We start from the raw sequence: 144,179 nt of genomic DNA, 5'->3' as shown, positions 1-144,179 counted from the left end.
GAGGGACCGCATGTGCGGTTTGACTGGGCAGAACATATAAACATAAGGGTTCGCGATTTTCTTCATTATCTAACATTTTTAGCTCGGATATTGGAGGTTTTTGTGAGGATTTTCAAGGGTATTCTTAAGGTAAGTTCCTTGTTCTCATTTATATTCAATAATTATGCTTCCCCACTGATTTTCCACCTAGATGGTGTGTTTTTGAGGTGTAATTTGGGGGTTTGAGGCTAGGGATTTGGAGAGTTGATTTTGGGGATTTGAATGACCAATTGGTGTCGGATTTTGATGAATTTGGTATGACTAGACTCTCGTGAGTGAATGGGCTTTCGGGTTTTGTGACTTTTGTTGGATTTCGAGTCGTGGGCCCGGGGGGGAGGAGGATTTGAGCCGATTTTGGATTTTTGAGTTATAACTTCATAATTTCTTGTAGAATTGATTCCTTTAGCCCGTATTGATTGTATTGTACTGCTTGTGGCTAGATTCGGGTCATTTGGAGGCCGACTTGCGATGCAAAGGCGTATTGTAGTAGGGATTTGCTCAGATTGAGGTAAGTTACACTTCTAAACTTGGTTCTGAGGGTTCTAAACCCCGAACTTATGTGTTATGTGATTGGTATTAAGGTGATGCACATGCCAAGTGACGGGCGTGCGGGCGTGCACCGTGAGAATTGTGACCTGGTTGATTCCATGGCACTGTCTAGTGGTTCTATCTTGTTGATATCCGTATTTTCATCATGTGATAAAGTAATTGAGTTGTCACTCATGCTAGATATCATGTTTAGGCTTTATGCCGGTACTGTTGGGACCCATAGTGGTCGTTTCTTGCTGTTGTCTTGCTGATTTCATTGATATTTCGTACTCAATCATATTCATTCATTTCATATCATATCTCAGTCTCTGTTGTTAATTATTGATATATAATATCATTGTGTTCGGGCTAATATCATGACATTGTGAGCCCGTGAGAGAGAGGCTGGAGAGATTGATGACTGAGTGAGGCCGAGGGCCTGATTATGAATGACATTTATGGGATCGGGCTACACCCTGCAATGGTTATACTGATTTATGATAGCGCTTGAGCTGAAGGAGCCCTTCCAGAGTCTGCACATAGCCCAAGTGAGCGCGGTTGGTTATATTGAGGGACAGATCTTCCCTGGACATGGATCTTGTCTGATGCACTATATACCTGGAGATGGATATTCTCCACGGGCTTGATTGGCCCTACTCGGTACTAGGTGACAGATAGTCAGTGATGTATATATTACGGGATGGATCTTCTTTGGGCCGTATGGGCCATATACAGTACCGAGTGACAGAGCATTTGAGAATGTGAGAACATGAGGCTGTCAGAATAGTGCATCACATACAGCATGTGCATTGGCATGTAGAAGTAGAGGAGTTATATTCTTCATATCATTCAGATTTGATCCATTTTTACTGTTTTGAGATATCTATCGAACTTGAAAGCATGTCTACATTTCTGCACTGTTATTTTCTGTATTGAACTGTGCCGGTTGAGTTCGTCACTACTTTCAGTCCATAGTTTGGATTTGTTATTTATTGAGTTGGTTGTACTCACGCTACACCCTGCACCTTGTGTGCAGATCCAGGTGCTTCCGGTTACGGCGACTGCTGAGTGAAAAGTCGAGATCTCGGAGACTATCGAGGTACTTGCATAGCGTTTGCAGGCCTTGACCCTCCTTCATTATCTTTATTTGTATTTCAGTTCTTATTCCTCAGAAACTGTAGTAGGCTGTATCCTGGTATAGATGCTCATGTACTCGGTGACACCTCGATTTTTGGGAGAGATTTATATTGAGTTGTGGTTTTATTTCAGTTTTAAAGGGTTTTTCTTAAATATTAACTGCTTCCATTAAACGTTTCAAAATTTTTATTTGGTTGAACTGGTTGAGTAGTTGGCTTGCCTAGTTCCACGATAGGTGCAATCACGACGATTGATTTTGGGTTGTGACAGTAACACAACCAGTTATGGAGCAAGAAAACATAATCTACGACCAACAAATCTCCATATATACTAGTTAGAATAGAAATGATAATAAAATATTGAAAAATGCAATAAAAATATAAGTAGCAAAAAAGACTTCTAGTACCATATGATACCAATATGGTATACATGTATACCAACAGAGCATATGATTACTCTAGAATATTGCTACAACTATCTGCGACTATACTACTGTACCAAAACATTAAATGATGCAATAAAAGTATGAGAAAATTACATGCTCGCATTGCAAGCTAAATATTCACAAAACAACTTGCTCATTCCGTATACTAACAGGGTATATAGTTGTATGGGGTCGTTCCAACAATTGTCTATAACTATAAAAACTATTACATAATACACATAATCTATGTCCATCGGCACAAAAATATTCCAGCACTGCAAATCATGTTCATATAAATAAATTCAGAATAGAATTCACTTAAAAATGCAGCTAAAACAATCAAAAATATATTCAAACTACCATATGATACCAATATGTCATATAATTATACCAACATGGTATATAATTTTACTGGTTAATTTCCGGCAACTATATGACTATACTACTATTACATAACACACATTTATAAAGAGAAAAATAAAAAATAGTGTACCACATATTAATATAATAAAGTATTTCAAGATATTGTACTATATTACTATTATTAAAAGAAAATCAAATAGTGTACCAATTAAATGCAGCTAATATAACTAAAAAATAATTCAACTAGCATATGATACCAATATTGTATATAACTATACTAATAGGGTATATAGTTATACGGGGTCGTTCCAACAACTGCATATAAATATAAAAACTCTTACATAATACACAAAATATATGTCCATAGGTACGTGATGGTGCCGGACACCGCTGTCAGGCAAGCCAAACATAAATACTTAATTTGGTTCTCATTTTTAATATTTTTGAAATCATATTTCCTTCAATTAAATAGTAAAAGATGGAGTTTACAAAATAAATAATAATATCTTAAACAATTCCAATATAGGATAACCCCTAATTACCCCAAAACCCAGTGTCACAAGTGCATTTGCATCAACTAGGAACGTAAAATAAAATACAGCACCTGTCCGAAATATAAATGGGACAGGAAAAATATAAATACTCTAAAGAAGACTCTGCTGGCTACGGATCATAGTATAAAGTGCAGCTCACCTAAATCCCCGCAATAACCGCGCCTCTGTGCCCACAAGGCCACTAGGCATATATGCACCTGCACAAAAATGTGCAGCAAATGTAGTATGAGTACGTAAATCAACGCGTACGCAGTAAGTATCCCGCCTGCCTCGAAGATGTAGTGATGAGGGGTCGACTCCGACACTTACTATGGGCTATAAATAAAACGTCAATGATATAATTAAGCATGGATTACGTAGAACGGCTGTAAACTCAATATAATGAAATAAGTAAACAATTCTTTTGTTCATAAGAAATTTCCAAATTTGATTTCGTCATTTAACATTTTTGTGTCTCGAGCCAATGAAAGCAATATCAATTTTTATCAATTCCAAAAATATATTATGCGCAAATCATACCGAGGTCGCATGGACCGATCCAACATAATATTTAAACTGTGCACTGCCGAGGGTCGAACGACACAAACCATAGATGCATCTATCTGCTACCGAGGCGTTCGGCCCGCTCCACAAAAGAGAAAACACATTTACATCAACCAATTCAAGATTTATTAAGGGCAATTACTCAAGGAATTTCCAATTCTCATTAACGGTTGAGAAAAATGAAGTTTACCCTTTTACAGTTCCTTTACTGAGTTTTCAATATGATTTAAGCAATTAAATTAACAGGTAGCTCGCAAACATCGCAAGTGTAACATGATTTGGGTCCTAAACTACCCGGACATAAGCATAATAGTAGCTACGCACGGACTCTCGTCACCTCGTGCGTACGTAGCCCCCACAAATAGTAGCACATAACAAATTAATTCACCTATGGGGACAATTCCCTCTTACAAGGTTAGAAAGGAGACTTACCTCGCTCCGAAATTCCATAACCGGCTCCAAAGACCTTCCAACGACTCACACTTATGCCCATCGTTCTAAATCTAGTCAATAAATGAGAAATTCCATAAATATATATTCTCTAATACTCATTATAATCCTGTTTACAATAATTTCCAACTCTGTTCGAAATCGATAAAGATCACCCTCGGGCCCACGTGCCCGAATTCCAAAACTTGTTGAAGATAAACTTTACCCATGACACCACGAACTCAAATATATAATTTATTTCCCATTCCATGCCCAAATTCGTGGTCAAATTCCAAAAATGCCAATTTTTTAGGTTTTTTTTCAAAATCCCAAATTTCTACTAATTTTCATGTTTAAATCCTTATATAAACCATGTATTTAACTTACAATATGTGGGAATCACCTACCTTGACATAAATGACGAAAATCCCCCTTCCAAGAGCTCCAACAATCGCCCATCCAAAAGCAAAATGGAGGAAAATTGCCAAATCTCGTCTTTAAAATGACACTGCCCAGCCCGACTTTCGCTTCTGCGGTCCAACAGTCGTTCCTGCTGCTCCGTACCTACGGCCAAAACCTCGCAGGTGCAGTTACACCAGAAGACAGATGCTTCAGCTTTCCTTCCAAGTCCAAACTCGACCCGTTAACCATCCGGAATCCACCCGAGGTCCTCGAGACCTCAACCAAATATAGCAACACATCACAAAACACATTACTAACTTAGTCGAGGCCTCAAATAACTCCAAACGACATCGAAACTACAAATCACCCTCCAATTCAAACTTAATGAACTTTGAAATTCCAAACTTCTCTAATCGATGCCGAAACCTATCAAATAACGTCCGATTGACCTCAAAATTTTCACACAAGTCATAATTGACATTACGGACCTACTCCAAATTCCGGAATTGGAATCCGACCCCGAAATCAAAAAGTCCACTCCCGGTCAAACTTCTCAAATTATCCAAATTCCCAACTTTCTCCAAATGGCCTCAAAATGACCTACGGACCTCCAAATCCACTTCCGGACGCGCCCCTAAGGCCAGAATCAACATGCAGAGCTATTCCCAGACTCGGAATCCCCAACGGACATCAATAACATTGAAATGCACTTCAACTCAAATTTAGGGAATTCTTCCAAAATGCCTACTTCCATAATAGGCACCGAAACGCTCCCGGGTCATCCCAAACCCGCTCCTGGCATACGCCCAAGTCCAAAATCATCATACGAACCTGTTGGAACCTTCAAATACCGATTCCAAGGTCGTTTACTCAAAAATCAAACTTTAGTCGATTCCTCCAACTTAAGGTTTCCGAAATAAGAATTCTCTTTCCAAATCAACTCCGAAATTGTACAAGTCATAATACTCGAAGTGAAGCTACTCATGGCCTCAAACCGCCGAATGACATGCTGGAACTCAAAACGACCGGTCGGGTCGTTACATTCTCTCCCACTTAAACATACGTTCGTCCTCGAACGTGCTAAGAATTGCTCCAGAGTTGTCCAAAATCACTGTTTAACACCTCGTGCACCTACTCGTGCTACCACAACTCTGTTGAGCATGTTAGCTTGAGCCAGTCTAAAGATCCTCCCTTTTATTTAGTCAAACAAGCCTTAGAGCCAAATTCCAACCTCCTAAATTCTCCACCAGGCCGGTTTCGAGCATACGAACACCGTATCAATCACTACACGATGCACCAATACATGATTGCATGCCTTTGCTGAATTCACACCATGCACCGAAAAATCCACATGACCATAATAACATCCTCTGACAACAATAGACAAAATCCTACGAATCTGATGCTCACAACATACCTCATGACACATATAAGTCCCGTTTCAACTCTCGCAATACTTCCACAATAGAAAGGATGTGTAGAAACTCATAACAGCCTGCCAAATCACAATTCATGGAGTCTCTCCCCTTGACAAGAACCATTATCTCAGTATGAACCAAATAACGATATTTTCTCTTAAATATACCTCATATAAATTTGATCGCACTGATCGCAGGTCCAAAAATTTTGTCTCAACCAGTACAAGTCGTTCCGGCAATAAGCCACCACAAACACAACCAAAGGTCTCATATGATGCCACCATGTGCCAACAATCCACAAATTCGAATGTGATACATAAGGAAACAAATTCTGGAAAGATCTACTCAACCTACATAACTAATTTATACAACCGAAAAGATGTTATGAACCTTCCTCAGGAAGCGAGAAGCAAAACACACAATAATAGGTATGGGAACCTGTACTCAATATCATACTGTTGCAGCGTGCAACCCGATCCACACATGATACCCTTGCAGCGTGCAACCTGATTTAGCCATGATACCTGTTGCGGCGTGCAACCCGATCCAAACAACATCCCCGTGGCGGCGTTCCACCCGATCCGCACATAGTAATAAATGGGGAAATACCCCTCAAATAAGAAATGTTTATACCTTACGAAATGCCTGAATATAAACTATAAGCACGCCAAGTGCATAATACAAATCCTGAGGAGACGGGTAGCGTCATATGCTATAAAACTTAAGCACAACTAACGTGCGATATATGATCTACATCTCGAGAGCCATCCTGCTTACATAACACCACCGCTACGCGGGACCTCAACACATTGTACAATTAATCAAGTTGACTCACGACCCACATGGTACAATAGAGTATTACATGAAACAACTGGCGACGAAATTAACATCCCACGCCTGAATACTCCTAAATAAGGAATGCTATACTGAATGAACATACCAGGCTGGTATAGAGTACACATCCACCTTTGGACCCGTCATAGGACCCCAAACCGATTCTGATCATACCAAGCTTGGGCAAATACCCTCCCAAGGATTCACAATGACCCTTTTCCCATGACACACAAGAATAGCCGTCGAATCCGGAACAAACTTCCACAATTCACAACTAACTGAATAGAGCGCCTTTCAGGCCTAAACTCTCACATTAATGATAATACCAAATATCCATACTTGGTTTCAATCTTTAATCAATCATGTGACTACATGTCACACCTATACAATCTTCCCATGGGATACGCTCCCACGACCTTCCGCACCAGGTAACAAGTCTACACATCCATACCACCGGCCACACTAATGCTGTAAAGCAAATCAAGAAGCCGCGAATCAGTACACAAAGCCTCTTACGCAGGACACCAATCTCAGGTGACGCTAAAGACAATACCAGCTTACTCTAAACATTTGAATTCTTCCCTGATCATCCGAGAGTACATACCGCTCACTTCACCTAACCACAACCTTGATCCTCAGCTTCCAATTCGCCATACCGCTTACTTCACCTAACATGCCAATACGTGAGAGTACTAGAATTCCATAATAACCCTTGATCCACTAATAGGATAAATACTTCATCATATAGAAACCTTTTACTTAGCTCATTTCAGATGAACCAATAGACATGCAACTAAATTCCCAAACCGCAGAAAAACATACACCCTCATGTCATAATCTAAACTGCCATAACTCTTCCAGAAATCCCTTTACATAATAAAGCCATACGAATCGAATACCTCCCAAATCGACCAAGTTGTGGTGGCGCTCAAGCCCAAGTGTACAACCACAAACTATATGTATAACTTCACGCTGGAGAACTGGTCACTGCCATAACCGTGCTGATTCAACCATTACCAACCGAGCCACTTCTTCTAATTTACTTCGGACTTACCTTCGGAATAATAATATCTCCATTCAAAACATCATGAACCCAAATCCGCACTCATCCTGAGTGACCTTATTTCACGAGACCACGTTGTCTCCAAAACCCACAAACCATCTCATACCCTCCTTATGCGCATATTCACATCTTTAACTGGTACACCCATTCTGAAAATCCCTCTATGAATCCGAAGTTATTTTCTTCCATTCTTCCAATGCCACACCGCATACCGAAGATAACGTAGAACACTCCAAACCACTTTTTATAATCCACTGCAAAAGCTCAATACATAACCATACTACTGGCTCAAAATTCTTAGGCACCACACTTTAACTTTTGAATCCTCTAGGACCGTCGTTGAGAGTCACCTACTCTGACTTGGTCCCGAATATAATTAAACCCCAAGGCTCTGCTAGCACATGAACACCCTCTCAAAGAAGCACGCGGCTGAATCACTTTTCTTGTAAATCACATCTACGCAAAGCATAAACTCCGAGTCTTCCCAAAGCATGAACATGAATCGATAAGACCAATTGTAGCATACATTCCTCAAATCCTTTGCTCAAATTGCCACTGATGTTTTCTTTCCTTAGTCATAATAACCTATCAATATGTCGATACCCAGAAACCTCACAAGTAGACAATTATGCAATCCAATCGTAGGCAGTGAGGCTCTCTCACTTAAGCTTGAAGCTACCATTATATGACCTTGGAACTTACCAAGATTCCTTCTCCCTTACCGACATGACCTCACGTAATCGACCAGCCAAATTCCTCAAAATCCTTATGTTAACCATCTCATGAACAATATGGATCACTAGCCACATATACATATTCGACCTCTTACTGGATAGCCAGTAAAATCCTTCATAGAGGCTTCCTCAACTCCACGACCGCTAACCTGCTCACAGGAGATAACCCACCTATGGAAATTCCATGCCGACATCTTCCAACAACGCTGCACCGAGTACAATTACCATGAAACCAATACACCATCCTGAGCTCGTGCTCGTTCACCAACTGTACAAGCCCGTTCACTCCCCATTTACATCAACTAAATATGCGACAATACATTCCAATCCAAAGTCATGTTGTATCCTTCTTCATATCATGCAACTTCTTTCCGTCGTATCCAACCCTTCTCCGAATAGTAGCCAATATTCTAAATTAAGTTCGTAGACTTAGTCACTGTCAACCATGAGTTCCAAATCACTCTAAACTTTCCTCAACGCGTGTAGCTATCTTACCACATAACTCATCTGCTACTCTGCCACTCTTCTACTTTAGTCAAACCATCTCCTTTAAGCAACTACCCGACTTCTGTTTCTCACACTTGGCCTTCTAGAAATCTAACCACCGCAAGACACCTCCCACATGTTCTTCCTCATCCTTCGTTGCCCAGTTGTTTCCTTAAATCAAAATCTACCTCTGTAGCACTTGAACCAATCGATCGCTACTAACCTTAAACCTTTCCAAAGATCATCTTCCTTGAGCCCTTAACACCCGGACCACCGATTCGATTCTGAAATCGCTACACCCCATTATTTCTTACAACCGCTTCTCTGGCACCATTTCACAATACCCCTCCCCGAAGGCGAATTGAAGAAGACCACAATACAGGCAAACTTAATGCATCCAATCCAGGATGATGACACCACATCACAGATGAAAATTCCACCATACTCAAAAATACCAAGTCTCGTTACTCCATCAATCCAACCTGAACATTCTTAGTCCGATTGCCTTTCCTCCGTCGGAACTAAGTGCTGAACCTCTAAGCCGTGAAATGAGAAGTCCTTCTATCAAGTCATTTACTGCCACAATCCATAGATACGCACCCTACCATTACACCAACACTATGCGATAGCAACACAAGAATCATCATAACAATCAGTGCCAAATCTCAAACCATAGGCAATACTGATACTGAGCTGAAATGACAGAACGACCTTCCGCAAGGCGACGAAAATAGCCCAATCAAATATGTAGGGAGAAACATCCCGCACCACCTCTGCAGTACCATTAAAATTCCTCGATTCCAAATTTATAACAAGCGCTTCACATCGCACAAGATTGAATAGGAAGGAAATGAAGGCATAAGCCTCAAAGGAATCAAATCGCACTATGAGGAATCGAGTAGGGAAGTGCTCCTAACAGTCCTGTAGCCTCTCGAAGATAAGTACAGACGTCTCCGTACCGATCCACAGGACTCTACTAGACTCGCTCATGACTCGTGAGACCTAAGTGAACCTAGTGCTCTGATACCATATTGTCACGACCCAAAATCCATTAAAGGTCGTGATGGCGCCAGACACCGCTGTCAGGCAAGCCAAACATAAATACTTAATTTGATTCTCATTTTTAATATTTTTAAAATCATATTTCCTTCAATTAAATAGTAAAAGATGGAGTTTACAAAATAAATAATAATATCTTAAACAATTCCAATAGAAGACAACCCCTAATCACCCCAAAACCTGGTGTCACAAGTGCATGAGCACCAACTAAGAACGTAAAATAAAATACAGCATCTGTCCGGAATACAAATTGGACAGGAAAATATAAATACTCTGAAGGAGACTCTGCTGGTTGCGGATCGTAGTATAAAGTGCAGTTCACCTAAGTCCTCACAATAACCGCGCCTCTGCGCCCACGAGGCCACTAGGCATTTATGCACCTGCACAAAAATGTGCAGCAAGTGTTGTATGAGTACGTAAATGAACGCATACCGAGTAAGTATCCCGCCTAACCTCGAAGAAGTAGTGACGAGGGTCGGCTCCGACACTTACTATGGGCTATAAATAAAATGTCAATGATATAATTAAGCATGGATTACGTAGTACGGCTGTAAACTCAATATCATGAAATAAGTAAACAATTATTTTGTTCATAAGAAATATCCAAATTTATTTTCGTCATTTAACATTTTTGTATCTCGAGCCAATGAAAGCAATATCAATTATTATCAATTCCAAAGATATATCATGTGCAAATCATGCCGAGGTCGTACAGCCCGATCCAATATAATATTTAAATTGTGCATTGCCGAGAGTCGAACGACACAAACCATAGATGCATCTATCTGCTACCGAGGCGTTCGTCCCGCTCCACCAAAGAGAAAACACATTTACAACAACCAATTAAAGATTTATTAAGGGCAATTAATCAAGGAATTTCCAATTCTCATTAACGGTCGAGAAAAATGAAGTTTACACTTTTACAGTTCCTTTACTAAGTTTTCGATATGATTTACGCAATTAAATTAACAGGTAACGTCTGCGTACACACTATCCTCCCTAGACCCCACTAGTGGGATTTCACTGGGTTGTTGTTGTTGTAAATTAACAAGTAGGTTGCAAATGTCACGTCCCATCTTCGGGAAGCGCAACCAATGCTCCACTGAGTGAACCCGACCGAGCAATCCTGTTAGATACTTTCTACCCAATTAACTCATGATCAAGAGAAGATGTGATTTCATTAATTACACAATGGGAGTCTCATTCATACAATCCTAAATCATTTTATTAGTCATTGCGCTTTTAAGTCCCAAATTGCACATTCTTTAAAGTTCAAGTGGAACAAGTGATCAAACACAACATGACTTGTTTAACATTTCCAACACCCATATACAACTCACACAGTGTCTACGGAGCCTCTAAAGATACAAAAGAGAGTAAAGATGGTGCCGGCAACAAGGCCCCGGCTATATCTCAAAGAGTGACCATAATATAAACAAAAGGTACAAAATATGACCCCGGAATGAAATGGGGCTCACCGAGTCCACTGAGAAGAGGATGCAGCACTATCTGCGATCCTCATTGTCTGCTATGTAACCACCTGCATCCATTTAAAGATGCAGCACCCCCGGCAAAAGGGACGTTAGTACCGTCGAATAGCACTAGTATGTATAGCTAAACACCAACTCAATAGAATGAATAATAATACAAGAGGAACAGTCAAGAATTCAATAAGGGCTTCAAATAATAGTAAAACAACAAGTTAAGGATCATATACATTTTCAAGGCAATTTCCATATTACTAGGTTGGGTGACCTTTAGTACCGATATTCCACAATTTGCAATACCTCTGTATTCTTACACGCAGTCCGATCTCGGCTCGATCGTCTAGGCCACCTCATCTGAGACATTACCACAATTTCATTATAACATTCCAGCAAAGTACCACCATGTGTGCGGCATGGCGTCCGATCACGGCCCGATCGGCTAGGCCATCTCATATGAGATATCAACCCTTTTCACAATTTCATCCATAATACCATCGTGTTCTTATACGGAGTCCGATCTCGGCCCGACCAGCTAGGCCATCTCATTTGAGACATTACCTTTTTCAGTCAATCATCTCACATCTTACTTCTTTCTTGTACTTTTGATTCATTGACAATAGTGATTACGATTACAAAGACATTCTTGGCACTTCGCTGTATTTCATAGTTCCAGACATCTTTTCCACATTCAATATCATTATCCAAAATCAATAAGGCTCCCCATTCAAGACATTAAATTCACATATGAGCAGTTTGGGAAATCTCAATCACATAGCGGCCTTTCATACGATTTGGCAAAACAACCTTTATTTCAATCTTGACATGAAGTCTTAACATTTCTAACACATATTCCACATTTTGAACATATTCTCTAATGGAAAGATGACATAATAAAGCATTTAGCATAAATATTGAACAAACATCCTTCAACACAACCACATTAGGAAAAGCCAATTCAATATTGATCAAGGACTTACTCCAATTACATGAACACCGTGGGATTCGATTCTAAGAAGAAGGGGGTTTATCCAACATACCTTAATTGAGATCCTTACAACTCTAAGATGTTCCGGAATATTAGCCACTTTAATCTATTTTAGCAATATAACAAAATTGAACCAAAATTAGGAAGTTGAACATGGTTTTAGCTCATTTGAGCATATTATCGAACACTAGGTGTGCATCAATGTTTTAAGCCCCTCTTTATGGAAGATTTCATCTTTCCCCAACCCATTCTCTATCATTGTTAGCTCACAAACTTCCCACATACCTTAGGAACACATGCATGCAAAGTAAGCAATCTCATCCCCATGAATTACCTCCCTAATGGCCCATTCTAGTTACATTTTGAAATTTAGAGTTTGGGTGATAGAACTTACCTCTTAGGAAGAAGACCTAGGTGCCTCTCTTGATAATCTTCAAGATTCTAAGTGAGAATTGGAGAGCAATGTGATGAAGGTCACTTCTCCCACTAGGACCCTCTCTCTCACTCTAAACATATCATAAAATATTATCAAAATGGTCCATGGTGTGTGTTTTAACGGAATAGGGTCAGGCTTAAAAACTCCAAAAATGAAGCTCCGGAAAAAGGTCTGCAATCACATATGCAATCGCATAATCGATATGCGGACCGCATATCGATCGCATAATTGCTGACCAAAACAACCAAAAATCTGTTTGTGTCTGCGGTCACTATGCGGCTCGCATAACTATTCTGCGGTCGCATAATGCACCACAGAACATTTATGCGGTCGCTTGTCGATACAAAATTAACTGAACTGAACAAGTGATACAAAATTCTTAGGCAGCGGATTCGTAAAAAAAAAGTATTACACAACTATTCAAACAAGTGAGGATACATCTTCTTCATCTCTTCCTCACCCCCCCCCCCAACGTGGCCTCTTCAACCTACTGATTTTGCCATAACACTTTCACGGAGGCAATTTCTTTATTCCTCAACTTTCGGACTTGCCTATAAAGAATGGCAACTAGAATCTCTTCATATAACAATTCTTCATTAATCTCAATGGTCTCAACTGGCACAATAGCTGACGGATCTCCAACTACCTTTTTCAACATAGACACATGGAATACCGGGTGCACTAATGACATCTCGGGTGGTAGCTCAAGTTTGTATGCCACCAGACCGATCCTTTGGATGATTTTGTATAGCCCGACATACCTCGGACTCAGTTTCCCCTTTTCCCAAATCGCATAATACCCTTCATGGGGGAAACCTTCAAGAATACACACTCTGAACTCTAAGTCTCTGCGAGGAACATCCGAATAGGATTTTTGACGGCTTTGAGTAGTTTTCAACCGCTCCTTTATGATCTTAACTTTTTCCATAGCCTGATGTACAAGGTCTGGCCCTATCAACTCTGCTTCCCTAATCTCGAACCACCCAATGGGAGATCTACATCTCCTACCATATAATGCCTCAAATAGTGCCATCTGGATACTTGCATGAAAGTTGTTGTTATAAGCAAACTTTATGAGTGGCAAATGATCATCCCAGCTACCCTTGAAATCAAGAACACAACCACGTAACATGTCCTCAAGCGTATGAATAGTCCGCTCTGCTTGCCCGTCAGTCTATGGATGGAAAACTATACTAAGGTTCACCTGAGTACCCAAATCTTGCTGAAATTTCCTCCAAAAGTTGGCCGTGAACTGAGCACCTCGATCGGAAATGATAGAAACTGGAGTGTCATGTAGCCTAACTATTTACTTGATATACAACAGAGCATACTATTCCGCTGTGTCGGTAGATTTAACTGGCAAGAAGTGTGCTGATTTTGTGAGTCGGTCCACGATCACCCAAATTGAGTCAAACTCATGCGGAGTGCGTGGTAATCCTACCACAAAATCCATATTAATTATCTCCTACTTTCACATTGGAATTTCTATGTTCTGTACCAACCCACCAGGCCATTGATGTTCGGCCTTCACTTGCTGACAGTTCGGACACCTTGCCACAAAGTTTGCCACATTCCTTTTCATGTCATTCCACCAATAGACTTCCTTGAGGTCGTGATACATCTTCGTTGAACCTGGATGCATGGAATACCTAGAAGCATGAGCTTCGGTCATGGTTCTTTCCCGGAGACCATGTACATTCGGAACACATAGTCGCCCTTGGTATCTTAGTGTACCATCATCCATGCTAAGAGCAAAAGGCCTAGTCTTATTTTTATGAATCCCCTCCTTCAATTGCACCAAAATGGATTGTTGTATTGCTTCTCTTTGACTTTCACAACAAGCGATGATTCGGCCCTATTTTGCACAATTACCCCTCCTTCATTAGAGTCCGTAAGACGGACTCCCAAACTAGCCAATCGATAGACTTCCTTGGCAAATGGCCTTTGATATACCTACAAGTGTGCTAAACTACCCATTGATTTCTGGCTAAGAGCATCCGCCACAACATTGGCTTTCCCCGGGTGATATAGAATATCGATGTCGTAATCCTTGAGTAACTCAAGCCATCTTCTCTGCCTCAGATTCAATTCCTTTTGTTTGAAAATATATTGAAGACTCTTGTGGTCCGTGAACTTATCCACATGGACCCCATACAAATAGTGGCGCCAAATTTCCAATGGAAAAACCATCGCCGCAAGTTCAAAGTCATGTGTTGGATAATTTTGTTCATGATTCTTGAGTTGCCTAGAAGCATATGCTATAACTTTACCCTATTGCATTAACACACACCCAAGCCCAATTCTTGAAGCATCACAATATACCACAAATTCATTTGTACCCTCTGGCAAGGTCAACACCGGCGCTGTAGTCAATCTCGATTTCAACTCCTGGAAGCTCCTTTCATAGGCATCAGACCATTGGAACTTAACTGCTTTCTCAGTCAATTTAGTCAACGGAGAGGCAAGAGTAGAGAACCCCTCCACATACTTCCTGTAATACCCTGCTAAGCCCAAGAAACTGCGACTCTCGGTGGGCGTTGTAGGTCTAGACCAATTCTTTACTGCTGAAATCTTTTTAGGATCAACCTTGATTCCTTCTCTAGAGACAACATGACCCAAGAATGTGACAGATTCGAGCCAAAATTCACACTTTGAAAATTTTGCATACAATTGATGTTGATGAAGAGTCTGCAACACTGCCTTGAGATGATCGACATGGTCCTCCCGACCCCATGAATACACAAGAATATCGTCAATGAACACTATCACAAAGGAGTCGAGGAAGGATTGAAAACCCGATTCATAAGATCCATGAAAGCCGCTGGGGCATTTGTTAGTCCAAAAGACATCACCAGAAATTCAAAATGCTCATACCGGGTCCTAAAAGTTATTTTCGGAAAATCCTGCTCCCTGATCTTCAATTGGTGATACCCGGATCGTAAATCAATTTTGGAGAAGTATTTAGCACCTTATAACTGATCAAACAAATCATCTATTCTTGGTAGTGTGTATTTGTTTTTGATTGTGACTTTGTTGAGCTGCCGGTAGTCAATGCACATCCTCAGTGATCCATCTTTCTTCCTCACAAAGAGAACTGGTACGCCCCATGGCGACACACTCGGTTGGATGAAACCATTCTCTAACAAATCCTCCAATTGTTCCTTTAGTTCCTTCAATTCTGCTGGTGCCATTCTGTAGAGCGGAATAGATATAGGCTATTTGCCTGGCATCACATCAATCCCAAAATCAATCTCCTTATCTGGTGGAATCCCAGGGAGCTCATCAGGAAAGACCCTTCTTTAACTGGCACTGACTCGAGTGTAGGTGCCTCAGCATCGGTATCCGTAACCCGGACCAAGTGATAAATACACCCCTTGTTAATCATCTTCGTGGCCTTAAGATAAGAAATAAACCTACCTTTTGGCATCACATTATCCCCCTTCCACTCAACAACTGGATCACTTAGAAATTCAAACCTCACAGTTCGTGTTCGGTAGTTGACCTTAGCAAAACATGAATAAAGCCAATCTATCCCCATAATTACATCAAAATCAACCATCCCCAATTCAATGAGATCAGCCATGGTGCCCCGACCACGCACCGTGACATCATAACCCCTATAAACTCGTGCGACCACAATAGACTTGCCAACCGGAGTAGATACAGAGAACGGCTCAGGAAGCTGTTCTGGTTCTATCAAAAATTCCATAGCAACATAAGGGGAAACATAGGATAAGGTGGAACCGGGATCAATAAAAGAATATACATCATGAGTTTGGACAGTCAATATACCTGTGAAAACATTTGGAGAAGCCTCTACATTCTGCCGACCACTCACAGCATAGAAACGGTTGGGTCCTCCTGAACTTTGCAAACCACCCCTAGCTGCACCATGCCCTACTAGTTCTGGAGGTCCTCGGGCTGGAGGGGGTGCAGAAGATGTAGCAGCTGCAGAACTGGATGATTGTGATGTGCCCCTTCCAGCACCCTGGCGGGATGAACGATACTCCCTCTGAATATGACCCCTCAATCTGTACCCGTAACATATAGGTAAGTCCATGTAGCAGATCTTCGAGTGCATCCTCCCACACCTGGGACATGGGGGCCTCCGCTGCTGCAGGAATCCCCCTCCTGATCGCCCCCGATGGTGGGGTACCCTGCTGCCCTGATTGGGCCTGAAATGACTCCCTTGCTGCTGACTGTGCCCCGCTGGAGGTGCACTGGCTGAAGACTGAGCATGAGACTGGGTTGGCCCTTATGACTCTCCCCTGAAATCCTATCTCCCCCCACCAAATGGCTCCCCAAAGTTGCCCACGGGCCGAGCATTGCTGGTACCCTCTAGCTCCCTCTTGTTCTTCAACTTGCGATCCTCTGTAGCTTGAGCAAATGCTACTATTTTCCCATAGTTCATGTCTGAATTCAAGGCAGCTGTAGTGGCCTCATTGATAACCAAGGGACTAAGGCCCTGCACAAACCGGCGCACTCTAGCCTCCATAGTAGGCAACATGAGAATGGAATATTTTGACAGGCGCGCGAACGCCATGTGATACTCCCACACACTCCTACTCCCTTGATTAAGATTCTTAAACTCTGTGGCACGGGCTACCCTAGTATCGGTAGGCAAGAAATGGTCTATAAAGGCATCCGCAAACTCATTGTATCTCGCTGAGGGGCTCCCCTCCTCCAGAGAGTCCTCCCACAGCTCAAACCACGAATACGCCACCCTTTTAGGTGGTAGGCGGACAAGTTCACTCTCTCCGTCTCAGTAGCGCGCATAACCTGGAGAGTCTTATGCATATCATCAATGAAATCCTGTGGGTCCTCCTCGAGATTAGCACCCATGAACACCGGAGGATCCAATTGCAGAAATCTGTTCACCCTAGAACTAGTAAAATACCCTTGCTGGCTAGAGAATGTAGGTGCAACATTCGACCTTTGGGCCTGAGAAGCCACTATTTGAGTTAGCATCTGAATAGCTCTCCTAAGATCCCCATCATAAATACCAAAGCCGGAAGCTGGGGCTTGAGATGGAATCAGAATATCAGGTGGAGGAACCATCGCACCCTCAGTAGGTGTAGGAACTGGTGTGGCCTAGGTTCAGTGTAGTGGAATCAGGTAGTGTAGCAGTCAGGGGATTATCCTCACCCCTCGGGTGTTCACCCACTTCATCAAATAAAGGGTCAACTGCCACTCCTAAGGCAGCGTTGGCTCCTTGGCCAGTTCTTCCTCTCTTCTTAGGTGCCATATACTGAAAGTTAAAGGAATGCACGAGTTAGAGGAGGAACAGTTGCACAATTAGTTTCGTCGCACGATCAAGAATATCAAAGAAGGGTATTGTTCCTAAATGTCCAAGTAGCCTCGAACTTATGGATGTGGTCGACAATACACCGATAAGAAGGACTCTACCAGATACAGCTCCGAGACATCCTAGGACACTTTAAAACCTTAGGCTCTAATACCAAGTTTGTCATACCCCATCCACGGGAAGCGTGACCGGCGCTCAACCGAGTGAACCCGACCAAGCAAGTCTGTTAGATACTTTCTATCCAATTAACCCATGATCAAGAGAAGACGTGATTTCATTAATTTCACAATGGGAGTCTCATTCATACAATCCTAAATCATTTCATTAGTCATTGCACTTTTAAGTCCGAAAATACACATTCTTTAAAGTTCAAGTGGAACAAGTGATCAAACACAATATGACTTGTTTAACATTCCTAACACCCATATACAAACCCACATAGTGTCTACGGAGCCTCTAAAGATACAAAAGAGAGCAAAGATGGTGTCGGCAACAAGGCCCCGGCTATTCAACAACAAGGGAGATATCACGAGTCAATAATTCCAATAAGGATAAGTCAACTAAGATATAGGATACCTAAACTTCTTTTAAGGTTGAGCAATCATGAAAGACATACTACAAATTCAATTAAGGATAGACAGCGGGAAGATAATCATAACCTCAATTAAGGATAAACAATTACAGAAGAGATAATAATAATTTCAAGTAAAGATAAGCAGTTAGGAAAAGATAACATGGCAATAGGAGAGGTAAAAATCTTCAGTTAAGTTATATAAGAGTCAAATAGGCAATAAGAGTGGATCATGAAGCAATTAATTCCAATTTAAGCAGGTATAGGTGAGACTAGTAATTAAGAAAACTTAATCAATACAAAACAACTTCATACCCAATGAATACAAGGATCTAAGAATCCTAAAAGGCCAACTTTCCATAAATAAGCCCGAGCATGTACTCGTCACCTCGCGTACACGGACTTCACAAGATACAATTAGCATAGAAGACTCAAATCCTAAGGGGTAGTCTCCCCCCCACCCCCACAAGGTTAGACAAGATACTTACCTCAAAGAAGACAAACTGATAATCAAAAATAAACTTCTCGGGTGAAATAACCTCCAGACGGCTCAAATCCAGATAAAATAACTTCAAAGCATAAATAAAACGCATAAGAAACTATGACGGATCATAAAGTCTTAATCTTTATCAAAAACTAAAAATCAACCCAAAAGTCGACACCCGGCCCGCACCTCGGAACCCGACAAATTTCAAAAAACCCGAACACCCATTCCGATACGAGCTCAACCACACAAATATTATCAAAATCCGATACCATTTGGTCCCTTAAATGATCATTTTTTATTTTGAAAGTTTTACAATTTTTCCCAAATTTTTCACTTTGATTCTAACCATTTTGATGTTAAAACTCAAATAAAATCATGATGTATACTTAGAAATTGATCAAGGGAACTTACGCAATGATTGTAGATGAAATTCCTCTCTCAAAATCGCCCACTCTGGGACCTAGGGTTCAAAAATATCACAAAATGAAGCAAAATCCCGAATAAAACAACTGAAAACAAGCCGTAGATGTCGCATTTGCGATCCAGGGTTCACAATTGCGAACCCTTGCAAAAGCAAAGAAGCCTTCGCAATTGCGAACAAGAACATGGTTGGAAAAGGTCGCATTTGCGACAAAAAGTTCGCAATTGCGAACTGGGCATCGCATCTGCGATAGAAATGTTAGCAATTGCGACCACACCAGAAACCAGCAGTCTCCCCGACACGAAAATGAGCATAACTCTCTCATACGATGTCCAAATTCTTTTTGCAATGGCTCCGTAATTACGATACTGATCTAATGGTTCAATAAAAACTGAATTTGGAGCTCATTTATTTAATGTGGTACCATTTATGCTTGACGAGATGATGACGAAGCATAAAAAACAAGCGCAACACAACCTAAACAAAGAGTGACCATAATATAACCAAAAGGTACAATACATGACCCCGGAATGAAATGGGGCTCACCGAGTCCGCTGAGAATAGGATGCAGCACTATATGCGATCCGCAATGTCTGCTATGTAACCACATGCATCCATTTAAAGATGCAGCGCCCCCGACAAAAGCGACGTTAGTACCGTCGAATAGTACTAGTAGGTATAGCTAAACACCAACTCAATAGAATGAATAATAATACAAGAGGAACAGTCAAGAATTCAATAAGGGCTTCAAATAATAGTAAAACAACAAATTAAGGATCATATACATTTTCAAGACAATTTTCATATTACTAGGTTGGGTGACTTTTAGTACCGATGTTCCACAATTCACAATACCTCCGTATTCTTACACGGAGTCCGATCTCGGCCCGATCGTCTAGGCCGCCTCATCTGAGACGTTGCCACAATTTCATTATAACTTTCTAGTACAGTACCACCATGTGTGCGGAATGGCGTCCGATCATGGCCCGATTGGCTAGGCCATCTCATATGAGACATCAACCCTTTTCATGATTTCATCAACAATACCACCATGTCCTTACACGGAGTTCGATCTCGGCCCAACCGGCTAGGACATCTCATTTGAGACATTACCTTTTTCAGTCAATCATCTCACATCGTACTTCTTTCATATACTTTCGATTCATTGACACTAGTGATTACGATTACAAAGACATTCTAGGCACTTGGCCGTATTTCATAGTTCCATACCCTTTTTCCATATTCAATATCATTATCCAAAATCAATAAGGTTCCCCATTCAAGACATTAAATTCACACATGAGCAATTTGGGAAATCTCAGGCACATAGCGACCTTTCATACGATTTGGCAAAACAACCTTTATTTCAATCTTAACATGAAGTCTTAACATTAGTAACACATATTCCACATTTTGAACATATTCTCTAATGGAAAGATGACATGATGAAGCATTTAGCATAAACATTGAACAAACATCCTTCAACATAACCATATTAGAAAAAGCGAATTCAATATTGATCAAGGACTTACTCCAATTACATGAACACCGTGGGATTCAATTCTAAGAAGAAGGGGGTTTAGCCAACATACCTTAATCGAGCTCCTTACAACTCTAAGATGTTTGGAATATTAGACACTTCAATCTATTTTAGCAATATACCAAAATTGAACCAAAATTAGGAAGATGAACATGGTTTTAGCTCATTTGAGCATATTATCCAACACTAGGTGTGCATCAATGTTTTAAGACCCTCTTTGTGTAATATTCCATCTTTCCCCAACCCATTCTCTATCATGTTTAGCTCACAAACTTCCCACATATCTTAGGAACACATGCATGCAAAGTAAGCACTCTCATCCCCATAAATTACCTCACTAATGGCCCATTCTAGTTACATTTTGAAATTTAGAGTTTGGGTGATAGAATCTTACCTCTTAGGAAGAAGACCTAGGTGCCTCTCTTGATAATCTTCAGGATTCTAAATGAGAATTCGATAGCAATGTGATGAAGGTCACTTCTCCAACTAGGACCCTTTCTCTCTATCTAAATATATCAGAAAATATAATCAAAATGGTCCATGGGGTGTGTTTTAACGGAATAGGGTCGGGCTTAAAAACCCAAAAAATGAAGCTCCGGAACAAGGTCTGCGGTCGCATAATCGATATGCGGACCGCATATCGGTCACATAATTGCTGACCAAAATGACCAAAAATCTGTCTGCGTCTGTGGTCACTATACGGCCTGCATAACTGTTCTGCGGTCACATAATGCACCGCAGAACAGTTATACGGTCGCATAGTCGACCACATAATTGCTTCCAGACTGACCCAATTAACTACCTCACTATGCGGCCATTATACGGTCCGCAGAGTGATTCTTCGGTCATATAATGGACCGCAGAAACGCATAATACTGCTAAACATTTCCTTTACTTTCCAGTGCATTATTCAACCCAAAACATCCGAGTCGCGGCGAGCAAGCTTGTCGCGAATAATTTCTATAATACACAACACGTAAAACCAATTCGGCACCATGAAACATATATTTTTATTTTCTCTTGTAAACATTTACGGGGCCTTACAGCAAACATCACAAGTATAACATGATTTGGGTCCTAAACTACCCGGACATAAGAATAATAGTAGCTACGCACGGACTCTCGTCACCTCGTGCATTCGTAGCCCCCACAAATAGTATCACATATTAAATTAACTCAAATATATAATTTATTTCCCATTCCATGCCCAAATTCGTGGTCCAATTCCAAAAATACCAATTTCTAGGTTTTTCTTCAAAATCCCAAATTTTTACTAATTTTCATGTTTAAATCCTTATAAGAACCATATACTTAACTCACAATATGTGGGAATCACTTACCTTGACATTGATGATGAAAATCCACCTTCCAAGAGCTCCACATATCGCCCATCCAAATTAAAAATGGAGGAAAATGGCCAAATCTCATCTTTAAAATAACACTGCCCAGCCCGACTTTCGCTTTTGTTGTCCAACAGCCGCTCCTGCAGCTCCACACCTGTGGAATTTCCATAGCATGTGCAATTCAAGCTCGGCCTAATAGCCTCCACATCTGCGCCTTCGCTTCTGCAACTCCACGTGCGCAGGTGCGATTCCGCTACTGCAGAACTCGACCGCATCTGCGGTCCCAGCCTACCCCAGCCAGAACCGCTTCTGTGACCCCCTCTTGGCCGCTTCTGCAGAACGTCATTCCTGGTTGATTTGATAGGTTTCGACACGAGTTTTAGAAATTGGAAGATTTGAAAGTTCATAAGTTTGATTCTGGGTGCGATTCATAATTTTGATGTTATTTGATGTGATTTGAGGCCTCAAGTAGGCTCGTGTTGTGTTACAGGACTTACTGGTATGCTCGGATGATGTCTCGAGTGGCTTGGATGAGTTTCGGATAGGTTTAGGTTGTGTTGTGCTTGTTGTTTATGCTTCATCGTCATTATTTCAAGCATACATGGTACCACATTAAGAAAATGAGCTCCAAATTTAGTTTTTATTAAACCATTAGTATCGTAATTCCAGAGCCATAGTAAAAATAATCATCGAATTTGGACATCGTATGAGGGAGTTATGCTCGTTTCCGTGTCGGTGAGACTGCTGGTTTCTGGTGTGGTTGCAATTACGAATATTTCTATCGCAATTGTGATGCCCAGTTTGCAATTGCGAACTTTTTGTCACAAATGCGATCTTTTCCAGCCATGTTCTTGTTCGCAATTGCGAAGGCTTCTTCGCTTTCGAGGGATCGCAATTGCGAATCCTATATCGCAAATGCGACATATGCAGCTTATTTTCAGCTATTTTATTCGGGTTTTTGCTTCATTTTGTGATATTTTTGAACCCTAGGTCCGAGAGTGGGCGATTTGGAAAGAGGAATTTCATATACAATCGTTGGGTAAGTGCCCTTGATCAACTTCTAAGTATACTTCATGATTTTATTTGAGTTTTAACATCAAAATGGTGAGAATCAAAGTGAAATATTTGGGAAAAATTGTAAAAACTTTCAAAATGAAAAATGATGATTTGAGGGACCAAATAGTATCGGAATTTGATAATTTTTGTATGGTTGAGCTCGTATCGGAATGGGTGTTCGGGTTTTATGAAATTTGTCGGGTTCTGAGGTGCGGACCGGCGGTCAACTTTTAGGTTGATTTTTAGTTTTTGATAAAGATTGAGACTTTATGATCCAGAATAATTTTTTATGAGTTTTATTTCTGCTATGAAGTCATTTTATCTAGATCTGAGCCGTCCGGAAGTTATTTCACCCGAGAAGTTTATTTTTGAGTATCGGTTTGTCTTCTTTGAGCTAAGTATCTTTCCTAACCTTATGGGGGGGGGATACCCCTTAGGATTTGAGTCTTTTATGCTAATTGTATCTTGTGAAGTCCGTGTACGCGAGGTGGCGAGTACGTGCTCGGGCTTATTTATGGAAAGTTGGCCTTTTAGGATTCTTAAGTCCTTGTATTCACTGAGTATGATTTTATTTTGCATTGATTAAGTTTTCTTAATTACTAGTCTCACCTATGCCTGCTTTAATTAGGATTAATTGCTTCATGATCCACTCTTATTACCTATTTGACTCTTATATAACTTAACTGAAGATTTTTACTTCTCCTATTGCCATGCTATCTTTTCCTAACTGCCTATCTTTACTTGAAATTATTCTTATCTCTTCTGTAATTGTTCATCCTTAATTGAGGTTATGATTATCTTCCCGCTACCTATCCTTATTGAATTTGTAGTATTTCTTTCGTGATTGCTTAACCTTAAAAGAAGTTTAGGTATCCTATATCTTAGGTGACTTATCCTTATTGGAATTATTGACTCGTGATATCTCCCTTGTTGTTGAACTTTACTTTGTGGCACCCTTGTTACATATTATTTTCTCCCTTGTTGAGTTGTTCTTATTATGACTAGCATTCTCTATTGTGGCTATTCCTTGTGAAGTAGTTCTTCCATTTCTTTGATTTCTAAAATTTCTGAGTTGACTTAATTGCCATACTCCTGTATTATTGTCATTGTTGTTGTTGTAGTTGTTGTTTTGATGCACGAGGTTTCTGCCGTGCGGTTGTTATTGTGATGCACGAGGTTTCTTCTCTACGGTTGTTATTGTGATGCACGAGGTTTCTGCTGTGCGGTGTTATCGGGTTGCACGAGGTTTCTGCTGTACTATTATTACTATTGATATTTGCAGATGCGGCGTAAAAAGGTAGAATATATATATATGTGGGTTGTGCATGTGGCAAGACAAGGTGGGAATATTATTATGCACGTATGATGAGACAAGGCGGGCATTTACTTTAGTAATTGCACACGTGGTGAGACAAGGCAGGCTATGTCAGTAATTGATTTGTGGTGACTTGTGATGGCCTATGGGCATTCTTGTTGTTGATATTTGTGTAGTGGTGCACTTACCTGTGCGATTTTATCTTGTGAAAAATCGTGGGAAAACATTTTACGTGTTGTCCATTTTCGTTTTACTTACTAGTTGGCATGAACTATGCTAGAACACTTGCACAAGCATACACGCAGTTAATCACTCTTATCGGTTAATAGGATGGATCTTGATATTGTTGAGTATTGATACACACCCCCTTCTAGTTCTATTGGCACGTGAGTCGTCCGTGCAATTATTGTTTGTAGAGAAGGCACAGGATGCCAAGTGTTTAGGGTTCACAAATTGGAACCCGTGAATTATGCATATTTTTAGGTTCGGTGCCTCGTGGCGATTATTGGATAAAACCTGATGTGAAAGCGATTATTTTCATCTAGCTGATACATGTCCTTCTTTTAGTTGTGTTCTCCAGGTTTAGACTTTGCCCAGCTTACCCTACTGTGTTGTTACTTGTTGTGTTCCGCTGCTAATTATTGTTTCTATTTCTTATTGCAAGTACCATATTATCGTCGTCATTATGCATAGGTTTATAGAGATATCATATTCTTGTTAGTCATACACTTATACTTGTTCAGGTTATTTAGTCAAGTAGGTGTCTTGACTATCCCTCGTCACTACTCTACCGAGGTTAGTCTTGATACTTGCTGGGTACCGCTGTGGTGTACTCATACTACACTTCAGCTGCCTACACTCCACAGCAGCGAGTTCACGTTGGTCAGGTTCCAGGTATTATGGCAACAAAGCCTATGGTTCCAGTTCAGCCCGTGGTTAGGGCAGGCAGCAACATCTGAGGAAGAACAGCTTAGACTTGAGAGTTACAAGAAGTACCACCCTCATACCTTCAATGGATTGGCGACAGATGATGCCTAGGGTTTTTTGGAAGAGTGTCACCACATTCTTTGTACTATGGGTATCGTGGAGATGAGTGGGGTTGCTTTTACTACGTTCCAGCTTGGGGGAGCAGCTTATCAGTGGTGGCGGGCGTATGAGTTGGGTAGTCCGGCCGAGCCAGCTTCACTTACATGGGTTCCATTTTCGAAGATATTCTTGAGAGAGTTTGTACCTCAGTCCCTTCGGGATGCATGGTGTGCAGAGTATGAGAAGCTGTACCAGGGCGCTATGTCAGTATCAGAGTATGCCATTAGATTCAGTGATTAGGCCAGACATGCACCTGCTTTGGTCGCTACAGCTAGAGAACATGTCTTTAGATTCATTGAGGGGCTCAGGCATGATATTCGGTTCAGCATGGCTCGGGAGTTGGAGTCGGATGTTTTGTTTCAGAAGGTGGTAGGAATCGCTCACCGATTGGAAGGCATGTGGGACCGGGAGAAAGACGATAGGCGGGGCCAGGAGAGAGAGGGCAGGAGAGATTAGTAGAGAGAGAACAGGGCGGTTAGGAGGCCTCATAGACCATAGAGATCTACTAGTCCTTATTTGGAGGCAAGGTACAGCGTGGTAGAGGTTTTTGGGTCAGCCAGTTCAGTTTACACTTCAGGCTTCGCACGGTGTTTCAGGTACTCATGAGTCTCAAAGTACCCGTACCGCACAGTTCCCACAGCCTCGTCAGTAGAGGGGTTGCTTTGAGTTTGGAGATACCAGCCACATGGTAAGAGTTTATCTCCGGACAGATGTGTCACAACGGGGTATTCAGGCAAGTAGAGGGCGCCCAAGAGGGGAGGCCCGGCCTGTTGATGTGTTTCATATAGTAGACTTTTGGCCGTTGCGCCAGATGATATCATACATGTATGCTTTTGATTAGTTACAGAGGGGCACCGTTTGTATTTTGTTTCGGTTCTGCTTATCGGGGCGAGCTCCCTTATTTGTTGTTTCATTTATGAGTGAGTTTCATGATTAGTACTCTGCTTATATGTTTTCCCCTGTTGGGAGATTCTATGAGTGGTAGCCCGTGTTTATCGTTTGTTTTTATTCATTATTAAGAGTTATGAGGCTAGAAGTGAATTCCCGTTGTCCATTATGGTAGGTTTTGATATGATTCCTGAGTAATTTTGTTACGATTTGTAATTTGGATGCTCTAATGGGGTGAGAGTTCAGTAAGTATTGTGATTTTATTGGCAGAATTAAATTAGTGGAAGGTTTCAATTGGTATGATGTGTATTCAACTTGTGATTCAGAGTTGAGGGTGAGACCCTCGCGATTCCATGTGATTTGATATGTTTGAGCTGGGCTGCGTGCCGCGGTGGAAGTTATATCAGGATGAGATCTTTGTGATTTGTTCATATACTTTAATTTTTCCTTTTAAATTGATTTGTAGAATGGTACTGATAGAGAGTTGTGCATGTCGGGCTTGTTTGATATTTCTCTTATGTGTTTCTCCTTACATGTTCAGTCATTTTCGTTCTGTGCTTCCTGAGTTTTAGCTTGCGGGGTGTGTGCCCGAAGGAGTTAGTTGTGACTTGTTGATCCGGGCGTAAGTTATGAGGTCTTCATGTTTCTTGCATCAATGTCAGTGTTGTGGAAGTTTGAAACCGGGTTCTAATGAATATGAGGCTAATTGCCGGTGTTGGATTTGATTACGGGCAGCTATTGTGATCAGAATTGTTATTATGGGCCTATGTGTCATGTGTCATGTTATGTGGTTGTACTCTATGGGTGTAGGCATAAGTGGTTGCAGCAAGTTGAGACTAATACCGGGTGTAGATTTAGAATGAGGTCTTTTGAAGAGGAGCGGATGGTGGAAATGTTGACTCTAAGGCTTATTGATGTTAGTGGAAGGGATAAATTACAGTTCAGATGGTGTCGTCAGGCTTATGTGGATTGGGGTGACGTGGGTTCACCCGCAGGTGTATGTTGGATGTGTGCATTCAGTGATTTGACGGCTTCGAGGCTATTCTTGGCACGTTCAAGGATGAAAGTTTGTTTAAAAGGGGGAGGATGTAACGACCTGGCCGGTCGTTTTGAGAATTTATATCCCGTTTGGTAGCATAAGGTTTGAGCATCTTCGTATTATGTGTATTGACTTGCGTGTGTGGTCGAGTTCAGTTATCGGATGATTCAGAGTCAAATCGGAAGAAGGATTCTAGTTTTGGAAGCTTAAGCGGTAAGAGTTGACCGAAATTTAACTTTTGTGTAAACGGCTCCGGAATAGGTTTTGGATGATTTCAATAGCTTTGTATGGTGATTTTGGGCTTAGACGTGCGCCCGGATTTGGATTTGGAGCTCCGTAGGGTGATTTGAAGCATTTCGGCAAAAGTTGGAAAAGTTGAAGAGTGGAAGGTGGAGAGTTTTGATCAATAGTTGACTTTGGTGATATCGGGGTCAGAATGCGATTCTGAGAGTTAGAACATCTCCATTATGTCATTTGGGACCTGCCTGCAAAATTTGACGTCATTTCGAGTTGATTTGATAGGTTTCGGCACGAGTTTTAGAAGTTGGAAGATTTGAAAGTTCATAAGTTCGATTCTTGGTGCGATTCATAATTTCGACGTTATTTGATGTGATTTGAGGCCTCGAGTAGGTTTGTGTTGTGTTACGGGACTTGTTGGTATTTTACTTTGTGGCACCCTTGTTACATATTATTTTCTCCCTTGTTGAGATGTTCTTATTATGACTAGCATTCTCTATTGTGGCTATTCCTTGTGAACTAGTTCTTCCGTTTCTTTGGGTTCTATAATTTTTGAGTTGACTTAATTGCGATACTCCTGTATTATTGTCATTGTTGTTGTTGTACTTGTTGTTGTGATGCATGAGGTTTCTGCCGTACGGTTGTTATTGTGATGCACGGGGTTTCTGTCTGTGCGGCTGTTGTTGTGATGCATGAGGTTTCTGCCGTGCGGTGTTATCGGGTTGCACGAGGTTTCTGTCATGCTATTATTACTATTGATATTTGCAGATGTAGCGTGATAAGGATATATATATATATATATATATATATATATATATATATGGGTTGCGCATGTGGCGAGATAAGGTGGGAACATTATTATGCACGTATGGCGAGACAAGGCGGGCATTTACTTTAGTAATTGCACACGTTGCGATACAAGGCGGGCATTGTCAGGGATTGATTTGTGGTGACTTGCGATGGCCTGGGGTCATTCTTGTTGTTGATATTTGTGTAGTGGTGCACTTACCTGTGCGATTTTATCTTGTGGAAAATTGCGGGAAAATATTTTACGTGCTGTCCATTTTTTTTTACTTACTAGCTGGCATGAACTATGTTAGAACACTTGCACAAGGATACACACAGTTAATCATTCTTATCGGTTAATAGGATGGATTTTGATATTGTTGAGTATTGATACACACCCTCGTCTGGTTCTATTGGCATGTGAGTTGTCCGTGCAGTTATTGTTTGTAGCCAAGGCATAGGATTTCAAGTATTTAGGGTTCACAAATTGGAACCCGTGAATTATGCATATTTTGAGGTTCGGTGCCTCGTGGTGATTATTGGATAAAACCTGATGTGAAAGTGGTTATTTTTATCTAGTTGATACGTGTCCTTCTTTTAGTTGTGTTCTCCAGGTTTAGACTGTGCCCAGCTTACCCTACTGTGTTGTTACTTGTTGTGTTCCACTGCTAATTGTTGTTTCTATTTCTTATTGCAAGTTCCATATTATCGTCGTCATTATGCATAGGTTTATAGAGATATCGTATTCCTATTAGTCATACACTTATACTTGTTCAGGTTATTTAGTCCAGTAGGTATCTTGACTATCCCTCGTCACTACGCCACTGAGGTTCGTCTTGATACTTGTTGGGTACCGCTGTGGTGTACTCATACTACACTTTTGCATATTTTTGTGCAGATCCAATTATTGCGGAGTTAGTCAATCGTTAGCTAGTTGTTCAAATCTTGCGGTGGAGATTCAAGGTAAACCTGCTGCTGCGTTCGCATGCTTCAGAGTCACCTTCTAGGTTTTTTGTATTTACACTGTTTTCTCCTATTTCAGAACAAATGTATTTAAATGTTTTCTAGCAAACTCTGTAGAGCTTATGACTTGTACTACCGGTTTTGGGATTGTAATACTTGTATAGAGAATTCTAATTTTGGAATTGCTAATCTTTATTTATTTTGTTATTATTTTCAGAAGTTGTTAGGCTTACCTAGTCCCTAATACTAGGTGTCATTACGACACCCAATGGAGGAAAATTTAGGTCGTGACAACTACTATTACATAATACACATGCATAAAGAGAAAAATTAAAAAACAATGTACCCATATTAATATAATAATATATTTCAAGATATTGTACTATAATACTATTATATAAAAAACGCATAAAGAAAAAATTAAAATGATTACATAATATAAATGCATAAAGGAAAATTAAAAAAAAAAAGATATTCTACTATTCTACTATTACTAAAGAAAAATCAAATAGTGTACCAATTAAATATAGCTAATACAACCAAAAAATATTCCAACTAACATATGATACCAATATAGTATATAGCTATACCAACATAGTATACAATTGTACGCAAAGAGTTTGAAAATAATTTTTTTAATTCAATTATTAAACTGAAATAATATCAGTTGTCAATAAAAATTTTAAAAAATTCTAAAAGGACCTAATTGTAAGAGTACACTGTTACATTATATAGTATACTATAATAGTATATCATTGGAATGAACTGTATACCAAAATGGTATATAGTATATCATTTTGGTATACAGTACAAATTCTTCTTCGCCAGTTCAACGCAATAAATTTTACACTATTGAATTAACCAAAATGGTATACAATATGTTATTTTGGTATATAGAGGATTGGTTTATTCCTTCAAAAACAGTTAGTAGTATATTATTGTAGTTAATTATATACTCTTGAATTAATTATTGTATACCAATACAGTATACAATATACCATTTAAGTATACAGTACAAATCTTTCTTCTTTGCTAGTTCAACTCAATTTCAACCCAAAATTTAAAAATCTATTCTAAAATCTCCATCAAATTGACTCAGAATATAGTCACATCCTCCAATTAATATTTCGAACATACCCGGTCAAAATCGGATCAAAATAACCACAAACTCAACAAACCCAATTTATGAGTTTCAAGCTTCAAGGTCCTCCAATGGCATATTAATGTTTTTCATAATTAAATCTTCAAAAATCATCATTAACACCAAAATCTACATATCATAAAACAATACCCACTAAATTCCAACAATAAACACTTCAAAACCCACATGAAAATTCATATCTGAAATTTTAAACTTATGCACATGGAGTTTACATTCTTTTTTTAAGTTTGAATTTTTGCCATAATTGAATTATGTGCTCAGCTAATCCAAATACTAAATAAATTAGTAGCTAATTCAATACTAAATTTAAAACTAAAACCGAAAGAAAGATGAAGAGAAATAAAGAAAAAGTTTAGCTATTTTCAGAACCAATAATCTTGCAAAAAAATTAGAACTTAAAGAAAGTTACTTTATTTTTGGTTGATTAACCAAAGAATAACTAGAAAAATTTGTCGGTTTGAAGGACTAAAGTTATGGTGGACGACCGGGTAATAAATTTGAGTGGGTTGGGTATGTTTTCTAATTATTTTAAAAATGGATAAAAATTGGTAATAAATTTAGATTTCATGGACATTTAGCGTAGATTGCTCTTTTAAATAGTACAACGATAAATTTGAGAGTTTTGGCCTAGAAAAACGATTTGAAATGCTTGATTAAGGGTTTTTGGACTTTTGCTTTCAGAACTTTCTTAGTTTATGACTTTTTAGGTATCTTCTCAACTTTGAAATTTCCCTTTGTATCTTTTTGTTTCTATAAATAGGGGCGGATTTAGTTCAATATCTACGCATTCACGTGAACTTAATAACTTTTGCTTAAAACCTATATGTGTATTAGTATCAGTAGCGGACCCAAAATTTTACGCAAGCGGGTTCAATTAAAATGACGTTAACCAATGACTGATAAGCGGGATTGGTCCAGCACTTTTTTGGGATTCATAAGTGTATCTTAAAATAAATAATTAAATAAAAAAAGAGGTACGAATTCTGTTCTTCTTTCAAACAAATAGGGCACGAAAATTAAAACATTTAACAAAGTTGAAAAAACATTTTATTTACTCAATTTAGATTTTAGAGTTTTATTAAACTCTAATAAATTAGAAAATAACAAAGTTATTAATTTACAAAAATAATAGGACAACAAAAAATAAAGAGTTATAACTTAAAATAAACTAGTACAAACTATAAGAAAAGATAGCTTATAAAGTGAACTAACAATTTAATTGTAACAAAAATAAACAATTTAGGATAACCTAGTTTAATATGACTTAAACACATTATAAATAATTTCAAGATATGCACTTGCATATTTTAGCAAAAAATACGGTAAGATTTCATCCACAGAAGGTAAATAGACTGTAGATTAATTCTTATTGGATTTCATTAGGAGATCAAATATCTATCTATCTATATTATTATAAAAGCACGAATGATCGATACTAAATGTTGAACGACAAAAATATTCCGAAAATATTGGTTGACTTTGATGTCCTTAAAAGTTAAAATATGTGTTCAAAAAGATAATTTCATATAGGATAAAATTATAAAACTAGACCATATACGAATTTGCATAGACTCCTAATTGCTAGGCCTAAAGTGAATTGCATAAACTTCTAACTCCATTGGAGTATAATTTTTCGATTATGCCCAACTGTTTTGGAGTGCCATTTTTTCACGATCCCATTTTCCAAACTGAATCTCAAATCTAAACATGTAATATAATTCAAACTGCGATTAAAAATCAATACATCTCTCAAAACCCGGTAGAAATAAGTCACAAGCTTCTAAGAGCAATTACTAAGTGTCTCTATACATCAGAGTCTAAAGAAAAATAAGGAAAACAATATAGTAAGGATAGAAGGGGGACTCCGAGGTCTGCGAGCGCTGGCAGATATACTTTGAAGTCTCCACGAGCGGTCCAACTCACTGGTATCTTGGCTGGTGGGAAGAAATGGATCTGCACAAAGAGATGTGCAGAGTGTAGTATGAGTACGCCATAACGGTATCCAGTAAGTACTAAGTCTAACCTCGGTAAAGTAGTGACGGGGTCAGGTCAGGGCCCTACTGGTTTAAAAGGAAAGTTAGGCAGAGGATATAATACTATTTTGAAATGATTGAGAATTTAAACAATAAGAAATTTCAGAAAATATCAGCACAATAAATAGAGGTACATAGTGGGGGAACTCTTGAGGTACCGCCTCGTAGTCTCAAATATAAATATGCAGCAGGGGGATCTCCCGAGTAAACGCCTCGTAGTCCCAAAGTAAATATGTAGTACATGGGGATTTTCCGAGTAAACGCCTCTAGTCCCAAAGTAAATATGCAGTACATGAGGAATCTCCCGAGTAAACGCCTCATAGTCCCAAAGTAAATATGCAGTATAGGGGGATCTCCCGAGTAAACACCTCGTAGTCCCAAAGTAAATATGCAGCATGTAATCGAAGGAAAACACGAATTTTCAGCAAGAATATTACAGTTAAAGATTTAATTCAAATCAAGTAAAGCAGTTAATTCAGCTAAGCATGTTGCACATATTGCAAGTAAGAGTTAATGCACGTAGACATATGATACTAGGCTAAATATGATCACTACATATGCTAAGGCAACTCAGTTAATGTATTTTAAAAGAAGACAACTAAGTTAAGGAAATTCAAAAGATGACAAATCAGCAAGAACCGAATTCTCCATATTCAGCCTATGTACGTACTTGTCACCTCGCGTACACGGTGCTCACATATCATAACTGATTACAACAGTTCCAAAACCTAAGGGAATTATCCCCACACAAGGTTAGACAAGTCACTTACCTCAAATGTCGCTCAATCAATCGGTAAGAATGCCTTTCCCTCGACTTTCTGACTCCGAATGGCCTAAATCTAGCCAAAAATAATTACATAACGTGAATACAACTACAAGAAACTAATTTAAATAATGAAACTACGACTTTAGTAATGAATCAAAAATTCGGCCAAAAAATTCGACCCCGGCCCACGTCTCGAAATCGGGTAAAAGTGACAAAATACGAACACCCACTCGACCACGAGTTTTCCCATACAAAAATTATCAAAATCCGACACCAAATCGCCGCTAAATTCCTCATATCAAATCTCCAAATCCTTAACCTCAAACTCCAAATTTCCACCTTAAATACACACTAACTAGGTAGGAAATCAACGGGGAAACAAGATTATTGATAAAAAAAAATAAACACAAGGGACTTACCTCAAGAAATCCCTCGAAAATTCTCTCAAAAATTGCCAAACCCGAGCTCAAATGTCCAACAAATGATAAAAATCCCGAGCCCTTGAATTAATAGAATCTGCCTAGGCTTTCCGCTTTTGCAGACCAAATTCCTCTTCAGCGGTACCGCTTCTGTGTTGAAGTCTCCGCATCTGCGAAGTTCACTTAAATCCCCAGGTTCTGCACCTGCGTGCAAATCTCCGCATATGCGGATGCGCTTCTGTGGTCCCTCGTTCGCTTCTGCGGAAGCCCCCCCAACAACTCGCCCGCTTCTGCGATCGATCCCCTGCAGAAGCGACTCCTCTTTTACGACCCTCACACCACACCTGCGACCACTAGCCAATTCCCTTAGCCCCGCACCTGCACCCCATTTCTTGCACTTGTGGCTCGCACCTGTGGTGAGCCTTGCGCATGTGCGATTACACCAGAACCAGCCCAGCACAAAAAAAATTTCTAAGTCCAAAAATGATCTGTTAACCATTTGAAACTCACCCGAGACCCCCGGTACCTCAACCAAATATATCAACCAGTCCTAAAAAATCATACAAAGTTAGTCGAGCCTTCAAATCACATCAAACAATGCTAAAAACATGAATTACACTTCGATTCAAGCCTAATGAAGTTCAAAGTTTCAAACTTCTACATATGACGCCGAAATCTATCAAATTAAGTCCGATTGACCTCAAAATTTGCACACAAGTCATAATTGATATTACGGACCCATTCCAACTTCCGGAATCAAAATCCGACCCCCGATATCAAAATGTTCACTCCCGGTCAAACTTCTCAAAAATCATCCTTTTTCCAACTTTCGCCAATTAGCGCTAAAATGACCTGCGGACCTCCCATTTAACTTCCGAACACGCTCCTAAGACCAAAATGAACCTACAGAGCTATAGGAACCGTCAAAACTCCATTTTGTAGTCGTCTTCACACAGTTCAAACTACGGTCAATTCCTACGACTTAAACCTCCATTTTAGGGACTATGTGTCCCATTTCACTCCGAAACCAAAAATAAATCTTCCCGGCAAGTTACATAACCACTAACTAAAGTAGAGGAAGTAATAAATAGGGGTTCAAGGCTTATTCTCTCAAAACGACTAGCTGGGTCGTTACATCCTCCCCCTCTTAAAATATACGTTTGTCCTTGAACGAGTATAGAGACATACCTGAAGTGGTCAAAAGATGAGGATATTTTTTGCGCATATCATGCTCGGTCTCCCAAGTCGCCTCCTTGACCAGATGACCCCTCCCCTAAACTTCACTGAAGCAATATTCTTTGACCTCAACTTCCAAACCTTCCTATCCAAAATGGCCACTGGCTCCTCAACATGAGATAGATCCTTGTCCAACTGGACTAAGCTAAAGTCTAACACATGAGACGGATCGCCGTGATACTTCCGGAGCATGAAAACATGGAACACTGGATGAATTGCAGAGAGACTAGGTGGCAATGCAAGTCTGTAAGCCACCTCTCCAACCCTCTCAAGAATCTCAAAAGGTCCGATATATCTAGGGCTCAACTTGCCCTTATTTCTGAACTTCATAACACCCTTCATGGGCAAAACTCGGAGCAAAACCCGCTCCCCAATCATGAATATAACGTCGCAAACCTTCTGATCCGCATAACTCTTCTGCCTGGACTGGGCTGTACGAAGTCGATCCTGAATCAATTTATCTTTCTCCAAGGCATCCTGAACCAAGTTTGTACCCAATAGCCTAGCCTTGGTCGGCTCAAACCAACCCACAGGAGACCGGCACCGTCTACCATACAAAGCCTCATACGGCACTAGGGGTGGCAAAATGGTTAAAGAACACAGTTAACCACCTATATTATCCACTAAAAAATGGGTTGGTTAATGAACCTTTTAAAAATGGGTCAAATATGAATAAGAACCATATTATCCATTTAGAAAATGGATAACCAATGGGTAACCAATGGATAACTAATGGGTTTAACTTTTACATTTTTAAAGCCTCGAATTGGGGGTTCCTAAAGTTTGGGAGACTAGGAATTCTCCTAAAAGTGTTTATATTCAAGAAGTCATGGATAATATGGTTACCCATATTATCCGTCGGTTAACCTATTTTTTATCCGTATTAAATATGGGTCGGGTCGGATAACTTATCTATTTTTGCATTATCGGTTTTCGACCCGAACCATATCCAACCCGACCCGCCTATTTGCCACTCCTATGCAGCACCATCTGAATGCTCGATTGATAACTGTTTTTTAGGTAAACTTCGCAAGCGGCAAGAACGGATCCCAAGCACCCCCAAAATCAATCAAACACACACGAAGCATATCCTCCAATATCTGTATAGTGCGGTCGGACTGTCCATCTGTATGAGGGTGAAATGTTGTGCTTAACTCCACACGAGTACCCAACTCACATTGTACGACTCTCCATAATCATGATGTAAACTGTGTACCCCGATCAGCGATGATAGATATCAGTATGCCATGAAGCCTGACAATCTCGCGGATGTAAACCTGAGCCAGCTGCTCCGAAGAGTAAGTAGTAACCACATGAATGAAATGAGCTAACTTGGTCAATCTATCCATAATTACCCAAACTTCATCGAACTTCCTCTCCCAAAAACAAAATCCATAGTGATCCGCTCCCATTTCCACTCTGGAATCTTCATCTTCTGAAGCAATCCACCTGGTCGCTAATGCTCATACTTCACCTGTTGACAATTTAGGCAATGAGCTACATATTCCACTATGTCATTTTTCATCCACCTCCACCAATAGTGCTGCCTCAAATTCTGATACATCTTCATGGCACCTGGATGAATGGAATACCACAAAATGTAAGACTCATGGAGAATCAACTCATGCAAACCATCTACATTAGGCACACATAGCCTACCCTGCATCCGTAATATACCATCGTCTCCAATAGTGACTTCCTTGGCATCACCGCGTTGAACTATGTCCTTAAGGACAAGCAGAAGGGGGTCATCATACTGACGCTCCCTGATACGATCATAAAGAGAAGACTGAGAAACCACACAAGCCAACACTCGGCTCAGCTCGAAAATATCCATTCTAACAAACTGGTTAGCCAAGGTCTGAACATCCAAGGCTAAAGGCCTCTCTGCTACTAGTAGATATGCTAAACTGCCCAAACTCTCCGCCTTGTGACTCAGGGCATCAGCCACCACATTGGCCTTCCCGGGATGATAGAGAATGGTGATATCATAATCCTTAAGTAACTCCAACCATCTCCGCTACCTCAAGTTAAGATCATTCTGTTTAAACAAATGTTGTAGACTCCGGTGATCGGTGAAAACCTCACAAGGAACACCATACAAATAGTGCCGCCAGATCTTCAAGGAATGAACAATGGCTGCTAACTCGAGGTCGTGTACATGATAATTCTTCTCGTGCACCTTCAACTGTCTAGACACGTAGGCGATCACCCTACCGTCCTACATCAACACCGTACCGAGACCAATGTGCGACGCATCACAGTGCACCCTATAGGACCCCGATCCAATAGGCAACACTAACACTGGGCTGTAGTCAAAGCAATCTTGAGCTTTTGAAAGCTCTCCTCACACTCCTCGGTCCATCTGAACGGAGCACCCTTATGGGTCAATCTGGTCATAGGTGATGCAATAGACAAGAAACCCTCCACAAATCGACAGTAATACCCCGCCAAGCCAAGAAAAACTTCGGATCTCCGTAGCTAAGGATGGTCTGGGCCAACTCTGCGCTGCTTCAATCTTCTTCGGGTCTAACTTGATCCCCTCACTCGATACTACATGATCCAAAAATACCACAGAATCTAACCAGAATTCACACTTCGAAAAATTTGCATATAACTTCTTCTCCCTTAAGGTCTGAAGTACAGTCCTCAAGTACTGCTCATGATCCTACCAACTCGGGGAGTACGCTAGAATGTCGTCAATAAACACAATGGCGAAGGAGTCAAGATAGGGCTAAAATACACTGTTCATCAAGTGCATGAATGTTGTTGGGTTGTTGGTCAGCCCAAATGACATCACAAGGAACTCATAGTGACCATACCGAGTCTTGAAAGCAGTCTTCAGGATATCTGGCTCCCGAATCTTCAACTGATGATAGCCTGAACGCAAGTCGATCTTAGAGAACACTCTGGCACCCTGAAGCTGATCAAATAGGTCATCAATATGTGGAAATGGATTCTTGTTCTTCAGTGTAACCTTTTTCAACTGGTGAGAATCAAGACACATTCACATAGAAACATTTTTCTTCTTCACAAACAAGACAGGAGCACCCCATGGAGACACACTAGGCCGAGTAAAGCTCTTATCGAGCAACTCTTGCAATTGTTCCTTCAACTCTGCTGGGGCCATATGATAAGGTAAAATAGAAATGGGTTGAGTGCCTGGTAACAAATTGATGCCGAAGTCAATATCCCTGTCGGGCGGCATGCCCGGAAGATCCGCCGGAAATACATTTGAATAGTCCCTCACTACCAGAACAGACTCGATGGTAGGAGTATCAACACTAACATGCTTCTCACATAGGCTAGATACACATCACACCCCTTCTCAACCATTCGTTGAGCTTTAAGAAATAAAACAACCCTGCTGGGCACATGATCCAAGGTACCTCTCCACTCTAGCCGCGGTAAACCTGGCATAGCCAACGTCACCATCTTGGAATGACAATCAAGGATAGCTTGATAGGGATACAACCAGTCCATGCCCAAAATAACATCAAAATCCACCATACTGAGCAATAATATATCGGCTCTGGTCTCAAAATCACTAAAATTAATCAAACACGACTGATACACATGGTTAACAACAGGTGAATCACCAACAGGTGTAGATACATAAACATGTGAACTCAGAGAATCACGTGATACACCCGAACATGAAGTAAAATAAGATGACACATAGGAATAAGTGGAGCTTGGATCAAATAAGACTGATGCATCTCCATGACAGACCAGAACAAAACCTGTGATAATAGAATCTGATGCAACTGCCTCTGTCATAGCAGGAAGGGCATAATATCTGGCCTGGCCTCCCCCTCTAGGGCGACCTCTATCTGTCCGACCTCCACCTCTAGCTGGCTATGCAGGTGGAGTGGTAGCTAGTGCTGCAATCATAGCCCAAGGACTCGGTGGAGCATGCGGTGCCTGAGAAATCTGTGGAGGTGCACCCCTCCTGAATCTGGGGAAATCCCTCACCAAATGACGAGTGTCGCCACACTCAAAACAAGCTCTTGGAGGACGTGGCTTCTATGACTGGCTCAGGCCTCATCGACTGGACTAACTATTTGAAGCACCCTGTACAGGAGGCACACTAGATACTGGCAATGCATAATAAGGATCCTGGAGCCTAGTAGTGGTCGGAGCACTGTTAGCAGCTGGAAGTGTTGCATGAACATGGCGACCCATATAACCTCTGCCCTGACGAGCTGTAGCTGGGGCATGAGTACTACTGTAAGTGCTAGACTCTTGAGACCTCTTGGCCTCTCTCTCCTCTCTATCCCGAGTCAGCATACCCTTCAACCTCCTAGCAATCCCTACTACCTGCTAGTACATAATATCCATCTCCAACTCTCGGGCCATACTCAATTTGATGTTGCGGTTGTGCCCCTGAATAAACCTACGAACCCGCTCTCGAACAGTAGCGACCAGAGCTGGTGCATGCCTGGCCAAATCACTGAATCAGACCGCGTACTCAGACACAGTCATAGAACCCGTGTGGAAATGCTTAAACTCCGCGCGCTAAGCATCTCTGAGACTCTGAGGAACATACTCCCTCTAGAACATATTTGAAAACTGATTTCAAGTGAGTGAAGTTTCCTCACCCGGAATATCCAACTCGTATGCGTGCCACCAGTGATAGGCCGCACCTCTAAACTGGAATGTAGTGAAAGAAACCCCACTAGTCTCCGCAACACCCATAATACAGAAAATACGGTGGCACTCCTCAAGAAACTCCTGGGCATCCTCTGACGCCAAGCTAATAAAAGTAGGTGGGTGGTACTTCTTGTACCTCTCGAAACTGAGTTGTTCTACCTCAAAAGCTGCTACCCTAACCTCTGGCTGAACTGGAGCTACCGGTTGTATAAGTATGATCTATGTATCCTGCTCTATCTGAACCCGCTTCTCTGGGGTACCGGTGACGGGAGTCTGTGCTCCTCCCCCAGCCTGAGATGTGGAAAGATTAAGCGGTATTAATCCTGCCTGAGCTAAGGTGTTGAACATGCTTAGAAACTGGGCTAGAGTCTCATGAAAAGCTGGTGCAGTAACAGGCGTCTCAGGTGCCTGCCCTCCAGCTGGAGCTACTGGTGGCTCCTCTATAGCAGCTCGTGCGGGTGCTCTCGCTGCACCATGTGGACGTCCTCGGCCTCTACCCTGCCCCCGGCCCTGGCCTCTCGCAGCTCTATCAGGGGGTGGGGGTGTCTGATTATCCGATCTAGTTGTACGTGTCCTCACCATCTGTGAGAGAGTAGAAAGACAGAAGTTTAGACTCGGAAGTCAAAATCTTGCATGATAAGGAATCAAAGAAAGTAAAACTTTTCCTAACAGTTCCATCGCCTCCCGAAGATAAGTACATATGTCTCTGCACCGATCCGCGAGACTTTACTAAACCTGCTTGTGACTCATAACACCTACGAACCTAGAGCTCTGATGCCAACTTGTAACGACCCCATTTTCCCCTCCGGAGGATGTCGTGAATAATAAAACTGAAGCTCAAATCTAAACATGTAATATAATTCAAACTGCGATTAAAAATCGATACATCTCCCAAAACCCGGTAGAAATAAGTCACAAGCTTCTAAGAGCAATTACTAAGTGTCTCTATACATCAGAGTCTAAAGTAAAATAAGGAAAACAACATAGTAAGGATAGAAGGGGGACTCCGAGGTCTGCGAGCGCTGGCAGATATACCTTGAAGTCTCCACGAGCGGTCTAACTTACTAGTATTTGGGCTGGTAGGAAGAACCCGAATCTACACAAAAAGATGTGCAGAGTGTAGTATGAGTACGCCACAACGGTATCTAATAAGTGACAAGCCTAACCTCGGTAAAGCAGTGATGAGGTCAGGTAATGGCCCAACTGGTTTAAAAGCAAAGTAAGGCAGAACATATAGTAATATTTTGAAATGACTAAGAATTTAAAAAATAAGCAGTTTCATAAAATATCAGCACAATAAATAGAGGTACACAGTAGGGGCACTCCCGAGGTACCGCCTCATAGTCCCAAATGTAAATATGCAGCAGGGAGATCTCCCGAGTAAATGCCTCGTAGTGCCAAAGTAAATATGCAGTACAAGGGGACCTCTCGAGTAAACGCCTCGTTGTCCCAAAGTAAATATGCAGTACAGAGGGATCTCCCAAGTAAACGCCTCATAGTCCTAAAGTAAATATGCAGTATAGGGGGATATCCCGAGTTTACGCCTCGTAGTCCCAAAGTAAATATGTTGTACAGGGGGATCTCCTAAGTAAATGCCTCGTAGTCCCAAAGTAAATATGCAGCAAGTAATTGAAGGAAAATATGAATTTTCAGCAAGAATCTTACAGTTAAAGATTTAATTCAAATCAAGTAAAGTAGGTAATTCAACTAAGCATGTTGCACATACTGCAAGTAAGAGTTAAGGCCCGTAGATATGCGATATTAGGCTAAACATGATCACTACATATGCTAAGGCAACTTAGTTAATGTATTTTAAAAGAAGACAACTCAGTTAAGGAAATTCAAAAGATGACAAATCAGCAAGAAATGAATTCTCCATATTCAGCCCGTGTACGCACTCGTCACCTCGCGTACACGAAGCTCACATATCATAACTGGTTACAACAGTTCCAAAACCTAAAGAGATTTCCCCCACACAAGGTTAGACAAGTCACTTACCTCAAATGTCGCTCAATCAATCGGTAAGAATGCCTTTCCCTCGACCTTCGGACTCCGAATGGCCCAAATCTAGCCAAAAACAATTACATAAAGTGAATACAACTACAAGAAACTAATTTAAATAATGAAACTACGACTTTAGCAAAGAATCGAACATTCGACCCAAAAAGTGGCTCTTCTTCCTATGGTTGGCACGAGAATCCCTCTCAAAGCGGGCCCACGTCTCGAAATCGGGTAAAAGTCATAAAATATGAACATCCACTTGACCACGAGTTCACCCATACCAAAATTACCAAATCCCGACACCAAATCACCACTAAATTCCTCAAATCAATTCACCAAATCCCTAACCTCAAACTCCCAATTTCCACCTTAAATACACACTAACTAGGTGGGAAATCAACGAGTAAACAAGATCCTTGAAAATGCTCTCAAACATTGCAAAACCCGAGCTCAAATGTCCAACAAATGATAAAAATCTCGAGCCCTTGAATTAATAAAATCTGCCTAGGCTTTCCGCTTTTTCGGACCAAATTTTGCGTCTGCGGTGAAGTCTCCGCATATGCGGAGTTCAGTTAAATCCCCAGGTTCTACACATGTGCGCAAATCTCCGCATCTGCCGATGCGCTTCTGCGGTCCCTCGTCCTCTTCTGCGGAAGCCTCCCCAACCACTAGCCCGCTTCTGCGATCGATCCCCCACAGAAGCGACTCCACTTCTGCGGCCCTCACACCGTACCTGTGACCACTGGCCAATTCCCTTAGCCCCGCACCTGCGCCCCATTTCTCGCACCTGTGGTCAGTCTTGCGCAAGTGCGATTACACCAGAATTAGCCCAGCACCAGAAAATCTTCTAAGTCCAAATATGATCCATTAACCATCCGAAACTCACCCGAGGCCTCCGAGACGTCAACCAAAATATACCAACCAGTCCTAAACATCATATGAACTTAGTCGAGCCTCAAATTACATCAAACAACACTAAAAACACGAATTACACATCGATCAAAGCCTAATGGACTTCTGTCACGACCTAAAATCCATAAAGGTCGTGATGGCCCAGACACCGCTGTAAGACAAAGCCAACAATAAATACTAAATAAATTCTCAATTTAATATTTTTGAAGTCATAGTTGTTCCCCTCAATTAAATAGCAGGAGATGAAGTTTACAAAATACGTACTAATATCTTTAAAAATTTCCAATATAGTGCGACTAATAATCATCCCAAAACCCGGTGTAATAAGTGCATGAGCATTTACTAGGGAATTAAAAAAATAAAATACAGCATCTAACCAGAATACAAATTAGACAGGAAAATATAATATTTCTGAAGGAGACTCTGTTGGCTGCAGATCGTAATACAGAATGCAACTCACTTATGCCCCCACATTTATTTGCCACACCTCTACGCCCACAAGGCCGCTAGACAAATATGTACCTGCACAATAAAATATGAAGCAAGTGTAGCATGAGTACAAAAATAACGTGTACCCAGTATGTATCAAGCCTAATCTCGAAGAGGTAGAGACGAGATGGCCGACTTTGATACTCACTATGGGTCAATAATATTAAATAATCATGAAAATAGAAATATTTATATCAACGTGATTCACAGAGTTAACAATAATTTTATTGAACCAACAGAAGTAATTAAATTCCTTCATTTCCAATAAATTTCCAGTTTATCAATTAGCCTCATTTACAGGAATAACAATAATTCTTTAACAAGCAGAGTTAATTAAATTCTTTAAATTCCAATAATTTCCAAATTTCAATTAGCTTCACAAGCTGAAATAAACTATCAAAGTATCATGTAATTATTATTATTAAGCACGATTTCTGCCAAGGTCGTTCGGCCCGATCCAGAATGTCCTGTACATTGCCGAGGGACGTGCGGCACGATCCATAGATGCATCTATCCTTCCGAGACGTTCGGCCCGCTCCACAAGAAAAGACGACATTTTCTTATATACCTCCGGGAATGAGAGTATGTTTATTATAAGATAAATTCCAGAGGATGAACAATTTTTTTTAATAATTAATTGATTTAAACAGAAATAAGCATATGAGATTTCCATTTTTTACTATCTCTCATTAACAATTTACGATATATATCAAATAATTTAATTAAATAACGGATACAATTTATACATTCATGCTTTGAGTCCTAAACTATCCGGACTTTAGGATTAATAGTTGCTACGTACGGACTCTCGTCACCTCGTGCGTATGTAACCCCCACAATTAGCAATAATTATTAATTTAATTACCTATGGGGTAATTTTCCCCTCACAATATTAGACAAGAGACTTACCTTGTCTCAATGCCCACTTCCTATCACGATGTCGTGTAAATATCCCAATTCGGTGCCGAAAAACCGAAACTATCTAAAAGTTAAATGAAATAATTAATACATGTTAAATAATTTGAAATTTATCTATTAAATAAATTACCTTATCCAAAATGCTAAAATTCCTAAAATTTACCCCGGGCCCACGAGCCCAAGATTTCGGAAATTTTCGGAGGGAATCGTTATCCATAATCTCAAGAACTCAAATATACCATTTCCATCCAATCCCATAGTAATTTTCGTGGTTAAAATCCAAAAATACCAATTTCTAGGTTTTTCTTCAAAACCCCAAATTTCTACTAATTTTCATGAATTTTCACGCCTAAATTCGTATATAAACCAAGTATTTAACTTGCAATAGGTAGGAATCACTTGCCTTGACATAAATGATGAAAATGGAGCTCCAAAATCGCTCCTAGGTCGGCTCCCTTGGAGGAAATGAGATGAAATGAGCCAAACCCATTTTTTTTAAACTTATACACTGCTCAGGCGAACCTTCATCGTGTTCGCGAGCCTCCCATCGCGTTCGTGATGAACAAAATTCTCAGAAGCCATTTTCAAACTCTTCTCAGACAACCTGTAGTATAATGGTCATAACTTTTTGTACAAAACTCTAAATCACGAATGGTTTGACTTTCTGGAAACTAGACATCAAGGAATATAATACCTCGTGAACTTACCCGTGCTGCCACAACTCAGTTGAGCACACTAGCTCGAGCCAGTCTAAAGATTCTCCCTTTGTACTTAGCCAAATAAGCCTTAGAGTCCAATTCCAACATCCGAAATTCTCTGCTAGGCATGTTCCCATCATACGAACACCGTATCAATCACTACACGATGCACCGATACATGATTGCATACCTTTGCTGAATTCAGACTATGCACTGCATAACTCACATGATCATAATAACATCCTATGATAACAATAGCTGAAATTCCATGAATCTGATGCTCACAATGCACCTCATGACATATATAAGTCTTGTTTCAACTCTTGCAATACCGCCACGATGGAAGAGATGTATAGAAATTCATAACCATCTGCTGAGTCAATCAAATCATGGGGTCGGCCCTCCTGACAAGGACCATTACATCCTTCTGAACTGAATAGCGATATTTGTTCCTTATTATACCTTATATAAATCTGATTATACTTATTTCCGGTCCAATAGTCTCGTCTCACCCAGTATAAGATGTTCGAGCAATAAGCCACCGCAGACGCTGCCAAAAGTCTCATATGGTGCCACAATATACCAATAAACTACAAACCCAAACGTGATACCTAAGGAAAAATGAACTTTGGAAAGGATTACTCAACCCACGTAACTAATTAGACAACCGAAAAGGTGTCATGAACCTTTCTCAGAAAATAGGACCCAAAACACACAAAATAGAATATAGGGGACTGTACTCAACATCACACTGTTGCGGCGTGCGACCCGATCCACACAAAAAGAATCTATAAGAAAATACTTACCGAGCTAGAATGTTCATTATTTACAAAATATCCGAACATCGGACACAAAGCACGCTAAGTGCATAATACCATCCTTGGAAGGACCGACAACGCCATACGCTACAAAACTCAAGCACAACTAAGGTGCGATATATGATCCGAATCTCGAGAGCCATCCTGCTCACATAACACCATCACTATGTAGAACCTCAACACATAAGAAATTTATCAAGCTGTTTCATAACTCACACGGCACAATATAGTATTACATGAAATAACCGACGACGAAACGACATCCAACGTCCGAATACTCTGCTACAAACCTTCGCACTCTCTCTGCCTCAGTAGGGAGTATCATTAGTGCATGGCGAGATAATTCAGAAAACCTCGCCTCATAATCGGTCACTGACATCTGACCCTGCTGGAGCTGCTCAAACTGAAACCGCAACTCTTCCCTCTGGGAGGGTGGAATATACCTGTCCAAGAAGATACGGGTGAACCTGTCCCAAGTCATGGGAGGAGAATCTACTGGTCTGCCAAGAGCATAAGACTGCCACCATCTACGGGCTCTACCCTTTAGCTGAAAAGTAGCGAAATCAACCCCATGGGATTCCAATATCCTCATGTTGTACAGTCTATCCTTGCAACGATCAATGAAATCCTGTGGATCCTCATGTCGCTCACCCCCTAAGACAGGAGGATGTAGTCTAGTCCATCTGTCCAATAGTTTCTGAGGATCGGCGGCTACAGCTGGCCTGTGCTTAGGTGTAGCTGCTGCCACTGGCTGGACTCCACCCACGGGTAGTGCACCCTAGGTCTGATATACAGTTGCTGCTTGTCCATGAGCCTGCGCGGTAGGGGTATGTGCAGCCCCGCCCGCCTGAGATGTGGCCGGGTCTGCCGGAAATAAACCAGCCTGAGTCATATTATCCATGAATCGCAGCATACGACCCATGAAATCCTGAAATCCCGGTGCAGATGTGAAGTCCACCGGAGCTGGCTCTGCCACAGGCACCTCACCCTGCTCCTCAATAATGGGATTCTCTGCTGGATCCACTAGCGGCATAACCGGAATAGTACTGGGACGTCCTCGCCCTCTACCACGGGCTGGAGCCCTCCCTCGGCCTCTAGCAACTGGGGAAGTAGCTCTTCCCTGGTCTGGACTCTCATTAGAGCGTGTTCTCACCATCTGTGAGAGAATAAGAGAAGGATATTTAGTACTACATCAATTGCATGATAGAATATGAAGAAAGGTAGTTTCCTAACACCATATAGCCTCTCGAAGATAAGTACAGACGTCTCCGTACCGATCCGCAAGACTCTATTAGGTCTGCTCATAACTTGTGAGACCTACGTGAACCTAGTGCTCTGATACCATATTGTCACGACCCAATTTCACCTATAGGTCGTGATGGCGCCCAACACAACAGTTAGGCAAGCCAACAAATAAGTCATACGTACATTGGTTAAACTTTTATTCCAAGAAAATAATAAAATACCAACTTCTACCAATGTGTGTGTGCCAAGACCAGGTGTCACAAGTGCATGAGCATCTAGTAGATTATACAAAACTCCAAATACAGTTTGAAATGAAATAGACTGAATATAAATATAAGAAGAGACACTGGTAGCTGCAGAACAGCTCAGAAAGGCAGCTCACCACTATGCCTCGGGATGACGTGGGTATGTGATGATAGTCCTCCACTAGCACATGTCTCAGATCCTGCACAAAAAGTGCAGCAAGTGTAGTATGAGTACGTAAACAACGTGTACCCAGTAAGTATCAAGCCTAATCTCGAAGTGGTAGAGACGAGATGGCCGACTTTGATCAAATTCCTTCAAATATAACAATTCTCAATATATTAATTAATTTCCTTCAATTCAGAAAAATTCCAATTTATCAATTTAAATCTCATTTACAGGAGTAGCAATTAATTTCATAAACAAGCAAGAATAATAATTCATTAAATTCCAAGGATTTTCCAATTTATTAATTAGCTTCTCAAGCTGAAATAAATTATTAAAGTATCGTGTAATTATTATTATTAAGCACGATTTCTGCCGAGGACGTACGGCCCGATCCAGAGTGTCGTGTACACTGCCGAGGGACGTGCAGCGCGATCCATAGATGCATCTATCCTGCCAAGGCGTTCGGCCCGCTCCACAAGAAAGGAGGACATTTTCTTATGTGCCTCCGGAAGGACAGTATGTTTATTATAAGATAAATTTGGGAGAAGAACAATTTCTTTTGACAATTAATTGATTTAAATAGAAAATCAAGCCTATGAGATTTTCATCCTTTAATATCTTTATCAAACAATTCACAATATATTCATATATATCAATTAATATTAATTAATCAAATATATATCAATTAATATTAATTAATCAAAGAATACAATTTACACAAGTAATACATGCTTTGAGTCCTAAACTACCCAGACTTTAGCATTAATAGTAGCTACGCACGGACTCTCGTCACCTCGTGCGTACGTAGCCCCCACAATTAGCAATAATTATTTAATCTTAATCACCTATGAGGTAATTTCCCCCTCACAAGATTAGACAAGAGACTTACCTCGTCTTGCTCCAATTTAATCCACTATAAGGCCTTTTTCACGATTATCCAACTTCGTCTGGCTCGAATCTAGCCAAAATAATTCGATACAATCACTAAATATTATAGGAATCAATTCTATAAGAAAATACTACATTTTAAAGAAAAGATCCGAAATTAATTAAAAATTCGCCCGCGGGGCCCACATCTCGGAATCCGGCGAAAGTTATGAAATCCGACAACTCATTCAATTACGAGTCCAACCATACCAGTTTCACTCAAATCCGACTCCGAATCGATACCGAAATCTCAAAATTTCGTTTCTATGAGATTTCTAAACTTTTTCCAAATTTCAATCTCAAAACACTAATTAAATTGTGAAAACAATAATATATTCGTGTATATTAATCAAATCCGAGTTAGAATCACTTACCCCAAATGACTTTCCTTGAAAATCTGTCAAAAGTCGCCTCTGTTCAAGCTCAAGTTTGTCAAAAATGGCAAATGGGTTGAATGCCTCTGTTTTTATAGCTTACAGATCTGCCCAGTTCGATCTTGGGAGCTCGATCTTGGGAGCTCGTTCTTGGGAGCTCGATCTCGGGAGCTCGATCTTAGGAGTTTGATCTCGGGAACTCGATCTCGGGAGCTCGATCTCGGGAGCTTGTTCTTGGGAGCTCGATCTCGGGAGCTCGTTCTCGGGAGCTCGATCTCGGGAGCTCGATCTCGGGAGTTCGATCTCGGGAACTCGATCTCGGGAGCTCGATCTCGGGAGCTCGTTCTTGGGAGCTCGTTCTTGGGAGCTCGATCTCGGGAGCTCGATCTCGAGAACTCGTTCTTGGGAGCTCGATCTCGGGAGCTCGTTCTTGGGAGCTCGTTCTTGGGAGCTCGATCTCGGGAACTCGATCTCGGGAGCTCGATCTTGGGAGCTCGATCTTGGGAGCTCGTTCTTGGGAGCTCGATCTCGGGAGCTCGATCTCGGGAGCTCGTTCTTGGGAGCTCGATCTCGGGAGCTCGATTTTGACAGGCAGCCCGATTTTGACAGCATTTCCAGCAGAAACATTGCAGCAGCTTTTGCAATAGCTAAGTCCTACTTTTGATTCGTTAACCATCCAAAACTCACCCGAGGCCCTCGGGACCTCAACCCAAAACACCAACAAGTCCTAAAATATCATACAAACTTATTTGAAACCTCAAATCACATCAAACAATGCTAAAATCACGAATCATGTTCCAATTCAAGCTTAATGAAACTTAGAATTTTCAACTTCTACGTTCGATGTCAGAACCTATCAAATCAACTCCGATTGATGTCAAATTTTACATATAAGTCATAAATTACATAATGGAGCTATGAAAATTTTCAGAACTGGATTCCGACTCCGGTATCAAAAGTCAACTCCCCGGTCAAACTTTCAAACTTTAAATTCTTATTTTAGCCATTTCAAGCCTAATTTCACTACGGACTTCCAAATAAAATTCCGATCACGCTCCTAAGTCCAAAATCACCATACGGAGCTGTTGGAATCATCAAAATTCTATTCCGGGGTCATTTTCTAAAAATGTTGACCGAAGTCAAACTTAGCACTTTAAGGCCAACTTAAGGAACCAAGTGTTCCGGTTTCACCTCAAACACTTCCAAATCCCGAACCAACTATCCCCGCAAGTCATAAATCATTATAAGCACCTATAAAAAGTTTTATTTTAGGGAATGGGGTTCTAAAAGTTAAAATGACCGATTGGGTCATTACAAGTTGACACTACGCAATCCAATGATAGACGGTGGGGCTCTCTCACTTAGCTTGAAGCTACAATTACAAAATTTTGGAATCCACCGAGATTCTTTCTTCATCGTTGACATGATCCTGCACACGTAACTCGCCAAGTTTTCTCGAAATCCATCTATTAACCTTTAATAAACACTCCGAACCACTAGCCACATTTACATATTAAATCTCTTACCGGGTAGCCATTAGAATTCTTCGTAGAAGCTTCATCAACACCACGCGACCGCTAACCTGCTTACAGGAGATAACCCACCTATGGAAATTATATGCTGACATATTCCAACGTCTCTGCACTGGGTGCAATTACTACGAAATCAGTAGATCATCCTGAGTTCAAGCTCATTCACCAGCTGCATCAGTCCGTTCACTCCACATGGACATCGGCTAAAGGTGAGACAATACATTCCAATCCAAAGTCATGTTGTATCCTCCTTCATATCAAGTAACTCCCTCCTGTCATACCAAATCTTCCTCAATATTGCAGCCAATATTCCAAATTAAGCCTGTAGACATAGTCACTGTCCACCATGAATCCCAAATCACTTCAAACTTTCCTCAAGCCGTGTAGTTATCCTACCACGTAACCCATATGATACTTTGCCACTCTCCCACTTTGGTCAAACCCTTCTCCTTTACGCAACTACTCGACTTATGTTCTCTTACACTTGGCCTTTTCGGAACCTAACCACCACAAGGCACCTTCCACATGTCCTTCCTCATCCTTCGCTGCACAGTTGTTGCCTTAACTCAAAATCCATCTCTGTAGCATTAGAACCAATAGCTTGTTACCACCTTTAAACCTTTCTGACGATCATCCTTCTCGAGACATCAATACTAGAAATGCTGCTTCGATGCTGAATCACTGCACACCGCGATCTCTAACGACTGCTTCCCCTATACCAATTCCTAACACCCTGTCATGAAGGCGAGTTGAAGAAACCATAACACTGGCAAACCTTAACGCATTTTACAAGGAGATGACACCACATCAAAATTGAGAACTCTACCACACTCAAAAATATCAAGCTTCATTACTCCATCAACCCAAACTTGAACATTCATAGTCCAATTGCCTTTTCTCCGCTGGAATTAAAACATGGAACCTCTGAATCATGTACTGAGAAACCTTCTTTCAAGTCGTTTACTTCCCTGACATATAGTCGGGCATTTTACTATTTCATAAACACTATGCGATAACAACGAACGAATCGTCATAACAATCAATGCCAAATCTAAAAACCTTAGGTAGTACTAATACTTAATTTGAAATGACAGAGTGGCCTTTCGCAAGGCTACGATAATAGCCCAATTAATTACAAAGGGAGAAGCATCTTATACTACATCTGTAGTACCATTAAAAATTTCCTCGATCCCCAATTTATAACAAGAGCTTCACGTCGCATAAGATTGAATATGAAGGAAATGTAGGCATAAGCCTCAAAGGAATCGAATCGCACGATGAGGAATCAAGAAGGGAAGTATTCCTAACAACCCTGTAGCCTCTCGAAGATAAGCACAGACGTCTTCGTACCGATCCACAAGACTCTACTAGACTTGCTCAAGACTCGTGAGACCTACGTGAACCTAGTGCTCTAATACCATGTTGTCACGACCCAAAATCTATAAAGGTCGTGATGGTGCCGGACATTGCTGTCAGACAAGCCAACAATAAATACTAAATAAATACTAAATAAATTCTTATTTTAATATTTTTGAAGTCATAGTAGTTCCCCTTAATTAAATACCAAGAGATGAAGTTTTCAAAATACGTACTAATATCTTTAAAAATTTCCAATATAGTGCAACCCATAATCATCCCAAAACCCGGTGTCACAAGTGCATGAGCATTTACTAGGGAATTAAAAAAATAAAATACAGCATCTATCCAGAATACAAATTAGACAGGAAAATATAATATTTCTGAAGGAGACTCTGTTGGCTGCATATGGTAATACAGAATGCAGCTCACCTATGTCCCCACAATTATTAACCACACCTCTGCGCCCACAAGGCCTCTAGACAAATATATACCTGCACAATAAAATGTGCAGCAAGTGCAGCATGAGTACGAAAATAACGTGTACCCATTAAGTATCAAGCCTAATCTCGAAGAGATAGAGACGAGATGACCGACTTTGACACTCACTATGGGTCAATAATATTAAATAATCATGAAAATAGAAATATTTATATCAATGTGATTCACAGAGTTAACAATAATCTATTGAACCAATAGAAGTAATTAAATTCCTTCAATTCCAATAAATTTTTAGTTTATCAATTAGCCTCATTTACAGGAATAACAATAATTCTTTAACAGGCAGAGATAATTAAATTCTTTAAATTTCAATAATTTCCAAATTTCAATTAGCTTCACAAGATGAAATAAACTATCAAAGTATCGTAATATTATTATTATTATGCACGATTTCTGCCTAGGTCGTTCGGCCCGATCCAGAGTGTCGTGTACACTGCCGAGGGACGTGCGGCACGATCCATAGAGGCGTCTATCTTGCCGAGGCGTTCGGCCCGCTCCACAAGAAAGGAGGATATTTTTCTTATGTACCTCCGGGAATGAGAGTATGTTTATTATAAGATAAATTCGAGAGTATGAAATTTTTTAAAAAAAATTAATTAATTTAAACAGAAATAAGCATATGAGATTTTCATCTTTTACTATCTCTCACTAACAATTTACGATATATATCAAATAATTTAATTAAATAACGGATATAATTTGCATAAGTAATTCATACTTTGAGTCCTAAACTACCCGGACTTTAGCATTAATAGTTGCTACGCACGGACTCTCGTCACCCCGTGCGTACGTAGCCCCCACAATTAGAAATAATTATTAATTTAATTACCAATGGGGTAATTTTCCCCTCACAAGATTAGACAAGAGACTTACCTTGTCTCAATGCCCCCTTCCGATCACGATGTCGTGTAAAAATCCCAATTCGGTGCCGAAAATCCGGTACTATCCAAAAGTTATATGAAATAATTAATACATGTTAAATAATTCAAAATTTATCTATTAAATAAATTACCCTGCCCAAAATGATAAAATTCCTAAAATTTACCCCGGACCCGGATTTCGAAAATTTTCGGAGGAAATCGTTACCCATAATCTGAAGAACTCAAATATACCATTTTCATCCAATCCCATAGTAATTTTCGTGGTTAAAATTCAAAAATACCAATTTCTAGTTTTTTCTTCAAAACCCCAAATTTCTACTAATTTTCATGAATTTTCACGTCTAAATTCGTATATAAACCAAGTATTTAACTTGCAATAGGTAGGAATCACTTATCTTTACATAAATGATAAAAATGGAGCTCTAAAATCGCTCCTAGGTCGGCTCCCATGGAGGAAATGAGATGAAATGAGCCAAACCCATTTTTTTAAAACTTATACACTACCCAGGCGAACCTTCATCGCGTTCGCGAGCCTCCCATCGCATTCGCGATGAACAAAATTCTCAGAAGCCATTTTCAATCTCTTCTCAGACAACCTCTAGTATAATAGTCATAACGTTTTGTACAAAATTCCAAATCACGAATGGTTTGACTTTCTGGAAACTAGACATCAAGGACTATAATTTTCATATGTTGATCATCTCCCAATGCCTTATATACTTTGAGATATAAGCTGTCAAAGTCAGCACTGTGAAATACAAATTTCTTCATCTTCCCGGACAGCCTGTAGTATACCAGCCATAACTTTTCGTACACAAATCCAAATGCTAAATGGTTTACCTTTCTGAAAACTAGACAGAAAGGGCTAGAATATTTATTTTTGGATCATCTCCACATCCTTATAGATTGTGAGATGTGAACCTCCGAAGTCAGACCTGCGGAACAAAGATTTTCTTCTTCGCGAACTCGAGAATCTCTTCGCGAATGCGAAGAACGAAATCCCAGAAGCCAAATCCTTCTTCGCGAACGCGAGAGGATCCTCGCGAACGCGAAGAACAACACCAGACACCAGCATCAGCTATTGCAAAACAGCCCAAAATGATTCGAAACCACCCCGAAATACACCCGAGGCCCCCGGGACCCCGTCCAATCATACCAACCAGTCCCATAACATAACACAAACTTATTCGAGGCCTCAAATCATATCAAACAATATCGAAATCATGAATCGCACCCCAATTCAAGCTTAATGAACTTTAAAACTTCAAACTTTTACATTCGATGACGGAACATATCGAATCGCGTCCGATTGACCCTCCAATTTTGCACACAAGTCATAAATGACATAACAAAGCTTTAAAAATTTTCGGAACTGTATTCCGACTCAGGTATCAAAAAGTCAACTCCCCGGTCAAACTTCCAAACTTAAATTCTTGTTTTAGCCATTTCAAGTCTAATTTCACTACGGACTTCCAAATAAAATTCCGATCATGCTCCTAAGTCCAAAATCACCATATGGAGCTGTTGGAATCATCAAATTTCTATTCCAGGATCGTTTTACACATAATTCGACATCCGGTCACTATTTGACATCAAAGTTTGCATACAAGTCAGAATTGACATTACGGAGCTATTCCAAATTTCGGATTCAGAATCCATCCCCGATATAAAAAAGCCCACTCCCGGTCAAACTTCTCAAAAATCATTCTTTTTTCAACTTTCGCCAATTAGCGCTAAATTGAACTCCGGACCTCCCATTCAACATTCGAATACGCTCCTAAGACCAAAATCACGCTATGGAGCTATTGGAACTGTTAAAACTCCATTCCAGAGTCGTCTTCACACAGATCGAACTACGGTCAATTTCTATGACTTAAACCTCCATTTTAGGGACTTTGTGTCCCATTTTACTCCGAAACCAAAAATAAATCTTCCTGGCAAGTTACATAACCACTAACTGAAGTAGAGGAAGCAATAAATAGGGGTTTGGGGCTAAAAGAATATTTATCTCTTACATTCTCGGTATTTTGATTTTAATTAATCGGACTCTTTTGCCCTTTAAAATTAAATTATTCTTTCAAACAACTGATTTTATTGTGGATAAAAGTGTGATTTCAATAATTTATTTTATTGACTTCAACTGCAGTTGAACTTTGAGTTCTACGGGAATACTATCTCAGACACTAATATTTAGGATTTCAATATTCATTAGGAATCAAAATGTCGAAACCAAATTAATCACGTCAGTTTACTCACACAAAGAGTTCTTATGATTAAAAGAGCCTTTACCGAATTCTAGGCAAAAAGAGTTTACTCACATAAACTATCTTTTGTTTGAGTAATATATTTAACGTACAATATTTATTTTGATATATTATTGTCGTTGTATATTATTATATACAATAACATTTTTGTCTGGTGAAGTTCTCCCACTATTCTCATTGACCGTAGCTTTAAAATATCTACTTTTTTCTTTTAATCAATAGTATTATGGATATGCTTTTAATAAATTTTGAGCATATGTAAAATTTTGGCAAAAGGCCATCTATGTAATAACTAAATTTTCGTCTTTAAAGGTATCAGATAATTAAGAGTAACAAATTTAAGATAGATGCTTATTATATGAGATAGATATAACTGATTGATAAAATTATGTTTGAGTGAAGTAAACATGTAGGTGATGAATATGGTATTCGCATACACATACTGATTTGTTACTTTAAGTTGTTAACTAGACCTTTTCTCAGAAACAACTAATCTACTTTGACAAAAGCATATATATTTTGTCAGCGTTAGTATTTTTCTGAAATATTTTTTTCTTTATTGTTATAAATGATTTAGTTATTAAATATTTTTAGGACCCATTTATTAGTTATACTAAATATTATGAAATTCAATAATGTTAAATATTATGTATATTATTGAACTTCATAATATTCACAGTCCTAAAATGTATCATACATATTCAATAATAAATAGTTTTAGAATATTTACGCAATGCATTTTCTAATATTCGAAACAAGATATTTCATACAAACACGAAATAGAGACTAGTACTATATTAAAAGTACAAAGGCCCTTAGCAAAATGTCGTTCGCCTTTTTAGCCCTTAAAACTAAATTCATACTAGACAAAATAGTCATTTAAATTTTTTCTCTCATATTTATGAATAGTCATTTTATTATTTTCTTAATATTTAGGACTCCAAAATCAACTAGATTTTGTGTATTAATGCTTCCTCATTTAAATTGTATAAAATATCTATAATTCAATCAATCGTTATTCTCTTAGATTACTTTTTAACAATTAGTCAAATCATATTAACAGGCATATAGTATGACGACCCAATTTCACCTATAGGTCGCCATGGCGTCCAACATCACCGTTAGACAAGCCAACTAGTGGATTAAATATTTATTTTCTCTTTTAATAAATTCCCGAGTAATAAAGCTTTCCTTAATTGCAAGATTTAAGAAAAACAGAAAGTCTAAATAAAATCACAATAATAATTTTCCACCCATAATTCTTCTAAAGTGCATGCCAAGATCTGGTGTCACAAGTGTATGAGCATCTAGTAGATTATACAAAATCCAAAATACTGTCTGAACATAAAATAGACAGAATATAAATACAAAGAGAGACACTAGATGCTGCGGAACGGCTCAGGGAAGGCAGCTCACCACTAGGCCTCGGGATAACGGGGATGCGCACCGGTGGCACCGCCTAATGTACTTATCTCAGATCCTGCACAAAAGGTGCAGTAAGCGTAGCATGAGTACGTAAACAATGTGTACCCAGTAAGTATCAAGTCTAATCTCGAAGAAGTAGTGATGAGAGGTCGACTTTGACACTCACTATGGGTCAATAATATTAAGATAGAAATATTTAAATAAACACAATTTATGTGATCAATAATAAATTCTCCTTAGCAGGCAGAAATAAATAATTCTTTACAATTTAACAAATTTCCAAATAATCATTTACCTTCACAAGCTGCAATAAAATAAATATCAAAGTGCCGAATAATTTTTATTATTAAGCATGATTTCTGCCGAGGTCGTACAGCCCGATCCAGAATAATATGTACAATGCCGAGGGTTGTGCGACATGAACCATAGATGCATCTATCTATTGCCGAGGTATTCCGCCCGCTCCACAAGAAGAGGAGAATCTCTTATAAGCATTTGTCTTGGATATTATAGATATTTTTATACAACAATAATACTAATTTCATAAGCGAACTTCCATAATTTTTCCAACAATTACTATGTAACGACCCGACCAGTCGTTTTGAGCTCTAGCGTGTCGTTCGGCGGTTTGAGGCCATGGGCAGCTTTACTTCTAGTATTATGGTTTGTACGCGTGGTCGGAATTCTATTTCGGGAAGTTCAAAAATGATTTGGAAAAAAATTCTCATTTTGGAAGCTTAAAGTTGGAAAAATCTGACTAAGGGTTGATTTTAAGTAAATGACCTCGAAATCGAAATTTGAAGGTTCCAACATGTTTGTATGATGATTTCGGACTTGGGCGTATGTTCGGATCGGGTTTTGGATGACCCGAGAGCGTTTCAGCGCCTATTGTGGAAGTTAGTACTTTGGAAGAATTTCATGAATTTGGGGTGGAGGTGAATTTTATGTTATCGATGTCCATTTGCGATTCCAAGTCTGGGAATAGCTCCGTATGGTAATTCTGGTGTTGGGAGCGCGTCCAGAAGTGGATTTGGAGGTCCATAGGTCATTTTGGAGTCATTTGGCTAAAGTTAGAAATTTGAAGGTTTTTGAGAAGTTTGACCGGGAGTGGACCTTTTGATATCGGGGTCGGATTCCGATTTCGGAAGTTGGAGTAGGTCCATAATGTCAAATGTGACTTGTGCGCAAAATTTGAGGTCAATCAGACGTGATTTGATAGGTTTCGGCATCGAATATAGAAGTTTGAAATTTTAAAGTTCATAAAGCTTGAATTGAGTTGCGATCCCTTATTTCAATGTTATTTGATCTGATTTGAAGGCTCGACTAAGTTCGTAATGTGTTTTGGGACGTGTTGGTATAATTGGTTGAGGTCCCGAGAGCCTCGGGTATGTCTCGGATCGAGTTCGGACGGATATTGGACTTTGAGGAATTGCCGGTTTCTGGGCATCTGGTTTCCTCTTCCGCGATCGCGAAGAAAGGGCCGCGATCGCGAAGGGTTAAGTAGACTGGTGGGATTTTTACTCTATGCGATCACGTATAATAGTTCACGTTTACGGAGGGTCGAGCTGGAGGTTCTTCGCGTTCGCGTCGGGGCTATCGCGACTGCGCTGTGTTAATGGGGCTGGCCCGTTTGGTGAAAGTTGTTCTATGCGATCGCTTAGCGGGGTTCGCGATCGCGAAAGAGGAAGGGGCTGAGCAGTGCGATCGAGTTCTAGGCATCGCGTTCGAGAAAGAGAAGCTTTTAGCTGATGTTGATTGGTCTTCGCGATCGCGAGTGGATTTCCGCGATCGCGAAGGGGAAAGACCTGGGCAGTGTTCTTTTAAAATCGAGGTTTTGGCTCATTTGCACTTTATTTCCTCCATGGGAGCCGGTCTTGGAGCGATTTTGGAGCTCCATCTTCATCATCTATGTCAAGGTAAGTGATTCCCACCTATTGCAAGTTAAATACATGGTTTATGTAAGGATTTAGACGTGAAAATTTGTAGAAATTTGGAATTTTGAAGAAAAACCTAAAAATTGGTATTTTTTGAATTTGACCACGAATTTGGATAAGGAATTGAGAACAAATTATATATTCGAGTTCGTAATGCTATGGGTAATGTTTATCTTTGAAATTTTTCGGAATCCGGGCCCGTGGGACCGTGGGTAATTTTACTGATTTTTCGAGCGGAGTTGGAAATTATAGTAAATTGAATTGTTATGAGTATTAGAGTATATTTTCATTGGTTTGTGCATTGTTTGGCTAGTTTTGGAGCGTTGGGCATCGGTTTGAGGTGTTAGAGTGGCGTTGGAGCCGGTTATGGAACTTCAGAGCGAGGTAAGTCTCCTTTCTAACCTTATAAGAGGGAATTAACCCAATAGGTGAACTAAATTATTATGTGCTTCTATTTGTAGGGGCTACGTACGCACGAGGTGGTGAGAGTCCGTACGTAGCTACTAACTATGCCTATGTCCGGGTACTTTTAGGCTTACATCATGCCTTGTCGCTATTGTTATTGAATTTATGTTTATTGTTGTCTTGAAAGGAAGCGAAATTGAGTTAGATTATTGAAGGGAGTTGAAATTGAGGAAAAGTTGGGAACTTAAAGGTTTTCATTTGAACTTCGTATTTTTGAAAAGAATTGAGGAACACCATAATAACTTAAGAAATCTATGTGTAACCGCATCGCATGTATGTTTTGCGAGCGGGGTAATTTCCTTAAAAAGCTACAAGCTGAATTTGCCTTGTTTTGAAAAGAACCAAGAAAGAGATATGATTTTAATGTTAAATTTATATTTGACCGCATCGCAAGTATGATCCGCGAGCGGGGTGATTCCTTAAATCTATGTTTGACTGCGTCACACATATGATTCGCGAGCGGGGTATTTCCTACTACTCTTATGGGATCGGGCCGTTCGCCTCGGCGGGATTTATATACCACACTCTCATGGGAGCGGGCCATTCGCCTCGGCAGGTTAATAAATGCATCTATGGTTCGCGCCGCTCGACCCTCGGCAGTGCACGGTTTACTTTTTATGTTGGATCAGGCCGTATGCCTCGGCATTTCCTATATATATTATCCTCATGAAATCGTGCATAATATTTGGCAAGAGGCCAGTGTATCTGAGGTTTTTCCCTGATTTGAATTATGACAACCTCTTTGATGAGATCCACTATCTCTATATATATGCTCCAGTTACTGAGGGAACTTGCTAGTTGAGAGCTTGAGTAAAATATTGTAAAGAGAGGAATTATACCACGTATTTTATACATGTTTATTTCATACATTCACTCGGTTTCATATTTATTCACCTCTTTACTGTATATGATATTATTGGACCACTAGTAAGTGTCGAAGTCGACCTCTCGTCACTACTTCTTTGAGGTTAGACGGGATACTTACTGGGTACGCATTGTTTTCGTACTCATACTACACTTGTTGTACATTTTGTTGTACAGATACATGTATGGCTAGTGGCCTTGTGAGCGTAGCAGCGTGGTTGATACGGGGACTTAGATGAGTTGCATCTTGTGAGACGATCCGCAACCAGCAAAATCTCCTTCAGAGTATTTGTATTTTTCTTTTCTGTCCAAATTTTTATTCCGGACAGTTATTGTATTTTATTTTGTTCCCTAGTTAAATTCTGGACAACAAATTCTTTATTTTGTTCACTTGTGACACCGAGTTCTGGGATGATTATGGGATATTCAGTATTGAAATTGGAAGAACGTTAATATTATTCTTTAAAGTTCATTTGTTACTAGTTAAATTGAAGGAAATTTATGATTTCAAAAAAATATTAAAATGAGAATTTAATTGATTAATTAGTATTGCCTTGCATGACAGTGGTGTATGGCGCCATCACGACCTTTAATGGATTTTGGGTCATGACAATATGGTATCAGAGCACTAGGTTCACTTAGGTCTCACGAGTCATAAGCAAGTCTAGTAGAGTCGTGCGGATCGGTACGGAGACGTCTGTACTTATCTTCGAGAGGCTACATGACTGTTAGGAGCACTTCCCTTCTTGATTCCTCATAGTGCGATTTGATTCCTTTGAGGCTTATGCCTTTATTTCCTTCCTACTCGATCTTATGCGACGTAAAGCGCTTGTTATCAATTGGGAATCTAGGAATTATAATGGTACTGCATATGTGGTGCAGGATGTTTCTCCCTGCGTATTCGATTGGGCTATTGTCGTCGCCTTGCGGATGGATGCTCTGTCGTTTCAGCTCAATATCAGTATTGCCTATGGTTTTGAAGTTGGGCACTGATTGTTATGATTATTCGTGTGTTGCTATCGCACAGTGTTGGTGTAATGGTAGGGTGCTTATTTATGGATCGCGGCAACGAATGACTTGAAAGGAGGATTTCTTAGCACATGATTTAGAGGTTCAACATTTATTTCTAGCAAAGGAAAGGCAATCGGACTATGAATGTTCAGGTTTGGGTTGATGGAGTAACGAGATTTGGTATTTTCGAACGTGGTGAAATTTTCATCTATGATGTAGTGTCGTTGTCCTTATTTGAAGTATTATGGTTTGCTGGTGTTATGGCCTCCTTGATTCGCCTACGGGGTAGGGTGTTGTGAAATGGTGCCTGAAAATCGGTTGTCGGAGATAACAGAGTGTAGTGATTTTGGAATCGAATTGGTACTTCTAGTATTTATGGCTCGAGAAAGATGATCTTCTAAGAGGTTTAGAATTAGTGGAAACTCATGTGATCGGATGTTACAGAAATGGATTTGGGTTTGGAGAAAAAATTGGGTAGCGAATGAAGAGGAAGGACATGTGGGAGGTGTCTTACGGCGGTTGAATTGGTAGGAGGTCATGTGTGAAAAGTAGAAGTCGAGAAGTTGCTTAAAGCAGAGGGTTTGACCAAAGTAGGAGAGTGGCAGAGTAGCATATGGGTTCTGTGGTAGGATAGCCACACGCCTTGAGGGAAGCTCAAAGAAATTTGGGAATCGTGATGGGCAGTGACTAGGACCATGGAATTTATTTGGATGCAACATGACTTCGAATTTGGAATGCGTTGTTGGATTTTTAGGTGATGTCGATGGGGAAGAAGGAACCTTGGCGGGTCCTAGGATTATGTAATTGTAGCTTCAAGCTAAGTGGGAGAGCCCCACCGTCTAAGATTGGATTGCATAATTGTCAACTTGTGTGGTTTCTGGTTATCAGTGTATTGATGGGTTATTACGACTAAGGAAAGAAAACATCAGTGGTAACATGAGCAAAGGATTTGAGGAATATGTGATATCTTTGGCCTTATCAGTTCATGTTCAAGTCTTGGGTAAATTCAGAGTCTATGCTTCGTGTGGATGTGATGTATAAGGAAAGAAATTCAACCGGTTGCTTCTTCGAGGGGGTGTTCATGTGCTAGCAGGGCCTTGGAGTTTGATTATATTCAGGGATAAGTCAGAGTGGGTGACTCTCAACAATGGTCCTAGTATATTCAAAATTTAGGTGCGGTGCCTAAGGATTTCGAGTCCGTGGTATGGTTAAGTATCAAGCTTTTGCAGTGGATTATGAAAGAGGCTTAGAGTGTTCTATGTTATTATCGGTCTGTGGTATAGCATTGGAGGAATGGGATAAAATAACTTCAGATTCGTAGAGGAATTATCAGAATGGGTGTACCAATTGAAGATGTGACTGTGTGCACAAGGAGGGTATGAGATGGTTCATGGATTTTGAGATAACGTGGTCTCGTGAATTGGGTCGCTCAGGATGAGTGCAGATTGAGTTCGTTATATCTTGAATGGAGCTATTATTATTTCTGAGGCAAGTCCAGAGTAAATTAGAAGAAATTGGTTCGGGTAGCAGTGGTTGAATTGGCATGATGGTGGCAATGATCAATTCCTTCAGCGTGTTAAGTTATACATGTGATTTGTGGCAGTAAGTGCAAGACTTGACGGCCGACTTAATTTGATTTATTTGGAGGCATTTGATTATTATGGCCTATTATGGGTTGATGGATCCCGAAAGAGCTATGGTGGTTTAGACCACAACTTAAGGTTTGTATTTTCTGCGGTTATGGGAATCCAGTCGCGTGTTGCAATGGTTCTCCTGAAATGAGTTAAGTGAAAGGTTTCTATATGACAAAGTGTTTATTCTATTAGTTGTTCCGGAGTTATGATGAAATTTTTGTGCTCTCGCGTAGTGGCATGTTAGGTGCAGTGAGCAACATGGGAATTGGAAGTTGAGGATCAAAGTTGCGATTCGGTGTTGGCAAGAATGTCACGAGCTCGAATGAGCAAGAAAGAATTTAGATGTTTAGAGTAAGCTGGTATTTTATTTAGCATCGCCTGAGAACAGTGTCCTGAGTAAGAGGCTTTGTGTACTGATTTGTAGATTCTTGATTTGCTTTATAACATTAGTATGGCCGGCGGTATGGATGTGCAGACTTTGCTACCTGGTGCGGAGGGTCGTGGGATCCTATCCCACGGGAAGATTGTATAAGTGTGACATGTAGTCACTTGATTGATTAAAGAATGAATCCAAGTATGGATATGCTGGTATTGTCGCTAATGTGAGAATTTATGCCTGAAGGACGCTTTATTCATTTGGCTGCGAACTATGGATGTTTGTTCCGGATTGGATGGTTGTTCTTGTGTGTCATGGGAAAGAGGGTTTGTGTGGATCCTTGAAAGGTTATTAGCCTAGTGCGGTATGGTCAGAATTGGCTTGAGGTCCGTGGGTGGATCTAAATGTGAATGCGAGCTCTGTATCAGACCGGATGTGTTCATTTCAGCTTAGTGTTGTTTACGGTGGAATCTTCGGGCCTTGGATATTATTTCTGTTGTCGGCCTTTCCGTGTGGTCTATATTGTGCCGTGTGAGTTGTGAAACAGCTTGATAAATTTCACATGTGTTGAAGTTCCGCGTAGCGATGATGTTATGTGAGCAGGATGGCTCGCGGGATTCAGATCATATATCACACCTTAGTTGTGCCTGACTTTTCTAGCATATGGCGCTATCTGTCTCACCAAGGATGGTATTATGCACTTAGCATGCTTGTGGCTGATATTCGGGTATTTTATAATAATGATCATTCTAGCTCGGTAAGTATCTCCTTATTCAGATTTTATGCGTGTATCGGGTGGCACGCCACCATAAGTATGTTATTTGGATCGGGTTTTATGCCGCAACAGTGTGGTATTGAGTACAGTTTCCCCTATCTATTATTGTTTGTTTTGCTTCTCATTTTCTGAGGAAGATTCATAGCATCCTTACGGTTATTTAAATTAGTTACGTGGGTTTAGTGGTTCCTTCCAAAGCTCGATTCCTTATGTATCACATTCGAATTGCCTGAGCAGGGTGAGACTAGATTATTGGAACTGAGATCACTACGATCAGATTTATATAAAGCATATTAAAGAGTAAATATTGTTATTCAGTCCGTAGTGAGATGATGGTTCTTGTAGGGAGGATAGACTCCATAAATTGTAACTCGGCAGGTGGCTATGAATTCTACACATCTCCTCTGTCGTGGCATTACATAAGTTGGAACATGACTTATATATGCCATGAGGTGCATTGTGAGCATCGAATTCGTGAAATTTCGGCTATTGTTGTCAGGGGATGTCATTTTGGGCATGTGAATAATGCGGTGCATGGTGTGAATTTAGTGAGAATATGCAATCATGTATTGGTACATCGTGTAGTGATGGATACGGTGTTCGTATATTAGAAACAGACCTTGTAGAGGATTCAGATGTTGGAATTTGGCTCTGAGGCTTATTTGACTAGATAAAAGGGAGGATTTTCGGGTTTGCTCGAGCTAATGTGCTCAGCTCGATTGTGGTAGCAAATGTAGGTGCACGAGGTGTTAAACAATGATTTCAGACAACTCCGGCACAGTTCTTAGCACGTTCGAGGACGAACGTATGTTTAAGTAGGAGAGAATATAACGACCCGACCGGTCATTTTGAGATCTAACATGTCATTCGGCGGTTTGAGGCCATGGGCAGCTTCACTTCTGGTATTATGGTTTGTATGCGTGATCGGAATTGTAATTTGGGAAGTTCGGAGATGATTTGGAAGAAAATTCTAATTTCGGAAGCTTAAAATAGGAAGAATCTAACTAAGGGTAAATCTTGAGTAAATGACCTCGGAATCGGGATTTGAAGGTTCCAGCAGGTTCGTATGATGATTTCGGACTTGGACGTATGTTCAGATCGGTTTTTGGATGACCCAAGAGCATTTCAGCTCCTATTGTGGAAGTTAGCACATTGGAAGAATTTCATGAATTTGGGGTGGAGGTGAATTTTATGTTATAGATGTCCATTTGCGATTCCAAGTCTAGGAATAGCTCCGTATGGTAATTCTGGTGTTGGGAGCGTGCCCGGAAGTGGATTCGGAGGTCCGTAGGTCATTTTGGAGTCATTTGGCTAAAGTTAGAAATTTGAAGGTTTTTGAGAAGTTTGACCGGAAGTGGACCTTTTGATATCGAGGTCGGATTCCGATTCCGGAAGTTAGAGTAGGTCTGTAATGTCAAATGTGACTTGTGTGCAAAATTTGAGGTCAATAAGACGTGATTTGATAGGTTTCAGCATCGAATGTAGAAGTTTAAAATTTTAAAGTTCATAAAGCTTGAATTGAGTTGTGATCCCTTATTTCAATGTTATTTGAAGGCTCGACTAAGTTCGTAATGTGTTTTGGGATGTTTTGGTATAATTAGTTGAGGTCCCGAGGGCCTCGAGTGTGTCTCAGATTGAGTTCGGACGGATATTGGACTTTGAGGAATTGCTGGTTTCTGGGCATCTAGTTTCCTCTTCCACGATCGCGAAGAAAGGGCCGCGATCGCGAAGGGTTAAGTGGACTGGTGGGATTTTTACTCTATGCGATCACGTATAATATTTCGCGTTCGCGGAGGGTCGAGCTAGAGGTTCTCCGCGTTCGCATCGGGGCTAACGCGAACGTGTTGTGTTAATGGGGCTGGCACATTTGGTGAAAGTTGTTCTATGTGATCGCATAGCGGGTTTCGCGATCGCGAAAGAGGAAGGGGCTGAGCAGTGCGATCGCATTCTGGGCATCGCGTTCGCGAAAGAGAAGCTTCTTGTCACGACCCGAAATTTCCCACCGACGGGACCGTGATGGCGCCAAATATTTCACTTGCTAGGCAAGCCAACGTTAGAGAATCATTAAACCAATTCCTTATTCCCATGTAGTAATTTACTATAATTAACTTAGATGAAATATATTAAGTGCGGAATATCATAAAACTGTATTAATTACTACCACCCGGATCTGGAGTCACAATTCACGAGCATTCTAGAATTTACTACAAGTAATAGTGTGAAAGAAATACAATTGTCTGAATGAAAGAAAACAACAGTGACATAAAGGTAGACAGAGACTTCAAGGTCTATGAACCCCGACAGATCTACCTTGAGTCTCCGGATAGCGGACCAATAGCAAGATCTCGATCAACCCGAGCCGGTATCAAAATCTGCACAGAAAGTGCAGAGTGCAGTATCAGTACAACCGACCCCATGTACTGGTAAGTGTCGAGACCTTAACGAAGTAGTGACGAGGCTACGGCAAGGCACCTACAAATCAATATGTACAATTTAACAGTATATATACAAATAACAGGAATGAAGAACTAAACAGGAAATGTCGGGATGGGAACATACTAAGGGGAATACAAGATAAAGAACTACAATAGAATAATCACTGGAGCAGTCAGTATACCATGAATCAACAGGAATAGTGAATACAGTAAGGAAAAATGCACGGCATCACCCTTCGTGCTTTTACTCTCAATCTCACCATAAAATGAATACAAACGGCACGACATCACCCTTCGTGCATTAACACTCACAATATGGCACGACATCACTCTTCGTGCATTAACACTCACAATTTGGCACGACATCACCATTCGTGTATTAACACTCACAATATGGCACGACATCACTCTTCGAGCATTAACACTCACAATATGGCACGACATCACCCTTCATGCATTAACACTCACAATATGGCACGGCATCACCCTTCGTGCATTAACACTCTCCCTTACCATAATGCGATGCATAAATAACAACAGGGAGATAGAATAACAAGTACAAACCTTACTTCAACCTCTGGTTCCATAATATCAATCTCAACTTTGAAATAAAAACTCAATTATCACCAGAAAATCAGAGAAACATGGAAAAGACAATATAAGAAAAGCAGAGAAACATGGAAAATAGGTGAATTGGCGGCGCATAAGTACTCGTCACCCCACGTATACGCCGCTCACATGGATTTCACTTAGCAAGTAATCTAAGGTTCCTAATTCCCTTAAGTCAAGGTTAGACACAACACTTACCTCGCTCCGAAGGCCACTTAATTCTCAATCACAGCCTTTTCCTTTGGAATTCACCTCCAAACCACTCGTATCTATTAAAAAATGACTCAATAATATCAAATATTGCTAAAGGAATCAATTATATTGCATAAATTAAATTTCCCAAATTCTCCTCCAAAAAGTAAAAAAATTGACCCCGGGCCCGCTTGGTCAAAACCTGAGGTTCAGACCAAAATTGTTTTACCCATTCAACTCCGAGCCCGAATTTGTAATTAGTTTTGGAATCCGACCTCAAATTGAGGTCTAAATCCCCAAATTTCCGAAATCCCTAGTTTTTACCCTAACCCCTAATTCTACAATGAAAACTCTAGATTTTAGGTTGAAAATTCAAGAAATGTAATGGGCAATTGTAAAAAAAAAATGGTTTAGAATAACTTACCAACAATTTGGGGAAGAAATGACTCTTGAAAAATCGCCTCTCACCGTTTGGTTTTTGAGAAAAATGAGTTTTTGGCTAAAATCCTGTTTTTGAATTCTGTTAAGTGTTGGGCGACAGTGTTCATCGCATTCGCGAGAGCAGTATCGCGTTCGCGAAGAGTATAGGTTGCCAAGCCTTCGTGTTCGCGAGGCAGTGCTCGTGTTCGCGTAGGCTACCTTCCCTGGTCTTCACGTTCACGAGATATTGCTCGCGTTCGCGATGAAGAAAAGGCTGATTTCCCCTCCCCAGTGCCTAACACTACGCGTTCGCGATGGGCTTGTTGTGTTCGCGAAGGGTAATGCCCCCATTGCTTCGCGTTTGCGAAGAAGAAACCTTCAGTTGCCTAGTTTACTCTTCGCGTTCGTGAGAGTACCTACGCGAACGTGAAGAAGGACATGCCAGAACACCTGTGGCAGCAAAATACCAGATTACCAATGTCCAAAACATCCCGTGGCCTATCCGAAACTCACCCGAGCCCTCGGGGCTCCAAACCAAACATGCACCCAAGTCTAAAAACATCATACGAACTTGCTTGCGCGATCAAATCTCCAAAATAACACCTAGAACTACGAATTTAGCACCAAATCAAATGAAATACTCAAGAATACTTTAAAACTCATATCTTCTCAACTGGACGTCTGAATTAGTTCAAACCAACTCTGTTTCTCACCAAATTTCACAGACAAGTCTTAAATATCATAATGAACCTATACCGGGCTCCGAAAGCAGAATATAGACCCAGCACTAACAATGGCAAGCATCAATCAATTCTTAAAAATAATTAATTTTCAGACTTTTAATTTTCATCAAAAATTCATAATTTGAGCTAGGGACCTCCGAATTCGATTCTGAGCATACGCCAGGTCCCATAATTCGACACGGACTCACCGGGACCATCAAAACACGGATCCGGGCCCGTTTACCAAATATATTGACCGAAGTCAACTAAAATTAACTTTTAAGGTATAAGTTCTTATTTGCATCAATTTTTAACATAAAAGCTTTTAGGAAACCTGCCCGGACTGCGCACGCAAATCGAGGAGGGTAAAAATGAGATTTTTAAGGCTTAAGAGCATAGATTCGAGTTCTAAAACATAAGTTGACCTTTTGGGTCATCACATTCTCCACCTCTAAAATAACCGTTAGTCCTCGAACGGATATAGAAAAGTACCTGGGCAGGTGAAAAGGTGGGGATATCTACTCCGCATATCGGACTCGGACTCCCAAGTAGCTGCCTCTATAGGCTGACCTCTCCACTACACTCGAACTGAAAGATAACTCTTTGATCTCAACTGGCGAACTTGCCAGGCTAGAATTGCCACCGGCTCCTCCTCAAAAGTCAAATCCTTGTCCAACTGGACAGAGCTTAAATCTAACATGTGGGACGGGTCACCATGATATGTTTGGAGCATAGACACATGGAATACCGGATGAACTGAGGATAACCCTGGAGGCAACACAAGTCTATAAGCTACCTCCCCCACTCTCTCGAGGATCTCAAATGGCCCGATATACCTAGGGCCCAACTTGCCCTTCTTCCCAACTCTCATAAAACTCTTCATGGGCGATACCCGAAGCAATATTCTTTCTCCAACCATGAATGCAATATCACGAACTTTACGGTTGGCATAACTCTTTGCCTAGACTGAGCTATGCGAAGTCGATCCTGAACCATCGTGACCTTATCCAAGGCATCTTGTACCAAATCGGTATCCAATAACCGAGCCTCTCCCGGTTCAAACTAGCCAACTGGCAAACGACATTGCCTTCTGTATAATGCCTCATATGGAGCCATCTGAATGCTTTACTGGTAGCTGTTATTGTAGGCAAACTCTGCTAACAGCAAGAACTGATCCCAATAACCTCCAAAGTCAATAACACAGGCGCAGAGCATATACTCCAAGATCTGAATAGTACGCTCGGACTACCCGTCCGTCTGAGGATGGAATGCTGTGCTCAACTCAACCCGCGTACCCAACTTATGTTGTACTGCCCTCCAACAGTGCGAGGTAAACTGCATACCTCGATCTAAAATAATAGACACGGGCATCCCGTGAAGGCGGACAATCTCACGAATGTAAATTTTAGCTAACCTTTCTGAAGAATAGGTAGCTGCCACTGGAATGAAATGTGCTGACTTGGTCAACCTGTCCACAATGACCCCAAACTGCATCAAATTTTCTCTGAGTCCGTGGGAGTTCAACAACAAATTCCATAGTGATATGCTCCCATTTCCATTCAGGAATTTCTAACTTTAGAAGCAACCTACCAGGTCTCTGATGATCGTACTTAACTTGCTGATATTTCAAACACCGAGCTATATATGCAACTATATCCTTTTTCATTCTCGTCCACCAATAATGTTGCCGTAAATCTTGATACTTTTTGGTGATACCTGGATGAATAGAATACCTAGAACTGTGTGCCTCTTCAAGAATTAATTCACAAAGCCTATCCACATTAGACACACAAATACGACCCTGCATTCACAGAACTCCATCTTCCCCCACAACAACATGTTTGGCATCACCGTGCCGCACCGTGTCCTTAAGGACAAGTAAAGGAGGATCATCATACTGCCTCTCTCTGATGCACTCATATAAAGAAGACTGAGCGACTGTGCAAGCTAGAACTCTACAGGGTTCTGAAACATCTAACCTTACAAATTGATTAGCCAAAGTCTGAACATATGCAGCTAATGGCCTCTCACCAACCGGAATATACGCAATACTGCTCATACTCACAGCCTTTCTATTCAAAGCATCGGCCACCACATTGGCCTTTCCGGGGTGATACAAAATGGTGATATCATAGTCTTTCAACAACTCCAACCATCTTCTCTGCCTCAAATCAAGATCCTTTTGTTTGAACAAATACTGAAGGCTATGATGATTAGTAAATATCTCACACGAGACACCGTAGAGGTAATGCCTCCAAATCTTCAGCGCATGAACAATGACTATCGATTCTAAGTCATGAACAGGATAATTCTTCTCGTGAACTTTCAATTGCCGCGGCGCATATGCAATTACCTTTCCATTTTGCATTAATACTACACCAAGCCCAATGTGAGAGGCGTCACAATATACCGTATATGATCCTGAACCTGTGGGTAATACTAACATTAGCGTTGTAGTCAAAGAGGTCTTGAGCTTCTGATAGCTCAACTCACACTCATCTGACCATCTAAACGGGGCACCCTTTTGGGTCAATCTAGTCTTAATAGTTGGTCATAATCAATTATAGAATTGTTAAAAAAATCTCATTTCAAACCTTCACAATACTAATAACGAGATGCGAGGCATGAAGACCTCATAATTATTTACCCGAATTAACGAGTCACATTTAATGCCACCTGGGCGGGCACCTACCTCGTAGGTTACAACTCAATATTACAACACGAATTTGGCAAGTATGCACAGAGAATTTCATACAAAAATGTTTCAAATAAGCCTAGCAGGCATGACTCCCTATTAGTACTATAGTACAAATTTAATTTTCACACGGGAAAATTTAAACACAAGAATTTTTATCACAAGGATCTCGTCCTTATATAACTTCCACCGCAGCTCATAGCTCGGTTTAAACATATCAATTTTTTTTTAAAATATGAGGACCTCAACCTCAGTTCTGAATCACAAATAATATGCACATCTTGCCAATCGAAACTTTCGATTTTCTCCCTTTAAATAACTTTCATTAAACAAAATCACAACACATAATGAACCCCACACCGGTAGGGCATATAATTCACAATTTATAAATAAATTATCCGAAAATACATCAAAACATACCGAAATAAGTACCAAAAAGGCACCTTTAGCCTCACAGATCTTATTAGAGTCCATCATGGAATGATAGGTGTAGTTATCTCCATAAAACCTCCCAACAGAAGTAAACACATAAGTAGATTACAGAATTACGAAGCTCACTCATAAGTGAAGCATAATAGGAGGACTTGTCTTGATACTCAGAACGGAATCAAGTTAGGGAAATTATTCATTTATTTTAAATCGAGGTCGTACCTATAACGACACCATCTGATGTAACGACCTCCGCCATACCATAAAACAAATATAACAACGGCTGGGTCTCAACCTCTAGGACGCCTTCTACCCGCCTGTCCTCCACCCTTAACTGATCGTGTGGGTGGTGGTAGTAACTGCAACGGGGCATGTAGGTGCTTTGATGAAATATGCCTCTCCCAAGTTTGAGATAATTTTCTCATGATGTGCCTAGTATCGCCGTATTCATAACAACCCCTTTGCGGGTTTGGCTGCTCATATTGAGCCTGTGCGAGATAACTGGAATAACCATTTTAGGAAACTCATGCTAGTGGTGCATTAAAACAACTTAATGGAGCACCTCGATTAATCCGATGTGCGAACTGGGCTGGCCGACTGCCCAAGCCCCCGCCATAATGATTTATACTCGCAGAGTAGAATCCACCAAATCCCCCCAGAACCTCGAGAGCCTTAGTTTCCTTTTTCCTCACCCCGAACAGGTTCTAATATCTTGGCAATTTCTACCACTAGTGGAAATGAAGTATCAGTCTGTAGCTCCCGAGTCATACAAAATTTTACGATCATAATTAAGTCCTTTAATGAGTCTGTGGACTCGCTCTCTGGCTGTAGGAAGCAAAGTAGGAATATGACGGGCTAACTTATTGAACCTGATGGCATATTATGACATCGTCATGGTGACCTGACGCAATCGTTTAAACCCTATACGCCATGCATTACGGAGAGTCCGGGAAACAAACTCTTTCAAAAGTATTTCAAAGAACCGAGCCAAGTGGGCGGTGTCGTATTAGCTGGTCTACCCTCCTTATAGGCTTGCCACAGACACCTGTGGAGAATTATCTCTCCCAAGGTCAATTTCTTCTTTTGTTATGCTGAATCAACACTGTTGAGCTGGCCCATTTCTTAACATACTCTTCGATTCTTCTTTGGGGTAAACTTTTACCCATGTTTATATACAATGATCACAAAAGTAGAGCTTCATACAGACAATTCTTAGTCCAGAATCTTTTCAACCACTGTATTTCCTCCGAAGCACCCCAAAATCTGCAACCATGACGTCCACGCTGAGTAGACCTTCTGTAAATTTAATGTTGTTTCTCTAACTCCTTTGGTACTGAAGTATAAGATTATTACGGAGGTGGACATACCGCAAGTCCCAACCTTATCCTCTACAAAAAACCTCAGGCCTTAAACACGTATAAATTTTGGGAGAACCTTTCAGTACCACATATATACATTTCAGGCCAAAACTGATATAACACATGACTAGCAATCCAGTCATTGATAGTTGACTCCCCCACTCAGCGTGAAGTCATAGTTCACCATGTCCGATGGTTCATAATATTAACCTTCACAACTTGTATAAGTCAACCAGGTGCCAAGGTACGTTGCACCCCTCACATGATTCACTGGTCAATCTCTCAATACGCCCGCATATTCAGTTGGAACCACACGTTGAGGCAATGTTGAGCATCTCTGGCTCTCTCGTAGTCCACTTGCGGCATCATGAATCATCGACACACAACTGATACTGAGTGCGCAATGTCATACACGAGTAGATACAAAGGAATGTGAGATATAGGTTTCAAGCAAAGTCAATGTCGCACGATAAGGAATGAAAGAGGTGATATTGTTCCTAAACTTCATAGCCTCTGAGAGATAAGTACAGATGTGTCTGTACCGATCTTTCATACTCTACTAAGCTTGATCGTGAATTGTGAGACCTAGGCAATCTAGTGCTCTGATACCAACTGTCATGACCCGAAATTTCCCACCAACGGGACCGTGATGGCGCCTAACATTTCACTTGCTAGGCAAGCCAACGTTAGAGAATCATTAAACCAATTCCTTATTCCCATTCAGTAATTTACAATAATTAACTAAGATGAAATATAATAAGTGCGGAATATCATAAAACTGTATTAATTACTACCACTTGGACATGGAGTCACAATTCACGAGCATTTTAGAATTTACTACAAGTAATAGTCTGTAAGAAATACAATTGTCTGGATGAAAGAAAACAACAGTGACATAAAGGTAGACGGGGACTTCAAGGTCTGTGAACGCCGACAGATCTACCTTGAGTCTCCGGATAGCGGACCAATAGCAAGATCTCGATCAACCCGAGCCGGTATCAAAATCTGCACAGAAAGTGTAGAGTGCAGTATTAGTACAACCGACCTCATGTACTGCTAAGTGTCGAGCCTAACCTCAACAAAGTAGTGACGAGGCTACGACAAGGCACCTACAAATCAATCTGTACAATTTAACAGTATATATACAAATAACAGGAATGAAGAACTAAACATGAAATATCGGGAGGGGAACATACTGAGGGGAATACAAGATAAAGAACTACAACAGAATAATCACCGGAGCAGTCACTATACCATGAATCAACAGGAACAGTGAATACAGTAAGAAACAATGCACGGCATCACCAGTTGTGCTTTTACTCTCAATCTCACCATAAAACGGCACGGCATTACCCTTCGTGCATTAACACTCACAATATGGCACGGCATCACCCTTCGTGCATTAACACTCATAATATGGCACGGCATCACCCTTCGTGCATTAACACTCACAATATGGCACGACATTACCCTTCGTGCTTTAACACTCACAATATGGCACGGCATCACCCTTCGTGCATTAACACTCTCCCTTACCATAATGCGATGCATAAATAACAACAGGGAGATAAAATAACAAGTACAAACCTTACTTCAATCTTTGGTTCCATAATATCAATCTCAACTTTGAAATAAAAACTCAATTATCACTAGAAAATCCGTAAACATAATAAGAACGATAAATTGAACAACACTAGTATAACACGTAGCAATTTGGCATAGGAAAAGACAATATAAGAAAAACAGAGAAACATGGAAAATAGGTAAATTTGTGGCGCATAAGTACTCGTCACCCCACATATATGCCGCTCACATGGATTTCACTTAGCAAGTAATCTAAGGTTCCTAATTCCCTCAAGTCAGTGTTAGACACAACACTTACCTCACTCCGAAGGCCACTTAATTCTCAATCACAGCTTTTTCCTTTGGAATTCACCTCCAAACAACTCGTATCTATTCACAAATGACTCAATAATATCAAATATTGCTAAAGGAATCAATTATATTGCATAAATTAAATTTCCCAAATTTTCCTCCAAAAAGTCAAAAAACCGACCCCGGGCCCGCGTGGTCAAAACCCGAGGTTTGGATTAAAATGCTTTTACCCATTCACCCCCGAGCCCGAATATGTAATTAGTTTTGGAATCCAACCTCAAATTGAGGTCTAAATCCCCAAATTCCCGAAATCCCTAGTTTTTACCCTAACCCCTAATTCTACCATGAAAACTCTAGATTTTAGGTTGAAAATTCAAGAAATGTAATGGGTAATTGAAAGAAAATGGTTTAGTGCTGGGCGACAGTGTTCATCGCGTTCGTGAGCGCACTATCGCATTCGCAAGGAGTATAGGCTGCCAAGCCTTCTCGTTCGCGAGGCAGTGCTCGCGTTTGTGTAGGCTACCCTTCCCTGGTCTTCGCGTTCACAAGATATTGCTCGCGTTCGCGATGAAGAAAAGGCTGACTTCCCCTCCCCAGTGCCTAACACTACGTGTTCGTGATGGGCTTGTCGCGTTCGCAAAGGGTAACGCCCCCATCGCTTCACGTTCGCGACCAAGCCTTTGCGTTCACGAAAAAGAAATCTTCAGTTGCCCAGTTTACTCTTTGCGTTCGCGAGAGTACCTTCGCGAATGCGAAGAAGGACATGCCAGAACACCTGCTGCAGCAAAATACCAGATTTCCAATGTCCAAAACATCACATGGCCTATCCGAAACTCACCCGAGCCCTCGGGGCTCCAAACCAAACATGCACACAAGTCTAAAAACATCATACGAACTTGCTCGCGCGATCAAATCGCCAAAATAACCTAGAACTATGAATTTAGCACCAAATCAAATGAAATACTCAAGAACACTTTAAAACTCATATCTTCTCAACTGGACGTCTGAATCACGTCAAATCAACTTTGTTTCTCACCAAATTTCACAGTCAAGTCTTAAATATCAATCAATTCTTAAAAACAATTAATTTTTTGACTTTTAATTTTCATCAAAAATTCATAACTTGAGCTAGGGACCTCCGAATTCGATTCTGAGCATACGCCCACCGGGACCGTCAAAACACGGATCCGGACCCGTTTACCAAAAATGTTGACCGAAGTCAACTAAAATCAACTTTTAAGGCATAAATTCTTATTTTTATTAATTTTCAACATAAAAGCTTTTCGGAAACCTGCCCGGACTGTGCACGCAAATCGATAAGGCTTAAGAGGGCAAATTCAAGATCTAAAACATAAGATGACCTTTTGGGTCATCACACTTTTAGCAGCTATTGATTGACCTTCACGATCGCGAGTGGATTTCCGCGATCGCGGAGGGGAAAGACATGGGGCAGTGTTCTTTTAAAATCGAGGTTTTGGCTTATTTGCACTTTATTTCCTCCCTGGGAGCCGGTCTTGGAGCGATTTTGGAGCTCCATCTTCATCATCTATGTCAAGGTAAGTGATTCCCACGTATTGCAAGTTAAATACATGGTTTATATAAGGATTTAGACATGAAAATTTGTAGAAATTTGGAATTTTAAAGAAAAACCTAGAAATTGGTATTTTTGGAATTTGACCACGAATTTGGGTAAGGAATTAAGAATAAATTATATATTCGAGTTCGTAATGCTATGTGTAATGTTTATCTTCAAAAAATTTCGCAATCCGGGCACGTGGGCCCAAGGGTGATTTTACCGATTTTTCGAGCAGAGTTGGAAATTTTAGTAAATTGAATTGGTATGAGTATTAGAGTATATTTTCATTGGTTTGAGCATTGTTTGGCTAGTTTTGGAGCGTTAGGCATCGGTTTGAGGTGTTAGAGTGGCGTTGGAGCTGGTTATGAAACTTTGAGGACTTAGATGAGCTGCATCTTGTGAGACGATCCGCAGCTAGCAGAGTCTCCTTTAGAGTATTTGTATTTTTCTTTTCTGTCCAAATTTGTATTTCGGACAGTAATTGTATTTTATTTTGTTCCCTGGTAAATGCTCATGCACTTGTGACATCGGGTTCTAGGATGATTATGGGATATTCAGTATTAAAATTGGAAGAACGTTAATATTACTCTTTAAAGTTCATTTGTTACATAGTTAAATTGAAGGAAATTTATGATTTCAAAAAATATTAAAATAAGAATTTAATTGATTAATTAGCATTGGCTTGCCTGACAGTGGTGTCCGGCGCCATCACGACCTTTAACTGATTTTTGGTCGTGACATACTAATATGATTTAGACATTTTTAAATTAACAAGTATGATGCAATAATTCCAAATAACTCATGAATTGGGTCCTAAACACTACCCGGATAATAGCATAATAATAGCTACGCACGGACTCTCGTCACCTCGTACGTACGTAACCCCACAATTAGAGGTAATTATTTATTTGAAACACCAATTGAGCAAATTTCCTCTTACAAGGTTAGACAAGAGACTTACCTCATCTCAAAATTCACTTCCCGATCACAACTTCACGTTAAAGCCTCAATTTGGTGCCGAAAAATCTGAAACTAGCTAGATATTATATAATTTAATTAATACATGCTCAACAATTCAAAATTAAATTATTAGATTAATTACCCAACCCAGGTTGATAAAATTCCTAACATTCACCCCGGGCCCACGTGCCCGAATTCCGAAAATTTTCAGAGGAAATCGTTACGCATAATCTCAAGAACTCAAATATACAATTTTTATCTCATTCCATAACCATTTTCGTGGTTAAAATCTCATTTTTGTCAAAACCTAGATTTTTCATCTAAACCATTGATTTTTCCAATTAACATGTTATAATCTACCTATAATCTATGTATTTAATTCACAATGGGTAGAATTAACTTACCTCCAAGTCGCTAGTTGACTACCCCTCTCAAGAAACTCCAAAATCGCCCAAGAATGGAAGAAATGGGCTCAAAAATGGTCGAGCTCTGCTGACCCCTTCTTCGTGAACGCGACAGGTGCCTCGCGTTCGCGAAAGCAAAATTTCACCAGACCTAAAATACTCTTCGTAAACGTGACAGAGGTCTCGCAAATGCGACAGAGGTCTCGCAAACGCGACAGAGGTCTCGCGAGCACGAAGGCTTGCCTGGCCTACCCTTCACGAATGCGTGGGTTCCTTCGCGAACGTGAAGGGTGAAATACACTGGTCCCCGTCAAACGTGATAGAGGTCTCGCAAATGCGACAGAGGTCTCGCAAACGCGACAGAGGTCTCGTGAGCACGAAGGCTTGCCTGGCCTACCCTTCACGAACGCGTGGGTTCCTTCGTGAATGTGAAGGGTGAAATACACTGGTCCCCGTCCTTCTACGTGAACGCGAGAGGGCCCTCGCAAAAGCATAGTCCTAAATTCCCAGGCTTCGTGAACTCATCGCACTTCACGCAAACGCGAAGGGCAATTGCCCAGATCCCCAAATTCCTTCATCACGAACGCGAGAGTCCTTCCACGTTCGCGAAGAAGGAAACCAGAACTGGAATTTATCGTTTTTCCAACTTATCTTCAGGTGGTTCAAAACTCACTCGAGCCACTCGGAACCTTGTCGCAATGCACCAACAAGTATGTAAACATAATACGGACCTTCTTGAACTTTCAAAATGCGTAAATCAACAACTTAACCAAGAATCACACCCCAAAACCGAAATGAATCAAAATATGAACTTCAAGTTTATAAATTGCTCCGAACACGCCGAATCATACTTAGACTACTCGAAATGACACCAAGTTTTGCGTGCAAGTCTTAAATAACCATACAAAACTATTACCAAGGGCGGAATTTCAAACGGACCTCAATTTCTCCAAAACATACTCCAAACAAAATTTAAATAACCTTAAAACCTTCAAATAGTGAACTTTCACTGTTTAGTGCCGAAATGCTCCCGGGTTGTTCAAAACCCGATCTGAACATACGTCCAAGTCCAAAATTATCATACAAACCTATTGGAACCGCTAAATCCTGATTCCGAGATCGTTTACTCAAAATATTGACCGAAGTCAAACTTGGACTTTTAAAGCCAAACTAAGGAACCAAGTGTTCCGATTTCAACCCGAACCCTTCCAAATCCCGAACTAACCATCCTCGCAAGTCATAAGATAGTAAAATCACATACGAGGAGTCTTATTTAGGGGAATGGGGTTCTAGAAGGCAAAACGACTGGTTGGGTCATTACATTCTCCACCTCTCAAACAAACGTTTGTCCTCGAACGGGTTTAGAATCATACCTGGAGTGCTGAATTAGTGTGGTTATCTTCTCCGTATGTTCTCCTCGGCCTCCCAAGTCGCTTCCTCGACTGGTTGGCCTCTCCACTGAACCTTTATCCCAAAAATTTTCTTGGACCTCAACTGGCAAATCTGCCTATCAACAATGGCAACTTGTTCCTTTTCATAACCCAAGCTTTCAATTAGCTGAAGTGTGCTGAAGTCTAACACATGTGACAGGTCGGCATGATACCTCCAGAGCATAGATACATGGAAATTGGATGAACTCCCGATAAACTAGGAGGCAAATAAAGCTCGTAAGCACCTCCCTAACTCGTCTCAACACCCCAAATGGGCCTATAAACCTTGGGCTCCACTTGCCCTTCTTCTCGAATCTCATGATTCCCTTCATCGGCGAAACCTTTAAGAGAGCTTTTTCACCCACCATAAATGATAAATCATGCGCTTTCTGATCCGCGTAAATATTTTGCTTGGAATGTGCTGTACGAAGTCATTCCTGAATCAACTTCACCTTTACCAAGGCATCCTTCACCAAATCAGTACCATATAACTTAGCCTCGCCGGGCTCAAACCATCCGATGGGCGAACGACATCGCCTACCATATAAAGCCTCAAATGGAGCCATCTCTGTCACGACCCAAAATTTTCACCTTCGGGATCGTGATAGTGCCTAACATTTCACTTGCTAGGCAAGCCAACGTTAGAATAATATTAGCCATTTTAAAACAATTTTAAATTAATTAATAACAAAGAAACAAATGCGGAAATAAAGTCTGAAATAAAGTGAATAATCTACAGTAATAGCGATGTCTATATACCATCCCATAACTGGTGTCACAAGTGCACAAGCTACTAGAATAATACAAATAAATGTCTGAATGGAAATGAAGTTGTCTGAAAGAAATACACAGCTACGATAAAGTGGAAGGAGACTTCAGAACTGCGAACGCCATGCAGTTATACCTCAAGTCTCCTGCGAATAGCTGAATCCGAGAAAATCTACTATACGCCACTGGGACCAACTCTGGTATCTACACAAGAAGTGCAGAGTGTAGTATGAGTACAACCAACCCCATGTACCTAGTAAGTGCCGAGCCTAACCTCGACGAAGTAGTGACGAAGCTAAGGCAGGTCACATATATTCATTTTCATTTATGTTGCGGCGTGCAACCCGATCCTCAATATATCTTTTCAATCAATTATGTTGCGGCGTGCAACCCATTCCTCCAATATATTTACTTTCATTTCTGTTGCGGGGTACAACCCGCTCCTCAAATAATATAATTTACCAATTCTTATAAAAGGAATTACTCCAATAAATGTAACAATTAATATGAAATTATAAGACAACAAGCATACAATAATTATGATTTATTTAGAAATAAGTGATGACAAGTAGCAATTAATTGTGAAAATTAAGAAGGAAATAGGCAATTTAATAATTAGTATGCTAAATGTCAAGTAACAATTAAGTCACAAAAATCAAATAAGCATGTAGCAATTATAACATTGATTCAAGGCATAATATTGAGCAAGGAATATGAGAGAAATAATTAATATAATAATTAATTCATTATTTAAAACAATTTATGATTTTTAAATAATTATGCAAACAGTTAATTTGACGACGTATAGACACTCGTCACCTCGCCTATACGTCGTTCACATGAATTTCACATAACAAATAATTCAAGGGTTCTATTCCCTCAAGTCAAGGTTAACCACGATACTTACCTCGCTTCGCAACCAATTTCAAGATTCCAATAAACCTTTGCCTCGCGAATTCGTATCTAAAAGATTCAAATCTAGCCACAAACAATTCAATATACTCAACACGAATTGTAGGAATTAATTCCATATGAATTTACTAATTTTTCGGATTAAAATCCAAAATTCATTATAAAAGCGACAGCCAACATCTCGAATCCCGGAAAAACTCATGAAATCTGAACACCCGTTCCGATACGAGTTCAACCATATACAAATTATCGAATTCCGTCATCGAATTGACCTTCAAATCTTCATTTTATATTTTTGGAAGATTTTATAAAAATATAATTGTTCTTCCATAAATTCACGGATTCATGATGTAAATAAATATGGAATCATGAAATATAATCAATATAGGATAAGGAACACTTACCCCAATATTTATCCGTGAAAATCGCCCAAAACGCGCCTTACCCGAGCTCAAAATCGTGAATGATGAAAAATAGAAAGAAATCCCATTTCCAGAACTTAAGTTCTGTTGTCCAGGGATTTCTTCTTCGCGAACGTGACAGGTCCCTCACGTTCGCGAAGCACATTTTGTGCTGCCCCAGATTTCTTCTTCGCGAATGCAAGCCCGGTCTCGTAAATGCGAACACCAAATTTCCCCCAGGCCGGCTTTCCCTTTCGCAAACGCGAGGCCTCGATCGCAAACGCGTAGCCTTGCCCCTCGACCCTTCGCAAACGCGTGTCCCCGGTCGCGAACGCGAAGCACAAAATGGAAAGTCCGAATCTCCTCTTTGCAAACGCGAGACTCCCCTCACGAATGCGTTGAAGGAAACCAGATACAGGCATCAGAAAATTTCAGCAGCTATTTAAGTCTAAATTTCGATCCGTTAACCATCCGAAACTCACCTGAGGCCCCCGGAACTTCAACCAAATACACCAACAAGACCTAAAACATCATATGAACTTAGTCGAAACCTCAAATCACATCAAACAATGCTAAAATCACAAATCATACGCCAATTCAAGCTTAAGGAACTTAAGAATTTTGAACTTCTACATTCGATGCCGAAACCTATCATATCAAGTCCGATTGACCTCAAATTTTGCACACTAGCCATAAATGATATAACGGACCTATGAAAAATTTAAGAACTGGATTTCGACCCCGATATCAATAAAATTCAATTTGTGGTCAAACTTTACAATCTTTAAGCCTTTAAGCTTCTAGTTTTCGTCAACTGGCGATAATTTAAGCTAGGGACCTCCAAATTAAATTCCGGGCATACGCCCAAGTCCCAAATCACGATACAAAACTACTAAAACTGCCAAAATACTAATCTAGGTCCATTTTCTCAAAATGCTAACCGAAGTCAACTCAGTTGAGTTTTAAAGCTCTGTTTCGCATTTTAATCCATTTTTCACATAAAATCTTTCCGGAAAATTATATAGACTGCGTACGCAAGATGAGGAATAATAAATAGTACTTTTTGAGGCCTTAGAACACATAAATGAATGTTTATATTAAAGATGACATTTTGGGTCATCACATTCTCCACCTATAAAACAAATGTTTGTTCTCGAACGGAATTAGAAAAGTACCTGGGCTGGTGAAAGATGTGGATATTTAATCTGCATGCCCGACTCAGACTTCCAGGTAGCTGCCTCAATCGGCTGGCCTCTCCATTACACTCGAACTGAAGGTTAACTCTTAGACCTCAATTGTCGGACCTGCCGGGCTAGAATAGCTACCGGCTCCTCTTCATAAGTCAAATCTTTGTCCAATTGGAGTGAGCTAAAATCTAATACATGGGATGGATCACCATGATATTTCTGGAGCATTGACACATGGAACACCAGATGAATTGCTGATAAACTAGGTGGTAGTGAAAGCTTGTAGGCTACTTCAGCCACCCTTTCAAGAATTTCAAAGGGTCTGATATACCTAGGGCTCAACTTGCTCTTCCTTCTGAATCTCATTACACCTTACATTGGTGAAACCTAGAACAATACTCTTTCTCCTTCCATGAATGCAATGTCACGAACTTTACGGTCGGCATAACTCTTTTACCTAGACTGAGCTGTACGAAGTCGATCCTGAATAATATGGACCTTATCCAAGGCATCCTGTACCTAATCAGTACCCAACAACCGAGCCTCTCCCGGTTCAAACCAGCCAACTGGCGAACGACATCGCCTCCCGTATAATGCTTCATATAGAGTCATCTGAATGCTCGACTGGTAGCTGTTATTTTACGCAAACTCCACAAGTGGCAAGAACTGATCCCAAAAACCTCCAAAGTCTATAACACAAGAACGAAGCATATCTTCCTGTATCTGAATAGTGCGCTCCGACTGTCCGTCTGTCTGTGGATGAAATGTTGTACTCAACTCAAACCGCATGCCTAACTCCCACTGTACAACCCTCCAAAAATGTGAGGTGAACTGTGTACCTCGATTAGAAATGATAGACACGGGCACACCGTGAAGGTGGACAATCTCGCAGATGTAAATCTCAGCTAACCACTCTGAAGAATAGGTAACTGCCACTGAAATAAAATGTGCTGACTTGGTCAACCTGTCCACAATGACCCATACTGCATCGAACTTCCTCTGAGTTTGTGGGAGCCCAACAACAAAATCCATGCAACTATATCCTTCTTCATTCTTTTCCACTAATAATTTTGCCGCAAATCTTGATACATTTTGATGGTACCCGGATGAATAGAATACCGGGAACTGTGGGCTTCCTCAAGAATTAATTCACGAAGCCCATCCATATTAGGAACACATATACGACCCTGCATCCATAAAAATCCATCATCTCCCACAACAACTTGTTTGGTACCACCGTGCCGCACCGTGTCCTTAAGGACAAGCAAATGAGGATCATCATATTGTCGCTCTCTGATACGTTCATACAAGGAAGATCGAGCAACTGTACAAGCTAGAATCCGAGTGGACTCTGAAATATCTAACCTCACGAATTGATTGGCCAAAGTCTGATCATACACCTAATGGCCTCTCACCTACCGAAATATATGCAAGGTTGCCCATACTCACAACCGTTTTACTCAAAGCATCGACCACCACATTAGCCTTTCTGGGGTGATACAAAATGGTGATATCATAGTCTTTCAATAGTTCCAGCCATCTTCTCTGCCTCAAATTGAGATATTTTTGTTTGAACAGATACTGTAGGCTACGATGATCAGTAAATACCTCACATGAGATATCGGAAAGGTAATGCCTCCAAATATTCAGCGCATGAACAATAGCTGCCAATTCTAAGTCATGAACATGATAATTCTTCTCGTGAACTTTCAACTGTCATGACGCATATGCAATCGCCCTGCCATCTTGCATAATACTGCACCAAGCCCGACGCGAGATGCATCACAATACACCGTATAAGATCTTGTAACATGTGGGTAATACCAACACTGGCGCCGTAGTCAAAGTAGTCTTGAGCTTCTGAAAGCTCAACTCACATTCATCTGACCATCTGAATGGAACAACCTTATGGGTTAGCCTGGTCAATGGGCTTGCTATGGATGAAAACCCTTCCACGAACCGGCAATAATAACCTGCTAACCCCAGAAAACTCCGTATTTCTGTAACTGAAGTAGGTCTAGGCCTATTCTGAACTGCCTTAATCTTCTTAGGATCCACTTTTATGCCTTCTGCCGATACAACATGCCCTAAAAAGGCAACTAAGTCTAACAAAAATTCACATTTCAAAAATTTGGCATATAACTGATTATTTTTCAAAGTCTGAAGCACAATTCGAAGATTCTGCTCATGCTTCTCTTGATTGCTAGAGTAAATCAAGATATCATCAATGAATACAACCCTAAAAGAATCCAAATAATGCTTGAACACCCAATTCATCAAATCCAAGAATGCTGCTGGGGCATTTGTCAGCCCAAATGACATCACCAGGAATTCCTAATGCCCATACCGAGTCCGAAAAGTTGTCTTAGCGATATCAGATACCCTAATCTTTAACTGATGGTAACCAGACCTCAAATCGATCTTTGAAAACACCTTAGCACCCTGAAGCTTATCGAATAAGTCATCAATTCTTGGCAGTGGATACCTGTTTTTGATAGTAGCCTTGTTCAACTATCGATAATCTATACACATCCACATTGAACCATCTTTCTTCTTTACAAATAACACTGTTGCACCCAGGGCGAGACACTAGGTGTAATGACCCGGCCGGTCATTTTTAGAATTTAAGTCACGTTCGGTGGCATAAGGTCCTGAGCAGCTTCGTACTATATGTATTGACTTGCGTGTGTGGTCGAATTCACTTACTGGATGATTCGGAGTCAAATTGGAAGAAGGATTCAAGGTTTGGAAGATTAAGCGGTAAGAGTCGACCGAAATTTTTACTTTTGTGTAAACGGCTCCGGAATGGGTTTTAAATGATTCCAATAGCTTCATATGGTGATGTTGGACTTAGGCGTGTGTCCGAATTTAGGTTTGGATGTCCGTAGGGTCATTTGGAGCATTTCGGCGAAAGTTGGAAAAATTGATGTTTTGAAGGTTGAGAGGTTTGACCAAGAGTTGACTTTAGCAATATCGGGGTTGGAATGCAATTCTGAGAGTTGGAACAACTCCGTTATGTTATTTGGAACTTGCCTATAAATTTTGACGTTATTCCAGGTCGATTTGATAAGGTTCGCGAGTTTTAGAAGTTGGAAGATTTAAAAGTTCATAAGTTCGATTCATGGTGCGATTTTTAGTTTTGGCATCGTTTGATATGATTTAAGACCTCGAGCGAGTACGTGTTAGGTTATGGAACTTGATGGTATGTTTAGATGGGGTCCCGGTGGCCTCGGGTGAGTTTCGGATGGGCAACAGACCATTTTCTTCCATTTTTGGATTGCTGTTTTCTGTAATCTGGTTTCCTTCATCGCGTTCGCATCCGTGTCCTTGAGTTCGCATAGTGTTATTTTAGAGGATGAAATATTTCTTCTTCACGTTCGCATTCATCTTCTCGCATTCGCGAAGTTCTGCCTTTCCCTTCTTCGCGTTCGCAGCTTCCTTCTTGCGTTTGCGTAGTAGAAACCAGGCCCTGGGCACTGGTGATCATTTACACTTCGCGTTCACGTGTCCCCTTACACGTTCGCGTAGGTTCCTATCCCTTGTTCTTTGCGTTCGTGTCCCTTCACTCGCGTTCGCGAAGGGTCTTCTTGGCAGCCCTCATTTTTCTTCTTCGCGAACACGATCCTTCTTCCGTGTTCACGTTGCATAATCACCTAGACAACAGAATATATTTTCAAAATCGAGGGTTAGGCCATTTTTATCATATCTTGACTTGTGGAGCTCAGTTTTGAGCGATTCTTTGTGGATTTTTCAAGCAAATTGAATGGTTATTTTGGTTATATTTGAGCCGTCCGGAGGCCATTTCACCCGAGAAGTTCATTTTTGAGTATCGGTCTGTCTTCTTTGAGATAAGTATCTTGCCTAACTTCGTGTAAGGGAACTACCCCTTAGGATTTGAGTCTTCTATGCTAATTGTAATCCGTGTACGCGAGGTGACGAGTACGCGCTTGGACTTATTTGTGGAAAATTGGCCTTTTAGGGTTCTTAGGCCCTTGTATTCACTGAATATGAAGTTTTTCTTGTTATGCCTACTCTTCTTAATTTCTAGTTTAACCTCTACCTACTTAATTAGATTTAATTGCTTCATGATTCACTCTTATTGCTTATTTGATTGATATGTGCCTCAACTGAAATTGTTACCTTTCTATTCCCATGTTATCCTTTCCCTAACTGCTTATCTTTATTTGAAATTATTACTATCTCTTCTATAATTGTTTAGCCTTAATTGAGGTTATGGTTATCTTTCTGCTGCTTCTTCTTAGCTGAATTTGTTGTATCTCTTTCCTAATTGCCCAACCTTAAAAGAAGTTACATATCCTATATTTTAGTTGACTTGTCCTTTTTTGGAATTATTCGACTTGTGTTAGCTCCCTCATTGTCGAACTGTATATTGTGGATCATTGTTACATAATATTTCATTTCTTGTTGAGTTATTTTTATTATGACTAGCATTCCTGATTGTGGCTAATCCTTGTGAATTAATTCCTCCATTTCTTTGAGTTCTAGAATCTCTGAGTTGACTTATTTGTCGTACCCTTGTATTATTGTCATTGTTGATATTGTACGTTTTGTTGTGATGCACGAGGTTTCTGCTGTGCGAGTGTCATTGGGATGCACGGGGTTTCTGCCATGCGATTGTTGTTATTGTGATGCACGAGATTTTTGCCGTGCGAGTATTATTGGGTTGCACGAGGTTTCTGTCGTGCTATTGTTAATATTGATATTTGCACATACGGCGTGACAAGTCGGGCTATGTATATATGGGTTGCGTATGTGGTGAGACAAGGTGGGAATATTATCGTGATGACAAGGTGGGATGTGTCAGGGATTGATTTGTGATGACTTGTGATGGTCTGGGGGCATTTTTGTTGTTGATATTTGTGTAATGGTACACTTACCTGTGTGAGCTTTATCTTGTGGAAAGTTGTGGGAAAACATTCTACGTGCTATCCATTTCTTTTCCTATACTTACTAGCTGACATGAACTATGTTAGGACACTTGCACAAGCATACACGTAATTAAGCACTCTTATCGGTTAAGAAGTTTCTTGATATTGCCGAGTATATATGTACACCTTTGTTTACTTGCCTTCTAACTGAGAATGGCTCTATTTTGCACGTGAGTCGTCAGTGCGGTTATAAATCGTAATGAGAGCATAAGATGCTAGGTTTTAGGGTTCAGGAATTTGGGACCCGTGTGTTATGAATATTCTGAGGTTCGGTACCTCGTGGAAGTTATTGGCTAAAACCTGGGGTGAAAACGGTCGTTTTGTTGAGTTGTTATTTGCATTTCATTTATTTGTGATCACCGGATTTAGATTGTATTTCCGTACGTCTACGGTGTCATTATTGTAGTGTTTTGCTGTTAGTCGTTGTTTTCCCTTCTTACTAAAATTACCGTATTATTTGTCATTATGCATAGTCATTTCATAGATATCGTACTCTATTGTCTCTACCCTTATACTTTTTCAGGTTATTTAGTCCAGTAGGTGTCTTGACTATTCCTCGTCACTACTCCACTGAGGTTAGTCTTGATATTTGCTGGGTACCGCTATGGTATACTCATACTACACTTCTGCACATTGTTTTGCAGATCCAGGTATTTTGAAGTCGGTTGATCATTAGCTAGCTGCGAAGATTGTTGCTGTGGATACTCAAGGTAAACCTGCTGCTGCGTTCGCAGGCTTTGGAGTCATCTTTTTATTTTGTATTCACACAGTTTACCTTATTTCAAAACAGTTGTATTTAGAAGTTTTTTAGGAAAACTCTGTAGAGCTTATAACTTGTACTATCGGTTTTGGGAATTGTACATTTTATAGAGATTTCTATTTCATAAATTATTAGATGTTATTAAATTATTGTTGTTATTCGGCTAATGTTAGGCTTACCCAGTCCCCAAGACTAGGTGCCATAACAACACCCAACGGAGGAAAAATTGGGTCATGACCAGTTGGTATCAGAGCTCTAGGTTCATAGGTGCTACAAGTCATAAGCGAGTTTAGTAGAATCATGCAGATCGGTACGGAGACATCTGTACGTATCTTCGAGAGGTTACAGAACTATTAGGACAGTTGCACTTCATTCATTCCTATCGTGCGAGTTTATTGATATCGAAGTTTGAAGTCTTTATCATTCCATTCTCTCACAGATGGTGAGGACACGAGATTTTGTTACTGATGACGCTGCCCCCAGAGCAGATGCCACTAGGGGAGAGGCAAAGGCCGAAGAGGAGCACGTGTCGCAGCTAGAGCATCCACCAGAGCAGCAGTTGAGGAGCTGCCAGTAGCTCCGATTGGGGGACAAGTACCGGAGGTGCCTGTTGTTACCCCCGGACTTCAGGAGACCTTAGCACAGTTCCTGAGCCTGTTTGGTACATTGGCTCAGGCGGGGTCGATTTTGATTACACCAACTACTTCACAGACCGGGGGAGGAGCTCAGACTCCCGCCGCCCACACTCCAGAGCAACGAGTACATGTTGGTCAGGTTCCAAGTGTCATGGTGACACAACTTGTGGTTCCAGTCCAGGCCGTGGTTAGGGCAGTAGCATCTGAGGAAGAACAGCTTAGACTTGAGAGGTACAAGAAGTACCACCCTCCTACCTTTAGTGGATTGGAAACAGATGATGCCCCAGGGGTTTATGGAGGAGTGTCACCGCATTCTCCTTACTGTGGGTATCGTAGAGATGAGTGGGGTTGCTTTTACTACGTTCCAGCTCAGGGGAGCGGCTTATCAGTGGTGGTGGGCGTATGAGTTGGGTAGCCCGGCCGAGGCAGCTTGACGTACATGGGTTCTGTTTTCAGAGATGTTCCTCAGAGTTTGCACCTTAGTCCCTTCGGGATGCATGGCGCGCGGAGTTTGAGCAGCTGCGCCATGACACTATGTCAGTATCAGAGTATGCCATTAGATTTAGTGATTTGGCCAGACATGCACCTGTTTTAATCGCTACAGTTAGAGAGCATGTCCGTAGATTCATTGAGGGGCTCAGGCATGATATTCGATTCAGCATGGCTTGGGAGTTGGAGTCGGATGTTTCATTTTAACAGGTGGTAGTTATCGCTCGCCGAGTGGAGGGCATGTGGGACCAAAAGAGAAAGGACAGGCGGGACCAGGAGAGAGAGGATAGGCGAGGTCAGGAGAGAGAGGACAGGGAGGTGAGGAGGCCTCGTAGACTAGAGAGATCTTCTGGTCCTTATTTTGGAGGCAGGGTACGACATGGTAGAGGTTTTGTGGGTTAGCCAGTTCAGTTTGCACTTCAGGCTTTGCACGATGTTTCAGGTACTCATGGGTCTTAGAGTGCCCGTACAGCACAGTTTTTGCAGCCACGTCAGTAGAGAGGTTGCTTTGAGTATGGAGATACCAGCCACATAGTGAGAGATTATCCCAAACTCCGGACAAATGTGTCACAGCGGGGTATTCAGGCGAGTAGAGGGTGCCCAAGAGAGGGAGGCCCGGCCCGTTGATGTGTTTCATATAGTAGGCTTAAGGCCGATGTGCCAGATGATGCCATACATGTATTCTTTTAATTTGTTACAGAGGGGCACCATTCGTGTTTTGTTTTGGTTCTGGTTATCGGGGCGAGTTCCCCTATTTGTTGCTCCACCTATAGGTGAGTTCATGACTTAGTATTTTGTTTATGTGTTTGCCTCTGTTGGGAGATTCTATGAGTGGTAGACGTGTCTATCATTATTTTTATTCATTATTGAGAGTTACGAGACTAGAAGTGGATTCACGTTGTCCATTATCGTAGGTTTTGATGTGATTCCTTAGCAATTTGGTTACGAGTTGTGATTTAGATACTCTACTGGGTGAGAGTTCAGTTAGTGTTGTGATTTTATTGGTAGAATTGAGTTAGTGGAAGGTTTCAATTGGTATTATGTGTATTTGACTTGTGATTCAGAGTTGAAGGTGAGACCCTCGTGATTCCATGTGATTTGATATGTTTGAGCCGGGTTGCGTGCCACGGTGGAAACTATATCAGGATGAAATCCTTGTGATTTGTTCATGTACTTTGATTTTTCCTTAATTCAAAGTTGTGAAAAACCCCTTTGGAATCGCCAAAATCCGAGACTCAAAACTCAAAAATGAGTAAAAATGGCTAAAGCCCGATTTGATTCGTAGAATGATACTGATAGAGAGTTGTGCCTGTCGAGCTTGCTTGATATTTCCCTTCTATGTTTCTCTTTGCATATTCAATCATTTTCATCTTGTGCTTATTTGAGTTTTAGTTTACGAGGTGTGTGCCCGGTGACGTTAGACGTGACTTGTTGATCCGGGTGTATAGTTTTGAGGTATTCATGTTTCTTGCATCATTGTCAGCATTGTGGAGGTTTGAAATGGGTTTCTAGCGGATATGAGGCTAATTGCTGGTACTGGTTTTGATTACGGGCAGCTATTGTGATCAGAAATGTTATTATGGTCCTATGTGTGGCATGTCATGTTGAGTGGTCGTACCTTGTGGGTATAGGCATGAGTTGTTGTATCTGGTTGAGACTGATACCAGGTATGGATTTAGAATCGGGTCTTTTGGAGACGAATGAAAGGTGAGAAGTTTGACTTTAAGGCTTATCGATGTTGGTAGAAAAGATAAATTACAGTTGGGATGGTGTCGTAAGGCTTATATTGATTGGGGTGACGTGGGGTCACCCGCGGGGTGTATGTTGGATGTGTGCATTCAATGATTTGATGACTTCGAGGCGATTCTTGGCACGTTCGAGGATGAATGTTTTCTTAAAAGGGGGAGGATGTAACGACCCGGCAGGTCGATTTGAGAATTTAAGTGCCGTTCGGCGGCATAAGGTCCTGAGCAACTTCGTATTGTGTGTATTGACTTGCGTGCGTGGTCAAATTCAGTTACCGGATGATTTGTAGTCAAATCAGAAGAAGGATTTAAGTTTTGGAAGCTTAAGCAGAAAGAGTTGACTGGAATTATTACTTTTGTGTAAACGACTCCGAAATGGATTTTAAATGATTCCAACAGCTTCGTATGGTGATGCTGGACTCAGGCGTGCGTCCGGATTTGGATTTGGCGGTCCGTAGGGTAATCTAGAACATTTCGGCGAAAGTTGGAAAAGTTGAAGTTTTGAAGGTTGATAGGTTTTACCAAGAGTTGACTTTGGCAATATAGAGGTCAGAATGTGATTCTGATAGTTGGAACAGCTCTGTTATGTTATTTGGAACTTGCCTGCAAATTTTGACGTCATTCCGGGTTGATTTGATAGGGTTCGACGCGCGTTTTAGAAGTTGGAAGATTTGAAAGTTCATAAGTTCGATTCATGGTGCGATTTGTAGTTTCAGCGTCGTTTGATGTGATTTGAGACCTCGAGCGAGTCTATGTTAGGTTATGGAACTTGTTGGTATGTTTAGACGCGGTCCCGGGGGCCTCGGGTGAGTTTCAGATAGGCTACGGGCCATTTCCTTCCATTTTTGGACTGCTATTTTGTCATCTGGTTTCCTTCATCGTGTTCACGTCCGTGTCCTCGCGTTCACGTAGTGTTATTTTAGAGGATGAAATATTTCTTCTTCGCGTTCGCAGCTACCTTCTCGCGTTCGCGTAGTAGAAACCAGGCCCTGGGCACTGGTGATCATTTACACTTCGCGTTCGCGTGTCCCCTTACGCGTTCGTGTATGTTCCTGTCCCTTGTTCTTCGCGTTCGCGTCCCTTCACTCGCGTTCACGAAGGGTCTTCTTAGCAGCCCTCATTTTTATTTTTCGCGAATGCGATCCTTCTTCCGCGTTCACAATGCATAATCACCTGGACAGTAGAATATATTTTTCAAATCGAGGGTTAGGCCATTTTTATCATATCTTGACTTGTGGAGCTCGGTTTTGAGCGATTCTTTGTGGTTTTTTCAAGCAAATTGATTGGTTATTTTGTTTAGATTTGAGCCGTCCGGAGGCCATTTCACCCGAGAAGTTCATTTTTGAGTATCGGTCTGTCTTCTTTGAGGTAAGTATCTTGCCTAACTTCGTGTGGGGAAATTACCTCTTAGGATTTGAGTCTTCTATGCTAATTGTAGTCCGTGTATGCGAGGTGATGAGTACATGCTCGGACTTATTTGTGGAAAATTGGCCTTTTAGGGTTCTTAGGCCCTTGTATTCACTGAATATACAGTTGTTCTTGTTAAGATTACGCTTCTTAATTTCTAGTTTCACCTCTACCTGCTTAATTAGATTTAATTACTTCATGATTCACTCTTATTGCTTATTTTATTCATATGTTCCTTAACTGAAATTGTTACCTTTTTATTGCCATGTTATCCTTTCCCTAACTGCTTATCTTTATTTGAAATTATTACTATCTCTTCTGTAATTGTTTAGCCTTAATTGAGGTTATGGTTATCTTTCCGCTGCTTCTTCTTAGCTAAATTTGTTGTATCTCTTTCCTAATTTCCCAACCTTAAAAGAAGTTAGATATCCTATATTTTAGTTGACTTGTCCTTATTTGGAATTATTCGACTTGTGTTAACTCCCTCGTTGTCGAACTGTATATTGTGGACCGTTGTTACCTAGTATTTCCTTTCTTGTTGAACTGTTCTTATTATGACTAGCATTCCCGATTGTGGCTACTCCTTGTGAATTGGTTCCTCATTTTCTTTGAGTTCTGGAATCTCTGAGTTGACTTATTTGTCGTACCCTTGTATTATTTTCATTGTTGCGGTTGTACTAGTTGTTGTGATGCACGGGGTTTCTGCCGTGCGGTTGTTATTGTGATGCGTGAGGTTTCTGCCGTGCGGTTTTCGTTATTGTGATGCACGAGGTTTCTGCCGTAAGAGTGTTATTGGGTTTCACGAGGTTTCTATCGTACTATTGTTAATATTGATATTTGCACATGCGGCGTGACAAGGCGGGCTATATATATGTGGGTTGCGCATGTGGCAAGACAAGGTGCGAACATTATTATGCACGTGTGGCGAGACAAGGCGAGCATTCACTTTACTATTGCACACGTGGCGAGACAAGTTGGGCTGTGCCAGGGATCGATTTGTGATGACTTTTGATGGCCTGGGGGAATTCTTGTTGTTGATATCTATGTAATGATACACTTACCTGTGTGAACTTTATCTTGTGAAAAGTTGTGGGAAAACATTCTACGTGCTATCCATTTCTTTTCCTATACTTACTAGCTAGCATAAACTATGTTAGGACACTTGCACAAGCATACACGTAGTTAAGTACTCTTATTGGTTAAGAGGTTTCTTGATATTGTTGAGTATATATGCACACCCTTGTTTACTTGCTTTCTATTTTAGAATGGCTCTATTTTGCACGTGAGTCGTCAGTGCGGTTATAAATTGTAATGAGAAAACAAGATGCTAAGTTTTAGGGTTCAGGAATTTGGGACCCGTGAGTTATGAATATTCTGAGGTTCGGTACCTTATGGAAGTTATTGGCTAAAACCTGGTGTGAAAGCTGTCATTTTGTTGAGTTGTTATTTGCCTTTCATTTATTTGTGATCACCGGATTTAGATTGTGTTTTCGTACGTCTTCTGTGTAATTATTATGGTGTTTCACTGTTAGTCGTTGTTTTCCCTTCTTACTGCAATTACCGTATTATTTGTCATTATGCGCAGTCATTTCATAGATATCGTACTCTGTTGTCTCTACCCTTATACTTGTACAGGTTATTTAGTCCAGTAGGTGTCTTGACTATTCCTTGTCACTACTCCACTGAGGTTAGTTTTGATACTAGCTGGGTACCGCTGTGGTTTATTCATACTGCACTTCGGCATATTTTTGTGCAGATCCAGGTATTTCGAAGTCAGTTGATCATTAGCTAGCTGCGCAGATTATTGCTATTGAGACTCAAGGTAAATCTGTTGAAGCGTTCGCAGGCTTCGGAGTCACCTTCTTATTTTGTATTCACACTGTTTACCTTATTTCCAAGCAGTTGTGTTTAGAAGTTTTCTAGCAAAACTATGTAGAGCTTATGACTTGTTCTATGAGTTTTGGGAATTGTAAATTTTATAGAGGTTTCTATTTCATAAATTGTTAGATATTATTTAATTATTGTTGTTATTCGGCTAATGTTAGGCTTACCTAGTCCCTAAGACTAGGTGCCATCACGACACCCAACGGAGGGAAAATTGGGTTGTGACCAGTTAGTATCAGAGCTCTAGGTTCATAGGTGCTACGAGTCATAAGCGAGTTTAGTAGAGTCTTGAAAATCGGTACGGATACGTCTGTACTTATCTTCGAAAGGCAACAGAACTATTAGGACAGTTTTACTTCCTTCATTCCTATCGTGCGACTTTATTGATCTCGAAGTTTAAAGCTTTTATCATTCCATTCTCTCACAGATGGTGAGGACACGAGCTGCAGTTACTGATGACGCTGCCCCCGGAGCAGGTATCGCTAGGGACAGAGGCAGAGGGCGAAGAGGAGCACGTGCCACAGCTAGAGCATCCACCAGAGCAGCAGTTGAGGAGCCACCAGTAGCTCCAGTTGGGGGACAGGTACTGGAGGCACCTGCTATTACCCCCAGACTTCAGGAGACCTTAGCATAGTTCCCGAGCATGTTTGGCACATTGGATCAGGCGGGGTTAATTCCGGTTGGACCAGCTACATCACAAACCGGAGGAGGAGCTCAAACTCCCGCCGCCCACACTCCAGAGCAACGAGTACATGTTGGTCAGGTTCCAGGTGTCATGGCGACACAGCCTGTAGTTCTAGCTCAGCCCGTGGTTAAGGCAGTAGCATCTGAGGAAGTACAGCTTAGACTTGAGAGGTACATGAAGTACCACCCTCCTACCGTCAGTGGATTGGCGACAGATGATGTACATGGTTTTTTGGAGGAGTGTCACCGCATTCTCCTTTCTATGGGTATTATGGAGATGAGCGGGGTTTCTTTTACTATGTTCCAGCTCAGGGGAGCGGGTTATTAGTGGTGGCGGGCGTATGAGTTGGGTAGCCCAGCCGAGGCAGCTTCACGTACATGGATTCAGTTTTAGAGATGTTCCTAAGAGAGTTTGTACCTCAGTCCCTTCGGCATGCATGGCACGCGGAGTTTGAGCAGCTGCGCCAGGGCACTATGTCAGTATCAGAGTATGCCATTAGATTCAGTGATTTGGCCAGACATGCACCTGCTTTGGTCGCTACAGTTAGAGAGTGTGTTTGTAGATTCATTTAGGGGCTTCAGGCATGATATTCGGTTCAGCATGGCTCGGGAGTTGGAGTCGGATATTTCATTTCAACAGATGGTGGTGATCGCTCGCCGAGTGGAGGGCATGTGGGACTAAGAGAGAGAGAGGACAGGCGGAGCCAAGAGAGAGAGGACAGGCGAGGTCAGGAGAGAGAGGACAGGCGAGGCCTCGTAGACCAGGGAGATCTACTAGTCTTTATTTTAGAGGCAAGGTACGGCATGGTAGAGGTTTAGTGGGTCAGCTAGTTCGGTTTATACTTCAGGCTTCGCGCGGTGTTTCAGGTACTCATGTGTCTCAGAATACCCATACCGCACAGTTTCCACAGCCACGTCAGCAAAGAGGTTGCTTTGAGTGTGGAGATACCATCCACATGGTGAGAGATCGTCCCAAACTCCGGATAGATGTGTCACAGCGGGGTATTCGGGCGAGTAGAGGGCGCCCAAGAGGGGGAGGCCTGGCCTGTTGATGTGTTTCATATAGTAGGCTTGAGGTTGCTGCGCAGATGATGTCATACAGGTATGCTTTTAATTTGTTACATAGGGGCACCATTCGTATTATGTTTCAGTTCTGCTTATCGGGGCGAGTTCCCCTATTTGTTGCTCCACCTGTGGGTGAGTTCATGACTTAGTATTTTGTTTATGTGTTTGTCCATGTTGAGAGATTCTATGAGTGGTAGTCATGTCTATCATTGTTTTTATTCATTATTGAGAGTTACGAGACTATAAGTGGATTCCTGTTGTCCATTAAGGTAGGTTTTGTCACGACCCAAACCTATGGGCCGCAACGAGCACCTGGTACCTTACTTAACTGAGTACCAACATAACATATCTTTCTTATTGTACTTTCATTGGTAAATGTGTCAAACGGGCCGTCATAGGCTAACCAGAATAAACATAGAGGAAAACTCAAAATAGGATGAACCCAACATTATATAAAAACTTATACATGTGATATACGGGCCTATAAGGCCAACATGATCATTTGTAAACTAAAAACATAGGCCGGCAAGGCCATACAAGCATTCGTATACATGACATCTGTCTACAAGCCTCTAAGAGTACACACTTAATATAAAGGTCGGGATAGGGCCCCGCCATACCAAACAATACGCGTCTAAATCATACTGACCAAATAAGAAACTCCGGAGCAAATGGAGCGCACCAACACCTTCTGCTGAGCTGATAGCCTACTTAGTGAACTCTCGACCTATCTATCGGGATCTGCAGGTGTGAAACGCGGCGTCCCCAGAAAAAAGGAACATCAGTACGAATAATGTACCGAGTATGTAAGGCACATAAATAAGTACGTAAAAGACATGGAAAAAATATAAAATAAATGACTCAACCTGTAAGTCTGGATAACTCTGTAAATCATGAAATACTTATAGTGTCATGCATATACGTATGAATGTCATGTCATATATAGGTACATGTATTCATAACATCATCAAGCCTCTGAGGGCATCCCATCATATCATCTCGGCCACTATGGGCAAAATCATCAACGTATATCAGCTGATCAGGTGGTGGTGCGTATATAACGCTATAACCTTTTCCCATATCCCATATATATATATATATATATATATATATATATATATATATATATATATATATATATCCAAATCAATTTCAATTATAAATTCAATTAATCAAGCCAGCAGAATGAGTTCAAATAATTCAAATATTACATGATAAAGTCCTAAGTCTACCCGGACTGCCTCTCTACGTGATCGCATAGTCCCACTCGCGATCGCAACGCACTGCCTCCTCCAAGGCTTTGCGAACGTGCACCCCTAACCGCGAACGCGATGAACAAATGGCCAAACTCCGCACAGACCTTCGGGAAGGCGACCCTTCCTTTGCGAACGTGAAGAAGGACGCACCAGACCTCATAAAACAGCAGTCTAAACATAGCGAAAAGACTCGTAGCCCCTCCGAAACACATCTAAGGCCCCCGGGACCCTGTCCAATCGCACCAACAAGTCTCAATACATGACGCAAACCTGTTCGAGGTCTCAAATCATACCAAACAACATCAAAACTACGAATCAACGATCGAAGCCTTCTTTCAACTTTCAAACTTCGACGAATGCGTCCGAATTACACTTAAACATTCCGGAATGATGCCAAACTTTACGCACAAGTCATAAATCACAATATGAGCCTAATCTAATGCTCGGAACCTCAAACGAACATCGATTACACCAAAGTCCACTTCACGTCATACTTAAGAAATTCTTAAATTTTTAAAATGCCAACTTCCACAATAAGCGTCGAAATGCTCCCGGACCACCCGATACTCAATTCGAACATACGCCCAAGTCTGAAATTATCATACGAACCTATTGTATCCTTCAAATCCCGATTCTGAGGTCGTTTACTCAAAAGTCAAACCTTAGTCAACTCTTCCAACTTAAAGCTTCCGAATTTAGAATTTTCTTTCTGAATCAACTCCGAACTTTCCGAAATTCAATTCCGACCACACGTACAAGTCATAATACCCGAAGTAAAGCTACTCAAGGCATCAAACCGCCGAACGACACGCAAGAGCTCAAAACAATCGGCGGAGCTAATACATGAAAAACACGAAAGAGACGACTGCATAGTTGATCAAAATATTATTGGCCTTTTCTTTTCCTTTCTTCATCAACGTAACCTCTGTCCCCTAGTATTTCCTTTTGTTGAAAATGGAATTATTAATTGTAACATAAATATTTCATTATCTCAAGTTATAAATTCAAATAGAGTAAGATAGAAACATTCTCAAAGAACAGTTTATACATTATATATGCTTTTAATGTTGAAGTAACCATAATAAATTTTCTGATCATGTTAAAGTCAAGACTTTATAATCCAAACAGCTAAAATTCATTCGACATATTTCATATACCATTATGGAGCTATATTATATTAATTAGCTTTACGTATTTGTTGCTCGGTGGCAAATATATTGTCCTCCTATTTTGTATTTACTTAATTAATAATAATTTAATATAATAGCAGAACCAATATTCCTTAGTTTTAGCAATTCCTATTTAGCAAACAAGTAACTTATAGTAGAAAAATTACCTTACATAGTTGTATTTGTATAGAAAAAAATATATTTCATAGAATATATTATCCCATGCTAATTAGTACAAATATTTTAAAGCGATGTGGATATTCTTAGAATAAGCGTGCAATGAGTTACACAAATTCTGAAGAAGAAAAATCTAAGCTCAAAACTAATTTATGGTGAGCCTTCTATGCTTCAACAACACATACTTTATACATGAGTATGAGGAACGTAGGCTATGGTTGCAAGTGCTACCCGTCTTAAACTTTGTGCCTTATGTTTAAGAAATTGTAGCCTCCTCTTTTTTACAGTCGCGTACATGTCAAGAAGTTGTTGTCGAATGAAAGTAAAATTTTGTAGAAGTTGTAGAAAAATTTGATCAACATATGTCTTCCTTAGGATGGCTAGAAAATTGTGATGACCCATTATGTCATCTTTAAATTTAATAAGTAATTCTGTATTCTAAGACCTCGAAAAGTACTATTTATCACTCCTCAACTTGTGTGTGTAGTCCGTACAATTTTCCGGAAAGTGTTTATGTAAAAAATGGATTAAAAGGTGAAATAGAGTTTCAAAACTCAACTGAGTTGACTTTGGTCAATATTTTGAGCAAACGGACTCGGATCAATGTTTTGACAGTTCCGGTAGGTTCGTATCATAATTTGAGACTTAGGAGTATGCCCGAAATCGAATTCCGAGGTCCCTAGCCCGAGATATGAAATTTGGATGAAAACTTAAAAGTTTGAAAGCTTAAGGAGTTTTAAGAATTTACTAATGTTGAATTTATACCGTCTCAGTACACAGAAATACAACAGGGGATCTCCCGAGATACCGTCTCGTAGTGTCAAACGTAAATGTACAGGGGGATCTCCCGGAATACCGTACCGTAGTCCCAAAGTAAATGTGTAGGGGCATCCCCCGAAATATTGTTCCGTAGTCCCAAAGTAAATGTGCAGGGAGATCTCCCGGAATACCGTTCCGTAGTCCCAAAGTAAATATGCAAGACAGGGGGTCTCCCGAAATACCACTCCGTAGTACCAAAGTAAATATGCAGTATAGGAGGATCTCCCGGAATACCGTTTTGTAGTCCCAAAGTAAATATGCAGTACATGGGGGGATCTCCCGGAATACCGTTCCGTTGTCCCAAGGTAAATATGCAGCTCAAACAATAGAAATGCAACTACATCACGAAATCTTACGATTTAGACTAAGTACCAGTCAGGGAAGAAGCAGGAAATCCACTAAGCATGCTGCACAGAGTTCACATAGGCAAATAAGACACGTAGACATGTTGTATTAGACTAAACAAGATAGCTACGCAATTGGGAATAACTCAATTAAGAATGAAAATAGATTAATACTCATAAAAATGGTGTAATTCAAAATAGAAGGAAAACAGGTTGCTACTCAGTAAGAAAATCGGGTTTCTTTCCACAATTAGCACGTGTACGTACTCGTCACCTCACGTACATGGCGCTCATATATCACAATAGTTCCAAATCTTAAGGGGATTTCTCCCACACAAAGTTAGGAAGGCCATTTACCTCGAACCAAGCTAAATCAACACGTAAGAATGCTTTTTCCACGAATATCCGGCTTTGAATGACCTAAATCTAGCCAAAAGCAATTACATATCATAAGTACAACCATAGTAGACTCATCTAATTAATGAAATCAATATTTTAATGAAAATTCCGAAATTGACTCAAAAATCGCCCGTGGGGTCCACGTCTCGAAATCGGGTAAAAGTTATAAAATACGAAAGCCCGTTCACTCACGAGTCTAACCATATCAAATTTACTAAAATCAGACACCAAATGGTCCTCCAAATCCACAAATCAAACTTCCAAATCCCTAGCTTCTAATTCCCAATTTTCACCTTAAATACACACTAACTAGGTAGGAAAATACATGGGGAAGCAAGATTATTGATCAAAATAAGCACAAGGGACTTACCTCAAGAGACCCCTCAAAAATGTCGGGACTTCGACCAAACAAACCAACCAATCCTAAAACACCATACGAACTTAGTCGAACCCTCAAACCACATCAAACAATGCTAAAATCACAAATCATCCTCCGATTCAAACTTAAAAAACTTGAAACTTCCAAATTCGACAACTGATGCCGAAACCAATCAAACCACATCCGATTGACCCCAAATTTTACACACAAGTCTTATTCGACATTACGGACCTACTCCAACTTTCGGAAGAATCCGACCCGTAGTCCCAAAGTAAATGTGCTGGGGGATCTCCCGGAATACCGTTCCGTAGTCCCAAAGCAAATATGCAAGACACGAGAATCTCCCAAAATATCGTTCCGTAATCCCAAAGTAAATATGCAGTACAGGGAGATCTCCCGGAATACTGTTTTGTAGTCCCAAAGTAAATATTCAGTACAGGAAGAAATCTCCCGGAATACCGTTCCATAGTCCCAAGGTAAATATGCGGCGCAAACAATAGAAATGCAACTACATCACGAAATCTTATGATTTAGACTAAGTACCAGTCAAGGAAGAAGTAGGAAATTCACTAAGCATGCTGCACAGAGTTCACATAGGCAAATAAGACACGTAGACATGCTGTATTAGACTAAACAGGATAGCTACGCAATTGAGAATAACTCAATTAAGAATGAAAATAGATTAATACTCATAAAAATGGTATAACTCAAAATAGAAAGAAAACAGGTTGCTGCTCAGTACGAAAATCGAGTTTTTTTTCCACAATTAGCATGTGTACGTACTCATCACCTCACGTACACGACGCTCACATATCACAATATTTCCAAATCTTAAGGGGATTTCCCCCACACAAAGTTAGGCAAGCCACTTACCTCAAACCAAGCTAAATCAACCCATAAGAATGCTTTTTCCACGAATATCCGGCTCCGAATGGCCCAAATCTACCCAAAAGCAATTACATATCATAAATACAACCATAGTAGATCATCTAATTAATGAAATCAATATTTTAACAAAAATTCCGAAATTGACTCAACAATCTCCCGTGGGGCCCACATCTTGGAATCGGGTAAAAGTCATAAAATACGAAATTCCGTTCACTCACGATTCTAACCATATCAAATTTACTAAAATCCGACACCACTAAAATTTCCACCTTAAATACACACTAACTAGGTGGGAAAATACATGGGGAAGCAAGATTATTGATCAAAATAAGCACAAGGGACTTACCTCAAGAGACCCCTCAAAAATGCTCTCAAGAAATCGCCAAACCTGAGCTCAAAATGTTGAAAATGAGTAAAAATCGCGAATACTTGCATTTAAGTGTTCTATCGCTGGTGAGAAAATCACTTAAGGGGGACTGAGTCCGCATCTGCGAACATGAGCTGCTTCTGCGAGCCCACATCTGCGCTTCTCTTCTGCTTCTGCGAGTTCGCTTCTGCGGATCTTTGGCCGCACCTGCGGTCCCAGCTGGACAAGGTCAAAACCGCTTCTGCGGCTCCATGGCCGCTTCTGCGGTGCCGCACCTGCGGTCCAAAGTCCGCAGGTGCGATTACACTAGGTGCAACAGCTCCAACAATTGCATAAGTCCCAAACTCAATCCGTTAAGCACCCGAAACTCACCTGAGGCCCCCGGGACCTCGACCAAACATACCAACCAATCCTAAAACACAATACGAACTTAGTTGAGCCCTCAAACCACATCAAACAACGCTAAAATCACAAATCATCCTCTGATTCAAAAGTAAAGAACTTAAAACTTCCAAATTCGACAACCGATGCCGAAACCTATCAAACCACGTCCGATTGACCCCAAATTTTGCACACAAGTAGTATTCGACATTACGGACCTACTCCAACTTCCGAAATCAGAATCCGACCCCAATATCAAAATTTTCACTACCGGTCCAAATCTCCAAAAGTTCGACTTTCGCCATTTCAAGCCTAAATAAGCGACGAACCTCCAAAACACAATCCGGATACGCTCCTAAGTCCGAAATCACCCAACGGAGCTAACGGAACCGACGAAATTCCATTTCGGAGTCGTCTTCACACAGTTCAGACTACAGTCAAAATACTAAAAATTAAGCTTTCATTTAGGGACTAAGTGTCCCAAATCACTCCAAAAACCAAAACTAAACCTCTCAGCAAGTCACAATAGCATAAATAATTATGGAAGAAGCAGTTAAATAGGGGATCGGGACTATAACTCTCAAAACGACCGGCCGGATCGTTATATCCTTCCCCTCTAAAAACAATTGTTCGTCCTCGAATGAACATAAAGACATACCTGAAGTGGTGAAAAGGTAAGGGTAACGGCTACGCATAACATGCTCGGTCTCCCAAGTTGCCTCCTCGATCGGCTATCCCCTCCATTGAACTTTCACAGAAGAAATATTCTTCGACCTTAGCTTTCTAACCTGCCTGTCTAAAATAGCTACTGGCTGCTTAACATAAGATAGATCCTTGTCCAACTGGACTGAGCTAAAATCCAACACATGAGACGGGTCGCCATGATACTTCCTTAGCATAGAAACATGGAATATTGTATGAACTCTTGCTAGACTGGGAGGCAAGGCAAGCTCATAAAACTCGCCGCAACACCTCAAATAGACCAATGAACCTTGGGCTTAGCTTGCCCTTCTTTCCAAACCTCATAACGCCCTTCATAGGCAAAACCCGGAGCAAGACTCGCTCTCCAACCATGAATGCCACATCGCGAACCTTCCGGTCTGCATAACTCTTCTGTTTGGACTGGGCTGTGCGAAGTCTATCCTGAATCACCTTCACCTTTTTCAAGGCATCCTGAATCAAGTCTGTATCTAATAATTTGGCCTCGCTGGGCTTGAACCAACCCACTAGGGACCGACACCGCTACCATACAGAGCCTCATACGGTGCCATCTGAATGTTGGACTGATAATTGTTGTTGTAAGCAAACTCTGCAAGTGGCAGGAACTGGTCCTAAGCACACCCAAAATCTACCACACATGCACAGAGCATATCCTCTAATATCTGAATAGTGTGCTCGGACTGCCAGTCCATCTGAGGGTGAAATGTTGTGCTCAACTCAACCCGAGTACCCAACTCATGTTGTTATCTCTCCAGAACCATGATGTAAATTACGTACCCCGGTCAGAGATAATAGATACCGGTATGCCATGAAGTCTGACGATGTCACAGATGTAGATTTGAGCTAGCTGCTCGGAAGAATAGGTAGTCATCACAGGAATGAAATGAGCCAACTTGGTCAGCCTATCCACAATCACCCAAACTGCATCAAACCTCTGCTGAGTCCATGGGAGTCCAACAACTAAATCCATAGTGAACCACTCCCATTTCCACTCCGGAATCTCTAACTTCTGAAGCAATCCACCTGGTCGCTGATGATCATATTTTACCTGCTGGAAATTCAGACATCGAGTCACATACTCTACTATGTTCTTCTTCATTATGCTCCACTAGTAATGTTGTTTCAAAACCTGATACATCTTTGCGGCACCCGGATGAATAGAGTACCGTGAACTGTGAGCCTCCTAGAGAATCAACTCACGCAAACCATCTACATTGGGCACACATAGCATGCCCTGCATCCTTAATGCACCATCATCTCCAATAGTGACCTCCTTAGCATCACCGTGTTGGACCGTGTCCTTAAGGACAAGCAGATGGGGGTCATCATACTGATGCTCCCTGATACGATCATAAAGAGAAGACCGAGAGACCACACAAGCCAATACTCAACTCGGCTCAGAAATATCCAATCTTACAAACTGGCTGGCTAAGGCCTAAACATCCAACGCCAATGGCCTCTCTGCTGCTGGTAGATATGCTAAACTCCCCAAACTCTCTGCCCGACGACTCAAAGCATCGGCCACCATATTGGCCTTCCCAGGGTGGTACAAAATAGTGATATCGTAATCCTTAAGCAGTTCCAACCACCTCCGCTAACGTAAGTTAAGATCTTTCTGCTTAAACAGAAGCTACAAACTCCGATAATCGATGTAAATCTCACAAGGAACACCGTACAAATAATGCCGCCATATCTTCAAGGCATGAACAATAGCTGCTAACTCAAGGCCGTGGACATGATAGTTATTTTCATGCACCTTCAGCTGTCTGGATGCGTAGGCAATCACCCTACCATCCTGCATCGACACCGCATCGAGACCAATCCGCGATGCATCACAATATACAGTATAAGACTCTGAACCTGTAGGTAATACCAATATTGGGCTGTAGTCAAAGCTGTCTTGAGCTTCTGAAATATCTCCTCACATTCCTCTGTCCACCTGAACGGAGCACCCTTTTGGGTCAGCCTGGTCATAGGTGCTGCAATAGAGGAGAAACACTCTACAAATCGACGGTAATACCCCGGCAAACCAAGAAAACTCCGGATCTCTGTAGTTGAGGATGGTCTGGGCTAACTTTGCACTACTTCAATCTTCTTCGGATCCACCTGGATCCCCTCACTCGATACTATATGACCCAAGAATGCCACTAAGTCTAGCCAGAACTCGCACTTTGAAAATTTTGCATATAACTTCTTTTCTCTTAAGGTCTGAAGCGCAGTCCTCAGGTGTTCCTCATGATCCTCCGGACTCCGGGAGTATACCAGAATGTCGTCAATAAACACAATGACGAATGAGTCAAGATAAGGCTGGAACACACTGTGCATCAAGTGCATAAAAGCTACTGGGGCATTGGTCAGTCCAAAAGACATAACAAGAAACTCATAGTGACCATATCTGGTCCTGGAAGCAGTCTTCGGTATATCTGGCTCCCGAATTTTCAACTGATGATAACCTGAATGTAAGTTAGTCTTGGAAAACACTCTGGCACCCAGTAATTGATCAAATAAGTCATCAATACGAGGCAATGGATACTTGTTCTTCACTGTGACTTTGTTCAACTGGCGGTAATCAATACACATCCGCATAGAACCATCCTTCTTCTTCACAAATAAGACAGGAGCACCCCCAAGGTGACACACTGGGCCGAATGAAACAATTATCAAGTAATTCCTGTAACTGCTCCTTCAACTCCTTTAACTCAGTAGGAGCCATACGATATGGAGGAATAGAGATGGGCTGAGTGCCCGGCAACAAATCAATGCCAAAATCAATATCTCTGTCGGGCAGCATACCCGGAAGATCAGCTGGGAACACATCTGGAAAGTCCCTCACTACTGGAACTGATTCAACTGTAGGGGTATCAATACTGACATCTCTCACATAAGCTAGATACACGTCACACCCCTTCTCAACCATTCGTTGAGCTTTAAGAAATGAAATAACTCTGCTGTGAGTATACTCTAAGGTACCTCTCCACTAAAATCGCAGAAATCCTAGCATAGCCAGCGTCGCGGTCTTAGCTTGACAATCAAGAATAGCATAATGGGACGACAACCAGTCCATGCCCAAAATATTATTAAAGTCCACCATGCTGAGCAATAATAAATCGGCTTTGGTCTCAAAACCACTAAGAGCAATCAAACACGACCAATACATGCGGTCCGCAATAAGAGAATCTCCCACAAGAGTAGACACATAAATAGGGAAACTCAAAGAATCCCGAGATACTCCCAAATACGGGGCAAAATAAGAGGACACATAAGAATATGTAGAGCTTGGGTCAAATAATACCGACGCATCTCTATGACAGACCAGAATAATACCCGTAATGACAGAATCAGAAGCAATTGCCTCTGTACGAGCACAAAGTGCATAATATCTGGCCTAGCCTCCCCCTCTAGGGTGACCTCTACCTCCCCGACCTCCACCTCGAGCTGGCTGAGCAGGTGGGGTGGCAGCTGGTGCTGTAATTATAGCCTGAGGACCCCGGTGGAGCACGCTGTGGCTGAGAAGTCTGTGGAGGTGCACCCCTCCTAATCCTGGGGCAATCTCTCACCCCATGGCGAGTGTCACCACACTCAAAACAAGCTCTGGGAAGTTGTGGTTGCTGTCACTAGCTCGGGCCAGGTCTGCTGGACTGGCCACTAGGAACACCCTGTGCAGGAAGCACACTGGATACTAGCGGTGCATAATAAGGCTCCTGGGGTCTAGAAGGAGCTGGAACACCGTTGGCGGCTAGAAGAACTGAATGAACGGGGCGGCTCACATAACCCCTACCATGCCGAGCTGCTGGGACACGAGCTCCAGAATAATAACCAGGTCTCTCGAGACCTCTTGGCCTCCCTCTCCTCTCTATCCCGGGCAAACATGACCCCAAATCTCCCAGCAATACTCACAACCTGCTGATAAGAAATATCCATCTCCAACTCCCTGGCCATACTACTCCGGATGCTGGGATGGAGTCCCTCAATAAACCGTCGAACCCTCTCTAGAATTGTGGCAACTAAGGTCGGTGCATGTCGAGCCAAATCACTAAAGCGATCTGCATACTCTGACACAGTCATAGCACCTTAGCGCAGCTGCTCGAACTCCGCGCGCCATGAGTCCCTGAGGCTCTGAGGGACATACTATCAAAAATATGTCCGAGAACTGAGTCCATGTAAGTGATGCTGCCTCAGCCGGACTACTCAGCTCATAAACACGCCACCACAGATAGACTGCTCCCTTAAGCTGGAATGTAGTAAAAAAAGCCCCACTCGTCTCCGCTATGCCCATAGTACGGAGAATACGATAACACTCATCCAGAAAACCTGAGCATCATCTGTGGCCAATCTGCTGAAGGTAGGTGGGTGGTACTTCTTGTACCTCTCAAGTCTGAGCTACTCTACCTCAGAAGCTACTGCCCTAACCTCGGGCTGAGCTGGAGCTATCGGCTGCTTTGGTACAATCTTTGGAACCTGATCGACCTAAACCCATTGCTCTGAAGTACCAGCGACGGAAGTGTGTGCTCCTCCACCGGCCTGAGATGTGGCATGAGCAAGTGGAATCAATCCAGCCCGAGCTAAGATGTTGAACATGCTCAAAAACTGGGCTAGAGTCTCCTGGAGGGCTGGTGCAGAAACTGGCACCTCAGGTGCCTACCCTCCAACTGGAGCTACTGGGGGATCCTCTGTGGCAGCTCGTGCAGGTGCTCTGGCTGCACTACGTGGATGTCCTCAGCCTCTACCCTAGCCCCGGCCTCTCGCGGCTCTAGCAGGGAGCGTGTGTGCTTGTTCATCAGATCCACTTGTACGTGTCCTCACCATCTTTGAGAGAATAGAATACAGAAGTTTAGAATCTTTGAAGTAAACAATTTTGGCACCACAAGGAATCAAAGTAGTGAAATTTTCCTAACAGTTCCATAGCCTCCCGAAGATAAGTACAGACTTCCCCGTACCGATCCGCGAGACTCTAATAAATCGGCTTGTGACTCACGACACCTATGAACCTAGAGCTCTGATACTTACTTGTCACGACCCAATTTCCCCTCAGTGTGACGTCGTGACGACACCTATTCTCTACAACTAGGTAAGCCTAACATTTTTGTGGAATAATGAAATAAAATATAATTTTAACCAACTATTCAAAAATACACAACAATCCCAAAACCCGAAACATCGTGAATCACAAACTATAGAAGGAAAAATCTAGTGTCTCTATACACTAGAGTCTAACAAGGAAAAATACAGAAGATAATGGACATGAGAAAGAGTAGAAAGGGATTCCGAGGTCTGCGGATGCGACAGATATACCTTGAAGTCTCCAAAGCAGTCCTGGCTCACTAATAGTACGGCTGATAAGGTGTACCTGGATCTGCACACGAAAAACATGTGGAGAGAGTAGCATGAGTGCACCACAATCGGTACCCAGTAAGTGCCAAGCCTAACCTCGGTCGAGTAGTGATGAGGACAGGTCAGGGCCCTACTGGTAAATATATAATAAAACAATATAGAGTGTAATACCGCAATAAAATAAAGGCTAAAATTTAACAACAATAAAATAATAGAAGGTAACAGCTCAGTACACAAACACAAAAGGGGATCTCCCGAAATACCGTCTCGTAGTCCCAAACGTAAATGTGCAGGGGGAGCTCCCGGAATACCATTCTGTAGTCCCAAAGTAAATGTGCAGGGGGATCAATAGGAATCCGACCCGTAGTCCCAAAGTAAATGTGCAGGGGGATCTCCCAGAATACCGTTCCGTAGTCTCAAAGTAAATATGCAAGACATGGGGATCTCCCGTAATACCATTCCGTAGTCCCAAAGTAAATATGCAGTATAGAGGGATCTCTCGGAATACCGTTTCGTAGTCCCAAAGTAAATATGCAGTACATGGGGGATTTCACGGAATACCGTTCCGTCGTCCCAAGGTAAATATGCAGCGCAAATAATAGAAATGCAACTACATCACGAAATCTTACGATTTAGACTAAGTACCAGTCAAGGAAGAAGCGGGAAATTCACTAAGCATGCTGCACAGAGTTCACATAGGCAAATAAGACACGTAGACATGTTGTATTAGACTAAACAGGATAGCTACGCAATTGAGAATAACTCAATTAAGAATAAAAATAGATTAATACTCATAAAAATGGTATAACTCAAAATAGAAGGAAAACAGGTTGCTGCTCAGTACGAAAATCGAGTTTTTTTTACCATAACTAGCCTGTGTACGTACTCGTCACCTCACGTACACGACGCTCACATATCACAATAGTTCCAAATCTTAAGGGGATTTCCCCCACACAAAGTTAGGCAAGCCACTTACCTCGAACCAAGATAAATCAACCCGTAAGAATGCTTTTTCCACGAATATCTGGCTCGGAATGGCCCAAATCTAGCCAAAAACAATTACATATCATAAATACAACCATAGTAGACTCATCTAATTAATGAAAATAATATTTTAACAAAAATTCCGAAATTGACTCAACAATCGCCCGTGAGGCCCACGTATCGGAATCGGGTAAAAGTCATAAAATACGAAATCCCGTTAACTCACGATTCTAACCATATCAAATTTACTAAAATCCGACACCAAACGGTCCTCCAAATCCACAAATCAAACTTCCAAATCCCTAGCCTCCAATTCCCAATTTTCACCTTAAATACACACTAACTAGGTGAGAAAATACATTGGGAAGTAAAATTATTGATCAAAATAAGCACAAGGGACTTACCTCAAGATACCCCTCAAATATGCTCTCAAGAAATCGCCAAACCAGAGCTCAAAATGTTGAAAATGAGCAAAAATCGCGAACACTTGCATTTAAGTGTTCTGTCCAGACATCTCGCACCTGTGAGTCTTCAACCGCACCTGCGAAAATTCCATTGCAGGTGCAAAAATCACTTATGGGGGACTGAGTCCGCATCTGCAAACAAGGGCCGCTTCTGCGAGCCCGCATCTGCACTTCTCTTCCGCTTCAGCGCGTCCGCTTCTATGGATCTATGGCCGCACCTGCGGTCCTAGCTGGACAGGGTCAAAACCGCTTCTGCGGCTCCATGGCCGCTTCTGCGGCGCTGCACCTGCGGCCCAAAGTGCGCAGGTGCGATTACACCAGGTGCAGCAGCTCCATCAATTGCATAAGTCCCAAACACAATCTGTTAAGCACCCGAAACTCACCCGAGGCCCTGGGACCTCGACCAAACATACCAACCAATCCTAAAACACCATATGAACTTAGTCGAGCCCTCAAACTACATCAAACAATGCTAAAATTTCAAATCATCCTCCGATTCAAACTTAAAGAAATTGAAACTTCCAAATTCGACAACCGATGCCGAAACCAATCAAACCACGTCCGATTGACCCCAAATTTTGTACACGAGTCTTATTCAACATTACGGACCTATTCCAACTTTCGGAATCGGAATCCGACCTGTAGTCCCAAAGTAATTGTGCAGGGGGAGTCTCCCGAAATACCGTTCCGTAGTCCCAAAGTAAATATGCAAGATAAGGGAATATCCCAGAATACCGTTCCGTAGTCCCAAAGTAAATATGCAGTATAGGGAAATCTCTCGGAATAGCGTTCTGTAGTACCAAAGTAAATATGCAGTACAGGGAGGATTTCCCGGAATACCGTTCTGTAGTCCCAAGGTAAATATGCAGCGCAAACAATAGAAATGCAACTACATCACAAAATCTTACGATTTAGACTAAGTACCAGTCAAGGAAGAAGCAGAAAATTCACTAAGCATGCTACACAGAGTTCACATATGCAAATAAGACACGTTGACATGCTGCATTAGACTAAACAGGATAGCTACGCAAATGGAAATAACTCAATTAAGAATAAAAATAGATTAATACTCATAAAAATGGTATAACTCAAAATAGAAGGAAAATAGGTTGCTGCTCAGTAAGAAAATCGGATTTTTTTCCCACAATTAGCATGTGTACGTACTCGTCACCTCACGTACATGGCGCTCACATATCACAATAGTTCCAAATCTTAATGAGATTTCCCCCACACAAAGTTAGGCAAGCCATTTACCTCGAACCAAACTAAATCAACCCGTAAGAATATTTTTTTTACGAATATCCGGCTCCGAATGGCCCAAATCTAGCCAAAAGAAATCACATATCATAAATACAACCATAGTAGACTCATCTTATTAATGAAATCAATATTCACCTGCGGTGGAATTTCCGCAGGTGCGGTATAAGGGCCGCTTCTGCGAGCCCGCATCTACGCTTGTCTTCCGCTTCTGCGCGTCCACTTCTGTGGCTCTATGGCCGCCCCTGTGGTCCCATATGGACAGGGTCAAAACCGCTTCTGCAGCGCTGCACCTGCGGCCCAAAGTGCGCAGGTGCGATTACACCAGGTGCAGCAGCTCTAGCAATTGCATAAGTGCCAAACTCAATCCGTTAAGCACCTAAAACTCACCTGAGGCCCCCGGGACCTTGACCAAACATACCAATCAATCCTAAAATACCATACGAACTTAGTCGAGCCCTCAAACCATATCAAACAACGCTAAAATTACAAATCATCCTCCGATTCAAACTTAAAGAACTTGAAACTTTCAAATTCGACAACCGATACCGAAACCAATCAAACCACGTCCGATTGACCCCAAAAAGCACACGAGTCTTATTCAATATTACGGACCTACTCCAACTTCCGAAATCGGAATCCGACCCCGATATCAAAATTTTCACTACCGGTCCAAATCTCCAAAAGTTCAACTTTCGTCATTTCAAGCCTAAATAAGCTACAGACCTCCAAAATACAATCTGGACACGCTCCTAAGTCCAAAATCACCCAACGGAGCTAACGGAGCTAACGGAACCAACGAAATTCTATTCCGAAGTCATCTTCAAACAGTTCCGACTACGGTCAAAATCCTAAGACTTAAGCTTTCGTTTAGGGACTAAGTATCCCAAATCACTCCAAAAATCAAAACGAAACCTCTCGGCAAGTCACAATAGCAGAAATAATTATGGAAGAAGCAGTTAAATAGAGGATCGGGGTTATAATTCTCAAAACGACCGGCCGAGCCGTTACACTAGGAAGTTTTCAGGTTCAGTATATAGGTATTAGTGCTGGTGATATCTATAATACAAGCCGAGTAATTGAAGGTAATACTTTTATTGACTTGTTGGCACAACTCGCTAGCGCACAAAATAAGAAGCAATGGGAAATTGGACCTATTCTCCCTACTAAACTAGCTAATCATATCTCATATAATAAGAAAAACAACTGTTTGGATTGGCTGAACAAGCAACCTCTAAAATCAGTTCTTTATGTATCTTTTGGAACGTCAACTTCATTTTCTGATGAACAAATCAAGGAGCTCGCGATGGGATTAGAGCGAAGCAAACAAAAGTTCATATGGGTGTTGAGAGATGCCGATAAAGGAGATATCTTTACTGGAGAAGCTAGAAGATTTGAGTTGCCAGAAGGTTTTGAGGAAAGACTAAAAGGGGTAGGCTTATTAGTTAGAGAATGGGCACCACAACCAGAAATCTTGGCTCATTCACCGACAGGTGGATTCATGAGTCATTGTACATGGAATTCTTGCATAGAGAGTATTACTATGGGAGTGCCAATAGTTGCTTGGCCTATACATTCTGAGCAACCAATTAATGCCTTTTTTGTGACGGAAATACTGAATGTTGTGAGGAAGTTAATGGAATCAGAAGAAGGTGATGTGATTAGGAAAAGAGCAGAAGAATTAGGAGCAGCAGTAAGGCAGTCAACAGAGAAATTAGGGGGCGCTTCTCGAATGGAGTTAGATTCTTTCATTGCTCATATCACTAGATAGACTTGTTTCTCACAAGAAATTTGCTATGTTTCTTGCTTTTCCTTATTCAGTCTTTATTTCTCTTTTCAAGTTTCAGTTTACTTTTTCAAGTTTTCCAATCCTGTTTGAATTCTCTATTTATAGCTCAGACTAGATCATATCTAAAATTTCTTAAATGATCTTGGAATGCTTCAGTACTATCTGAATCTCTTCATCCATATTTGGTTATACGACTATATGATTTTGACGTAACAGGAGGTCAGGGTTCGTGCCGTGGAAATATGCTCTTGCAGAAATGCAGGGTAAGACTGCGTAGGATAGACCATTATGGTCCGGTCCTTCCCCAGACGGCCGGACTCCCCGCGTAACGGGAGCTTAGAGCACTGGGTTACACTCTACATGGAAAGGTTATATAACAGTTTTATTGTTCTCTACAACTACATAAGTTAAAGTGAAGAAGAGTTTAGGCACAACTTGATGAACTGGAGATAATCGGTAATGAAGTAATATAGCTGAAGATTTCATTACAAGAAAAGTTAGGTATTTACGTTAAATGGAGCAAATTTACAAAGAGATTTTGGTAATATCTGTAGTTCAAAAGCTTATAGGACAACAATTTAATCACGTTCATTTTAGAAGACAAGTATATATATCATCATCATCATCGTATCATCATATATTATACTAAAAGTGGGAAGCTCCTATCTTCAACGTTAGATTATTATTTTGCCCCTGTTTTAAATTAATTTTAAGTAAAATGTAATAAAATATTAAACATCTAATATAATAAATATGTAATAGTAATATTATTATTACATGAAGGCTAATCAGGTTCATGTAATTAAGGCAATTGAATGTAAGTTTAGTGCAATCCTATCCTAATTAAAAATGATGAGTGAATAAGAAGCTCATAATTCCTATTTTAATGCTCCACATTCACTTCTCCGTTTATGGGTTCAACACTTTAAGATTTTTAATATTGAACCCATTATATTTTTAAAATTATGGGGTCAGATCTACTATTTATTCCAATTTTAGTAAATTTTTACACATAAATGTATACTCCGCATCAAAAGTTTTGGGTTCAGTTGAACCCGGTTCTTTTACCTTGCATCCGCCCCTGCTTCTCCCTAAACATGTGCTACTAATTCCTAATTATATATTTAATTTAGCCTATTTTATCTCCTAGGTTTAACGTAAACGGAAACTTTTTTTTGGGATTTGACAGCTAAAGTCTTTAATTTGGAAGGAACATATTGTGTCAATTAATTATTTTGAATATCACTTAATTCATATTATTATACTAAATTCTAGTACTAATACTAAATACTAAAATATTAACAACAACAACAACAACAACAACTCAGTAAAATCTCATTAATGGGGTCTGGGGAGGGTAGTGTGTACGCAGACCTTACCCCTACCCGAAGGAGTAGAGAGACTGTTTCCGAAAGACCCTCGGCTCAAAAAAATAAAAAGACAAAACGACAAAATGACAAAAGGGAAATAATATTAGTATCACAACAACAATCATAGGATAAATAGGAACACCATGAAATCCAGAAGAAAGATACAAAGCAAAGGGAGACAATATTAGTATCACCACAACAATCATAAGAAAAATATGAACACCATGAAATTTAGAAGAAAAATGCAAAGCAAAAGCAATAGCTAGTGTTTTGGTTTTGGTATCCCCACCCACCCCACCCCCCACCACGTTCTCCTTCAGCTCCCTAAAATTGGTGTTTTGGTTTTTTTTTTTCCAGCCATTGATTGCTGCTTCATTCAGTTTCTTTTCCATAATAAAGTCATTGAAATCTTTTTACTTATTATTACCTTCAGTTATTTCACTTTTTCGTATTTTGTTTCTTCCATCTTCAATCTTCCATTATAACTCCTTCTATATGCCTTTTCATATTTTTCATGCACTCTATATAAGTGCGCAATAAAATGTCTTTGTCACATTATTCTTGTATTTTTTCCCGCAAAATTTTCTTTACATTTTTTTTGATTGCCACATGACAAAATTGGTAATAATTGTACACTCTTGTCATTACTTTTAGACTTTATTAAGATATATTCATATATATATTGCCAGCCGATGTTGCTCGATTTTCTAATTAAACCACAAGAATCAGTAGCTTCCTTCAAATATATTAGATTTTAAAAGATTACTCTTGTCTTGCAACTATATATTGCATTGGGTGCTTCAACTACTAGAGCATATATATTAGATGGAGAAAAAAGTCTCTACATTACAACTATATATTGTGTTTGTATCTATTCTCCTAGCTACTACAGGATAATTTACAATGGCAAACGAAGAAGATCTAGGAAAGTTATGCATACCTATTAGCGAGTTGAAGAAATATGCTATAGAATGGGTAATTAAATTTTTAGTCATTCGACGAGGCTTAATAAAGGAATACAAAAATAAGAACGGTGAAAGTGTACGTTGGCAGCTAATATTCGTTGATGAAGAGGTAACATTATTTTAATAGTTTCTTATATTCACCGCTCAATGCACTGCCTCATTTAGTGAGTCTATTGCTTGTCCATCTTGACACATGGAACAAAAATACAAACTACTCTTTTCAACAACGACGTTCAAGTATGGAAGAATTTTTTTGACCCAAATAAAAGCAACTACATTATAAACGGAAAGATAAGCGGTCGACACAAAACCAAATCTTTTATCTGTGCATAAGGTATCTTTGTCCCATTATCCTTTTTGTATTCTTTCTGCAAGAAATTTCTTTTTTTCAAAAGAGTAACTTCACGCACCAGTATCTGCAAGGTATAGATGTTTCAATTATTTTATGGTGCAAATATTGACTTCTTTTCAATCCTTTTTGGATCATAGTTAGCAATCTATTATTCTTGATTATGCCATTCTTGAAAAGTTCTAAAGTTAAACATGACACTAATGTGAAAAATCCTCTAAAAAATCTGGAGCATGATAAATTAATATGGAGAATTTCTAAGACTGTACAAGACCTTTATATTGTCATGTTATATTCAATTAGCTTATGATACAATTGTAGACTTCGCTTAGGTCCTTTTTGGATCATAGCTAATTAACTTGTGTCAATGTTTGTTGCGAATTATTTAGTATTAATATTGTCAAGGCAAAATTCTGCTGCAACTGTAGACTTCGCTTAAGTGCTTTTGGATCATAGCTAATTAACCACTATAATACTTAATGCAGAATATGTTCGTTGCAGATTAATTGGTATTGTCACGTACGTACAATTCTTATTACGTCTTAAATTCATTATCTACATTAAAACTTAATTTTGATGTTAACGACCAATGTTAGAATAATATATCAACTGTCACGGCCCGAAATTCCCACCTTCACACCGTGATAGTACCTAACATTTCACTTGCTAGGCAAGCCAACGTTAGAATAATATTATCCATTTTAAAATAATTTTTAAATTTATTAATAACAAAGAAACAAATGCGGAAGTAAAGTTTGAAATGTAGTGAATAATCAATAAAAATAACGGTGTCTAAATACCGTCCCAAAATTGGTGTCACAAGTGTACGAGCTTCTAGAATAATATAAATAAAGGTCTGAATAAAATTAAGCTGTCTGAACCAAATACACAACTAAAATAAGATAGACGGGGACTTTCAGAACTGCGGACGCTGTGCAATTATACCTCAAGTCTCCTATGAGTTGCTAAAATTCGAGCAAGTTTATGGTATGCCGCTGGGACCAACTCCGAAATCTGCACAAGAAGTGCAGAGTTTAGTATCAGTACAACCGACCCCATGTACTGGTAAGTGCTGAGCCTAACCTCGACAAAGTAGTGACGAGGCTAAGGCAGGATACTTACATTAACATGTACGCAATATTAGTTAAAACAATAACAATAGAAACAAATCAGGTAACTCATTTTTAATATTTGAGGCCAACTCAGCAGTCATAATCAATTATCATTTCAATCAATTTCCATTGCAGCGTGCAACCCGTTTTCACAATATATTTATTAAACAACCCTCCAATATATTTAGTTTAATCAAGTATATAAAGACTTTTAAATAATTGTTATTTGACATTTAACATACTAAATATTAACTGCTTATTTTCTCCATGATTTTCACAATTAATTGATAATTGCCATTGTTTGCTCATAGATAAATTATAATTATTGTGTGCCTTGATACTTAATAGTTTCTCATTGGACGTGGTATTTATTGGAGTAATTTTTATTACGTTTATGAGTTGTTTAAAGTTATATTGGGGAACGGGTTGCACGCCGCAACGGGCGTGCAATCCGATCCCCCAATATATATATTTACTTTCATTTCCGTTGCGGCGTGCAACCCGTTCCCCCAATATAACTTTAAACAACTCATAAACGTAATAAAAATTACTCCAATAAATACCACGTCCAATGAGAAACTATTAAGTATCAAGGCACACAATAATTATAATTTATTCATGAACCAAACAATGACAAATAGCAATTTATTATGAAAATCAGAGAGAAAATAGGCAAATTAATATTTAATATGCTAAATGTCAAGTAGCAATTAATGCCCATAAATCAAATAAACATGTTGCAATTATTACAGGAATTTAAGATTAAATATTTGACAAAGAATAAGAGAGAAACAATTATTATAACAATTCATTTTTGATTTAAAACGATTTATGATTTTTAAATAAATATGCAAACAATTAATTTTACTACGTATAGACACTCGTCGCCTCGCCTATACGTCGTTGACATGCATTTCATATAACAAATAGTTTAAGGGTTCTATTCCCTCAAGTCAAGGTTAGCCACGACACTTACCTCGCTTTGCAAATTCCAATAAATTATTCGACCATAACTTTTCCTTTTGAATTTATCTCCAAAAGCTTCAAATCTATTCACAAACAATTTGATATACTCAATACATTCATAAGAATTAATTCCATATAAATTTAATAATTTTCCGGATAAAAATCTGAAATTTATTTAAATATTCGACAGTGGGACCCACGTCTCAAATTTCGGAAAAACTTACGAAATCCGAACACTCGTTCCACTACGAGTTCAATCATACAAAAATTATCCAATTTCGATATTAAATGGACCTTCAAATCTTAAATTTTCGTTTTTGGAAGATTTTATAAAAATCTAATTTTTCTCCCAAAATTTCACGGATTCATGATATAAATGAGTATGGAATCATGAAATATAATCAATATAGGATAAGTAACACTTACCCCAATATTTCCTGTAAAAATCGTCCAAGAATCGCCTTACCCGGGATCAAAAATGGAAAAGGGTTGAAAATCCCATTTTCGAGAACTTAAGTTCTGTTTCTGGGATTTTTACCCTTCGCGAACGCGGTCAGTGCCTCGCGTTCGCGAAGCACAAATTTGTGCTTCCCAATTTTACTCTTCGCGAACGTGATGGATACCTCACGAACGCGATGTTTGCCTGGCTTGGCCTTCGCGAACGCGAGATGCCCTTCGCGAGCGCGGAGGCAATTTCCTCTCCGGTCATTTTCTCTTCGCGAACGTGAGGCTTCGATCGCGAACGCGAAGCTTTACACTTTGACCCTTCGCGAACGCGAGGCTTCGATCGCGAATGTGACGCACAATTTTGTTTGTCTCCAGTTTCTTCTTCATGAACGCGAGAGCCCTCTCGCGAACGCGAAGAAGGATACCAGAAGCAGATTTTTACAGTTTTTCCCAAGTCCAAAATGATCCGTTAACCACCCGAAACCAACCCGATCCCTCAGGTCTCCAAATCAAACATGCACCCAAGTCCTAAAACATCATACGAACTTGCTCGCGTGATCAAATCGCCAAAATAGCACCTACAACTACGAATCAGACACCAATTCAAAGGAAGTTTTCAAGAAAACTTTAAAACTTATATTTTTTACAACCGGACGTCCGAATAACATCAAATCAACTCCGATTCTCACCAAATTCGGCAGACAAGTCATAATTATTATAGTGGACCTATACCGGGCTCCAAAACCAAAATAAAGACCTGATGTCAATAAATCCAACATCAGTAATTTATTAAAAATTATTAAGTTTTCAAGCTTTTAATTTTTCACCAAAATTCCATATCTCGGGCTAGGGACCCCGGAATTCGATTCCGGGCATAAGGCCAAGTTCCAAATCACGATACGGACCTACCGGAACTGTCAAACACTGATCCGAGTCCGTTTGCTCAAAATATTGACCAAAGTCAACTCAGTTGGGTTTTAAAACTCCATTTCACATTTTAATCCAATTTTCACACACAAACTTTTCGAAAAATTGTACGGACTGCGTACGCAAGTCGAGGAGTGATAAATAGTGCTTTTTGAGGTCTTAGAAAACAAATTTAATTATTAAATTTAAAAATAATATTTTGGGTCATCACATTCTCCACTTCTAAAACAAACGTTCGTCCTCGAACGGAGTTAGAAAAAGTACCTGAGCTGGAGAAAAGGTGTGGATATTTACTCCGCATGTCCGACTCGGACTCCCAGGTAGATGCCTCTACCGGCTGACCTCTCCATTGCACCCGAACTGAAGGATAACTCTTAGACCTCAATTGTCGGACCTGCCAGGCTAGAATAGCCACCGGCTCCTCCTCGTAAGTCAAATCTTTGTCCAATTGGACTGAGCTGAAATCTAACACATGGGACGGGTCCCCATGATATTTTCGGAGCAGAGACACGTGGAACACCGGATGAACCACTGATAAACTAGGCGGTAATACAAGCCTGTAGGCTACTTCACCTACTCTTTCAAGAATTTCAAAAGGTCCAATATACCTAGGGCTCAACTTGCCCTTCCTTCCGAACCTCAGTACACCTTTCATAGGTGAAACCCGCAGTAATATTATTTCTCCAACCATGAATGCAATATCACGAACTTTACGATCGGCATAACGCTTTTGTCTAGACTGAGCTATGCGAAGTCGATTCTGAATAACCTTGACCTTATCCAAGGCATCCTGTACCAAATCGGTACCCAACAACCAAGCCTCTCTCGGTTCAAACTAGCCAACTGGCGAATGGCATCGCCTTCCATATAATGCCTCATATGGAGCCATTTGAACGCTCTACTGGTATCTATTATGTAACGACCTGGCCGGTTGTTTTGAGAGTACTAGCCCCGATTTCCTATTAACTGCTTTACCCAAATCTTTTTCTGCTATTTTGACTTGCCGGGATGATTGGTTTTGAGTTTCGGAGTGTTTTGGGACACTAAGTCTCTAAATAAGAGCTTAAGCCTTAGGATTTGGACCGTAGTCGGAACTATATGAAGATGACTCTGGAATGGAATTTCGTCAGTTACGTTAGCTCCGTTAGGTAATTTTGGGTTTAGGAGTGTGTCTGGATTATGTTTTGGAGGTTCGTAGCTCATTTAGACTTGAAATGGCGAAAGTCGAATTTTTAGAGTTTTGGGCCGGTAGTGGAAATTTTGATATCGGGGTCGTTATTTGATTACGTAAGTTAGAGTAGGTCCATAATTTGATTATCAATTGTGCGCAAAATTTGAGGTCAATCGGACGTGATTTGATAGGTTTCGGCATCGGTTGTAGAATTTTGATGTTTCAAGTTCTTTAAGTTTGAATTGGAGGGTGATTTGTGATTTTAGCGTTGTTTGATGGGATTTTAGAGCTCGACTAAGATCGTATGGTATTTTAGGATTGGTTGGTATGTTTGGTCGAGGTCCCGGGGGCCTCGGGTGTGTTTCGGATGCTCAACGAGTCATCTTTGGACTTAGAGAAGTGGCAGATTTCTGGTGTTTTATTGCAGAAAAATCCTTCATCGTGTTCGCGAGAGGTGCCTCGCGATCGCATAGTGCATCTGGGAAAGGCAGCGAAGTTGTTCTTCGCGTTCGCGATGTTGTTCCCACATTCGCGAAGGTGTGGGACCTTAAGCCTACGCGTTCGCGATATGGTCCTCACGTTCGCGTAGAGGAACGAGGCAGAGGAAGCTTCGGGCATTAAGCCTACGCGTTCGCGAAGAGGTTCCCGCATTTGTGAAGGTTCCGTCAGTGGAAGGTATGCATTCGTGAGAGTCCCCTCGCATTCGCAAAGGAGGAATTTTGGGCCAGTGGAAGATTGTTCATCGCGTTCGAGATCGTGATGTCGCGTTCGCGAAGAAGAACGCACCTAGACAGAATTTAAGGTTCAAAAATGAGGGTTGAGTTCATAACACAAAAATTTGATTGAGATCTCGGTAGAAGGAGAAATTTGGAGAGATTTTATGAGGAAGTTTTTGGGTAATGATTCCTAACTCCTTTATGGTTATATTCCACTAATCTATGGTTGATTTCATCATTTAATTTCGGATTTGGGGTGAAAAATTAAGAAAGATTCTTAGGCCGAATTATGGGATTTTGATCGAGATGTTGGTATTGGATTTGAGCAATTTTGGTACGAGTAAACTCGTGAGTGAATGGATATTCGTATTTTGCGACTTTTACCCGATTGCGAGACATGGGCCCGGGGTGACTTTTTGGGCGTTTTTCCTAATTTCACGCTTTAGCTTCGAATTAATTATCTAAATTAGTTACTTGTAGTTATATTTACATTATGCAATTTATTTGAATAGATTCGGGCCATTTGGAGTCAGATACTCGTGGCAAGAAGGTGTTACCAAGGTGATTTGAGCGGTTCGAGGTAAGTGGCTTGCCTAACCTTGTGTTGGGGACTTCCCCCTTAGGATATCTTGATATTATTTGATGTGTGGGCGCCGTGGACGTGAGGTGACGAGTACATACACGGGCTATTATTGCAAAAATCCTGTTTAACCTTTTTAAATCACAAATTATTTCTCTTATTAAGTCGTACTAATATGTTTAATTGTGTAGTTTAGCCTAGAAAAGCATGTTTACGTGTTTTAACTGCCTAATTAACAATCTATGCGTCATGTTTAGCTAAGTCCTCATTTGCCTTATCCGTGTCCAGTATATACTGTATATCTCGATGTCATACCTGTTATTTCACCTTGCGTTGCATATTTACTTTGGGACTACGGACGTATTCCGGGAGATCCCCCTGTACTGCATATTTACTTTGGGACTACGGACGTATTCCGGGAGATCCCCATGTACCGCATATTTACTTTGGGACTACGGACGTATTCCGGGAGATCCCCATGTACTGCATATTTACTTTGGGACTACGGACGTATTCCGGAAGATTCCCGTGTACTACATATTCATTTGAAACTACGGGACGGTATCCCGAGAGATTTTTCCCACTATGTTAACCTTGTTTTAAGCCGAGGGTTCACTTAACTGTTAAATTTTCGAGGTTTTCTCTAACTATGTTACCGTAAATTTCACTTATATCTTTTACTGTTTAATTTACTATATTTACTCCGGTAAGGCCTTGACCTGACCTCGTCACTACTCGACCGAGGTTAGGCTTGGCCCTTCCCTGCACATGTTTTCGTGTGCAGATCCAGGTGCGAGCTATCAGTCTCGAGGTTAGTATGTGCTGCTGATTCTAGGATACTTTAAGGTACTTCTGCTTGCGTCCGCAGATCTTCGGAGTCCCCTTCTACTCCCTCGTCTAGAGACTTTCCTTATTATCTTCAGACTTTTGTATAGAGCTACATAGATTATAGCAGCTTGTTACTTAGTGATATTCCGGGTCTTGGAAAATTATTTTGTATATGCCGAGTGGTACTACTCTTGGCTAGTTATAATATGTTGTTTATCCATAAAATGTCGTATTTTCTTTATATTTTTCACAATAGTAGGCTTACCTAGTCGTAAAGACTAGGTGCCATCACAACACCTTACGGAGGATTAATTTGGGGTCGTGAGAAGTTGGTATCATAGCACTAGGTTCATAGGAGTCGCGAGTCACAAGCTGGTTTATTAGAGTCTCGCGGATCGGTGCGGAGACGTCCGTACTTATCTTCGGGAGGCTATGTAACTATTAGGAACAATCATATTTCTTTGATTTCCTTGTCGTGCGAGTTATTGACATCAAAAATTCTAAGATTTTATTCTATTCTTTCTCACAGATGGTGAGGACCTGCAATGGGAGGACCGATGATCAGGCACCCGAGCCCCCTGCCAGAGGCCGGGGTCAGGGTAGAGGACGACCACGCGGTGCAGCCCGAGCACCTGCGAGAGCTACGTTAGAGGAGCCCCCAATAGCTCCAACTGGAGGGCCAGCACCGGAGATCCCTATTGCTACTCCAGCCCTCCAGGAGACTTTAGCTCAGTTCTTGAGCATGTTCAGCACTCTGGTTTAGGCTGGACTATTTCCGATAGCTCACGCTACATCTCAGGCCGGGGGAGGGGCACAGACTCCCGCAGCCCACACTCCTGAGCAGAGGGTCCAGGTTGATCAGGCCCCAGAGTATATTCCTATGCCCCCAGTGGCTCCGGTTCAGCATGAGATCAGGGTAGCTGCTTCTGAGGCAGAGCAGCTCAGACTTGAGAGGTACAAGAAGTACCACCCACCTACTTTCAGCGGACTAGCTTCAGATGATGCTCTAGGTTTTCTTGAGGAGTGTCATCGTATTCTTCGCACTATGGGCATTGTGGAGACGAGTGGGGTTTCTTTCACCGCTTTCCAGCTGAGGGGAGCAGCATATCAGTGGTGGCATACCTATGAGCTGAGTAGTCCGAACGAGGCAGCCTCACTCACTTGGACTCAGTTTTCAGAGATGTTCTTGCGTGAGTATGTACCTCAGAGCCTCAGGGATGCTTGGCGCGTAGAGTTTGAGCAGTTGCATCAGGGTTCTATGACTGTGTCGGAGTATGCAGTCCATTTCAGTGAGTTAGCTCACCATGCGCCGGCTCTGGTTGCTACAGTCAGAGAGAGGGTTTGTCGCTTCATTGAGGGACTCCACCCCAGTATTCAGACTAGTATGGCCAGGGAGTTAGAGATGGACATCACTTATCAGCAGGCAATGAGCATTGCTAGGAGGGTGGAGGGCATGTTTGCCCGGGACAGAGAGGAGAGAGAGTCCAAGAGGTCTCGAGAGACTGGTCATTATTCAGGAGCTCGTGCACCAGCAGCACGCTATGGTAGGGGTTTTGTGAGTCGCCATGTTCATTCAGCTCTTCCAGCAGCAAGCGGTGTCCCAGCTCCTCCTAGACCTCAGGAGCCCTATTATGCACCGCCAGTATCCAGTATGCCTCTTACTGGAGGTGCTATTACCGGCCAGTCCCGCAGGTCAGGTCCGAGTCAGTCTCAGCCGCCACGTCCTCCGAGAGGTTGTTTTGAGTATGGTGACACTCGTCACCTGGTTAGAGATTGCCCTAGAGTCAGGAGGGGTGCACCTCCATAGACTTATCAGCCTCCACATGCTCCACCGGGTCTTTCGGCCCTTCTTCCAGCACCAGCTGCTACCCCACATCCTCAGCTAGCTCAAGGTGGAGGTCGGGGAGGTCGAGGTTGCCCTAGAGAGGGAGGCTAGGCCAGGTACTATGCCCGGTCAGAGGCTGTTGCTTCAGATTCAGTTATCACAAGTATCGTCCCCGTCTGTCATAGGGATGCATCAGTATTACTTGACCCAGGCTCTACGTATTCATATGTGTCTTCTTATTTTGCCCCACATTTGGGGATATCTCAGGATTCATTGAGTTCCCTTGTTTATGTATCTACTCCCGTGGGAGATTCTCTCATTGTGGACCGCGTATATCGGTCGTGTTTGATTGCTCTTAGTGGTTTTGAGACCAGAGTCAATTTGTTATTTGTCAGTATGGTAGATTTTGATGTTATCTTGGGCATGGACTAGTTGTCGCCCCATAATGCTATTCTTGATTGTCACGCTAAGACCGTGACGCTGGCTATGCCAGGTTTGCCGAGATTAGAGTGGAGAGGTACCTTAGAGTATACTCCCCGCAGGGTCGTTTCATTTCTTAAAGCTCAACGAATGTTTGAGAAGGGGTGAGATGCGTATTTGGCCTATGTGAGAGATGTCAGTATTGATACCCCTACAATTGAGTTAGTTCCAATAGTGAGGGACTTCCCAGATGTGTTTTCAGCTAATCTTCCGGGCATGTCGCCCGACAGAGATATTGATTTTGGCATTGATTTGTTGTCGGGCACTCAGCCCATCTCTATTCCTCCATATCGTATGGCTCCTCCTGAATTAAAGGAGTTGAAAGAGCAGTTGCAGGAGTTGCTTGATGAGGGCTTCATTCGGCCCAGTGTGTCACCTTGGGGTGCTCCGGTCTTATTTGTAAAGAAGAAGTATGGTTCTATGCGTATGTGTATTGATTATCGGCAATTGAACAAGGTTACAGTGAAGAACAGGTATCCTTTGCCTCGCATTGATGATTTATTTGATCAGTTACAGGGTGCCAGGGTGTTTTCCAAGATTGACTTGCGTTCTGGCTATCATCAGTTAAAGATTCTGGAGCCGGATATCCCGAAGACCGCTTTCAGGACCAGATATGGTCACTATGAGTTTCTTGTCATGTCATTTGGGCTGACCAATGCCCTAGGAGCCTTTATGCATTTGATGCACAGTGTATTCCGGCCTTATCTTGATTCATTCGTCATTGTGTTTATTGATGACATCCTAGTATATTCCTGGTCTCGGGAAGATCATGAGCAGCACCTGAGGACCGTGCTTCAGACTTTGAGGGAGAAGAGGTTGTATGCAAAATTTTCTAAGTGTGAATTCTGTCTTGATTCAGTGGCATTCTTGGGCCACATAGTGTCTTGTGATGGGATCAAGGTAAATCCGAAGAAGGTGGAGGCAGTGCAGAGTTGGCCTAGACCGTCGCTTTGTGGAGGGATTTTTATCCATTGCAGCACCTATGACCAGGCCGACCCAGAAGGGTGCTTCATTTAGGTGGACCGAGGAGTGTGAGCAGAGCTTTCAGAAGCTCAAGACAGCTTTGACTATAGCCCCAGTATTAGTATTGCCTATAGGTTCAGGGTCATACACTATCTATTGTGATGCCTCGTGGATTGTCCTTGGAGCGGTATTGATGCAGGACGGTAAGGTGATTGCCTACGCATCTAGACAGTTGAAGGTGCATGAGAAGAATTATCCAGTTCATGATCTCGAATTAGCAGCTATTGTTCACGCCCTGAAGATCTGGCATCATTATTTGTACGGTGTTCCCTGTGAGATTTACACTAATCACCGGAGTTTGCAGTACTTGTCTAGGCAGAAGGACCTTAATTTGCGTCAGCGGAGGTGGTTGGAGCTACTTAAAGACTATGATATCACTATATTATACCACCCGGGGAAGGCCAATATAGTGGCCGACGCCTTGAGTCGCCGGGCAGAGAGTTTGGGGAGCTTGGCATATCTTTCGGTAGCTGAGAGGCCCTTAGCCTTAGATGTTCAGGCCCTAGCCAACCAGTTCGTGAGATTGGATATTTCAGAGCCTAGCCGGGTATTATCTTGTGTGGTTGCTTGGTTTTCTCTTTATCACTGTATCAGGGAGCGCTAGTATGATGATCCTTATTTTCTAGTTCTGCAAGACAGGGTTCAGCGAGGTGATGCCAGATATGTGACTATTGGTGATGACGGTATGATGAGGATGCAGGGCCGGATCTGTATGCCCAATGTAGATGGGCTTCGGGAGTTGATTCTTGAGGAGGCCCATAGCTCGCGGTACTCCATTCATCCGGGTGTCGCAAAGATGTACCAGGACTTGAGGCAGCACTATTGGTGGAGAAGAATGAAGAAGGACATAGTTGGGTTTGTGGCCAAGTGTCTCAACTGTCAGCAGGTTAAATATGAGCATCAGAGATCGGGTGGATTACTTCAGAGGTTGGAGATCCCAGAGTGGAAGTGGGAGCGGATCACCATGGACTTTGTGGTTGGACTTCCTCGGACTTTGAGGAAGTTCGATGCTATTTGGGTGATCGTGGATCGGCTGACCAAGTTAGCCCATTTCATTCAGGTGCTAACTACATACTCTTCGGAGAGGTTGGCTGAGATTTATATTATAGAGATTGTCCGCCTTCATGGTATTCCAGTATCCATCATTTCAGATAGAGGTACACAATTCACATCACGGTTTTGGAGAGCCGTATAGCAGGAGTTAGGTACTAGGGTGGAGTTGAGCACAGCCTTTCACCCTCAGACGGACGGGCAGTCCGAGCGCACAATTTAGATTCTTGAGGATATGCTCTGTGCCTGTGTGATGGAGTTTGGAGGGTCATGGGACCGATACTTGCCACTTGCAGAGTTCGCTTAAAACAACAGTTACCAGTCCAGCATTCAAATGGCACTGTATGAGGCTTTGTATAGTAGGCGGTGCCGGTCCCCAGTGGGATGGTTTGAGCCGGGCGAGGCCCGATTGTTGGTTACAGATTTGGTCCAGGATGCCCTGGATAAGGTGAAGGTGATTCAGGAGAGACTTCGCACAGCCCAGTCCAGGAAGAAAAGTTATGCAGACTGTAAGGTTCGTGATTTGGCATTTATGGTTGGTGAGCGGGTCTTGCTTCGGGTATTGCCTATAAAGGGTGTCATGAGGTTCGGGAAGAAGGGCAAGCTGAGCCCGAGGTTCATTGGTCCTTTTGAGATATTGCGGGGAGTTGGGGAGGTTTCTTATGAGCTTGCCTTGCCTCCTAGCCTAGCAGGAGTTCACCCGGTATTCCACGTGTCCATGCTCCGGAAGTATCACGGTGATCCGACTCATGTATTGGATTTCAGCTCAGTCCAGTTGGACAAAGATCTATCTTATGTTGAGGAGCCAGTAGCCATTTTGGACACGAAGTTCAGAAAGCTCAGGTCAAAGAATATTGCTTCGGTAAAAGTCCAGTGGAGGGGTCAGCCGGTCGAGGAGGCAACTTGGGAGACCGAGCAGGATATGCGCAGCCAGTACCCTCATCTTTTCACAATTTCAGGTATGTCTTTATACTCGTTCGAGGACGAATGATTGTTTTAAGAGAGGGAGGATGTAACGACCCGGCAGGTCGTTTTGAGAGTAATAGCCCCGATCCCCTATTAACTGCTTTTCCCAAATCTTTTTCTGCTATTGTGACATGCCGGGATGATTGGTTTTGCGTTTCGGTGTGTTTTGGGACACTTAGTCCCTAAATGAGAGCTTAAGACTTAGGATTTGGACCGTAGTCGGAACTATGTGAAGACGACTACGAAATGGAATTTCGTCGGTTACATTAGCCCCGTTAGGTGATTTTGGGTTTAGGAGAAGTGGCAGATTTCTGGTGTTTTATTGCAGAAAAATCCTTCATCGCGATCGCGTAGTGCATCTGGGAAAGGCAGTGAAGTTCTTGTTCACGTTCACGATGTTGTTCCCATGTTAGTGAAGGTGTGGGACCTTAAGCCTACGCGTTCGCGATATGGTCCTCGCGTTCGCGTAGAGGAACGGGACAGAGGAAGCTTCCGGCATTAAGCCTACGCGTTCGCGAAGAGGTTCCCGCATTTGCGAAGGGTCCGTCAGTGGAAGGTATGCATTCGCGAGAGTCCCCTCACGTTCGCGAAGGAGGAATTTTGGGCCAGTGGAAGATTGTTCATCGCGTTCGCGATCGTGATGTCGCGTTCGCGAAGAAGAACGCACCTGGGCAGAATTTAAGGTTCAAAAACGAGGGTTGAGTTCATAACACAAAACTTTTGATTGAGTGCTTGGTAGAAGGCGAAATTTGGAGAGATTTTCGGAGGAAGTTTTTGGGTAATGATTCCTAACTCCTTTATGGTTATATTCCACTAATCTATGGTTGATTTCATCATTTAATTTCGGATTTAGGGTGAAACATTGAGAAAGATTCTTAGGCCGAATTATGGGATTTTGATCGAGATTTTGGTATTGGATTTGAGCAATTTTGGTACGAGTAAACTCGTGAGTGAATGGGTGTTCGTATTTTGCGACTTTTACCCGATTCCGAGACGTGGGCCCGGGGTGACTTTTTGGGCGTTTTCCCTAATTTCACGCTTTAGCTTCGAATTAATTAGCTAAATTAGTTACTTGTAGTTATATTTACATTATGCAATTTATTTGAATAGATTTGGGCCATTTGGAGTCGGATACTTGTGGAAAGAACGTGTTACCAAGGTGATTTGAGAGGTTCGAGGTAAGTAGCTTGCCTAACCTTGTGTTGGGGACTTCCCCCTTAGGATATCTTGATATTCTTTGGTATGTGGGTGCCGTGTACGTGAGGTGACGAGTACGTACATGGGATATTATTTCAAAAATCCTATTTAACCTTTTTAAATTATAAATTATTTCTCTTATTAAGTCGTACTAATATGTTTAATTGTGTAGTTTAGACTAGAAAAGCATGTTTACGTGTTTTAACTGCCTAATTGACATTCTGTGCGTCATGTTTAGCTAAGTCCTCATTTGCCTTATCCGTGTCCGGTATAAACTGTATATCTCGATGTCATACCTATCATTTCATCTTGCGTTGCATATTTACTTTGGGACTACAGACGTATTCCGGGAGATCCCCCTGTACTGCATATTTACTTTGGGACTACGGACGTATTCCGGGAGATCCCCCTGTACTGCATATTTACTTTGGGACTACAAACGTATTCCGGGAGATCCCCTTGTACTGTATATTTACTTTGGGACTATGGACGTATTCCGGGAGATCCCCATGTACCGCATATTTACTTTGGGACTATGGACGGATTCCGGGAGATCCCCATGTACTGCATATTTACTTTGGGACTACGAACATATTCCGGGAGATCCCCCTGTACTGCATATTCATTTGAAACTACGGGACGGTATCCCAAGAGATTTTTCCCACTGTGTTTACCTTGTTTTGAGCCGAGGGCCCCCTTAACTGTTAAATTTTCGAGAATTTCTCTAACTATGTTACCGTAAATTTCACTTATATCTTTTACTGTTTAATTTATTATATTTACTCCGGTAGGGCCTTGACCTGACCTCGTCACTAGTCGACCGAGTTTAGGCTTGGCACTTACTGGGTACCATTGTGGTGTACTCATGCCATTCCCTGCACATGTTTTCGTGTGCAGATCCAGGTGCGAGCTATCAGCCTCGGGGTTTGTACGTGCTGCTGATTCTAGGAGACTTCAAGGTACTTCTGCTTGCGTCCGCAGATCTTCGGAGTCTCCTTCTACTCCCTTGTCTAGAGACTTTCCTTATTATTTTCAGAGTTTTGTATAGAGCTACATAGATTATAGCAGCTTGTGACTTAGTGATATTCCGGGTCTTGGGAAATTATTTTGTATATGCCGAGTGGTACTGCTCTTGGCTATTTATAATATGTTGTTTATACTTAAAATGTTGTGTTTTCTTTATATTTTTCGCAATAGTAGGCTTACCTAGTCGTAAAGACTAGGTGCCATCACGACAAATTTGGGGTCGTGACATATTATTATAAGCAAACTCCGCAAGGGGCAAGAACTGATCCCAAGAACCTCCAAAGTCTATAACACAAACGCGAAGCATATCTTCCAATATCTGAATGGTGCGCTCTGACTGTCCGTCTGTCTGTGGATGAAATGTTGTACTCAACTCAACCCGCGTGCCTAACTCATACTGTACAGCCCTCCAGACGTGTGAGGTAAATTGCGTACCTTAATCTGAAATAATAGACACGGGCACACCGTGTAGGCGGACAATCTCACGAATGTAAATTTCAGCTAAACTCTCTGAAGAATAGGTAACTGCCACTGGAATGAAATGTGCTGACTTGGTCAACCTATCCACAATGACCCAAATTGCGTCAAATTTTCTCTGCATCCGTGGGAGTCCAATAACAAAATCCATAGTGATACACTCCCACTTCCACTCAGGAATTTCTAACTTCTGAAGCAAACCACCAGGTCTCTGATGCTCGTACTTAACTTGCTGACAATTCAGACACCGAGTTACGTATGCAACTATATCCTTTTTCATTCTCCTCCACAAATAATATTGCCGCAAATCTTGATACATTTTGGCGGTACCTGGATGAATAGAATACCTGGAACTGTATGCCTCTTCAAGAATTAATTCACGAAGCCCATCCACATTAGGCACACAAATACGACACTGCATTCGCAGAACTCCATCTTCCCCCACAATAACCTGCTTGGCATCACTATGCCGCATTGTATACTTAAGGACAAGTAAATGAGGATCATCATACTGCCTCTCCCTGATGCACTCATATAAAGAAGACCGAGCGACTGTGCAAGCTAGAAACCGACTGGGTTCTGAAACATCTAACCTCACAAACTGATTAGCCAAAATCTGAACATCTGCAGCTAATAGCCTCTCACCAATCGGATTATACGCAAGACTGCCCATACTCACAGCCTTTCTACTCAAAGCATCGGCCACTACATTGGCCTTTCCGGGGTGATACAAAATGGTGATATCATAGTCTTTCAACAACTCCAACCATCTTTTCTGCCTTAAATTAAGATCTTTTGGTTTGAACAGATACTGAAGGCTACGATGATCAGTAAATACCTCACACGAGACACCGTAGAGGTAATGCCTCTAAATCTTTAGCGCATGAACAATGGCTGCCAGTTCTAAGTCATTAAAAGGATAATTCTTCTCGTGGACTTTCAACTGTCGCGACGCATATGCAATCACCCTGCTATCTTTCATTAATACTGCACCAAGACCAATGTGAGATGCGTCACAATATATCGTATATGATCCTGAACATGTGGGTAATACCAACACTGATGCCGTAGTCAAAGCAGTCTTGAGCTTCTAAAACCTAAACTCACACCCGTCTGACCATCTGAATGGGACACCCTTTTGGGTCAGTCTGGTCAATGAGCTTGCTATAGATGAAAACCCTTCCATGAACTGACGATAATAACCTACTAAACCCAGGAAACTCCGGATCTCTGTAACCGAAGTAGGTCTAGGCCAATTCTGAACAACCTCTATCTTATTAGGATCCACCTTTATGTCTTCTGCCGATACCACATGCCCCAAAAAGTCAACTGAGTCTAACCAAAACTCACATTTTGAAAATTTGGCATATAACGGTTTATTCTTCAAAGTCTGAAAAACACTCTGAAGATGTTGCTCATGCTCCTCTCGACTGCTGGAGTAAATCAAGATATCATCAATGAATACAACCACAAAAGAATCCAAATAGGGCTTGAAAACCCGATTCATCAAATCCATAAATGCTGCTGGGGCATTTGTCAACCCAAATAACATCACTAAGAATTCGTAATGCCCATACCGAGTTTGAAAATCTGTCTTAGGGACATCGGATGCCCTAATCTTCAACTGATGGTAACCATACCTTAAATCGATCTTTGAAAATACCTTGGCACCTTGAATCTGATCAAATAAGTCATCAATTCATGGCAGTGGATATTTATTTTTGATAGTGGCCTTGTTCAATTGCCGATAATATATACACATTCGCATTGAACCATCTTCCTTCTTTACAAATAATACTGGTGCACCCCAGGGCGAGACACTGGGTCTAATGAATCCCTGATCAAGCAAGTCTTGTAACTGCTCCTTCAATTCTTTCAACTCCGGCGGGACCATACGGTATGGTGGGATAGAAATGGGCTGAGTGTCCGGAGCCAAATCAATGCAGAAGTCAATATCTCTGTCGGGTAGCATTCCCGGCAAATTTACAGGAAATACTTCTGGATATTCACGAACAACTGGTACTAAGTCCATAGAAGTAACGTCCGCACTTGGATCGCGAATATAAGCCAAATAAGCTAGACACCCTTTCTCGACCATACACCGAGCTTTCATATAAGAGATAACCCTGCTGGTAGAATGACCAGTAGTTCCTTTCCACTCTAATCGAGGTAACTTCGTCATGGCTAGGGTCACTATCTTGGCATGACAATCCAATATAGCATGATAAGGGGACAGCCAATCCATACCCAAGATGACATTAAAATCTACCATATCAAGAAGTAGAAGATCCACACTAGTCTCAAGATTACCAATAGTAACCACACACGAACGATAGACATGATCTACTACAACAGAGTCTCCCACCGAAGTAGATACACACAGAAGCACTCAGGGAATCACAAGGCACAACCAAATATGAAGCAAAATAGGAGGACACATAGGAATAAGTAGATCCTAGATCAAATAGAACTGAAGCATCTCTATGGCAAACTGGAATAATACATGTGATCACAACATCAGATGACTCGGCCTCAGGCCTAGCTGGAAAAGCATAAAATCGGGGTTGAGCCCCACCACTCTGAATTGCGCCTCTGGATGGCCTCTAACTGGCTGGCCTCCACCTATAACGGTCTGACCTCCACCTCTAATGGCCTGACCTCCACCTCTAACCGCCTGACCCCTACCTCTAACTGGCTAAGCAGGCGGTGAAGCAATCAGCGCCTGTATGATGGCACGAGAATCCTGCCGAGATCTATTACTCGCCAACCTAGGGCAATACCTCTTGATGTGACCAATGTTCCCACACTCATAACACACATCCTGATGCCGTAGTTGCTGAAGTTGAAGCTGACCCAAATGGGCCGAATAACCACTATAGTAACTCTGGAGTAGTGGTGCACTAATAGGAACTGAATGTGCACTGAATGTTGGCTGCCCATAGTAAGGAATAATAGGACCGTGACTCCCTGAAGCACTGTGAGATGCATGAAGTGCTGAATGAAACGGTCTGGGAGAATGACCCTTACCAAAATTACCCCTGCCTCCAGACGAGGCACCACTGAAACCACCGAACTGACAAGGCCTCTTATCAGACCTCTGCCCTCTCTTCTGTGCAAGTACCATCTTGATCCTCCTAGCGACATTAACAGCCGCCTAAAAAAAATCTCACTTTCGGTCTTCTTGGCCATCTGAAGCCTGATAGGGTGAGTGAGTTACTCAATAAACCTCCTCACTCTCTCTCCCTCAATAGGTAATAAAAGGAGAGCATGACGGGCCAAATCCACAAAACATGACTCATACTGAGTAACAGTCATACTGCCTTGCTGTAGACGCTCAAATTGCTTGCGGAAATCCCCTCTCAGTGTGATAGGAAGGAACTTCTCCAGAAATAGCTGAGAAAACTGCTCCCAGGTAAGTGCAGGCGATCCAACTGGTCTGGTCAATGTATAATCTCTCTACCACCTCTTGGCGGAACCCGTCATCTTAAATACAATAAATTTAACCCCATTGGTCTCAACTATACCCATGTTCCGCAGCACCTCATGGCAGCGTTCAAGATAATCTTGTGGGTCCCCAGAATGTGTGCCATTGAAGTGAACTAGAAAGAGATTGGTAAACTTATCCAGTCTTAATAAATCCTCAAAAGACATGGTGGGCCTATCACCGGTCTATGCCGCAACAACTGGCTGAACTACCATAAGTGGTGGGGCTGCTGGAGCCTAATTCTGGGGAGCTATATGCTCCGTAGCGGGAGTAGTGGGAGTTTGTGCTCCTCCCCCAGCCTGTGAAACGGCTAGTGCCATTGAAAATGTACCATTCTGGGCCACGCTCTCCAAACGACTCACCAATCGGTAGATGTATTACGTGTTCTCACCATCTTCGAGAGAATAAGAGTTGAATGGTTCAATTATCGATGATAGAATAAATCTGCACGACAGAATATGTACCGATCCTTCAGACTCTACTAAGCTTGCTCGTGACTCGTGAGACCTATGTAACCTAGTGCTTTGATACCAACTGTCACGCCCCAAAATTCCCACCTTCGGACCGTGATGGTGCCTAACATTTCACTTGCTAGGCAAGCCAATGTTAGAATAATATTATCCATTTTAAAACAAGTTTTAAATTTATTAATAACAAAGAAACAAATGCGGAAGTAAAGTTTGAAATATAGTGAATAATGCATAAAAATATTTGTGTCTAAATACCATCCCAGAACTGGTGTCACAAGTGCACGAGCTTCTAGAATAATATAAATAAAGGTCTGAATAAAATAAAGCTGTCTGGAAACAAACACACAGCTAAAATAAAATAGACAGGGACTTCAGAACTACGGACGTTATGCAGTTATATCTCAAGTCTCCTCTGAGTAGTTGAAATCCGAGCAAGTCTATGGTATGCCACCCGGACCAACTCCGAAATATGCACAAGAAGTGCAGAGTGTAGTATCAGTACAACCGACCCCATGTACTGGTAAGTGCTGAGCCTAACCTCGACGAAATAGTGACGAGGCTAAGGCAGGATACTTACATTAACCTGTACGCAATATTAGTAAAAACAACAATAATAGAAATAAATCAGGTAACTCATTTTTCATATTTTAGGCCAACTCAACAGTCATAATCAATTATCATTTCAATCAATTTCCGTTGCAGCGTGCAACCCATTTCCACAATATATTTATTAAACAACCCTCCAATATATTTAGTTTAATCAAGTATATATATAGACTTTTAAATAAGTTTGTTGTGGCGTACAATCTGATCCCCCAATATAGACTTTTAAATAAGTCGTTGCGGCGTGCAATCTGATCCCTCAATATAGACTTTTAAATAAGTCTGTTGTGGCGTGCAATCCGATCCCCAAATATATATATATATATATATATATATATATATACTTTTATTTTCGTTGCAGCGTGCAACCCGTTCCCCCAATATAACTTTAAATAAATCATAAACGTAATAAAAATTACTCCAATAAATACAACTTCCAATGAGAAACTATTAAGCATCAAGGCACACAATAATTATAATTTATTTATGAACCAAACAATAACAAATAGCAATTTATTATGAAAATCAGAGAGAAAATAGGCAGTTTAATATTTAATATTCTAAATGTCAAGTAGCAATTATTGCATATAAATCAAATAAACATGTAGCAATTATTGCAGGAATTCAAGATTTAATATTTGACAAAAAATAGAAGAGAAATAATTATTATAATAATTTATTTATGATTTAAAACGATTTATGATTTTTAAATAAATATGCAAACAATTAATTTTACGACGTATAGACACTTGTCGCCTCACCTATACGTCATTGACATGCATTTCATATAACAAATAGTTTAAGGGTTCTATTCCCTCAAGTCAAGGTTAGCCACGACACTTATCTCGCTTTGCAAATTCCAATAAATTATTCGACCACAACTTTTCCTTTTGAATTTATCTCCAAAAGTTTCAAATCTATTCACAAATAATTTGATATACTCAATACATTCATAGGAATTAATTCCATATGAATTTAATAATTTTTCGGATAAAAATCTAAAATTTATTTAAATATTCGACAGTGGGACCCACGTCTCAAATTCCGGAAAATCTTACGAAATCCGAACACCCATTCTGCTACGAGTTCAATCATACAAAAATTATCCAATTTCGATATTAAATGGACCTTCAAATCTTAAATTTTCGTTTTTGGAAAATTTTATAAAAATCTGATTTTTCTCCCAACATTTCACGGATTCATGATATAAATGAATATGGAATCATGAAATATAATCAATATAGGATAAGGAACACTTACCCCAATGTTTTCTCATGAAAATAGTCCAAAAATCGCCTTACCCCGAGCTCAAAAATGGAAAAGGGTTGAAAATGGGATGATTCCCATTTTCTAGAACTTAAGTTCTGTTTCTGGGATTTTCACCCCTACCGAACGCGGTCAGTGCCTCGCGTTTGCGAAGCATAAATTTGTGCTGCCCAATTTTACTCTTGGCGAATGCGAGGGCTACCTCGCGAACGCGAAGGCAATTTCCTCTCCGGTCATTTTCTCTTCGCGAACGCGAGGCTTCGATCTCGAACGCGAAGCTTTGCACTTTGACCCTTTGCGAACGCGAGGCTTCGATCGTGAACGCGAAGCACAATTCCGTTTATCTCCAGTTTCTTCTTCGCGAATGCGAGACCCCTCTCTCGAACGCGAAGAAGGATACCAGAAGCAGATTTATACATTTTTTTTCAAGTCCAAAATGATCCGTTAACCACCCAAAACCAACCCGAGCCCTCGCGGCTCCAAATCAAACATGCACCCAAGTCCTAAAATATCATACGAACTTGCTCGTGCGATCAAATCGCCAAAATAACACCTAGAACTACGAGTCGGACACCAATTCAAAGGAAGTTTTCAAGAAAACTTTAAAACTTATATATTTTATAACCGGACGTCCGAATCACGTCAAATCAACTCTGATTCTCACCAAATTCGGCAGACAAAACATAATTATCATAGTGGACCTATACCGGGCTCAGAAACCAAAATACGAACCCGGTGTCAATAAATCCTACATCATTAATTTTATAAAAATCATTAAGCTTTCAAGCTTTTAATTTTTTATCAAAATTCCATATCTCGGGCTAGGGACCTCGGAATTTAGTTCTGGGCATAAGCCTAAGTCCAAAATCACGATACGGACCTACCGAAACTGTCAAAACATTGATCCGAGTCCGTTTGCTGAAAATATTGACCAAAGTCAACTCAGTTGAGTTTTAAAACTCCATTTCATATTTTAATCATATTTTCACATAAAAACTTTCCGGAAAATTGTACGGACTGCGTACGCAAGTCGAGGAGTGATAAATAGTTCTTTTCGAGGTCTTAGAGCACATAATTAATTATTAAATTTTAAAATAACATTTTGGGTCATCACAAAGTATTCTTCATAGCTACATCCTTCTTGTGAGACAATATGTCATAATATAAAAATACAATCTTTTTTTTTCTTTCCTTTTTATTGTAGTGCTATTATTTTTTGATTTTGATTTTGATTTTGGTGACTTTGTAGCATGTCAAATTTATTAGTTTAATTTTCTTAGTTATTCAACTTTGATTGTTTATTTCTTTCACCTTCAACAGCTATAATATTTTTGCATTGTAGCATTTTTTGACATTCTTCATTATACTCTATAGAGGTGCATAATAAAGTATCTATGATAGCAAATTTGAGCACGTACAAAACATTCGTGGTTCATACATTTGTGTTGTTGTTATATATCTTATTCATAATTTTTATCACCTTTTATATTTTCTTCAATACGAAAATTTTTACTTGAAAACTTATGAGATAATATTTAAATACTCATCGAAAAATTAATTTGTGTGAATCATTCTCTGATCTGTAGAAATGTTAAATTTTTCATGAAGTGCGACTAATCAAAATATCAAACTATCAACATTTGATATGCGATTGGCGTGTTAAAATTATTGATACTATTATATATATGCAATTCAACTAATATTCTTCTATCAAATTCATAGATGAAAGGGCTCATAAATTTTAATCAGACAAAGGCATGTACGTGCAATTATGATTTATAAGTATGAGTCAAATTTATTGATTTCAACAATTATTATGTCACGACCCAAAATCCAATTAAAGGTCGTGATGGCGCCGGACACCACTGTCAGGAAAGCCAACCATGATCAATTAACTTAATTACCCATTTTAGTATTTTTGAAATAAAAATTTCTTCAATGAAATTGTAAAGATAAAACTCATAGAGTAAATGATAAATATTTTTAGCAACTAAATTTCTACACAATTCATAACCATTCCCAAAATCCGGTATCACAAGTGCATGAGCATTTACTAGGGAATTAAAAATAAAATACAGCATCTGTCCAGAATACAAATTAGACAGGAAAATATAATAACTCTGAAGGAGACTCTGTTGGCTGCGGATCGTAATATAAAATGCAGCTCACCTATGTCCCCACAATTATTAACCATACCTCTGCGCCCACAAGGCCGCTATACATATATGTACCTGCACAATAAAATGTACAGCAAGTGCAGTATGAGTACGAAAATATCGTGTACCCAACAAGTATCAAGCCTAATCTCGAAGTGGTAGAGACGAGATAGCCGACTTTGACACTCACTATGGGTCAATAATAATAATTGGAATAAATTGTAATTATTCAAATCAGCAAGGTTCACAGAATTAACAATAATTTTATTCAATTAGCAGAAATAATAAAAATCCTTCAAATGCAACAATTTTCCAATTTATTTATTTAAATCATGCAATTTCAATAAAACTTTCAATTTATCAAATAGCTTTACAAGCTGCAATTCAATTTCAATAAATTTTTAATTTATTAATTAAATCTCATTTATAGGAATAACAATTAATTCCTTGACATGCAAGAATAATAATTCATTAAATTCCAAGGATTTTTTAATTTATCAATTAGCTTCGCAAGCTGAAATAAATTATTAAAGTATCGTGTAATTATTATTATTAAGCACGATTTATGTCGAGGACGTACGTCCCGATCCAGAGTGTCGTATACACTGCCGAGGCGTTCAGCCCGCTCCACAAGAAAGGAGGACATTTTCTTATGTACCTCAGGAAGGAGAGTATATTTATTATGAGATAAATTCGGGAGGAGAATAATTTCTTTTAACAATTAATTGATTTAAACAGAAAATCAAGCATATGAGATTTCCATCCTTTAATATCTTTATCTAACAATTTACAATATATTCATATATATCAATTAATATTAATTAATCAAGGAATACAATTTACACAAGTAATTCATGCTTTGAGTCCTAAACTACCCAGACTTTAGCATTAATAGTAGTTACGCACGGACTCTCGTCACCTCGTGCGTACGTAGTACGTAGCCCCCCACAATTAGCAACAATTATTTAATTTTAATTACCTATGAGGTAATTTCCCCCTCACAAGATTAGACAAGAGACTTACCTCGTCTTGCTCCAATTTAATCCACTAGAAGGCCTTTTCCACGATTATCCAACTTTGTCTGGCTCGAATCTAGCCAAAAATAATTCGACACAATCACTAAAAATTATAGGAATCAATTCTATAAGAAAATACTATATTTTCAATAAATATTCGTCTGTGGGACCCACATCTCGGAATCCGTCGAAAGTTACGAAATATGAACACCTACTCAACCACGAGTCTACACATACTAAAATCACTAAATTCCGATAACAATTTGGCCCTCAATTCCAAGAGGGTTTTTAAACTTTTCCAACTCAATTCAGCAATTAAATGATAAAAATAGTGATGGATTCGGGTAATTTAACCAATATTGAGTTAAGAACACTTACCCCATTATTTTTTCTAAATATCTCCCAAATATCGCCTAAATCCGAGCTCCAAATCGTTAAAAATGGATCCATTTTCAGAACATAAACTCTCTGCCCAGTGATATCTTCTACGCGATCGCGAACTCCTCACGCGATCGCGTAGCACAAATTTTTCTGTCCAAACATTAATCCTACGCGATCGCATCAAGTCCCACGCGATCGCGATGCACCAGGTTCTGACTCTACGCGATCGCATCCCTCTTCACACGATCGCGCAGCACAAATGCGTGGCCCAGCTTCCTCTCAAATTTCCCCTACGCGATCGCAAATAATTACACGCGATCGCGATACACACACTGGTCAATCCTATGCGATCGCAGACGTGTCCACGCGATCGTAGTGAACAAATTCCCAGCTGCCCAAATTAACCCTACGCGATCGCAACCCCATTCACGCGATCGTGTAGAACAAATCCATCTCTGCCTAAATTACTCTACGCGATCGCAGACCAACTTACACGATCACATATAAGGATACCAGAAGAAAATACCAGCAGTTATCAGCAGTGTTCCAAAGGCCAAAAGTGATTTGTTAGTCGTCTGAAACACACCTGAGCCCCTCGGGACCTCAACCAATTATACCAACAGGTCCTAAAACATCATACGAACTTAGTTGAACCCTCAAATCACACCAAACAACGCTAAAACCACGAATCATCTCCCAATTCAAGCTTAATGAAACTTAAGATTTCCAACTTCTACATTATGTACTGAAACCTATCAATTCAAGTCCGATTGACCTCAAATTTTGCACACAAGTCATAAATGACATAACGGAGGTATGAAAATTTTCAGAACTGGATTCCGACTCCGATATCCAAAAGTCAACTCCCCGGTCAAACTTCCAAACTTAAATTCCTATTTTAGCCATTTCAAACCTAATTTAACTACGGACTTCCAAATAAAATTTCGAACACACTTCTAAGTCCAAAATCACCATACGGATCTATTGGAATTGTTAAAATTCTATTCCGGGGTAGTTTTCTCAAAATATTGACCGAAGTCAAACTTAGCACTTTAAGGCCAACTTAAGGAACCAAGTATTTCGGTTTCAACCCAAATACTTCCAAATCCCGAACCAACCATCCCCGCAAGTCATAAATCATTAAAAACATATTCGAGGAGTTTTATTTATTGGAACGAGGTTCTAAAAGTCAAAACGACCGGTTGGGTCGTTACATATTATCTATTTCTATCACAGTTAACTACTATTTCTATGCAGTTGTACACCATAAAATTGACGTTGATTTTTGTCACGACCCGAAATTTTCACCTTCGAACCGTGATGGCACCTAACATTTCACTTTCTATGCAAGCCAACGTTAGAATAATATTATCCATTTTTAAAATAATTTTTAAATTTATTAATCACAAAGAACAATTGCAGAAGTAAAGTCTGAAATATAGTGAATAATCCATAAAAAGAACAACGGTGTCTAAATACCATCCCAGAATTGGTGTCACAAGTGCACGAGCTTCTAGAATAATTCAAATAAGGGCCTGAATAAAATAAAACTGTCTCGAAATAAACACACAAACTAAAGTAAAGTAGACAGGGACTTTAGAACTGCGGACGTCGTGCAGTTATACCTCAAGTCTCCTCTGAGTAGCTGAAATCTGAGCAAGTCTATGGTACGCCGCTGGGGCCAACTTCGAAATCTGCACAAGAAGTGCAGAGTGTAGTATCAGTACAACCGACCCCATGAACTGGTAAGTGCTGAGCCTAACCTCGACGAAGTAGTGACGAGGCTAAGACGGGTCACTTACATTAACCTGTACGCAATATTAGTAACAACAACAAATAATAGAAATAAATCAGGTTACTTATTTATAATAATTGAAGCCAACTCAATAGTCATAACCAATTATCATTTCCATCAATTTCCGTTGCAGCGTGCAACCCGCTCTTACAATATATTCATATTCCATTCTGTTGCGGCGTGCAGCCCGCTCCTCCAATATATTTATTTTAATCAAGTCTGTTGCGGCGTGCAACCCGATCCCCCAATATATATATATATATATATATATATATATATATATATATATATATATATATATATATATATATATATATATATATATATATATATTTACCGAGGGGTGGCCCAAAATGGTACATTTTCAGTGGCACCAGTCGTCTCACAGGCTGGGGGAGAAGCACAAACTCCCACTACTCCTGCTCCGGAGCAGATAGATCCCCAGAATTAGGCTCCAGCAGTCCCGCCAGTTAAGGTAGTTCAGCCAGTTGTTGCGGCACAGGCCGGCGATAGGACCGCCATGTCTTCTGAGGCCTTATTGAGACTGGATAAGTTTACTAAGCTCTTTCTAGTTCACTTCAATGGTACACCATCTGAGGACCCATAGGATTATCTTAACCGTTGCCATGAGGTGTTGCGGAACATGGGTATAGTCGAGACCAATGGGGTCGATTTTACCGTATTTCAGATGACGGGTTCCGCCAAGAGGTGGTGAAGAGATTATACATTGACCAAACCAGTTGAATCGCTTGCATTGACCTGGGAGCAGTTTTCACGACTATTTCTAGAGAAATTCCTCCCTATCACATTGAGAGAGGATTACCACAGGCAATTTAAGTGTCTACAGCAGGGCAGTATGACTGTTACTCAGTATGAGTCCCGTTTTGTGGATTTAGCATGTCATGCTCTCCTCTTACTACCTACTGAGGGAGAGAGAGTGATGAGGTTTATTGTGGGATTCACTCACCCTATCAAGCTTCAGATGGCCAAGGAGGCCGAAAGTGAGATTTCCTTTCAGACGGTTGCTAATGTCGCGAGGAGGATCGAAATGGTTCTTGCACAGGAGAGAGGGCAGAGGTCTGATAAGAGGCCACGTCAGTTTGGTGGTTTCAGTGCTGTCTCATCTTGAGGCAGGGGTAATTTTGGTAGGGCTCATCCTCCCAGACCATTTCATTCAGCACTTCAGGCATCTCCCGGTGTTTCAGGGAGTCACGGTCCTATTATGCCTTACTCTGGGCAGCCATCATTTAGTGTGCATTCAGCTCCTATCAGTGCACCACCACTCCAGAGTCACTACAATGGTTATTCGGCCCGTTTGGGTCAGCATCAGCTTCAGCAGCCACGACATCAGGATGGGTGTTATGAGTGTGGGAACATTGGTCACATCAGGAGATATTGCCCTAGGTTCTCGAGTAACAGATCTTGGCAGGATTCTCGTGCCATCATACAAGCACCAGTTGCTTCACCGCCTACTCAGCCAGCTAGAGGTAGGGTTCAGGAAGCTAGAGGTGGAGGTCAGGCCATTAGAGGTTGAGGTCAGGCCATTAAAGGTGGAGGCCAGCCAGTTAGAGGCCGTCCCAGAGACACAGTTCAGGGTGGTGGGGCCCATCCCTGATTTATGCTTTTCCAGCTAGGCCTGAGGCAGAGTCATCTGATGTCGTGATCACAGGTATTATTCCAGTTTGCCATAGAGATGCTTCAGTTCTATTTGATCCAGGATCTACTTATTCCTATGTGTCCTCCTATTTTGCTTCATATTTGGTTGTGCCTCATGATTCTCTGAGTGCTTCTGTGTGTGTATCTACACCGGTGGGAGACTCTGTTGTAGTAGACCATCTTCTCGATATGGTAGATTTTGATGTCATCTTGGGTATGGATTGGCTATCACCTTATCGTGCTATACTGGATTGTCATGCCAAGATGATGACCCTAGCCATGCCGGGGTTACCTCGGTTAGAGTGGAAAGGAATTCTTGGTTATTCTACCAGCAGGGTTATTTCTTATATGAAAGCTCGGCGTATGGTCGAGAAAGGGTGTCTAGCGTATATGGCATATATTCGTGATCCTAGTGCGGATGTTCCTTCTATGGACTCAGTACCAGTCGTTCGTGAATTTCCAAAAGTATTTCCTACAGATTTTCTAGGAATGCCACCCGACAGAGATATTGACTTCTGTATTTATTTGGCTCCGGCCACTCAGCCTATTTCTATCCCACCATACTGTATGTCCCCACCAAAACTGAAAGAACTGAAGGAGCAGTTATAAGACTTGCTTGATCAGGGATTCATTAGACCTAGTGTCTTGCCCTAGGGTGCACCAGTGTTATTTGTAAAGAAGAAGGATGGTTCAATGTGAATGTGTATAGATTATCGGCAGTTGAACAAGGCTACTATCAAGAACAAGTATCCACTGCTAAGAATTGATGACTTATTCGATCAGCTTCAGGGTGCCAAGGTGTTTTCAAAGATCAAATTGAGGTCTGGCTACCATTAGTTAAAGATTAGGGCATCTGATGTCCCTAAGACAGTTTTTCAGACTCGGTATGGGCAATACGAATTCCTAGTGATGTCATTCAGGTTGACAAATGCCCCATCAACATTTATGGATTTAATGAATCGTGTGTTCAAGCCTTATTTGGATTCCTTTGTGGTTGTGTTCATTGATGATAGCTTGATTTACTCCAGCAGTCGAGAGGAGCATGGGCAGCATCTTCGGAATGTGCTTTAGACTTTGAAAAATAATCAGTTATACGCCAAATTTTCAAAATGTGAATTTTGGTT

The 144,179-nt window shown here is 40.9% G+C and overlaps 1 protein-coding gene across 1 annotated transcript; it reads left to right on the top strand.

The window, feature by feature from the left end:
• The first annotated feature begins 112,152 nt into the window (after positions 1 to 112,152).
• Positions 112,153 to 112,780, top strand: LOC107831740 (zeatin O-xylosyltransferase-like). Its single transcript, XM_016659536.2, has one exon. It carries the CDS (start codon positions 112,271 to 112,273, stop codon positions 112,733 to 112,735), a length of 465 nt encoding a protein of 154 aa, XP_016515022.2. The 5' UTR covers positions 112,153 to 112,270; the 3' UTR covers positions 112,736 to 112,780.
• Positions 112,781 to 144,179: the final 31,399 nt, after the last annotated feature.

The sequence above is a fragment of the Nicotiana tabacum genome, chromosome 23, assembly GCF_000715075.1.
Source record: "Nicotiana tabacum cultivar K326 chromosome 23, ASM71507v2, whole genome shotgun sequence".
In the NCBI taxonomy this organism is placed as follows: Eukaryota; Viridiplantae; Streptophyta; class Magnoliopsida; order Solanales; family Solanaceae; genus Nicotiana; species Nicotiana tabacum.
The sequence above is the reverse complement of the archived record's forward strand: the minus strand, read 5'-3'. Positions and strand labels throughout refer to the sequence as shown.

Bases quoted from the DNA above. Each gene is read 5' to 3' on its own strand.
- LOC107831740 (XM_016659536.2), top strand. From the start codon at position 112,271: ATGGGATTAGAGCGAAGCAAACAAAAGTTCATATGGGTGTTGAGAGAT.